General features: G+C 35.7%; 1 protein-coding gene across 10 annotated transcripts; it reads right to left on the bottom strand.

Annotated features, from left to right (window-relative positions):
* Positions 1 to 25510: 25510 nt before the first annotated feature.
* RBM26 (RNA binding motif protein 26) lies at positions 25511 to 110137 on the bottom strand. 10 transcript variants are annotated; one of them, XM_032402796.1, is made up of 22 exons: positions 109997 to 110137; positions 81675 to 81793; positions 80901 to 81037; positions 77946 to 78034; positions 77137 to 77354; positions 75159 to 75419; positions 73709 to 73948; positions 73118 to 73288; positions 72612 to 72767; positions 66402 to 66513; positions 65136 to 65295; positions 63406 to 63570; positions 62625 to 62756; positions 61334 to 61405; positions 54430 to 54555; positions 54018 to 54092; positions 52210 to 52377; positions 50492 to 50596; positions 46999 to 47199; positions 44250 to 44336; positions 35933 to 36046; positions 25511 to 28681 (listed from the first exon to the last, which is right to left on the bottom strand). In XM_032402796.1, the coding sequence occupies exons 1-22, from the start codon at positions 110065 to 110067 to the stop codon at positions 28658 to 28660; spliced, it is 3003 nt and encodes a 1000-aa protein (XP_032258687.1). In that variant the 5' UTR covers positions 110068 to 110137; the 3' UTR covers positions 25511 to 28657. The 10 variants fall into 10 exon arrangements, with proteins under 10 accessions (XP_032258687.1, XP_032258688.1, XP_032258683.1 ...); XM_032402797.1 differs by having other exon boundaries at positions 25511 to 28678; XM_032402792.1 differs by lacking the exon at positions 25511 to 28681 and adding an exon at positions 33514 to 34269.
* Positions 110138 to 144179: the final 34042 nt, after the last annotated feature.

Genomic DNA, 144179 nt, shown 5'->3' with positions numbered 1-144179 from the left:
TTAGTGATGGGTCCTGAGGCAACATATTGTATTATCTTCTTAGGCCATGACACTGTCTTGCTTGCAATGAATAGAACAAAAGGCATTAAAGGCACTAATCCCTCTTGCCCTCAGGATAAGGTCCAAACTCTTTAACCTTTCATGGATCTGGTTCCCCTTAATCCTCCAGCCTCCAGATGAGTGATATAAAATAGTGGGATCTCCGTTAGTCTAGTTTCCTGAGTGACTGTATGGAACAGAAACACCTCCAGCTCCACCTCTGTCGCTACCAGTCATGTTAGATATATAATGTAAGCTATAAATAAATGAACCATTTTTCTTAAACTCTTGGATTTAGGAGTTGTTTGTTACCATAGCGTGGCCTAGTCCCAGCCCTCAGCCTTTTGGTAGCTATGGTACAGTGTGGCCTAGAACACTGCTTTCCACACTTAAGCACTTGATTGCCCTGTTCACAACTTTGCATACCCGAATACTATTTTTATTTAAATCAATTCAGGGGTGCCTGGGTGGCTCAGTCGGTTAAGCATCTGCCTTTGGCTCAGGTCATGTTCCTGGGGTTCTGGGATCGAGCCCCGCAGGAGGCTCCCTGCTCAGCAGGGAGCCTGCTTCTCCCTCTCCCTTTGCTGCTCCCCCTGCTTGTACTCTCTCTCTCTGTCAAATAAACAAATAAAATCTTAAAAAAAAATAAAATAGGGGCGCCTGGGTGGCTCAGTCGTTAAGCGTCTGCCTTCGGCTCGGGTCATGATCCCAGAGTCCTGGGATCGAGCCCCACATCGGGCTCCCTGCTCGGCGGAAAGCCTGCTTCTCCCTCTCCCACTCCCCCTGCTTGTGTTCCCTCTCTCGCTGTGTCTCTCTCTGTCAAATAAATAAAATATTAAAATAAATAAATAAATAAATAAATAAAATAAAATAAATAAAATAAATTTAATTTTTCCACCTAGAAATATGTATTTTAAAATAAAACTACATATTACTATTATAAGTGGAAAATCAGTATCACTTCCAGTAAGTAGAAACTATACAAACCATAACTCTTAAAATAAGATATTTATATACCGCATTAAAATTGGTAATGTGCCACTAATATAGACCTAACACATTTTTAGAAATACTAGTGAAAAAAAGAAAGGCATAGGCCTTGATGTCTAACAAAATTGGGCATCATCCACCATCTACAGTGTGATCTCAGGTAATTTAACTGACCTCTCTGAAGTTCAGGTATTTTATGTATTTTATAACGTGGAAAACAATTACATAAGATTAATTTGAACATTAAATGGGAAATGTATGTGAAATGCCAAGAACATATTTTTTAAATGCACAATTTGCTGGGTTTTAGTTTACTGGCTCATTTTTAATTGTCAAAAATATTAGATGTTATTGCTATTATTATTGGTGTCACATAATCACTAGATCGTGAGCTCCTTAAGGTATTATGCTTATTCATCTCTGAGTCCTCATACCTAGTATTTGTCCTTTCTGGGGGGACAATACACCTAGTATTTGTTTTTTGTTTTCCATTCCTGTATGTATAAAATCAACCATTAAATGACTTCTCATAGTTCAACAGTAAACCACTCTGACTTAGCAGTGCCTGATTCCCACCTATAGGCTAATAAAGGGTTCTCATCTTCACAAACTGCTGCTATTCTTCAAAATAATCTGGATCTTGTCTTTCAGTTCAATGATTTACTAATTAGCATAATTAGTAGCAGAAAGGATCTCAAGGTTGAAAGTTTGATGCACATAATTACAATACAAGAAAAAGCCAGGTTTTACACTGAGGAACTACAGGATCCACAACACTCAGACATTCAGAGCATAAAGTACAGCTTACCCTTCCTGAAGACGGCCAGAGGCCATTTTGCAGCAGCTAAGCACAAAGAATCTAAAATCAGAGAGACTTGTGTTTCACCCTTGAACCCACCTTGGGCAAGTTAAGAATCCTCTCTATCCTTAGTTTCCTCATCTATACATGACTAACAGAAGTCTCCTCTTAGGATTGTCAAAAGGGCTACACAGAGATGCACAGAGCCTACAAGGGTTTAGAATAGGCCGTGGCACACAGCGAAAGCTTATTTTTTTTTTAAGATTTTACTTATTTGAGAGAGAGAGAAAGCAAGAGACAGAGCACACATGAACAGTGGGTGGGGCTGGCGGGGAGGGGCAGAGGGAGAAGCAGCCTCCCCACTGAGCAGGGAGCCCAACAGACAGACAGTGGAGCTCAATCCCATCAGGACCCTGGGATCATGACCTGAGCCAAAGGAAGACGCTTAACCTAATGAGCCACCCAGGCGCCCCAGCACAACTTATTAAATGTCCGTTCTTATTACCATCCTTTGTACACATGATTATTGTGATTATAAAACTATACATCTGACAAAGTGTAAGGATTCATACACTGAACTATTATAAAAATTCCAGGTAACTGGAGACCTTTTAGGCATCCTACAACTCCTTTTTTGTTAATATTTTTTTTTCAATTCAGTCATTTTATTAACAATGATAAACTAGATTATGCTGTGGTTTAAAAAAAAAAAGTCCAACAAAAGTTTCTCTCTTACTCTCCCAGACAACAGACGATAGACAACACTGCAGGGTAGCTCATCTCCACGTGCTGCCTTCATTCTCACCTGCTTTAGCCGCTAGGCATCTCCATACCAACCTACATGTCCATGGCTGACGGCAGTGGGAGGGATGAGCAGGCTGGGTAGCTGAGCCACAACTGACCCACTGCTTCCACTCACACTCCTTGGCCAAAGCAAACCACATGGCATGCCCATCCTCAGGGCAGCAGGTGGAGAAAAGCCACCCACCCATCTGCAGGAAGGTAGAGGAGAACCAGACAGTGAAGAGGAATGCTAATGCCCACCACAGCTGTGAATGAGTATAATAATCACTTGTGCAGTGACTGGGTCTTGGCAATTATAATTCTCAAAACTCTTAATGAAAAGCTCTCATTACATTAAAAAATCCAATAAAACACTTAACAAAATTCCAAATTTCCAAAGCAGCTGTTGGAGGTCACAAAAGAAAAATCCTGCTAAAACATTTTTAATTCACACACAATTTCATGGATTTATGGTAGCTTCTTTTCCCACTCAAAACTCTGATCTTACCTCATGCAAGAAAAAAGGGGGTTCCCTCTCTTTTTTGTCCACAAAGCAGCAAAAAAGGAACCTAGTTCTCAGATCCAAGGAAATGTGGGATTTGGACTTCAGTCAATATGATCATGTGATTTGTACTGGGCAGGGGACACCCAACAACAATTACCTTCCCATAGGAAAGAGGTGCCCCTATTTTACTGGCCCCTTCCAGTTTCCCTCCCTTTTCTTGAAAAATAATAACTTTCTTCTAATTCTCCTGCTTGCTCAAGCTCTCTCCCTAGTTTGCCTTTTTCTTTCACTGTCAAACTACTAAAACAAGTTATATCCCCTGACACTTGTTCATTATTTTCTATTTCCTCCTTCCATGTAACTTTTGAATTTGGTCCAAATCCACACCTCCAATCTCAATGAGATCATCCAGCCAGCTACATGAATATCTTGAATATCTTGAATATCTTACTTCACAAATTTAGAATCGCATGTAGCATTTCTGCCAAAGCTAGCTCTCTTGGTTTCATTATTTTAGTTAATTTTCTGACCAAGTTTGAATTGTCAATGAACTTTGATTTCTTCATCTCTCCTGGCTCTAAATTTTATCTGGTCCCAGGCCTATTTAATTCTTTTTATGAAATCTTTGTTTTGTATGCTCCTCCCTTTCTATTCTTTACCACCATGATACCCAGTACCTCACAGTCGGACCACTGAAACCATCTTCTAACTGGTCTCCTTTTCTCTAGGCTTTTCTATCTCTGGATTTCAGCATGCCACCTGCACAACCATCCCAAAACATTACTTTTGTTAGGTTAATCTCCAGGAGAGGGAAGAAGACCCTTCTATAACTTACCACAGCACACAGTGTAAACACCACATCCTTTTCATCAGTGGAGCTTTTGTCATGGGCATGATTCCCTCCCAAATAAAATCAAAGCACTCGCTGATTTTAGGAAAGATCATGTACTTTCTCTTTCTCTGCCTCTCCCTATACATTGTCCCTGCCTAGCTAGATATAACCTCCCATCTTCAAATCCCACTTGTCATTTAAAACCTAGAACCAATGCCTCCATAAAGTCTTCCTGAATCATGGTTGGCTCTGTAAATATAACATAATTTGTGCATAAGGAGTCACAAAGCAGCATCCCACAGAATGACACTCAAAATGTATTTTGTTTAGTCAACATTGTGTTGTTGCCATCATTTAAGTCAAATTTTAATACTCTTAGGGACTACATATACTCTTCAGTTTCCTTACCACTTGAGTTTGAGAACCCTGGTCTACGCCATGTCATGCTGGTGGCATTATTTCATAATCTTTGTCTGTGATTTGTAAAAATATGTTTTGTTTATTTTTCCAACTTGTAAATTTCCTAAGGTCAGAGAAGTGTTTTTATACAATTAAAATTTTAAATAGGGCAAGATGAGAAAGCACTTTGTAAACATAATTAGCCAAAGAGTCATTGGCCGCTATGTCTCTTTTACCCCAAGTTCTGCCAGCACCAACACCAGGAGGATATCTTTGAGCCATTCAGGAACAAAAATGGTTTTATTACTGGGGAAGAAAAATGGTTCTATAAACGTCTTCTCTCTTTTCCCCTTTCCCCACCCAACTGATAACTTTTATTTTCATATTAATTCACAGATTTCCTCAGCATTTTATCCCAATTGAAGTTTAATATTAAATAAAAACTTCTGTATGCAAAAGCATCCATTTGGGAGCTCTTCAAATCCCAAATAAGAGTAGTTGTTGAAGCAACTAGATCCAATATAAAGAAATGAGCAAAAATGATTTCAAAGGAAAAAAAATATGGAAATTCGGCAAAGAGAGAAAAAGAATCTCAGTGTTTGCAATGGTTTGGAAATAAAAGATGGAAACTATTTGCAGGAAATATTTTGAAAAAAGAGCAAAAGTAGGAATAGAGTAGTGATTGAAAGAGTAAATTAACTAGTAATTATTGAGTAAAGCCAGCCAAGATTTCACATGCCTTATGTATGTCACAGTGACCATTCGAGTTTGGTGTTGTTGTTCTTAACCTCAATGAGGAATTGAAGTTCAGAGAATTTACCTGAGGCTATACAACTTGGTAAATAATAGCATCATGATTCAAACCGGATCTGTCTGATTCGAAGCCTGCATTCTTGGAACTAGGCTGCACAGCCTCCTAATAAAATAAAATAGAAATTGTAGGCTTAGTAGATGACAATTGGTCCAGAAGTTTATTTTAATTAATAAAAACTTCTAACTTTATTCAAAAAGAAGTAGAAGCCACAGAAGAAAAACTCTAACAGTGTCATAAGAAAAACAATGATTAAGAAGAATTATTCTAATGTGAAATGAAGAAGAAGTGGGTGTCAGGCATTGAACTGCAAAGGAAGACAGCAGCAGTTTGGGGAGTCCTCTACCATAGACAGAACTTGGAAATGATGAGCACACAAAGGCAGGAAATGCTAGCAAGACCAACACAAGTGAGGGCAGAGATTGAAGTTAACATTGTAAAGTGGTTCAGACTGTTTGGATGAGGATTTTGCAATATAATTTAATATCCATTAAAATTTTCATGCCTTATGAAACAGAAATTTCAACCTCTGGAAACTTAACTCAGAGGAATGTGGGGTGCTGGGGGGAGAGGATCCTGAATGAACAGAGATACACATAGCTGTATTAATATATTTTTTTAAAAACTAGTAATAATATGAATATCCAATAGTTGGGGAAATATTGGGTAAACTATGATATATTATATAAGCCATTAAAATGTTAAATATGATTGCTTAGAAACCTTAGGAAAGTATTTAAAATAGGTCAAAGGCAAAAAGAAAAGCATTAATCTTGTATGCACTATAATAATAGCTACTATTCTTGAGCGCTTACAGTGTGCCAAATTCTGATCTAAAAGCATCACATGCATGAACTCATTTAAATCTAATAACTTCTCTATGAGGAAGGTGTTATGATCATCTCCGTCATGTAGAAGAGAAGTCTGGAGGTAACGACCAGTTATGCCCCAGGTCACACAGTACTGAGAGTATGAGACAGGTTTCCAACTGATGTAGTCTGGCTCTAAGGCCCAAACAATTAACAACCACAGTGTTAATGCTGCCTCCATAATTATAAGGTCTGTAATTAAATGAATGCAAAAATGAAATATATGTGGGTAAAGATTAAGAACTATTACTGAAGAGGAATCAGCACAACTTGGAAGTAGAATGAAAGCAGGCAATGGAGTAGATCTCTCTGATAATGGCTTCATTCAATCCTTTCCAGAGGGTTAAATTAATTCTGTGGTCCTTTCCAGATTTTTGGTTTAGAGACATTGAAATCTCATAATTAATATTGTTCATATGTAACTAGCCACATCTAGTTTAAATCTATATATACAGTCTCACAGATATTTTCACCCACAAAAGAAATTATAATGACATAAAAATAGTGAAGTATAAACAAAATGTAATAGGAATAAAATTATTCCTCCAGCTCTGTCAAAAAAAAAAAGTTAAACTCTTAAATTTATCATGTATTTTTTTATTATTATGTTATGTTAATCACCATACATTAGTTTTTGATGTAGTGTTCCATGATTCATTGTTTGCGTATAACACCCAGTGCTCCATGCAGAACGTGCCCTCTTTAATACCCATCTTGTATGTTTTAAAGTAGTGAGCATTTCATACCATAATCTAATTTCTTTGAACTAAAATGTGATTAAACATTGTGATTAGTATACATTCAAATTTTCAAGTTAGATTTAATCCCTCAGCATCTTAAGGGGGTTATGGCAAGGAGAACGACACTGTTTTCTTCAGGATAGGACTGTACAGAATTACATATATTCAAATACTTCTTCAATTAATCCATGTCTTATGACCTACTAAAAATAAATCTCAAAGGAATACTGTCATACATGATGTTACATCCAACTTTTGCAAACTACAAACTGTCACTGTAATGTCACATTTCACTTCAACCCAATATCAAGACTATAACCCTCGAATTCTCAAAGGTAATTTAAGCTGTATTCAACTTTAAAAGGTTTCAACTTTAGTTAATGCCATCTTCGTTGTTGCTTGAAGATCACATACCTAAAATGTTAGGGACAAGTTAACACAGTCAAGCAATCAGAGGTTTGTTCTAAACAAAAGAGACATTTTCTTGTGTGACTCCTGGAAAACAAGTTTTTTCACTTTGTAGACACACCATATGTATTATTTTCATGGGCACAAAGAAATCATCAACTTAACACCTGTAAAAAGAGAATAAAGCCTCTGCATAATGAACACTGAACCAGACTATACATAACACACATACATATTTTCAAAACACCCATATCACATACCATTTAAACAGAGCTCCTGTGATTGAGTGTTGTAAGCAAAGGAATTTTATCCATTGTTTCTAATACTATTTCAAATGGAATCATTTGAAACCTTGATTAAAAATGTATACTGGCATGTCAGGTAAAGTATTAGGGAATAGAAACGTGCTTTTTAAGACCCATTATACAATTTTTGTTATTTGAGAAACAGAAAGTAAGAAACAAATAACACACAGGTTTCAAAATAACAAAGCTTGCTACAGCACCCATCCTCAATTTTCTCCTACCAGAGGTTATATAAAGAAATAAAATTATCAAATAGAAAAGCATACAGAGGCATACACCAGCATTGTAAAAATCAATTTAAGAAGTGCAACTGCAGTTGTCTTTCCTGGGTTTTTAATTATGTGTTTGTTTGCCATGGCGGCCTAATTTAGTCAAGAAGATGAGCCAACATTAAAAGCTGGTAGGAGAGGTAAGTAATCCCCAGGGTGGGCTGCTTGTGCTCAAGAGTTTAAACGCTACATATACAGAGGCAGAAGCCAAGGCACATTTGAGAAGGGGGTCCACATGACAAACAGTGAAAGGGGAGCAAATCAAATTTTTCACAATTAGTTGAACAACAACTGTGACAGGTTTAGCGCTTAGCATTTTCATTTGTGTGCTCAAATTTGGTTATCTGTCCTCTTTTATGCAAATGCGATGTGACAGGAGAAGCTGGGAGCACTGGAGCAGGCCAATCACTCACAACAGGGGCTAGGGCTGCTCAGCTGAGAGGCTGGGATTAAGTGGACTGAATGCTGATGGATAAATGACAGGAGCTGAGCTGAAAACCTCATGAACTGATTTAAAACTTCTAAGGGAGGATGCCAAGAATATAATTATGCTTTATGCTCCAGCCTAAACTGTCAAAAATAAAAAGATAAAAGAAGAATATAAATTGTACCAAATGAATATTATCAGCATTCATAATTTAACTAAACCCAACATGTTTATCCTACACTGGAAAATAGATAAGATTGGAAAGCTGTGTTCTTATACCACAGCCTTTAAGACTGAAGCTAAGTTTAAAAATTTAAAAGCAGAGCATAATGGAAGGAAATCCAAGACATCGCAGATTTCTTCCTAAAGGGCATCCGTCTCCAGCAAGGCAGGGGCCCTCTCTGCAAAGGTGGCCCAGGCAGTTCACCTTCGACTGTCTCTCTGCAGAGAGCTGGAGGTGCAGGGTGGTGTCTCCTTCACGCCTAGAGCTGTGGAGCACGATCACCAGTACCTGGGAGAATCTGAGTGACATTTCCATGAAGCTGCAGGCTGTCTGCATTCTGCCCAACCAGTACTAACAGTCAATGATTCTATCAAGCCGAAAGGGTTGAAAAACATTAGAGCTTGTTATCTCCTTTGCTTCACGTAGGTCTTGTAATTTTATTGTCTCTACAAGTTCTTAAAAGAATATTTTACAACACTAAATTTCTCAGAAGGTAGAGTCTCCTATCTGAAAACTGGGATGTGAACTATTATCCTCAGTTCCTTTCAACCTCTGACTACAATTTCTCTATTATTGCAACACACACACACACACACACACAGCTTTCTGGGAAGACATCAATGATATAAGACAAGAAGACAGAAAAAGCCCATACATATGTACTTTATGGATAAATACATACAGAAAGGGAAAATATAATCTGAAATTCTCTTCATAAAAAGGGAGGATACCGAGCAATGCCATTCAGTAGGAAGAAACACAGAAAGTAAAGATGGTAACAAAGGCAAATCATGTTTAAATAAACTACGTAATACTCATACTGAAGAAAATACATAAATTGAAAACATAATTTGTCCCAATCAATGCTATTAGCTAAGAGAAAATTTTCCACTCTGTAAGAAACTTTGACATAATTTGTTACCTTAGTCCACCTCTTAAAATTCAGCATTGTTTGCCACAAGATTAACTACTGTAGAGAATATAATAAAATTCAGAAAATATTAATTGCTACGCATATGTATTTAACAAAAACAACAGAATAAAAATACCAATTCTTGTACAAAAGACTTGACCTTAATATGCTAAGAAGTAAGAAATAATTAAACCTATCTTTGCAGGACTAGAATAATATAAATAAAACATTTATTACTAAACAAACCTCTTAAAATTTTTTATGGATGTCAAAATATATATGCAGAAAAGGGCACAAATCATAAGTGTATATATCGACATTTTACGAAGTAAATACACCTGTGTAGCCACCATCAGGATCAAGAAATAGAACGGCAGAAGCCCTTGATAGGTCCCTTCTCAGTCATTAACCCTTCAAATGTAAACACTTTTGAATTCTGGCAGCACAAATTTCTTTTGCCTGTTTTTGAAAATTCGTACAAATCAAATCATACAAAATCTACTCTTCTAGTCTGACTTCATTTTTGGGAGGGTGGGAATGTCTGACTTTACTCAATATTACGTTTGGGGCATTTATCTGTGTTGTTGTGTAAGTGTAGATTATACTTTTTCATTGCATAATATCCCACTGTATGTACAGAATATTCTACTATTGATAAATGCATGGTTTGTTGCTATGAACATTCCTGTACATTTACTTTGGTGCATATATATTTTCATTTCCATGGAGTATATACTTAGGAGTAGGATTGCTGGGTCATTGCCTCTGCATGTATATTTTAATATGAATATATAGCTTTAGTAGATCCTGCCTAATAGCTTTCTAAAGAAGAACAAAGCACTTTTTACATAGTAAGGAAATCTCACTATGCCCCACGAAATTTTCTTTCAGGTTACAAAAAAATTAGCAAGAAAAAAAATTAACTAAAATTAAATACACATGCCACAGACACAATTCTCAGCCAGAAAATAATGTGCCTAAATTGAAACCTGAATTGATTTCCCTTAGCTCTGCCAGCCAATTGTTTACTATGCCTCAATGTGAGAAGAAAGGAGTGGCTAGCCATGGCTGCCAACTCTGACGCAGGCTGCTTAACGAGTTCACTGAATGTACTAGAAAATCATCAGTTCATTGAGTGGCTTCCCCACAATTGTGCCATGTGACTAAAGTTACATATATATACTCCCACAAATCCCAGTTGTATGTGACAGACACAGGACCCGCTCTAAGTCATTCACAACATGAGCCACATTTTTATTCATCTAATACACTAGTTTTATCCTTTGAGAACAACAAAAGGCCTGCTGTTTGATCTATAAAAGTGCTTTTTCAGTGGGTAAATGGAGGCTGCTCTGCCTCATAGCCAGTCTCATAAAGGTGAGGGCTTGGACATCACTGTAAGTCAATCATGATACTAGTGAGGCTCACCCACTACCAAAATGGGAACACACAGCTTAAGAAGCAAATCCAACTCCTAACTCTATCTACCAGGCCTGCCAACACATAGTCACAACTCAGAACATCAGCAACCTCCAAACAACATTCAAGTTTATGTTAGGGAAACTTATAGTCTAGTCCACACTCACTTCTCCCCAAGTTTTCAGTAGCTCATAAGGAGAAGGAGTTGAGATCTGAATCTCTTCCCTCCAAGAAGCTCCCTCATCTGAGACTTTCCCCCACTTTTCCTCAGAAACAATTATGGTCTATGGAATATTTTTTTCTATTTCAGGGGGGGTGTAGTTTACACATATTAAAAATGAAATCTTCACCCACTAGTACACAATCAGCTTATCTTTCCCTGGACTCCACATAACCTTTCTTTTGGCAACTCTTGTTCACCTGACCCTTGACAATGTTTCTCATAACTTCCTACTTTACCTCGCTGCCATTCTCCAGCACGAGGTAGCCTTTCCATCCCTATTTTCCTAGGAAGCTAGGTCCTTTCCCGGGAGGCCCTTGATTTCAGGCCACCCCTTTCCAAACCTTTACACAAATTCCCTCATGAACCCCTCCCATCCCCAGCCTCCTTCCCAGCCAGTGTGCCTTCTCCCATTCTCTCTGAATCTCCAGTTTTGATCAGCACAGTTCTGTCCTCTCTGCTTCTGAGCCGTTTATTGGTGTTATCACCCAGAGATCTTTAAACTTCCATCTGAACTGCCTCATTCCTCCCCTCTCAGGCAGTTCAAATGACATTTCCAGGCCCGCATCATTGGACTAAAGTTTCTTAAACAAACATCAGAATCCATATTAACAATTATATTTCAATTTTCTAGACTCCACTTTAATCAAAACAACCTGAAAATATAAATAATTTGTAGGGAGAAACTCTTTCTCAAAAGTGCCAACATACCTAAACTATCCTTCTCCACCAGACGAGTTTTTATTCATCCATTAACACTCAGCTTAGATGTCATCTCTATAGATCCTGCAGCAACTCCTTGAGACAAAGTTAGTCATTTCATTTTTTGAGCTTCATAAGACCATTACAGCATTTAACATGTTGTATTGGAATTACCTGCTAGGATGTATGCCTTCTCCACCGGGCCATGAACTCCACAAGAGCAAGGGCTGTGTCTATTCATCTTTCTATCCCCCATTTCAATTCAATTCAGCAAATATTCAACATGCAGCACTGTGTCAATTTCAAAGTTGGTACTCAATAAATATTTCATGAGAGAATGGAAGAGTGAAGGGAGATAAATTTACATTATTTTAAAACTCTTTCAAAAAGTTCTGGCAGAAACTTCCTTTTTCATTCCTACTTCCAAAAGGAAAAAATGTATTTTTCCAAAATCCATATTTAGATCAGGGAACCTCGAGGTTTGTTTTTCCAGTTTGTTTTATGTTTATAAACCTAAATTTACGTGATGAATAACTTGAATTATATGGCATAGTACAAGTGGCCTTGGAGGTAATCTAGTCTAGGGTGACAGCTAATATATGGCACTCTCAGTGCCGCTCTCCACCTCCTGCACCCATAGCAGACAGCACTAATCGATCATGGCACTCCTTCTCATTAAGCCCAGACTCAGCTTTAGAATTCTCAACTCAGCACTTAACAAACAGACTGCTCTCTGGAGTTAGTGGTCAAGATGAATCCTGCTTGTCACTCTTGGTCTATTCTCTCTTATTACAGATAAGCAAAGTGAGTCCCAGAGAGGTTAAATGACTTTGCCTAGGTCACAGAGCTAATTAGTAGTAGAGGCTGAACCAAACCTTATCACCTAAGACTCTTTCCACTAGAATACACTTCATTGATCAATAGGAATGAATACTTCATAGAAAATGTTGGTTTTGTTTATTATATGTGCATGCGTGTTATATATTAGATTATACATTATATATAATGGTTTAGAACCTTCACTTAGTATTTCTCAACCAATGGTGTCACCAGGCATAAAGACCTCAATTGGTATTTCGTACCAATCCAGTCTTCCCTTAAAGCCATGGAGGCATAGTTTTTCAAAACTAGTAACAGCTTAGTTCAGCTCACTGGAATAAACACACTAAATTATTTTGTAATCAGAAGTGAAGTACCTCTAAAAGTGTGCCATAAAAATAAATACAAAATACAAAAAAAAAAATACAAAAAATACAATGAAAAAGCAGCACTGGTCAGTTTAACCGGTATCTTTCTTATAGCATCTTGGGGTATCAAAGACATATTTGAAAAGATAGCTATGGAAATTGGAATATAAGCAAGACTTATCATCTATATTAGTTTTTCAATTGGTTGTCCAATTAGTAATTTTTAAACTTTCTCTGTATATTCACATTATCCTCTTCTACACGGGTGTCACTGCCACCCATACAAGTGGGTGTCAGATAGGACCCCAGAACTTCATAATAGTGTTTTTTTAAACAGCTCAAATGCTGTAGTTGTCTATCTTTATCATACATAAATGCTTATTATGTGTAAAAGAGTGTATGTAAAAGAAAATAAGAACTATATTAAGAAGTAAGTACAAGCCATTGTTTTCTTTTCCAGAGCATAAGCTTCAAATTCTCCAAAGGGGTGGACTTGTTTCTTCCCAGTGGGCCAGCAGGGGTATAAGAAAGAAACCAAGAAAGTTGAAATAAATTAAAATCTCAGATTCCTTAGCCTCTTTTTCTTTGAGTAGCAAACTGAAAAATACTCTCAAAGAATCAACACCCAGGATACCTCATTACCAGAAGTAGAGAGGCAAATAAGAAAGAGAGCAAAGAAAAAGCAACCCTGCAGCCTGAGAATAGATAAAAGAAGACAAGCTAAGTTCTTAGACATGGAGTCACACAAAGGTTAGCCATTTGAGGAGAAATGAAATAAACTATTAGCAAATAACAACAATAATTTAAGGGGGTAGGAAATGTCTGATTTTTGTGGATCAACAAAAAGTGGTTGTAACTGACCTCTGGTTGATATTTGGGCAACATGTTTCCATTTATTTCAATGCATGACTTACAAGAGTAGCAGACTTTTGACAGTGGCCCTGTAGACACACCTCTTCAGAGATCTGAGGTATCAAAGCAAAGCATTAGTAATCTTATTTTTGCAACAGTCCCTAGGAGAAATAGTGATGGCAGCTATTGCAGGTACTTACCTAGTGCTTCTCAGACCCAGTCCAACCCTTCTACCTCTCTGGCTCTGATTGTGTATCTGCAAACTACATTTCCTAGACTAACTGCCAATGGGAGGAGCTGTTGGGAGACTACCAGGGGAAGAAAGGGAGAAGAGATGCTCCCACTTCAGGTCTTGTATGCATCCTTCCAGCATCTTTTATCACTTTCAGAATCAGCTGTGTGATCCCCTTAGAAGTCCAAGCACCAGTTGTGAGTCAGTCTCTCTTCCCTGACAGCTATCTGTTCCCTTCTATTCTTTGCCCCTGAAAGAACAATGACCGCCTCCATCACTTTTAAGCTGGTGTAACTAACACTCCATTACCCATTTTTATAAACTGTTACATGAATTTATCCCTGGGAGACAAGAAGGCAACACAATGACATGCTTTGTTATACATGTGTGAACTGAATAAAAGATGCACAGTGACCAATCACAGACAGATTTTGAAAGAAGCAATGTGATTGTTCACTGATCATGATGCACATCTCTTATTTACACAGTGATTTGTGGACCTAAGACCTAGCGCTGAAGTTTATACTTTAAGCACTCACAGTTAATATACTGTGGTAACTGACTTTGAATCATAGTGTTGTGGGACTGGTGTTATTTAAGTAAACTGTGGCAAGTGAAATTCATGTACATTGGAGTAGTCTAGAGCAAAGACTGCCTGTAGTTATTTGTATTAAGACTCAACTATTTGAAGGTTCATAACTTCATTTCTTTTGAATCATAACTCATTCATTTCAACAAATATACCTCCAGACTTGACTAACCTTTACTTTTGAAACAAATTCACGGTAAAATGTTATGAATGAGGGCTATCTAGTCCCCTCTATTTTCTATTCTCTCATGCTATTGACACCTTTCCTAGTGTTCACACACTAGATAGGAGTCATGTGGGTTGCACGCATTGACCTGTTTTCACTGTAGGCTGCTCTACTCGGCAGACTTTTGTTAAGTACAGCCAAAGATTAGATGAGAGTGGGCACCTGATGCACACATAAATTATAGTTGTCCGGGACAAAGTTCGAATCATTGTTTACAATTCTTCATAACTTCCTGTTTTAGAATTCTACACCCATGCTCTTTCCCATGTGACATTGCTTTATTAGACTAAGAAGAGTATATTTACTACCATATTGGTGGCTTTGGCTATGTGCCTTGCTTAAGCTGATGAAATATGGGTAGATGTGAAAATGTGCCAGACTGAGGTCTCAAGAGGCATGACTTGTTCAATTATCCTCCATAGAAGACAATGCTCAGGAAGCTGATGCTCCTTCAGCCTGGGCCCCAGAATGAATGTACATGAAACAGAGCTAATGCCAAACCATAGCCTCAAGCAAGCTTCCCAGTTGACCCCAGTTCTAGATAGGCGGAATCACCATCAACCTGTGGACAAGCAGAAGAATAAAAGCTTATTGTAAGCCACTGGGATTTTTTTTTTTATATTTCCTTACACATCTGTGGGTTTTTGTTGTTGTTTTTGCTGCTGCTGTTGTATTTGCAATAGCTGATTAATATAGAACAGCAGAGTGCATTTATTTAGCTAATTAGAAAATCTTCCCAAAAGTGTATACTGGAAAGTACAGAAAAGAGTTTCTATCTAGTAGAGAGAGCAGAATGGAGTAGAGACACAGAGAAGGCTGAGATACTATGGAAAAAGAGGCATGGAGTGATTGTTCTCAACCTTGAATAATTTTGGAATTCCAGGCCATATATACCCCTGAAGCCAGTTTCCCCCAAGACATTGAGCTCATAAGAGGTACTTGAAGCAGCATGAGTTCTCAGCAACACAAAGAGCTCAATTTTCACTATTCCACAGTTGCCATACCTCCTTAGATTAGGGTTTCAAAGTATATTAGAAGCAGGTGGAGTAGAGAAGGGGAAATGGTGAGCCTTCCCCAGGATTCTTTATATCTAAAGCAGACCAGGTCTGAGGGTAAATTCAATTCCTGTTTCTGAATGAGGCACTGGGAGTGGGTGGTGGACCTACACTGCATCCATTTTCCTTAACACGATCTAGGCCTTTCCTTTTCCCTAAGATATGGAACCCACAGGAAATATTTTCCATTTCCTGAGCCTTTCAAGTAATTATGAATCCATTGAGCCATTACCATACCCTAAGAAAATCCTTAATTCACATAATTTCATCGGATTTTCTCAATAGTGAGAAGGGTACCAATAGTGAGAAGGTACTATTTTTACCTCCATTTTACAAATGAGAAGACTGAGATTGACACTGTAAATTGTTTGCTTGAGGTCACACAGTTTCTTTAAAACCAGGTGCTCCATCTCCCTACTCCAGCCATTTCATGCTGGTTGTCTTTAGGAAGTAGTGGCAGGAACCAAAGTACCAACTCTGATTTTCATTACCCTGGCATCAAGATACAGTCACTGAAAGAAAGTAAGTTCAGAGGGAAAAAACATTTTTCTTTTACTTGCAGCAAGCATAAACAAACATTTTTCCTTACACTGGGTGTTTTTATTCTGGTTCTAGGCTTTGTTATTACACCTTTCTTCCCTGGGATTCTCCCTCTCCTCAATACCCCTTCCTACACTCTTTTTTATTTTATAATTTTCCTTCTCCCTTCCCCCAGAAAAATCCAGGGTAACCTAATCCATTTATTTTACAAACATTTGGGTGCTTATTATGAGCAAGTTACTTATGTTTTGTAAATAGAAATTACTATATTTCAGTTGTGTTAAGATTTCTAGGGATTGGGTAAAAACAGCCATCTACATACCCCAGCATGTCACAGCTGCCTTGAGTTCTGAGCAAAAGAACTTTCTATTAAAACTGACTTAAAATTCCATTAGTTCCATGCATTTCTGTTGGCCACATCACACTTGGGCAGTCCTCAAATGATCAGGCCGTGGTGACCATGTTCTAGCATACTCTATCACTGTTTTCACAACTCATTCTGTCAGCCCTTTCCATGGTGCACCCTGAAATATCTATCAGTTATAAACAACTTCTCTTACATTCTTAATCTCCTCCTTCCCATTGATTCTTTTCCTTCAGTCTAAAAAATACAAACCTTTCCTTTCCTTTACCCAGCAAAGTCTTCGAGCTACCATACTAAATTTTGCCTTCTGCTTTGAATTTTCTACATTCAGTCTCCACCAAACATCAGTCTGATTTCTCCTTCCATGAAACTTCCTATGTACTTTTTAAAAAATTTTATTTTATTATGTTAGTCACCATACTTTACATCATTAGTTTTTGATGTAGTGTTCCATGATTCATTGTTTGCATATAACACCCAGTGCTCCATGCAATAAGCCTATGCACTTTTGAATTGGCAAATCCACAGGTCCTTTCCATCTTGGTATTACTGACTTCTTACTTTATCAAGCCCCCATTTGTGATGTTCTCTCCTTCACTGGCTTTTGTAACATCCTTTCAGTTAGATCTTTTTTTTCTAGCAACTCTTTTGTATCTGCTTCAAGGGTACCCCCTCTTCTATCCCTTGCAAATATTGGGGTTTACCATCCTTATTTTTACCACTTTGCATGCTACATGTCCTCACTGGGGAATCTCACTCATGTAGTGTATATGGTTCTTAGACTTGTATCTGCATCCCAGACTCCTCTCCTACACTTCAGATAGCAGACATCTGCCTAGAGGATATTTCCATTTTGATATCCCACAAGGCCCTAAAACTCAACATGTCACACATGAATTCGACTTCCTTTCTTGTCCTACAAACTTGCTCCTAATCCCACTGGCCCAACTCAGCGTATGACATGACCATCAACTTTGTTGCCCAGCTTAGAAATCTGGAGTCTCTGCCCTTGTTATGCCCAGTGTCCTCCCTGCCTACAGTACATCCTCCTCATCACTGCAAAAATAATCACTTCACATTTCCCTGCCCTCATCTCTGTCTTCCTTCTACTCCATCCCCTTCTTTCTTCTAAACTTTCAAACCGTTCAGTGCCCCCAACTCCAACACCTCAGGATGAAGTTCAAAGTTCTTACCATGCTCTGAACCTTCTTTCCAGACTCCTTCTATCCTAGTTTCTATTTCTTTTAAAACCCTTTATATTCCAATTGCTTCATGCTCCTGGCCATCCTCTCAGTACCTATTTTCATAAATTGATGTTTATGGGAATTTCTTCCCCCTCAATATCAGGAGAGTAGATAGAGCAGAAAAGGATTATAAAAGAGATGGCAAGATATTTGTTTACTCACTGGCTTGAGAGGGCAAGAAATAAAAGGAGCTGTGTTAAAAGATGCTATGCACTGAGTCCCAGGAACAAAGATTGATAGAGTTGAAGAGGATCATGGACTTCCTCAGACTGCAGTGCAGCTTTGCTGCCCTGAAGGTGTGGTGTGGGTAGGGGAGAGGGACTGTGAGGTTTGGGTGTATCCAGTAAAGCAGTGTTTTAACAGAGGCCACTGTGATCAGCAGTAGAGGCAGTGGTGAAGGGTCCAGTTGAGTCTGGTGTGGAAGAATGAGAGGGGACTAGTTAAGGCTAGATATTTAGGGCATGTTCAGGTATAACTGGGAAAGGTGACAAAGGTGGGGAGGGAATGCTATTTATAGGGTGGAGGTTATGCAGCAAATGATATTCCTAAGTAGCTGCAAAGAAAATTGAAGTAATCTAATGGGAACTCTTTGAATTCTACCACCAAACTTTCTAAAAACATGAAATTTTCCTCCTCTTCTTACTTGTCTCTATTATCTTCTAAAGGAAGTTCTAAATGTGCTTTGGATTTTTCCCTATTCCATGTTTTTAGGCACCTTAAACTATCGTTATTGTTCATTCTACCTTACTAGGACTTTTCTGTAAAGATTTAAACATGATTTTCTGGCCTCCCTTTATCCCACTTGCCTTTCAAAGTACTAATCTATCTCTTCCACCCTTAAAAATCTCAAAAAACCTGCATATACTGTTTCTATATCCTTATCTTCCTTTTACTCTTTAGCCTATCCATTTTGGCTCCCAAATCCAGCATTAAAAAATAAGCAAAACAAAACAAACAAAAAACCCAGACAAAAGCATATTCCAGAGTCAATGACTTCCTTATCCTAAAATCCAATGGACATCTTTCACATTCCCTCTTACTTTGCCTTTTAACGTTTGACACTTTATCACCACCTCCTTCCTAAATCTTTTTTTTTGGGGGGGGGGCGGTATTTGTAACTACCATTCCTGGTTTTGTTCCTACCGCTTTGGCTGTCCTTTCTAATTCTCCTTTGCAGAATCTGCCTACATTATCTGGATTAAATGTAGACCTCCTCACTCTATATGTGATGTCTAGGAATCTCATTCTCACCCATAGATTAAGATTTCTGTACTAAATAATTCTCAAATTGTTTATCACCACAGCACTGCAGTCGCACTGGGCTTCTTTCTGTCCTCAGATATGCCATACTTGGTCTTGCATGGTATTTTTGCACAAAACTGTTCATTCCTCAAGAATATGCTCTCCCTCTAGTAAGCTCCTGCTCAGCTTTCAGATCTCAACTAAAAGATCACTTTTTGTGGGAAGACTTTCCTGACATCATAGGAAGGGTTCATTTGCTTTATACTTCTATAAAACTGTTTCTTTCCTTCAGAGCATTTAATTTATAATTTTGCTTTTGTTCTATGTTCTCTTTCTCTTTTGGGTGATTTCAACCCCCGCCCCCCCGCCCCGAACTATGGTAAAGGGCAGGGAAAACAAGGTAAGCATCAGTTGTTTTAATCTTCACCCACCTTTTCATAGGTGAGCTCTGTCATTTCTCAATATGAAGTCTCTTTCAGGCAGCAGTGCTGATGGGAAGAATAAGAGTCACCATGTATGCAGAACTGCCTCATTTACTGGCACTGAGTATGTAACCAGTAGGAGAAGTAAGTCTGCAGTACTTCCAGAAATACCCAAGCGTGCAAACTCAATTGATTCCAAGGACTCATTCTTTATGAGAAGCACACATCTTTCCAAGACATTTCCCCAGATTGTGCCCTAAGATGGAACTAGATGTTACTCTCCCTTTACTTTTTTCTCAAATTAAGCTTTTTGAGATAACTTAAGTTCACATGCAGTTGTAAGAAGTAAAGATCTTGTGTATCTTTTACCAAGTTTCCTCCAATGGTAGTATCTTGCAAACACTATAGTACAATTTAACAACCACCTAGTCAAGACACAGAATATTTCCATTACCTTAAGATCTCTCATATTGTCCTTTTACATTCACACCCACCACCTCCATAACACCTCGCAACTAGTAATCTGTTCCCCATCTTTATAATTTTGTCATTTCAAGAATGTTATATAAATGGAATCACACAGTAAGTAGCCTTTTGGGATTGGCGGGTTTTTTTTTTTCCCCACTCAGCATAGTCTCTGGAAATTCATCCAAGGTGTGGCACATATCAATGTGGTTTTTGTTCTTTTGTCTTTAATGCTGAGTAATATTTCATGGAATGAATGCATCAGATTAATCATTCACCCATTGGAAGACATGTAGATTACTTCCAGTCGTTTGTTATTGTGAACATTTATATACAGGTATTTGTGTGAAAATAAGTTAAATGCCCAGAAGTATAATTACTGGTTGATATGATAGTTGGTTTAGCTATTTAAGAAACTGCCAGTTTCCCAGACTGACTATACAATTTAATATTCCCACCAGCTATCTATGAGTGATCCTGTTTCTTTTTTTAATTTTTTTAGAGAGGGAAGGGGGGCAAAAGCAGAGGGAGACAATCTTAAGGAGGCTGCACGCCCAGCGCTGAGCCCTGTGCAGGACTTGATCTCAGGACCCTGAGATCACGACTTGAGCCAAAAACAAGAGTGGACACTTAAAGTTACTGAGCCACCCAGGTGCCTCAACGAGTGATCCAGTTTCTGTGCATCCTTGCCAGTATTTGGTTTTGTCACTTTTTCTTCGGCCATTCTGGTAGTATGTAAGGACATCTTATAGCAGTTTTAATTTCCACTTCCCTAATGGCAGAGGATGTTGAGTATCTTTTCATGTGGTTATCTGCCACCTGAATGTTATCTTTGGTGAAATGTCTTTTGTCCATGTACTAGTTGGATTGTTTGCTTTTTATTAAGCTTTTAAGAATTATATATTCTAGATACCAGTGCTGACACATACTAGATGTGGTTTGCAAATTTCTCCCACTTTGTAGTTATTATCCTTGTAACAGATTCTTTCACAGAGCAAGTTTTAAATTTTGATGAAGTCCAACTTATCATGCTGTATGGATCATACTTTTGGTGCCAAGTCTAAGAACTTTTGCCTAGCCCTAGATTCCAGATTTTTCTTTTTCTTACAAGTTTTGTAGTTTTACGTTTAAATCCTTGATCCATTTTGAGTTAATTGTTGAATGAGGTGTCTTAGGTCAGGGAGAGGGGTGTTTGTTTTTGCCAACGGATGTCAATTGTTCCAGGATCATTTGAAAATTTTATTTCCTACATTCAATTGGTTTTGTACCCTATCAAAAATCAGTTGGGCTTATTTGTGTGCATCTTTATGAGATCTCTATTCTGTTCCATTGATCCATGTGTTTATCCTTCCCATGAAGATCCCTCCATTTTAAACAGTCTTAATTACTATAGCTTTAAGTCTTGAAACTGGATAGACTGATTCCTTTCACTGTTTTTTAAAACTGTTGTGTTCTGATTCTTTTGCCTTTCCATATAAATTTTAGGATAATCTTATCTATAAAAAAAAACTTACTGGGATTTTGGTATTATATTAAACCTGTGTATGAATTTGGAGAATGAACACCTTTATGATGGTGGGTTTTCCAATCCATGAACTCCCGCTCTCATTTAGGTCTTCCTTGATTATTGGCATTTTGTAATTTTTAGTATTCAAGTCCTGTACATGGTTAGATTTACATTTAGGCATATCATTTTTTTTTTTTTCATGGTTGTAACTAGCATTGCATTTTAGATTTCAGTCTCCCAAATATTTGATGTTAGTATATGGAAAAAAAAAATCATTCCTCTGTTTATGATTTGCAGTAAACCATAGCTAGAATTGCACAGAGGAAGGCCCTAAGTGTTCACCTTTTGGAAAATTCCCAGGTCCATCTGGGCAAGAGCAGTCACAGGTAGGTTACAGAAGTATATAGCACAGTGAAAATCTTAGGAAATTAAACTTGGTTGGGCATTAGGTCTGAATGGTGTGGCTTATACTTTATGTGGTAATGTAAGTTGTGCTGAGGTGCTCTTGTGGCAGATAAAAAGGGTGGGTCTTTTTTTGGGGGGAATACCTTGGAACTCATTCAGGTTTCTGTCATCACTCCTATAGAGTGCTTCCCCATGAGGAACATAAGAGGGACCCTGTATAAATGTATTCTTGGATGCATGTTTTTAACATTTTTTTTTAAGTAAGCTCTATACCCAGCATCGAGCCCAACACAGGGCTTGAACTCACAACCCTGAGAGCAAGACCTGAGCTGAGATCAAGAGTCAGACCCTAACTGACTGAGCCACTCAGGTACCCTGGATGTGTATTTTTAATACATTTTATATATATATGATGCTCAATAAAGCTTATCAGTTGGGGGAAAAAACCAAAAATGCAAATGCATTACTTGCTCGTAGGCTGCTCTCTTTTAATTAGAACTTTAACAAATGCAAGACTAAATCTAGTCTCCCCATCTTCAGCACCTTAGAAGGCCCTATTCTTTTGTGAGTACTCCCAATTTGAGGATTCTCCCCTCTTTTTCACTGGATATCTTGATAAAACAAAATTTAAAAACCTATTCTAGGTTAACCAATCATTGGTTAGGATGCTATTTCGTTTTCAGTATATGTAGTTTTCATCCATTTAGTATTACAAATATGACATATGTGAGGGCTATCATGGCTAACAATCAGATCAGTACTCAAAGAATATTTTAAGAGTTACCTGTTTGATGTTTAAATTCTTACCTCATTCAGACATGACAATTGCTAAGTGCCAGAGATCTTCTTTTCTATCATTCTTTAATTTCTGTTAACTCTGAATATTAACTTGATAAAAAAAAATAAAATGTGAAATTGGCATATTACCTACTAGATTTATCACACAAAAACTAGATACTGCATTAAACTTAGTACAAATTTGACTGCTATCTATTTCTAACTCCAAAATTGCAGACATCTCTAAGTATTTTTTCCTAACATCAACTTCTAATAAAAAGTGATGACCATGAAGTCTTAAGTCATAGAGATTTAAAAAAAAAAAAAAAGAGGATGGTAACGTCCCTGAAATTTTTGATTTAAATGAGATCTTTGGAATAAGTTAACATTTTAACATTAAAAATGTTTCAAAAATGTGGGAGATTTTAAAAGCTTTGTGTGAAACTTGTACTCTATCCTCCCTGAAGTCAGAAGTCTTTTCATTAACTCCATTTCCTAAATTCAAAATCCTCAAAACAAATACACTTACAAAGTACATTTTAGATAATCAGAATCATGATTCTCAGCACTGAACACAAAGTGCATTCTTGCATACTTCAGTAACACATTTCTAGGTTTAAAAAAGGTCAATCAAAGCCTGGCAAGAAAACTCCGCCACAACACTGCACACCCTCCAATATTGTAATTAATGTCATACAATATAGTGTATTAGATAAATATTAGATAAAACATCACCATTACATAATAGCTCAGGAAAATGTTCATGGTTTGCAAGGGATTTTATTCTTCCCAGAAGAAAATGGATTTTTTTTTTTTTTTTTTTTTTTTTGCTTAGGACATAGAAGGAAAATATATGGAACCCATCATCTTCCCATTTCTACATAATTTCTTTCAGTCTATTTCATGCTTTATGTTTCAGAAACAAATGTTCATGCATTTCATGGGGAAAACAAATCATGTTTTCCTGAAGAAAAGCAGTTTGGACAGTTGACATAAAAAAATACAGGGAGTTTGTCTATAAATTATGTGGTCTCTGTGTATTCTTCTAGTGCTTGTGATATTGAGAAATGGAAATTCCAGTCCTGATTCTGCCATTTATTTAATAAAGGTAAAGATTATCTGTCCTTTCAATACAGACTAGTTATGAGACTACAAAAATCTGGTATGGTATACAAAATCCGGGCAACAACATATTGTGGAAAATACTAATAGCGTCACTATTGCATCAGAGCTGAACTACTCTATCAAGCATAATTTGGTTGGTTCCTGTTAAAATATGAAATTCAGTTTTAACAAGTGCAAAAAACTGAATTTATGCTGTTCTCCAAACCCAAATTATGAAAGTACCTACATGTTTATATATCTCTGCTTTGTAAAAGATCAAACTGAAAACGTTACCATGAGTTTTAAAAACAAGTATACTTTAACCCAGGAGTTTTGAGAATATATCTTGAAGGACTAATCAAAGATATTCAAGGGTACAGCATCATTTATATTAAAATAAAGAATGGAAAGGAAGGCCCTATGCACCCAAAATGAGGATTCAATACATCACGATTCATCTACAACTGGAGGGGCTTTAAAAAAATGGTATGAACCTATTATCATAAATGAAAAAAGACTACAAAACAGTATACATTATACAACCCCATTTTTAAATGTTCCGTGATCATTTATAAATAATTGGCTATCATCCTTTTTAATTTTTAGCTTTTCTACAATACGCTATTACATGTGATTTTCTTTTTAAATTTTTTTTAAAGACCAAATTCATTCATACTTCATGCAGAAATATTTTTGCAGGTTAAGTGAAGGTTGACAATATGCTCAATAATCTGCAAATATTCCACAGGGGCTGGATATGTAAAGTATATACTATATGAAGTACATTTTAAAAATAATTTTACCCAGTACATTATTAACCAAAGTCCTCTACTATTTCATAACCAGATTTCTTTAACTAGACTTTATCGAGACTTATGCACTTTGAGGTGATAATGTGTTTCTTGTAGAAGCAGTGTCACAAGTGGAAGACAGGTTACTACCAAGCTTATTTAACCCACGTTACAGATGATAGAAGGTATATCTGCAAGGAAAACAAAAAAACAAATACAGCAATATTTATCAATCATTGAAATTAAATATGAAATGAGCATGCTGAATGCTGAAAAAGCAGGTCAAATCAGGAGAACAAACACTGAGGTGAAAACTGAAAATTATAGAGGGAAGTTCTGGAAACTTTCAATGGCTTTGGAGGTTGACAGCATAAGCACTTTACACCGAATTTCACTTCAGAATATACGGCAGTCTTTCTTTGACATCACAATAGTATTTTATCCTTATTACTCATGGTAAGGAGAAACTTTCTGGCCCCCAAATAGAATGACGAGATAAATCCTAGCAGTAAAGAGGCAGGAATTACGGAGAAGAAGGGTATGGAGGACTTGTATATATGTTAGAAAAGGAGTCATTAGGCCAATAACACATTGGTACCAAAGGTGAATTAGAACAATTTAAAGTGGGAATAGAGGGCAGAGAGGCAACCTGGAGGCACTTGTGTGTATATATATTTATATTTTCAGAATTCTCAACTGTGCAACGCCTGAGGGCTGCAAATTTTTCTTTCTATTCCGTATTAATATAACTGATGCAAGATGCAGGACAATTTTAAAAAGTTAACAACTGTTTTTAGTAAGACTATTTTATTTAAAAATTTTTCAAAATATAAAAATAATAAACATTATGGATATTTAACAAACAAAACATAATTCAACTATAAATAATAAAAATGTTGACAACCCCAATAAACATATAATACTATAAACATTCTAAGCATACAAGAGTAGTTTTCTAGTTCAAGTTTTACCTTTTTCAGTTCAAGTTTTATCACTTGGAAAAATAAACAAACAAAAAAAAAGCTGCTACAGCTTAACCAATTACTTTCGCTCCACTCAAAGAGCAGGGAATTTTTCCCCCATGCCAAAACACATTCGTGAAATGGGATACTTATGGGCACAGGTATTAAAAACTGGAACAATCCAGTCTCCAGACAAGAAAAGACTCCTTTGGTGTTTTTAGGTTCAACAATCCACAGAAACTGAGTAAAACTAAACCACTTATTAAAGGAAATCTTGTGCCAGATAACATGTTCTGAAGAATTATCACACCTAAAACAGGTTCAGGATTCTGAGAATCAAAAGTAAACATCTATGAATGCTTTGCTGATACTTAAAAATTGTATCTTAAGAACATTCACTAAGGTGCTGGAATGAAGTCTTCTAGATGTACACATCAATCTACACATCAACGCAAAACTTGTACAACGTAAATAATACATCCCTTTACAACTCATCAAATGTTCTATTAATATGTAAGAATTACCCTGCCTCCTGTTCAGTTAAAGACAGATGGGAATTTGAAGCAGAGCAGGATTACACCATATTTTAGGACTAGAAAAGTTTTCCACCTGAAATTTAGGAAAACTGAGCCATGCTGAATGTATCATTTTTTTTTATTCTAGCCAGATTAAAGTTCCTCTTATCAAAAGAGCTAAGGACAAACTGAAGAAAACGATTTTCTTTTTTGGAAGCTGGGCACAAGTAAGTATACTGTAATTCTGTACCATATCTTTAAATTACGGGGTATTTCTAACAGGCTGGGCTCTTTACCTGACTTACCACAGACCACTTTTATAATTATGCTGCTAGATTAGAATAAGTAACAAGTGATCATACATTAAAGCCTAGCGAAGTCTAGATAACAGGTTCAAAAATGATATTGAAAGGTTTTTTTAGCACCAATAACTTTTTCCTAAGACACTTGGGCTGCATCACTTTAAAGTATTATTTATCTTGTAAACAAGACCAAAAATATTCAGTTGATCTGTATTTTGAGCATAAATATTTATAAACTCTATTTAAAAAAAACAAATATAGCATGACTAGAGCTGCTAATAGTGTAAAATCTAAGTATATTGAAAAATATAAAGATATATAAAAGGCTTCCATAATGCAATCATGCAGAGGTAAACCACTTCATTCAATTACACAAAAGTGATTCTGTACAGTTATCTACATATAGCTCCATGAGAATCCTACTCAGGAAAATGAAATGATGAAAATCCTTATCTTTAATTAATCAACATATAGGAATTTAAATATATAACTGACCTATTGGCTCTCACAGAAATTTTCAAAAAGCACAATGATCTTAATGAGAAATCAAATCATCTCGAATTCTGATTCCCAATGGCATGTTTAATTTTGTTTTGCTTTATTTTGTTTTTAATTTAAAAGCAAGGGAAAGAAAAAGAAAGATGACAAAGTAAAGTTGAGGGTGCTGGTATGTGGTCCACATCCAATCAAAACTGTTAACAAGTATGGTCTCTTCAGACTATGTTCTTTGGGTTTCTAACCTAGCAAGTAAATCACTATCACGGGGGAAGAGAATCTTCTTTCCTTGAAAAGAAAAAAATACTGAACTATTCTGGGAAGTATCTTTGAACTCCTTGTGGCTATATGCTAGTTTGCAAATATGAACTAAAACAAAAGTCTAATTTTAAAAATGCCCTGTAGGCTACTGGGTCATAATTATATTAGAAGACCTTCCGAAATATGTACTTTTCCTTTAAACACAAGCCTAATATTAACCAAGCTATTGTCAACTAATGTGGATCAAAATAATTTACATTATGATTGATGTGTTCATTCTTTTTATTTTTCATGAAGACAAATGCACTGCACACTCAAGAAAAAGAAGTGTTTGCAGAATAGTCAACTTTGCGCAAAAAAATGTGAAAATATGAGCATGGCTGACAGAAACTAAAAAAACAAGGGTGAATAAAATCAAGTATAATTTGGACTTTTCTATTAAAGTGTATCTTCCAAACTTCTCAAATGCCTCATGAGAATCTATGAAGGACTACTCAGAAATTAATTTTCTGAAAGCTTCTTTATATGATGCTCATTACAAAAAGGGTATTTGGGGTGAATATTTAGAATCAGATTTAATCGCTCTCTTTATAAATAATTCTAAGCCATACTGCTTAAAAATAAATATTATGAACATACACCTTCTGAGACAGGAAAACTATAGTCTTTAACAATGTTAGACACACAACACAATCTCCCCTTGCTTTTAAGATTGTCTTTGATGTCTTGATTGCAAGTGAGGAAAATATGGGAAAAATGCATAAATTAGACATTTAATAGATATTTCTCAATATTTATAATCCACAGATCATCCTGTATTACTTGAAAAGAAAGAAAATTATTCTCCTTGTTGGTTGTGAAGAGCTAAGAAATTTTTTTGAAAAATTATTTGGGTAAGTGGCCTTGGCAACAATTTCAGTTAAGTATACTGAGAAGAAATAGGCAAGTTATTACAGTGTATAAAAAAGTATTTTAGCATCTGTTCAAAATTTTTTAAGTGACTATCCTAACCCCAGAAATGTATCCTAAAACCCAGAAAAATTAAAAACAGACCCATGCTTAACTTTTTAATCATTTTCTTCATTCTAAATTGTTCATGCTAATGAACACAGTATCATGGCTTTATAGATTTTCTAGACACAATTTTCAACTTGGCTGCAACTGAACTTATCTCATTTTAGGAAGCCAAGAGGTCTTTTTCCTTCTTAGTGTTTAAAAAATAAATGGCTATAAAGTAAGGGGAGAACACGTTTAAGATAAGAACAAGGTCAGACAAAGCACACACTCAGACATACTTCTGGACTCAGATGTAGCAATTAGAGAACTGCGAAAAGACAAAAGGCGAATTATAGTACATGTAAACATCTATTCAAATTGATAAAGAGCAAACATAAAATGATAGGATGATATTCTAACAGTCGTCTCCAGACAGGAACAGGTCTTGCTGTTGTAGTCACAAAGCTAAATTCAGGCAATGATGATCTCTCTCTGCTGGAAAAAGAGAAGACTATTAAAAAAAACTTTGAAAATATTAAATAAATCTAAAAACTGAATCACACCATAAATTGATCTCCAACTTTTCTAAACATTTAAAAAAAAAATCTATTTGAGAAAGGAATCAAAATAAAGTTGCAGACAAATTTCACAAAGAATCAGCTTTGGGTTAAATGATCTTAACAAAACCTCTCTGCATCATGCTTCCTTAAAACATTAAGCCACAAAGATCACAGCACTACAACACAGCTGTGATCGACAATTTCTGCTCAGGAAATGCAGTAACTGACAAGATAGTCAATTGTTAAAGAAGTGTGGGTAGGCAAAGTAACTTTAAGAAATCATGAACAAATTCCAAGATAGTGTATATAAAAAAAAAAAGAACAATTTTCTTAAATTTCCCAATGATTTCAAAGTAATTGTGAGGTGTACCTAATTTCCTTAAACTCCATATGATAACCATTTCATTCTTTAATTACGCTATAGGACATAAAATTCTGTACTAAGCACAATGATTAAACAACCAAAAATAAAAAGGAACACATCAGAATGAGACAGTGCTTGGTATACAAAGGAAGACTAACTTTGGATGATGGGAAGTTAAGTGGATGGATGAAATAAAGCAATAGGGAGGGAGGAATTAGGAACAATAATAAATTGATACCAAAAAAAAGTAAAACAAAAAAGTGCTTTCAATTACACTATGTAATGAATACATATTACTGATAAACTGCAAGAAAGTTATTTACCAAACTCAGAATTTTCCTAGTAACCCAATATGATGTTTTCATTAGAAAATAGTGAGAATGGCAGTCATTTCACCAAGATTTCATTCTTTCTTAGAACTTTTAGGTAGCTAGTTTGGAAGATAATCTCCTGTCATGATCAGAGAGAGAGAGAAAAAAAAAAAGCTACTCTCCTCTAAAAGCCTGTATACATACCTTAGAGCAACTAGCCAGTTCAAGAAGTTAACAAGAACAAGGTAGTTCCTGAGATCTGGGAAAAGGAAATTTTCTCTCTGCCTTACAAACATCATTCACTGATGACTTAATCTTAAATTTGTGTTTTTACTTATAGGGCTTTAGAATAATAAAAGCCCTGAGAGAAAAGGCCAAAAAGTAAACTAATTTAATTAACTAGAATTTCATGCAGGACATTTTTGTTTTAAAAGACTAAAAGATTTTTGTGTAAGGGAAGAAAAAAAGCTTACAAATATTTCTACAAATTCTAGAAGGACTAAAACTAATTTTCTACAACTGGTTCACATTATGTGTAAGGGGAAGAAAAAAAGAAAATATAGATTGGTAAAGTTTGTATAACACTCTAAAATAACCATTGATATTTCAACATACCAAACAAGCAAATGTTTTGCTTTCTTATGTAACCCTTAGAGCCAATGATTAGTGTTCCAAGTAAGATTGGAAATACAGTCCCCATAAAACAGTTCTAGTCACAGGAAATTTCCTAGGATTAAGCTCAACCATACTTTCTACAGGTAATCAATCAGTCTAAAACACTGAAGTTTTGTCTTTATAGTAAACTACTGGTTGATACACTTGATCATATTACAATAAAACAAGAGCTATGGAATACTCTCCCATTCCTGCAACATGATTTCATTAAATGGTTGGGCATCAATTAAATACTAAAATTAATTTTTAAAATCTTACAATTATTCAATAACATTTAAACAACACTGCTTAAGTAGACATAAAATATCGAGTGAAATATGTAAAATGACAACTCAACCATCCCTTGAGGTAATCCTAATCAATCTTTTAACCAATAATATGTAATTTCTCTCATTTTTTTTCCTGTAAGTAGCAGCTACCTACATTGTTCTGAATCCTTTTTTCACTTCAAACTCAGCCCAGATCTGTACTAAAGCAAAGAACTTGTTGGGAGAATTGTAGAATTAAAAATGTGTTTCAAGTTTTAGGTAGCACATTGTAACAGGAAAGAATTTTTAGACTTTGAGTTTAGAAGCAAAAGGAAAAGTGAGTAGACAGTCTACTAAGTCTAGTGAACAGGGAAGTTTAGCTATACTTTAGAGGTTAAATGAATTTTGTGCCAGAAAAGCATCTGGGAACACTATATACAAAAGTGTACCAAGACACATTAATGCAGATTATCATAACCAAATCTAAGTTGTTTCCATTGATAACAGAAACAACAATGGCATCAACAGGTAGGGAGAACTGGTACAGATATATTAAACTGTTTTAGATCAAATATACTACCAAGAAAACTACAGGTGTGAAAGGGACCTTAAGATCATCTAGTCCAACCCCTTTCATTTTACAGACAAGGAAACACCCCTGGATAAGTTAAGAGACTTGTCTAAGGCCGGAGAGTTAGTTGCAGAGCTGGGACCAAAAGCTAAATCTCTTAACTCTTATCTGGTAGCTCTATGCTAGCTCATCTTTGGCTATAAAAAAATTAGTGGGATGGACTAGATTGGTGGCTCTTGGCATTTCTTTTCTTACACACCGACAGAAACCAAAGGCTAGTTTACTCCTGAAACTGACTGCAACATTTAATACTCCAAATTATTCATTTCTTACTTAATTGCTGTGGAAATTCCATTAAGACTACATGTATATTCCTCCATCAGTATTTGTAACCCCACTATTGCAATACCTAACTGTTCAACTGTTTAGCAAAATGGTCTCAACAACGGAGAAGACCTTCAGGAGAGATTTTTGAAAAATTGATAAGAATTAACAAGGGATGTAATTGTCACTCCATTATCGGAGATTTAAATATGCATTCATTCATTAATTCATCCAACAAACATCTGAGTGCCCACTATGAGCCAGGTTTTGTGATAATCACTAGAGATAAAAAGATGAATAAGACATGGTCCCCTTCCTAGAGGAGCTTGTAATTTAGTGGGGAAGACAGACATATAAACCAGATAAATTATATTACAACATAAGTACTGTAACAGAGATATGAACAAAGTGCTGTTTAGAAGGGAGGGTAAAGGTATGAACTGGCTAATGACCAAGAAGTCTACCAATTCTGTGCAAGAACTACCACATTTACTGCAAACACAATCTCATGCTCAATCAATAATTAGGAAGGAGTAGCAATGTAGAATTTAAAAAAAAAAAAAAAAAAGTTGGCACCGAAATCAGAATGCCTGCACTCAAATCTAGTCCTTTCACTCACTAGCTGTGACTTTGGGCAAGTCACTCCATCTCTATTAGCCTAAGTTTCCTTATCTGTAAAATGGGAATTAGCAACTACTTCAAAGGGATACCTTAAGTTTTAAATCAGAACACATGAAAGTACATGCAGAGTACTAGTATTTATAAGCATATTCATTAATTTCAAAAATCCAATAGCAACCAAGTACTAATATTTATAGTTAAAATCATCTTAATGATAATAAAAATGTAATTGTGAACCTAATGGAATGTGTGTAATATTTAATCCTCATTCTTTAGGACAAAATAGAAACACACTTGTTTTCTGATTCATTCAAAGCAACATGGTTTAAAACATTTTAATTTTAGGTTACTAGAGAATTTAAGACTAGGGAAACTGATAAGCTATTTATGGATTTAAATAAGTAGGAGGTAATTTCAGTTACATTATAAGGGAATTTTATAATAATTTTTAAAAATCAGGCTAAAATTTACTAGTAAAATTATAAAGCCAAAAATCAGCATGGAGATTTAACTGGCCTTTGAAAGATTTTCTTTCTTTATAATACCTGTTTGGTGTAAAGAGAAGAAACGTGAGCCTCTGCCAATTTGGCACCTTTCACGACTACTAAAAAGAAAAGAAAACAAACTTACCTAATGAATCAGAATAGCACATAGTCAACATACAAGAGACTACATAAAAATATATCACAGATCTAAGTAAAGAAGTTTTTGAGTAAAGTCACTTTTGACAAAAGAAATCAATTTTGAAATTTTAAATATTAATACATGTACCAATTGCAAGCCAAAACATTCCTATGAGATAGTATTACCATCAAGAACATATATACAATTTTAACCCTAAGTGTGGGAGGAAAAAATAAAAGAGGAACAGAATCCATTAGTTACCCCACTGACAGAGGATTATGGTGTTGGAATTACAGTTGGTGACTGTGAGGACCTCAGTATGGTAAGAAAGTGATTTTTTTAATGTGACATTGAATATAATCACTGTAATCTCAGGAGGGGCAGAAACACTTGCAACTGAAATGATGAATTTTGAAAGATAAATATGTAATCTCCCACCCCCTCATTCTACAAAGAATGCATTTATTTCCTGAAACTGCTGTATCAACTTTCAACGATCACGTTCATTTGCCAGAGAAATCCACTTAAAAATCACAATACTGTTGCAAATGTCAAAGATTTTTATACAAGTATAGGAAATGCACACTTAAAATATCAGACTGGAACACTTACCAAACAGTGTTTTCCTAAAGTAGTATCTATAGTACATTTCTTTATTCATACATCTTCAAATGGTCAAGTTTTCTTTCATATATCCAAAATGTAATGTGATGTTTTCTTATTCACCAAATGTTAGCTCTACTTGAAGTCTGGTTCCAAACTAATCAGCCTGCTTTTAAATCTTAAGACATCTGTTGAAAATTTATAGGATCAAACCAAACTGAAGTGGTATAAATTTTTAACATTGGATTGTACATTATTGTAAAGGTACCAGTAACCATTATTAATAAGTTAGTGATTATAGCTCCTTTTGTGATAATTGGGGGGAAGGGTAGATCACCATCTGGAATGGTCTATTTATTTTAATTTTTTTTTTCTTTTCTTTTTTCTTTTTTAAAATCAAGGAACATTGTCTTGGCCTTTGTGGGGTTTTGTTTTTTTTTTTTTGTCATTGCCTTTTTTTTTTCTTTTCTTTTCAAGAGACCATTCCACTTTATTTTTAACATCTGAATGCATAAGGACTCAAATGCAAAGCAGTCATACACCGTTATCATTAAAACCCATATGGTAAAATACATACACAAGTCCAACAAAAGGCTAATACATAGTAAAGCCTAAGCATACTACTATGTAATATTATGAATACATAACTTGGAGACTTTAGTTAGAGTACTATGTTATCTATTCATTTTTGAAAACATTCATTAAGATTTTAAATGCAAATTCATTCCTTATTTGGAGTAAAACAAAATCCTCTAAGTTGTAACAAGTATTGGTCGTAAGTTTTTAGACCTATTCTTTAAATTACAAAGAACCCAAAGAATTCCGTAATGTTCAGTAGAAGTATGTAATAAAAACATTGCATATGTTTCTAGTGTGATGTCTTTAGCAATTGTTTACTGAAATAAAATGCAAACATCAATCTTTCAAAATACAGGATCAGAAGGTAGTTTTCTTCTCTTTTGTCTATTTGTGAAATCCATCTTCATCACATTTTACCAAAAAATTGTTTTTACAAATATGTAAAAGTACATTAGATAATACTAATGAAACACAGGTAGAGTTCTAGCATATGCAGATCAATGATCAGTCAAATCATCTTCTCCAAGAACGAGATTCATTGTCCTCTTCTTCTTCATCATCATCTTGAAGTAATGAGTCATCCACCAAAGACTCTTCCTGAAACTTTAGGTTAAAATGCATTTAGGAATTTACCCAAAAAAAAAGAAAAGAAAAAAGGTGACACTTTTAAATACTGATTTCTCTCAACAGAGGCGAATACAAAAGGTATTTCTATAGCTACAATATTCAAGAACAAAGAAAAGCAAACTTTATCCACTCAATGGCTTCTCTACAGTATCTATTCTATTGCTTATATCAAACAGGCACTAAAACAATATCCAAGGAAGCCCTTGTACATGCCATTTCTCCTGCCTCACTTGATCAAATTATGCCATCTTCTACACCTGCAGAACAGTGCTCAATACCTTTAGTGCTTAAAAAAAGAAAACATCAATTTAAGTCTTCTCTGACTTACCCTCTCTAACCCTGGACACTAAATCAACCAATAACTTGTAGAAATGTCTATCAAGATTTATAGATTTATATTTCTTTCTGCTATATGTAACAAACATTTCTTTTATAGCATTCCTTGCTTTTCCCCATTCCCTTCATAAAAGCTTCTCAGACTGCTTTTCAAACTTTTCAAAATACCTAATACCAGGAGCTCTCCTGCTTTTCTCCCCATTCAATTCAAACTCATGGAAGGACAAAGGTATAATCTAAAACATAAAATGACAAATCATGTATATGAGTTTCAAAATACACATTTTATTCTTGCATTTGACTATGGATATGTATAACAGCCTCGAATGCTCTTCAAACAAAATGAAGTGCCATTACGAAAATCTAACAAAGGTAAAACATGGAATCATTGTTTCCCCACCTTACCTTTATTTATTAACCTCAACTTTTTCCTACAGCTTATTTCATGATCAAACAAAATAGAGTTATTTTTATGTTTATGATTTCAAAGGGCTCTCCCACTTCATTGTTCTTTATGTTCACACCTCTCAGCCATCACACTAATTGCTGTACCCAAGAAAAATGGACTGTTCCACACCTATTCCTCTTCCACACCTAAAATGCCTCTCTCAACTCTATTCCCATTCCCAGCTCTTGGTTATGGAAAGCTTTTTTTATCACTTAGGGTTCAGCTCCACTGTCACCACCTTCTTCAAGATTCTTCTGGACAGAAATAATTACTCCTTCCCCTGGGTTCCCACAGCGTATTGTTCAAATCTTTATTGAGCGTATCACTCTGCCTTTCATTATAATTAGTTTCTTATGTGTCGTCACCACCCCCCTTTCCAGATTATAAGCTCCTTGATGATAGGGACCGTGTCTTATTCATTTTTGTGCCTATCACAGTATCTACCATATAGCAGGCATTCATTCTAATGAACTAAAACAGTATGAATTAAAATAAAGGAAACCTGAAATGTTAATAAAGCAAATGAGTAGGATATATTCTCTAAAATTTAAAATATTACAAGATTTCCTGTGGATAAAAATCTAAAGAATAATTACTGTTTTCTAAAAGTAAATGAAAACTGAATATATATAAGATTTTCTTTCTTTTTTTCTTTCTTTCTTTTTTTGGATTAGCAATCCATAGTTCTCATTAATCCAGAAAATTTAAAGTTGTCTGCATTTATCTGACATCCCCTGCCTGGAATATGGCTCAGGAATAAAAGTTTTATGTTAAAATCACAGCCATAAAATCACATTTCATATAAAAATGTGAACATTTAAGGGCCAAAACGAATTAAAAAAAAAACAAACATACTTCCTCTTCATCAGGTTCAACTTCTTCTGTTTCAACAGCTGAAATATTAGTTATTGGTTTATTCCATGCCAGTTTTAGATCCTGCCCTTTGAAACGAGCTCCATGAACTGCAGCCTAAAACAATTAAGAACATTAGAATGTAGAACATTAATAATTTCTGAAGAAAAAAATGAAATGTTATAGTACCTAATATTTAAATTAGTAAAACGGAAGTAAAGACACCTATCCATTTATATTTTGTGGTTATTTATTTTGTCATTTACTATTTATTATAATTTATAATTTACTTTTAATGGTTATTTACTTCTAAAATCAGCTTTGTGGATGTAAATACTTTTAAAAAGAAAACAAGAACACTTTCTCATGCTTGAGCAGAGGTATTATATGAATGGCCAGCATCTGACTATAACTATGTCTACATGTTTACAATACAATGATAATGGCTATTCGAGGTAACAATCTCAAGGCAATTCAAGATCCTGGCTGTAGGTTCTGAATTGAAGTCCAAATTAGGATCAACAGGCTAAATGTATTTTATTGCATTTTAATTCTTGTTAATTTATGAATGACATATATAGTAACTACAAACTGGAAACCTTTAACAAATATAAAAATAATTTTGCATGTGTAAGGTATCACATTATTTTAAAATTACATCAGTAGTTTAAAGTATCACATTGTATTTAAATATACGATGTTTGACATATCAACTCTTATGAAATATTAAGTATTTCCATGAAGAAAAAACCCCTGAATGTCTCTATTGAAACTAACATACTTCCTACAAAGCTTTCAGAACTACATAAAAGTTAAACTTAGTATTTGCTAAATTAAATGGCTGGTTAGGAAATCGTGCATTCAAATTAAAGTAACATGAACTGATATAAATCAATGTTAGCAACATACCAGAATAACTCATAGTCACAAAAGATTTATAGCACAACCTCAAAGTATAGCATAATGTGAAATCTAGAAACAATTACATGTTCAATGACACCTGACCATGAGTTGTGTGATATTAAAGTCTCCAGGTATAAATTTTAAATCTGCACATATAAATCTATGATAAATTTAAGAGGTTTCATACCTATTAAAATGCAGTTCAGGAGTTTTTAGTCCATGGCCTCATTGCAGTGTCATGTAACTAAAAAATTTTTTTAAGTACTTATATATGATATTTAAGTTTAAAAACAACTTGCAGTTTTTTAAAGCTAAAACTATTACATAAAAATATATTACTATAAGGAATTCTAATAGTGTCATACCAAATGTCTACTCATAAAGCTCATCTTTTCATCCAGTTAAAAAAGGCCAAAAATTTTACTGACTTTTTCTATAATAAGTTCTTGACAAACATTTCTGATGACCAAATACTGTAAATCTCTATATTTAGCACATATATCTTCATTTTTATAAGGTGAGTCTACAACCCTCGAAAGTTTTTATTTTAACATTTTACAGGATGATTTTCAAAGCTAGATATATTTAACATTTTATCAAAGTTCTCCATTAGAAATTTTTGACTATTTGGCTGTATAAATTTGAGATAACTGAGTTCTTGCTTTTTAAATATACAAATTTATTTTAGGTAATTTGCAACATAAAATCTTTAAAGTTTAAAAAAATAATACAATCCATCCATTTTATTTTTTAAAAAATTCAAAAATTTCAGGTTACATAATGTAAAATATCATAATCCATGATTGTCCCATCCTGAAGAGATAACCACTATCCTATGAAGAATTTGGGAAAAAAATCTTGCAACACATTAAAAAAAGTCCTATGCACATAGTAAGAGGGTTTGTGTATATACATATGTAGGATATGTACATGGGAACATACTTTACTGGTCTGTACACCTTCTTTCTTATATTATTAATCCAATTATTTCACAGACCCTTTCCATAGCCATACCAATAGATTTTTCACTTTTCTTGAATGGCTATTTATATACACACACACACCCACACCAAATATATTTAAACTAATTTCTTGAGTGGAACTTTGTCCTATTTGTTTGGCAAACTATTCTTTTATCAACTAGATCTTGATTTTGTTTACAGTGCATGTTTTTATTGAAGGGAAAGGGGTTGCTGCTGTTCTTTTTGTCATTAAGTAAGTTTACATTTTCATGTACTGTAATTTATCAGTGTTTACCTTCATGGCTTCCAGATTGTGCCAGTCCTTTAAAAAGCCCCCTCCACACTAAGATTACTTTTAGGAATCCCCTAGCTTTTTACTAGTCATATGTATTAAAAAAAGAAAAAACTTTTATGCCCCTTTATTTTGATACCAAAAATAAAGGCATAATGTATAATTTTTTCCTAACAGTTGTCCTAACATTATTTACAGATTAGTCAATTTAAATTTCCTGATTTAAAGAAAATATCTCCTTGTAATCCTCTACAATTCTTTTATATATTTAGGTCTTTTTCTGAACTCTATTTTGTTTTATTATCTATCCATACCATTACTATATTAATTCTTTATTTCATAATGAATTTGGTATCACTATTCATTCTTTTCAGAATATTCTTGGTTATTCTGACATTATTTTGTCCTTATGACCTCTGGAATTTTTTGGCCAAGTCCAGTATCATACTGTCTTACTACTGCTTAATAGTATAATATCAACTAGATCAATGCTTTTCAATACTGTGGCAGTTGCTTTAAGAGTTCTGCAACCATTTTATTAAAATGTACATTAAAAAATGAACTTTGTAACTACTTATAAAATGTTAATAAAAAACATCATGTTTAAATGTATTCTACAGGATGCTTATTTGAGCAAGGTGGTAGTGGTTATAAAGGTGGAAGTGGGGCTAAATGTAAAAGTATACAAAATAAGAAAGGGAAGTGGGGGAAATAACTTCAAAAGAAGATAAAATTAAATTTGCTCATCTTCATGAAAACAGTTGATAATCTAAATGAAAAACTACCAAAGTACCAAAGTAAAGCCAGAAAGAAAAAAATATACAGGGACGCCTGGGTGGCTCGGTTGAGCATTTGCCTTCGGCTCAGGTCATGAACCCAGGGTCCTGGAATCGAGTCCCTCATCCATCGGGCTCCTTGTTCAGTGGGGAGCCTGCTTCTCCCTCTGCCTGCCGCTCCCCCTGCTTGTGTTCACTCTCTCTGACAATTAAATAAAATCTTTAAAAGAAAAAAATATAAACAAATCCTTTCTACAGAAAAGAAAAAGATTTTAAAAAGATACATGGTCAAAAATCAGTAGAACCTGATATTTTCACAGATAAATTCTATTAAACATTTAAGAAAATATATCTCCAATGCTACTTAAAATTAACTCAGAGCACAAAAGATGGAAAACTTTTCAATTACTTTTTATAAAGCCAGGTAATATTGATACCTGATGAAAATATTATCCCCCCACACAAAATCTACAAACCAATCTTACTTCTGAAGACTGAATTAAAGCTACAAACAAATACAAGAATAAAATCGGGGTGCCTGGGTGGCTCAGTCATTAAGCGTCTGCCTTCGGCTCAGGTCATGGTCCCAGGGTCCTGGGATTGAGCCCCACGTCGTCGGGCTCCCTGCTCAGCAGGAAGCCTGCTTCTCCCTCCCCCCCTGCCTGCTGCTCTGCCTACGTGTGCTCTCTGTCAAATAAATATATAGAATCTTTAAAAAAAAACCTTGTCATTTGCGACAACATGATGAATCTGGAGGGTTATTATGCTAAGTGAAATAAGTCAGAATAACAAATACCGTATGATTTCACTTATATGTAGAATCTAAAAGAACAAAACAAATAAACACTCTTAAATACAGAGAACAGACTGGCGGTTGCCAGAGAGGAGATGGATTGGGGAATGGGCAAAATACCTAAAGGGGATTAAGAGGTACAAACTTCAGTTAAAAAATAAGTCACATGGATGAAGAATATAAGAAATATAATCAATAATATTGTAATAATGTTGTATGGTGACAGATGGTGACTACACTTATCATGGTGAGAACTCAGTAATGTAGAGAACTGTCAAATCACTATGCTGTACACCTGAAACTAATATAACATTGTATGTCAACTATACTTCAATAAATTTTTTAAAGTAAAAATAAATAAAAATAAATGAAAAAAAAAAAGGAACAGACTTCAGACTTCAGGGATTTATCAAAGAAAAATACAATACAGTGGGGAATCTGTACCAGAAGCAAATAGTTAGTTCAATCTCAGGAAACAATATAAATAGATGAGGGAACAAAACCCCTCATATTTCTATAAATACACAAAAATTATGATGAAATCCATTTCTGATCAAACTCAAAAACTCTACAGCTTTCAAAAAACAGGAATCATTTGTATTCTACCTTAATCTAAAAAGCCAGCATCATATATAATACTAAAATTATTAGAAATTTTTTCATTCATTTATTATTTTCATTCATTTCACAACGAAGACAATGAATGACATTTCATGAGTAAAGACACAATTACTACTACTGTTATTTAACATTTTTCTAAAGGTACTACTAACAAGTAACAGAAAGTGAGAAGTTATAAACATTAAAGGTGGATATGATTACCTGAAAAACCCAGGACAACAAAATTAAAAATCTATCAAAAGATAATCTGGTAAGATGGCAGCTACATATTTAATAAAAACAGACAAATAGTTTTTCTACATACAATCTAGAGAAAATACAGTGGAAAAAAAGACCTCATTTAAAGTAATTAGAAGTTAAATGAACTGGGGGAAAACTAATATATTTATTTATATATTTATATATTTATTTATATAAAGAAATTATACATGTTATATATATTTTACATGTTATATACTATATTATTTTTACATTGTATATTATATATTATATAATCCGCAACATATGTACATGACCTATATCGATTCTATATATATGTATATATATATGTAAATTTATATATACATATATATATATATATATATATATGTATATAAAGAAAACCTCTAAATGCTCTTAGAGAATAAAGGGTTGAAATACAATGATGTTCTAGAGGAATATTTGTATCATAAGATGTTAATTCTCTCATAATGTATTCATTTTAGAACCTGGTATGTTTATTCTAAAGCTTACATAGAAAATAAACCTATAAAATCTACCAGGAAGATGCTAAAAATGAATAATAGCTGGGCATAATAAGAGGCAATCCAAACAACAGCCCTGACAAACTATTAAAATATAAAGTTTAGCTTAATTAAAGCCATGCGGAAGAGGCACATGGAAAGAAAACTGATCAATGGAAGAGAACAAATCCCGAACATGCCCCAATAAACATGGAAAATTTTTACATACTAAGGGTATTTCACCTAAGTCTGGGAAACTAGCTTTTACTCAATGAAATCAAGTAGGCTCCCTATTTCACACCTTACACCAAATAAAATTCATATGAATTTTCATTAAAATGTTTAGAACTTATGAGCTAATTTTCTAGAAAAAAATTCTGAAGAAAAAAAATCAGAAAGAAAAAAAAATCAGAACCTAGAACTCAGCAAGATAGTAGACAAATGACATTAACAGTTGACAGAAAGAGAAATAAAGAGCATTTAAACAAATATGAAAGTATTCAATTTTAATAAGAGTAAAGTGTATTAAAACTGAAATGAGTTGCTATTTTTACCAAAATAAAATTGATACCATACTGCGGCTTATGTACCCATGTATTTTATATAAGCAAACCACTATGCAGAGTACACACTATGGCAAGTGTGTGGGGAAAATGCACTCTCATACATCTTTGGTGGGTAAGCAAATGTGGTACAACCTATATGGGGAGAGGGGGAATGAAGGGAGCAATTTCAGAACTATCCATCAAAAATTTAAATGCACATATCCTTTCATCCAGCAATAATGTATCAAGAATATATCTTATAGTCATATTTACATATGTACACAGAGAAATATGCATCAAGAATATTCACTGCTGCACTGTAAAAGAATAAAAACAATTTAAAGGCCATCAACATGGTTGATTAAATTTGGTACATCCATATGGGGAAAACTTCTCACTTTTCAGTCATATATGAATGTCTCAAGTACCTTATCTTGTACTTTCACTTTGAAACTTACTGTGCCATCTACTGATTACAGAAAATACAGAGACATTCATTCGCTCATCTAGGGCAACGGTTCAGAAAATAAGAACAAAGAAGTATTTGGAAATAAACATTAGAAAAGGTTGATAATTTTCTTTTCTTGGGAAGGCCTATCATTTATCTTGAGTTTATAATCTCTTACATTTTCAGTGTTAAAATTTTCTTTATTTTATAAAACGATGGTGAGCGTACATGAAATCTGTTTTTAAGCATTCTTCCTTAACAAAATTAAAAACTGGCGCCTCTATGTCAAACACACTGATTTTTAAATTACCAAACTTCAATAGTCCCTGAAATCCAGAAGTTTGAAAACCACTGCTTTAGCCTATATCCTGCTTGGAGAAGATAAGCTTCAACTTAATTTTCTACTCTTTTCTACAATAGAAGGTTACAAAATTTTAAGAATTTTTTTGGCTTAAGGAAATGATTATGGATTAACAACTTCTATAATTTAATTCCAAATGTTTATCACAGCAATGGTAGTTCTTCCTTTCAGGCTATTAAGTAATTCCAACTAAATTTGTATTTACTCTGAAAAGATAGTTCTTATTAGATCTAACTTATTTTGTCACTTCTTCAACCTCCATATAATTCAGTGTTTTAAAGTCTTTGTCATACATTAACCCCACCCAGTCTTTTGAATTGATAGCTATTCATTTGGAAAACATATGCATTGTATAAATATATATATATATATGGACATATAAATATACACATCTGAGGTGGAAAAAGCAACACCCAAGAAAGAAGGTATATGTCAATAAATTTTCCAAAAGCCAAACTTGCAAAAATTATTTCAGAGGTAAAAGGTTTTTTTCTCTCAGCCACATAAGCAAGAAGAAGTTTTAACAAACTTTTAACCATTTGTACAATGACAACTACCAATGTTTTATGACTACTGCCTAGAAAATAGAACATAAAGAGACTTACTCAAGCTACCTAACATTACACTAAAAATTGTCACTGAAGCCATCAATTAAAGGAAGCTTATTCTTAACTTATACTCAATACCTTTGAGAAAAAACTTGATCAAAGATCTATTTTTTAATATAACATGTATACATACAAGTTTATAAGAGTTTTAAACTCCCATCAATAACATTTTTTACTCTCAAAAAAGATCTTTAAAGTGAAAGATTACCCAAAAGTAGATTTAAAAAAACAAAACTCTTAAGACCAGGAACTCCTATTCTATAAAACCATCCACCTCCTACACTGCTAATCTTGACACTAGTTATCACAAGGCCCCAGCTGAACACTTACTGAGACTTTTCAGACCCACAGTCTTTTACTGGTTACAATGCTCCAAGAGCAACTCCTACCAGGCTAGGTACCATTGTGTTATCAGGAAGTATTCACTACAAAGAGGATAAATCAATTTAGAAAGTTTTTTAAAACTTTAGACCACAATCCACTTAAAACTTCTGAAAAGCATACTACTCTCTTCCATTCACATTAGGTTAACTGTTTGGAACTCTTACTGCATTTTTCCAAGGACAAGATGGTACATCTATTTCTCTACAATCCTGAAGAAAGAACACACAGGGCTAAAAATGTTCCTATCAATCTCCCATACTTCATACCCATTTTCCTGTTTAATCTTTTAAACCCAGATGAAAGACAAGGTTGCATATACTCATTCTTTGTAAAGACAATTCAAGATACATGGTTTAAGACAACTATATTAAAAGGACCCTAAAAGCTAGAGCGGTGTTATCATGCCTTGGGCAAAAAGTTACAGAGGCTTAGTTGGGGATATGCTGAGCTAGGGACACATTAGAGTTCAGGCTACTGGGACTAGGAAGTAGCATATGAGGGATGCTTTAGAAGATCCGCCATCAGGATTATATCTCAGCTTCTACCTTATCTCTCATCACTCTTTCTGCCAAAGCAGACTTTGTTCTGGGCCAGCTGAGAAAAAGGATAATGGAAAGTCGGGTGGCCCTATCCCCTGTGAAAGAGAAAGGAAGGAGAACTGCTAGTGTCTCAAGACAATACAACTTAATATTCAACTTGGTGACTATTCTAATTACATCATGTTATAAGTAGAACTGCCTAACTGCTCATTCTTTATGGCCATGAATTACTTCACATAATCTATCTACTGTTGAAGTGTAGTTATTTAGTAAGTTAAAAAAATTTCTTTTATATTAAGACTTAAAAGCAATACTTATAAAACATTTAAATCTGAATTTTCAACAAATTAGATTTCTAATACTTACTGCTTCAGCTTCTGCTCTTGTCTTGAATGTAATTACTGCATGAAGTGAAGAGTCATCAATCTGACAATCTTCAATTTCACCATATTGCTTTAAATTAAAAAGAAGTATTTCCTCCAAATAAATATTTTGAAACATCCAAAATCCTAATGGCTTTTAAAATACCCATAAATGTAACCCAGAATATATAACAATTCATGGTGATTAACAGGAAAAAAATGATGAATAATTCATTTTAGTACTTGATATTATAAGATAAAGAATGGTCCTATTTACAATTCTATACTTTTTTGAATTAGGGAAACTTATACTTGAATGAACTATTCTTTAAAAAAATGAAACCATGGTCATAACTGGGCTTCCTTAATGCCCTTCCTTAATTATTCCAATCCTAGAATATGCTAAATTCTTTCTAAAACAGAGTATTTAATCCTCAGGATATTCTATGAGTTTTTTGTGTCATTCCCAATTCAAAGATGGTGGGAAAAAAAAGATTCAGAGGATTTAAATAATTTTCCCAAAGTAATTAAGTTAAGTATCAGGAGAGTCCAGGTCTTTTAACATTCGAACTGACTCTGCTTTCACTCCTATTACATACTCCTCTACACTCCACACTCTTTAAAAAAAACTAAATAAATTAAATTATGCTTGCTTTTAATTTGTTGGATTTTATTTTTTCTGTATCTACAGAAGGATTTCTCCTTTATCATATTTCCTTTAAACAGCAAACTTTAGCATATAAAATTCTAGTCCTTTATCATTACTAATACCTTCCATCTTTCTTAGCCAAAAACAAAATAACTATGATCTCATTAAATACACACACACACACACACACATTCCCCATATCGAAAATTTCTGTAAAGATAACGGACTCTAACATCAATCAGCTCCTTTCAGCTGTCAGTTACTAGCTGTGTGAACTTGAACAAGTTACTTAATCTCTTCATGCTTTATCTTCTTCATCTCTAAAGTGAGCATAATAAAGGTACGTACCTCAGAGTTGTTGAGATAACTCATAATATAATGAATTATATAAGGCACTCAGAATAATACCTGCCACAAAATAAATGCTCTATAACTTTTAGCTATAATTTTTATTATTAATACTACTGGTTCCAGTATAAATTAATGAAGGCATTTTGTTAATCACAATTTATAACAGTCAATGTTTTTTTTTTCCTCTGTTACTTGCCCCATGTTCAAATCCCAGGTTGAGACAGAGAACTAAACTTTAAACCTGCATTCTTAAATGATTATTTTTAAATGCGCATTACCGTTACTAACTTTGAAAGTTCAAATCTCTAAATGCATGCAAGAATCTCCATTTAAAGGCTCTGAATATTTATAAAACCAAAACCATCCTACTCTCACTAAAATACATTCATAACAAATGCACCTGGTTTATTTGGATTTAGCATATTCTTTGCTAGTTTCTTGATTAGCTATATAACTGTATGCAAAACACTTAATTATCTGGATCTCCTTTCCTTCGGAAAGGGGCGGGGGAAGCTGGGGTGGGTAACAGGCAAGAATTGAGCTAGATTATCTCTAACATCCTTTCTAGCTCTCTGATTCCTTTATTTCTCCCTTTGAAGCCATCAAGTATAGGACTTTCCAGACTCTTATTAATCATTTTAGTTACTTCTTAAATATATACAATTTCTTTCAATAATTCCCTATGTCCTGACAAAGTAGTTTCACCTTTGTAACTTCTGTTAACAGCCTAGAATATAATTGTCAAACATCTAAATCTGAATTTCCAAAAGATTCAATCATTTGTGTACCTATCTATAAGCTTACTGATCCCTTCAAGATCTAAGCTCCAATTTTCCTACCTCATGAAATTCTCCTGTATTACCCTTTTTCCATCATATGCCTGTGTGAAAGATACTTTTCTAAGTTACTGAAGTACTTACAGTTTTTAATAAATTTAGCTTGATGACGTGATAAATTATGTTTGCAGTTTACTTTAACTGCTTTGTGTTAAAACAATATATATAAAATCCTTGAAGGTAAAGAACTGGTTATTTCCTTCCTATCTCCAGAGCAGTTACTATAGTCCTAAAGGCAAGACTGATGCTTAGTAACTAACCTTTGGGATATCACTAAGAATCACAACATTTAAGTTGAAAAGGCCTTTAGGCAAGTATAATTTCCATTCTGCACACGAGCCCAGTGGATCCCAGGAAGTCCAAGTTAAATAATGGGTTAGCCAGAACTAGAATCTCATTCTCCTTTCTCATAGGTCTATATTAGACTGACTCCCTTTAATTATATCCTGCCAGTGAATAAAGGCAACTTCAAGATCAAATATCAAAATTTTGTCTTATTTCATTTCTAAGGTCAGCTAGATCAAGAATACAGTATTAACAAATAAAATTCCATCTTAATTTAAAAAAAAATCTGGGTGGCCTATGTGATGTGTTAAATTTTCTCTTCAAAGAATGTATCAAATGAAACTAAACTATAGGACATCCCCTTCTGAAATAGCAAAACTTAAATCATTCCTTTCACAGTATCTGAAGGCCTACTGTTAAAGAATAGCAACATTTCTTCCAGATAGCAATTAAACAAAAAAATCCCTCAGTTTGTTTTTTAAATAATTAGCAAAAGATTATTATGGATTAATCAAACCCTTTGGTCAGATTAATGGGTTTAAATTACTCATATTTTCATAATTTCCCCTTCAATATCCATTATCCCCAACAATGATTATCAGTATGTGTTTTGTTGGACAGTAAGAAAGTACCGCAAAATGAGGAAGAAGATCTTCTCGATCACTCTCTGTAAATGCAGAAATCTCCAATGCCCTGGGACGATGATCCACCACAGCATGACCAGGCACACCTCGACCTCGACCTCGACCCCTGCCTCGGCTATGAGCTGCACCTCGGCCTCTTGAGTGAATTCCTCTACCCCGACCAGATGAAAGAATCCCTCGTTTTGCAGCCTTGAAGAGATCAGACACACAAGTTAAACATCACAAGCCACATTATATATATTCTGTCAGAGTAGTCGATCTTTTATACAATTTGACATCATATTCAAATACTGGCCTATGAAAGGATCTCATATAAGTTAGTTTTAGCTTTTAAAGTGAAAGCAAATTTAGGTAGCTGATGAAATTAGAAAACAAAATAACATTAATTTAAACAATGTTTTGAAATTATTAAATGTGACTTTTTCTAAGTTCCTACTTTCCAAGATACCAGACAGTATCATAAAAAGACCAGCAATTCTTGATTTCCAAATAATACAGAATGTTAAAATGTTACTTCAGTTTAAAACATACATAACACACAATAAATTTATTTTTCCACTTATAACTTTTAAATAGTGTATTTGTTTGCCTGTTGACTTCAGTAGGTATAATTATCTCAAATTCATCATTTTAGTCACTTATACTAATATCATCTTACAACCAATGTAGCACAATACCTTATGTTCCATCACATTGTTCTATATGAATAGTATGCCATTCCTTCATTGCACAAATATTTAACAAACACTTCCTATGTGCAAGTCCTTACCTTCCTGAAACTCAAATCCTAGAGGGGTAAGAGACATTTAGCAACCAAGTTACTTAATAATATTAATGAGAAGTAACTCAAAGAATAAGGAAATGCTTTAAACACTTGAAAAGAACATTAAAGATTGGCAATGAATAAGATACCAGAATGAAAGCTCCACGAGGATATTTTTTACTTGTTTTATTCTCTACTTGATCCCCAGCACTTAGAACAGCAGCTGACAGACTAGATATTTAGTATGTGTTCAATGAATCAAAGAAGAAATAAAGAACAAAAAAGGTAAGGGTGAGGGGTGGGGGCTACAGCATGAACAAAGGAATCAAGGTTGAAAGAAACATGGTACTTCTAAGAATACAGGAAATCCAGTGCAGCAGAACCACATGGGATGAAAAAATGAAGCTAGAGAGATAGGCAGAACCAGATGATGAAAAATTTTAAGGACCACAATTAAGGATTTTTATTTTTTGATTTTTTTTTTTTGATTTTTTTTTTTTTTATTTATTTATTCATGAGAGTCAGAGAGAGAGAGAGAGGCAGAGGCAGAGGGAGAAGCAGGCTCCCCGCCTAGCAGGGAGCCCGATGCGGGACTCGATCCTAGGACCCTAGGATCATGACCTGAGCCGAAGGCAGATGCTTAACCATCTGAGCCACCCAGGCGCCCCCACAATTAAGGATTTTTAATGTTATCCCAAGACCCATGAAAATCAGTTAAAACATTTTAAACATAAAAGCATAGTGATGCAATCAAATCGGTATTTAACACGTTATTCTGACTAGTTTTAAGAACACAGTAGAAGAAAGATAAGAACAAGCTGGGAAACAAGTTGGTAGGCTCCTAAAGTAGCTCCAACAACTGAAGATGGAAGCTTCGTCTATAGTGGTGGCAACACAGAGAAGTAAACATATTTAAGATATATTTGGAGGTAATATATATAGAACTTGGTAATTAATTGATATGGATAATGAAGGAAAGAGAGGAATTAATGAAGATTCCCAGATTTCTGGTTTGGGTAACTGTGTAGATGGAATTTAGGAGCAAGACAAATTCAATTTTGAACAGGTTAAGTCTAAGGATGTGAGATATCCAAGTAGAAATGTCAAGCAGGCACCACTGACAAATCTCTTCACAAGTATAAATATTTGTTTCTTCATCTCAAGGCAGTTCATCTTAACACTTGCTAAAATAATCTAAAATCCAAATAATAAACTTCACAGGTCAAGGATTAATGTTCATAATGGAGCAGCATATACAGACTTATGCTCTGAGGAACACGGTCTCAAAATGTTCCCTGAAAAAGGGGGTCCATGGACAAATAAATTTGAGCAGTACTGAATACTGAATATGTATATTTAGGGATTCAAGAACCAAAAACCTCTAAAGAAACCCTATGGCAACAAGCATGTTTAATACAACGTTTTCCAAATTTATTTGGCCTCAAAAGCTTTTTGCACTAATAACCTGTTAACAAAAAACGGAATTGGTGTTGTCAATGACACACTCTGGGAAACACTGCATTACTGCATATTCCAATGGTAACTACAAATTAAAGTTTAGCCATCATAAAAGGAAACCAGAAAATGCCATTCGGCATTTAGTTATATCACGATAGAGAAACCAACCATGGACCAATAAAGAATATTGGTAGAACCATTATTTATTAAAATTTCTGAGCCAAAATTTTAAAAAGTACTTGTTTTTTTAAAATGCCACCAATATAGGCAAGTAATCTCCATAATAAAGAAAATACAATTTCTATATTAACATGAAAGAAATCTATCTTTTTCAAAACCTGTTATCTTGGCCAGGACACAAAGGCAACCCTATCAGGTTTCCAGAGAATGCAAAATGTAGGCAGGTTTAGAGACCATCCTATGATTTTCTATGACAGACAAGATAGAGACAAGCACAGTGGCTGCTAAATGTTAAGTCTTTAATACCTGGATGCCAGTACTAAATTCAGAATATGTCCTATTAGAAAAAAATCACCAAGGTGCTAACAAATTTGGGAAAAAAAGCGTAATTCTCAGATGAAGGCAAAATAATCTAAAGAATAAAAAATTTTAATTGTGACATCAATCATAAATGTAGACAAGTACCAACTGCATTAATGACATTAATGTCTCTGTACTTCAAAATGTAATTCTGATTTTTAAACATCTTTTTGCTAAATATTACAAATGCTCACTGTAACAACCAATTTCACTAGGTTTTTCTTACGTAATCATACAGCTAAATTAGAAGGAAATAGTTTATTTTCTTTTATAAACATCCACAGCACCATCTATAGGCAAAACTTAAGTAAGCATGTTTTTAATACAGCTCTCCACTAAAATCTGATCCTTATAGTAACTCAATATAATATGCCTATATATGCACAGAATATCTCTGTAAGAATACCTGAAAAGACTTTAATAGATTTTGGTCCCACGGAGAAGGAGAGATTAAAGTTAGAAAAGGAACCAAACTCACCAGAAGTGGAAGGACCTGGGTGTACAGGCAGAACTGCTACCACCCCTCATTAAATAGAAGATTTTCTCTCCAGTTCTGAAAAATTTGCTAACTTCTTCTCTCTTTCCTATATCAACTCCCAGTATGTATGTCAGAGACTACCAACAATTATTGACTAGAATGAGGGAGATCTGTTTTCAAATTGACCACCATGACTACATCTGCTCCTCTTTAGCACACGGTGTAGTTGTGGTGAAACATACTTCCAGCTGTAACTCTGTATACTTTCTCCGAAGTTCAGTGACTTCTTCTCCAGCTTGCATCTTCTTATATAAATCCAGTTCTGTGTCAAGCAATTCTTTCTGCATCTAGAAAATGGTAATTAATAATTTAAGTGACAATTAATATCCTGCACTTATAAAAAACTTCTTTATACAAAGAACTTTTACACATTCCTGTTTAGTCCACACATTGCTTCTGTATCTCCAGTCCTCCCGCCCTAGTCCAAGCCATCAATCACTTCTGGTCTACACTACTACAACAGCTTCCTAACTTGTTCTACTTCCACTCATTTCCCTATAATTCGTTTTCCATACAGAAACCAGACTGAGATTTCTATGGACTGATATGAAGTAATTTTCAGGAAATAACTGTGAAAACAAACAAACAAACAAGGTGTTAACGAGCATTATACAGTATGCTTTTACACTGGAAAGAATACATACACACATACCAAGAGGGAGGGAAGAATGGGGATAGGGATAGAGTGGCAGGGATCAAAGGGAAAAGGTCTTCTATATATACCTTTTTTAATGTAATTTAACTTTCAAATCATGTTAATGTTTTATTTATTCAAAAAATAAAAGTCAGCAAGAATGAAAGGGAAGGGGATCCAAAACTTATCAAACTGATGACATAACCACACAAAAGAGGAAAAAAATAATCCTAGGCCACAGTTCTGACTCTATGCCCTTAGTTGAACATATTGTGAGCTTGTAAAGAATACAAATAAATTTTGAATCTTTTACTTGTCAGAAGTGGTATTGTTGTAGTAATTCGGGAACTATGTGGAATGTATTAAATGACTGTGCAAATGAGTACTGTACTGATGTTAGTGGGAAGCAAGTTGTCATTATGCGAACAGGATATAAAATATGGAATAAGAGGAAGAAAAGAAGAACCCTGTGGTACTGGATAGAATCAGAAATATCAATATGAACTCATGATTTTATACATATACATACATACACACAAGACCAAGTATAAATATTGTATAACTGGAGGTTTTTAAAAATCACTTAGTACCACATGAAATTCTCTTCCTCACTTATTCACATCCAATGGATTGATCTACCTGAATTTCCCCCTTTTAATCAATTCTACATAACGTTGTCAAAATGTTACTTTTAAGATTTTATTTATTCATTTGAGAGAGAGAGAATGAACAAGCGGAGGGAGAGAGGGAGAGGGAGAAGCTGACTCCCCACTGAACATGGAGCCCAATGCGGAACTCGGTTCCAGGAAATGGAGATCGTGACCTGAGCCAAAGACATATGCTTAATGGACTGAGCCACTCAGGTGCCTCCAGAATATTACTTCTGTTTATTAACCTTTTATACTATGAACTCCTTATAAAATAAAGCTCAAACTCTTAAGTATTTATCAAGCATTCAAGTACCTGTATCACTTTGTCCTCAAGCTATCTTTTCAAGATTATCTATAACTATCCTCCTAATTACTGACTTTCCAACTGTAATATAAAAGATTTAAAAATTAACAGAGAAAGGATTTAAAAGATTAATAGAGTTTGCTTGTCTGTATATATTTACTATTAATTAATGAAGGAGGGGAAAAATGTTAGCATATAATAGTCAGATTTTAAGCAAAGGATATACCTAAAAGGAAAACAATCTTAAAACAGTGTAGCATTTTAATGTTTCTTGGTAAGCAGTAAAATGAAGACCACCACAAAATAAAATACCTGAGTCTTGGTTTTTATACTTTTTGGAAGACAGCGTCCAGGAGAAGCAGCTTTGACCTCATCTTTCAACTTGGTAATATTTTTTGTCAAAACCTCTAAAGTTTTCATTATTTCTGCTTTATCTTCAGACTTCATTGATTTGTTTTTCTCCAGTTTTGAAATTAACATCTGCCAAATTTTTAAAAAAGAGAAAAATTAAGATACTTATTCCTCATATTATTAACAAAGCAAATACAGCAAAGTAAATATAAAAATAAATAACTACTGGTTTTAGTTTATATATTCATGGCAAAGCTTACAACTAACTACTAAGCAGAATAACAGATTTGGTGGTACTATCTCAATTCAAGTCTTAATCTTGGCACACTTTGTAAAGAATTACACATTACCACTGGTCTTTCAGAACATAAGTTCAAAGCACACAACCCTAAGAAATTCAAACTGACCACCGAAAAGTCAATTTGAAGTAGTATCAGTAATTTTACTTTCCAATCCATTTGTGGATATTACTGCCTCTAAGTATTCCCACTCCAAATGTAGTCTGCAACCCAGAAAGAACCAGAGGAAGTTTCATGGTTTCCTTCACATAATGAAATCTTAAAAAATTAATTACTTTGTTACAGGGAATAGTAACTGGCTGGCCTAAGAACGATATCCCCAAAATGGACAGGAATCAAAAGATAAACAAGGCAATACAGGGCAGAAGATACCACATATTATAGGTTTTCTGAGTCAAGGTGGTTTCAGTTTGTGGTGTAAAGTACTACAATTTCTCTTTATAAGGTGTATCTAAATTTAAATTAGAAATTATAAGCAAAACGTAAGAAGTTTCTGTATTTTCAATATTTTGAAATGTCATAACCTTTATTACTAGACATAATCAAAAACTAACACTAAACAGGGGCACCTGGGCAGCTCAGTTGTTAAGCGTCTGCCTTCGGCTCAGGTCATGATCCCAGGGTCCTGGGATCGAGCCCCGCATCGGGCTCCCTGCTCGGCGGGAAGCCTCCTTCTCCCTCTCCCATTCCCCCTGCTTGTGTTCCTGCTCTTGCTGTCTCTCTCTCTCTCTCTGTCAAATAAATAAATAAAATCTTTAAAAAAAAAAAAAAAAACTGACACTAATTAAATGTCATAGAGCAACTGTGTACAAAAGAAATACTGCAAACCATGCAAATAATCTTACATTTTTCTAGCAGCCACATTAAAAAGATTTTAAAAACCCAAACCAGTAAAGTTAACTAATACTGTATTTAACTCAATATATCCAAAATGCTGTACTTCAACAAAAATTATTGAGATGTTTTACTTTTTTCCTTTGTATTACATCTTTGCAATCTGGTATGCATTTTATATCCATAGAGCACATATCAATCTGGACTAGACACATTTCAAGTACTCAAAAGTTGGATGAAGCTATTAGCTACCATACTGGACAACACAAAACTAGAGGATCCCAAGCCAATTAAAGAAAGGTACGTATTTCAATACTGAGAAAAAGGTTCCAATTCACTATCTGTTGACAAACTACTGTGCAGCAACATATCTGGATAAATACTCCTTATTTTCACTTCAAGTTGACCACCCAGTTCCTTTAAACCACTCCAATCCCCAGTTCACCATTTAATGCTCTTCATCCCCAATACATTAATCAACTGATATATACTTTATCACTGATAAATATTTCAGTTTTAACCTCTTCAATTACATAAAATATATTTCATAAGATCAGCTATATAGTGTGAAATTAAATTTACTTAAAATTATAACACCATAAATATATTTTGCCAAATCTAACTTTAATATTTTACCTTCTGTGTTTCAATGTGCTTTTCTAAAATTTCTTGTTTCCGTTTCCTTACATCTTGCTGAAGTTTCAGTGCCTCCTAGAGAAAGAGACCAAAAATATCATTAGAATATTTACTGATAAAACAGATATTCCAGAGGAAAGAAATGGTTGTAGATACAGCAGCTTGGCAACAATTAAATGTAAAGTTTTGCTTTGTACAAGTTAAATATGTATTTAAGTTTCAAAGATCAATCAAGAGAAGCTTTCATTCCCCCCAAAATTAGTATTTACTGCTAAACTATGAAAAATAAAAATTCAGTGGACCCAACATACACTTTTCTTTTAGTTCTATTCTATGATAAGCCTTGAAAAAACACATACATGCAGAAAAGCTTTCCTACATGCACATTTTGTACACTATTATCTGTACTTACCTGTTTTTTTTTCTGTGCTTCATTATTGTCAAGTGCAGAGGTGGAAACAAGTAAGGTTTTCTGTGCAGCCTTCAAAGCAGCTGGATTATACACTGTTTTAGTTAGGCCAGTAGATGTAGACAACACCTACCAATACAAATTCAATTTCTTAAAAAATGTACCAAGCATTCGTGATTACCTGTCTTTTCTACAACTCAATTTTAAAACACTTTTGTCAAAAATCAGTACATTAAAATAAATGAATTATATACATGTAATAACTAAATCACATTTAGTGATTTGAAAGGAAGGGTATGACTAAGGCATAAACTATAAAATAAAAAAACTAAATTAACAGCATATACCTATAGAAAAAAAAGAACATACAAAAACTTGAAATAAAGAAAAAACATTGACATTACTACATCACTGAGAAAATATTAGTTGCTAAAAACATTTACTTAATATTCCTAGTGAATAAAGCAAAAACTGTACACAAGAGCATGACACAGGAGGAAACTGGATACTGTCCCTCAATTTAACACGATCATTTGCAATTTATAGTTCTGAAATTAACCTTTCTTAAGAACTTAAGAAACTGCTTTCTTCCTCCATTCCTCTGCTTGCATTGATCCCTCTGTTTTAAGTGACCTTATTCCCTTAAACCCAGCTCAGGTTCAGCAACAAACAGTCAAGACCTCCACAAAGCCCTAATCATTTATTTCTTCTACCCAGATCCTTCCATGAAATTTTATTCCTACGGCTATTCAAACATTTAATTAAAATGACCTAATGATATATTAATTTACATGTCTCTCTCCTTGTCTACACAGTAAAGCCAACAAAACCATGTATTTCTCCTCTTTATGCTTCTTCTACTACCTAAACCTTGTTACCAACTAATTATGAGACCCTGGGTAACTTCAAGCACCTTTTCTGGGCCTCAGTTTGTTCATCTGAGAATGTTTAAGTTGATGGCATCTAATGTCCTTACAAACTCAAAAATTCATTCCATGAGGGTAGGGTTTTTTTTTTTTTTTGGCTTCACTCACCACTCTATCTTCAGTGCCTAGAAAGTGCCAAGGCATGTAGTAAATACTCAACGAATAGTTTTGCACTAAATTAAACTGAAATGATGATAGATTGAAGTGTACAATCTACACAGGGTCAATTCAAAAAAATAAAAGTGTATAGGCTACCTTTTTTAGTCTTCAAATGCCAAAAGTTGTAGGTTCTATGGTGTGGTTAGTTAACAGTTCTTTATTGAGTCTAGAGATCCCTTAAGGGAAATCTATGAATGTTATAAAAACTAAACATGGAACCATATGTATGAACAATGTAACTTTCCTGAGGAAAAAACATAGTTTTCCAAAGTGTTAAGGGAGTTCCCTACCAAAAAAGGGGGTTAAAAGAACTACACAAACAGAAGATCATCAATGAGAAAAAGAGCCCTACTTTTAGCTACTAAAATATAAACATACGGGTCTATCAGAGAAGTATCAATCAGACACCATTTTCTAATGTTCTATCATGAAGTTAAGTTAGGGAACATCACAAAGATTAGACAACTCATCACTATTCGAAGTATTCAAGAATATTTTAGCCTCCAAGTAAAATAAAAACCTAGAATACCATTAATTATACTGGTTCCATACAATGCAACTGATGTGTAAAAATAAAGGTTCTTTACAATACTTGATGTGTATCAAATCTGACTGATAATTTTCTTCAATAACAAAAAATAATACTCAGCTATCACTAACAAATAATGAAATGGTTGCATTCAGTAAAATATGGAGTAAACACAGATTTACTTTGCAGTCTAACTTCAGTCACCATTCTCTGTAATACCAGAAAACAACTTCTTCTATGCTACCTTACCATACCACACAATGCTAAACTGCATGATCATACAAGTATAACAGAGTAACTTTATAAAGAAACACAAGATAATGTGCTAAAAACAGTGTGAGTGTCTCATAAACAGTTTTCTTCATGAGAGCTCTATAAAAAGTTGAAAAGTTGTGACCAAAAAGATTTCTATACTCAAGTAAGTTGGAAATAACATAAACCTACTTTCTAGTTTCAAAATGCATTTTACCATAAGAGCTGTGAGAAGGCCTGAAGTAAAGAAACCCATATAATTTGTTTAATTTGGCATTTCTCCAATTTCAATGAGAAGGGAACACTCCTTTTCAAAGTATACTTATTAACATCTGATATCAAACTAAGGAGTGCTGATTCAAAGTGAATAAAACTGTATGACAAGAATGAGGAGACTCCTTTACTCCTAAAAGCATCCCACTTCCTTGTTTTATCCAAGAACTGCCTTCTATACAAACAGAACATTAGCTAACATATTTCACTGAGCTCAAAACATCACTATGAAACACATTATCACAATGTACCCCTACTAAAGACAAAAAGGTTGCCAATTATAACCACAAACACCAATAAGATGTAGCCTAATTTCAGAGGTGTTGAAAGGTGAAAATAAAATGTCTTAGAAACAATGAACTATTAATCACAAATGCTGCTCACTATTTGAATCTATCTGGTTCTAGAGTTTAGATAGTAAGAGTATGAATAGCAAGGGATATCTGTATTTTCAAAAGACAAGGATGGAGTTGTGATAAAAGAGAAGAAAATCTGTTAAGAATGAAACCAGTGGAAGGAAATGACAAATCCAACAGAAAAGAAGGTGCTACAACTCCTAAGAACAAAGTCAAAGCATAGGTGGTGGTCTTTCAAACAACCACACCTTATTTTCCAAACAGGTTTCGGCATGTGCTGTATTTTTACATACTGATCTTATTGCATTCACCTATTAACTCCAAAGGCTGGTGAATTCTTTTGGATTTTTCACATATACTATCATGTCATCTGTGAGTAAATATAGTTTTGTTTCTTCTTTTGCCACCTTTTCACCGTTTATTTTCTTGCCTTACTATACTGGTTAGGCCCTACACTAAAAAAAGTGATGAGAGTGGACATCCTTTCTTGTTCCTGATCTCAAGAGGGAAATCATTCACTATTCACTATTCAGTATGTTAGCTATAGAGGTTTTATGAAGATAAACTTTATCAAATTAAGGAAGTTTCTTTCTATTCTTATTTTGTGCATTGTTTATTGTGACTAAGTAATAAATTTTATCATATGCTTTTTCTACTGAAATAATCATAGGAGGTTCTTCCCACCCTTCTCCCCCTTAGTCTGTTAATGTGGTGAATTAAGCTGATTTTCAAATGTTAACTCAATCTTGCATTTCTGGAATAAATTCTACCTGGCCAGGTCGTATTATCTTTTTTCATATCACTGAGAATTTGTTAATTATTTAGCTTAGGATTTTTGTGTGTACATTCATGAGCTATTGCTTATAATTTTCCTTTATTGTAATATATTTGTCAGGTTTGGTGTCAAAGGTCCGTTGAATTCAAAAGGTGAGCTGAAAAGTATCATATATGCTTTGTTATTAAAATGTACATCACATTACTACTACCTCTCACTTTCCAAGACAAAGTCAATTTCTTAACAAGATAGAAGTTATAATCCATTAACACCTCTTTATCTTATTTCCTATGTAAAATATTACCAGCCATAACTACCACTAGTTCTTGTAAAGAAAGAGAAAAACAGATTTTTCTCATGGATAAGAATGGAAGGGGGGAAAAAGTATCTTGTAAAAATTATTAAAAAAAGAACTTGGTTCCCAGAAAATTCAGCATACAAGTAATTTTATAGAAATCATCTCTCTCCGTAAGAAAAACAATCCTGGTAATAATTCCGACTAAATAATCCAGGTAATAATCCTGAGAGAGATCAATGTATTAAAAAAAAAAAAATCAAAAGTAGTCAGTAACAGTTATAAAAAGAAACTCATAAATTCCTTTACTGTTATATTTAAAGTAGCAAAATTATACAACAAACGCAAATTTAAAAATCAAAGGGTTACTTAGATGACTGCATTTTATAGTTAAGGAAACTGAGAGAGTAAGATTTGTTCAGGATCATACCTAATGTCAGCTGCTGTATCAACAGCTGAAGTCTCACAAATGACTTGCAATGTTCCTTCAGTATACCACACACTTTCCCTTTTAAAAGTTGCACGGTACATATGTTAACGTATCATATTGCAAAGAGACCAAGATATATATTTTTAGATTTAAAAAAGGGGGGCGGGGAGAGAAACTACTGCTAAGCTGCTAAGAAACAATAACATCCTGTATCACAAGTCTAATACACCTGAAACTAATAATGATATACAAACATTAAATAGTCAAGTGATTAATCATTTTACCTTCTTAGTCTTTAAGAAGGGTCTTAGGGAGATAATTTGGGCAGTCTAAGTCTTTCTGTAGACTAATCAAGATGGTACAGATGCCACCTTTATTCTTGATAAATTGCTCTGTCGTGAGAGGTACTCAAACATCATTTCACTGATCACTCTTTCCAAATAGTACCTATTTAATAGCTACTACAATGCCTTAAGATTTAGCAGTATCGATTAGGTTTTAAGTTTCCTCTCTCAACCCTCTCACAAAAACAACTTTTAGAATAAAGAAGAATCACTGAGGGGTTTACTCAGTGTTGTTGATTGGAAGGGGAAAATTTTTACATTTTTATACTTACCTGCTTTAATAACGACAGAAGATACTGTATAGATACTAGTTTTGAGAATTTCCCAGCCTTCAATTTGATGATGGGAAACATTCTTCTATCCTTCCTAAGACTTCTCTGAATCACTAACCTCTAAGGATTCTTCAGCAAAAACCCCTATAGACTTGGCGAACGGGAACAACCAAGAATAAGCAAAAACAAAATGCTATTCTATAAACAGGTTCACTGAAGATGACTGGAAGTTACACACCTGCAAGTAACTGCTTTCCTTAAAAGATTCTTTACAGTATTTACAGTATTTTTTCATGAAAATACTACCATTAGTGATTTTTCAGTGAGTGGTAACTATATGAGTAAATGTATACTATCAATTCCAAATTTGTATCCCCTTTAACCTAAAGCTATATAAAACACATTAAAAAAACAAAAACAGAAGCAAACATACCAGAAAGGTTCTGTAAAAGCTATAATTAGTAATGTCAATTTCTAAATCTTGACATAAACAGATGCTAAGCATAAAGTTTTTAGGCCTCTCCAGAATTGGTCATTACTACACAAAGTGTAACAGACTTTTTTATTTTCTTTACTCCTTAGTTACTTATTATCAAGGAGGATAAACCTAATCAAAGTAAGTATTTAGATACTGCTAAATTCAGTAGCATAGACTAAGATATAGACAAATTCAGGGGAAAAAAGGGAGGCATTATATGGAAAAAATTTGAAGATTTTATAGAATAGTGTAAAGAGATTTTCAATCTTTAAAAGAATGACTAGAATTCACTTAGAGGAAAATGCACTCCAGGAAAATCACCACCAAAAAAAAGAAAAAGAAAAAGGCAGGAAAGAGTGAGGAACAATGAGTAGAAAAGGGCCTGCTAAGGCAGAACGAAGGACTAACACGGAGATGTGTGGCCCAAATAACCGAGGTATGATGAGCTATGAATCAAGCAGTTATTTAGCTGGGGAAATGAAAGTTTCTGTAAGAAGTTAACATTAAAATAAGGCTGGGATTTTTTACAATGGTGATATATAAACTACAGGAGGGGCATACAGCTAGGACACCACATCTAGAGGCCTGGAAACTGAAAGTGGTGGAAGAAAGAGAAGTGGATGACAAACACAAGTGAATGACTGAACAACTTGGAAAATGGTGGTATAACTTCCAGAGGTTGGGTGAGGAGGAGAGGTTAATTTACATGGGAAATCCTCATTTTTTAAGCACATTATGCCTGAAGTAATGTTGAGGTGCCCAAGATAAAAATCTGAAATACAGAGTAAGATTCGGATTCAAATTTTTAGAATTGCCGTAGTTTAACACGGTAAATAAGGAAAAGAATATACAGAAGAACCAGTGGAGAGAGGTTAGCCATCTCATGGAATGCTCTATGTAACATATGGAGTCAACTTCCTACATAATCTTAATAATGGAAAGAGCCATGGATGTAAAATAGAGGAGACCCACATTCCAGTCCTGACTCAGTATTTCCTAGTACATCCACTTGGGCCTTACCTTCTTTTTAAAGTGAGGACAGAGAAATGAGAAAAATTATCTAATCCTATTCTGTGATTCCATATATCCCAAATAAGACTAAAGACCAGAGCATTCACTCATACCTAAATAGAAAAAAATAAATAACACATCTACACAGAACTGTAAGACAGGTCCATGAATGGTCTTAATCAGTATTTACCCCATCATTTAAAAAAAGAAATGACAAATGACAATTGTCAGGCTATGTACAATAGCTGTTAGTAATAAATAAAAAATTTACATTTACATCATCCTTTCCAATTAGAAAATACTTTTAAATGAATCATTTTATTTAATCCTCACAAAACCCTGTGAGCAACACAAATTTACAATCATCATTTCACCAATGAAGAAAAAGAATCAGAAAGGTTAAGAGCACTGCCCAATATCATGCCGGTTAGTAAGTGAAGAGCCAGAACTCAAACTCCGGTAAAATTCCTAATTTGTGGCCTTTTCCATTAGGCTGCCAGAGTTTTCAAATTAAAATGCACAGTATCTCTAAAGAAAATATAGTAAATAAAGAGAGAAAATGAAAAGAAGGAAGCACATGGACATACAGTGAGAGGCAAATATTAAAATGCTGATGCAAAAAGTAAAAAAAGTATAGGCAAATATTTTTCTTTTTCAGCAAATGGAAAGCAAAAAGGTAGGAATAAGAGATACAGATACTATTAAGAAGCAAGAGTTTAGAACTATGAAAAAAATTAAAAAATTAAGATGCCACCTGAAAACATGTATGAAGCCAAGACAAACACATCATGCTATTATTCTTCTTACCTTTTCAGTTGCTGAAACAGATGGCTTTGATACAAAACCCAACCTGTCCTTCACAGATAACTTAGTTACATTCTAAAAAAATTAAAATGGACATATTCAGTGTTTCCCCAAACATATAGGTCTGTTGGGATTTTGAACATTCGGATTCTACTAATATATACTGACTCATTAAGTATACAGATGTTAATCACACAAACTTGGGCCTTTTTCAAAGACAGAGACAGAAAGAAAATGTGTGTGGAAAAACAAACAGTATGCAGTATTACTCAATCATAAACAATTATGATGTAAAGTAAGGTTTGAACCAGGTATTTACTAAAGTCCCCTCCACTGATACAGAATCATAAATTCTTAGAATCCTATGTTGACAAGTAGAAAGTGTGAACATTGTAAGTATCAGATTTGAGTAATTAAAATATGTGCCTGCTTCTTAAGCTTAAAAAATAAAAGTCATTCTTTCCTAAAGTATGTTTTTATAGCCAAATACACTGTTTCTGGTGATGATTTGAGATAACAGGATGGGGAATTATTATCGTAATTGGGGTTTTTTTTAGTAACTAAGAATTTATCAATTTCCATTCTGCATGTTTTCATAGACTCTCATTATCTTACTCTTCAGGAATTATCTAGGAAGACTATTTTAATAAAACAGCATCCTAACTACATCCTAACACTACTTTAAACAGCAAATGCTGAAACATCTAGAGACAAAAGAAAGCTAAGTTTCAGAGACTGAGAGTGCAGAAACAAGAAACTGCCACTCAAGTGTGGAAGGCAGTGGGAAGGGAATGACATGTGGAGAAGAGAATCTGAAAGTCAGGAATAAGTGATGCAAAGTTCTGAGAGCTGCATAAGTAACCTGAAACAGTATTATCAAGCATGCTAAAACCTGATGGCTTAAAAGCCTTCCCTTCCTAAAAGCTTTTGGTGCAGTCTACTGTATCATTCTCTCTGGAACAGAAATCTAGTTAAGTAAAAGATGATGGGAAAAATAAGATTTAGTGTACTGAACTTCATTTATCAGGCAGTTTTGCTTGAAAATAACTCCTCCACAAAATGAAAGGGAACTCAAGTATTAACTAGAGAGAGAATTTAAAATTCAAATACTATAGGAAAAGTAGAATGTGAAAATCTTATGCTAACGGTAAAAAGAAAATTTACAGGTGGAGTTCATAGACTATGATATTTCCGTATAAAATATATACAATTAACTATAATTCAAATCACAAGGGAAACTAATTTGCTGAGAACCTGTTATGGGACAGACACAAGGAGAAGACTTTTCATTTACCTGAGGAAGGTCTGAACTGGCACTCTGGGCTTCTGCTGGTTCAACAGTATTTGAAGGTACTGGACCCAACCGCTCTTTGACCGACTGCTTCACAACAGGTAAAATGGGCTGCTGGACTAAGGGCTGCATTACCTCAGAACAAGAAAAAATGTTAAACAAGAGGATTAGTTCATGAACATGTCAAGTAACCTCTGTTATCTGTTATTAAATTGCCCATGTAGACAGTTTTAAAAGCGCAGCTTATAATCAAAACCTGTCTTCCAAATTCCTTCACACACATATACAGATGTTTTTCTTTGCATAAATTAACTTATTTATAAAGTAAATAATGAACAGGAGAAAATTCAATTGAGAAACAAACTGCTATAAACCCTCCTACAAGCAACTAATCTAACATTACTTAGTGACTGGTTCACTGAAAAAGAGCAAGAGGAAGGAGGGAGGGAGAGAGGAAGGGAAGGATTTCCAAGATGAACACACAGTCTGAGTTTCTGGAATATGTATAGCTACCACATACTGAGTATCTCCTATCTACCAGGGACTTTTCTATATGCTTTACATCTTAACATCCTACAACTGTCTAAACTAGGGAATTAACTTCACAATAAAATGAGAGAACAGGTTAGGGACATTAAGTAAGTTCCTTCAGTCTTTACAGTTAACAGAGTTAGAGCCAGAATCTGAACTCAAGTCTACCTGACTGCAGCACTCCTGCTGCTCTTAAACACTATGCTGAGCTTTCTAAGAAAAGCAGTGAATTTCACACAAATCTCTCTCTTACCTTTGGAGAAGTAGTTTGTAATTGCTGGGTACTTCCTTCTCTGTGCCAATAAACCTTAATAAAGCGATTGTTTAGTACTGCTTCTGTACTTGATATAGCTTTCTTTGCTTCTTCATATGTTGCAAACTGGATAAGAGCACCTTCAGGATCACCATTATAAGCAACCTAAGATTTAAAATATTAAGAACAGTGAATTCCAAAAGAATCCACTGCTTCATCCAGTAAAATTCCTCAAGAGATGAAATTCTGGTCCCTCCAGGTAATATTCTATCTTTACCCTTTCTTATATCTAGATTATTTACCATAGTTTACTTTCACTCCCAAAGATACGTTAACTAAGGACTGTACAAAATGCAACCTGAAACAACAGTGAGATACCATGTTTTGCTCCTCAGTTTTGAAAATTTTCCTAAATTAATTTTACCAGGGCAGTTAAATTGTATGACGAAAAGAATATTCCAAAAACTTTTTTGTGTCTCCATCTAAATGTGGTAGATAAAACTAAATTGCTATAAAAAGATATTCAGATATTTAAGACTAGGTAACTATGGGGTAATATGTATACCACAGGCCCAAAATATATATATTTTGTGTGTGCTAACTGGTAAGTAGATAGACACAGAAATAAAAAAAAACTAGAATAATACATGATATATTTTTAACAATAATAGGATTATGGGGATATATGGAAAGGAATGAGAAGAACACAAAGAGCTGAAGGGGAAACATTTCCTTTAAATTCTATACAAACTTCTATTGCCCCACACCAAGGAAGCATGCATTTTTTCATGTTCTTTTTATATTATTTTTTAAATGTCAAGAAAGCAAAATTTTCCAAATAATTGACTTCAGTTGTACTCTCTAAAACTTATTTTTATCAGGTTATGGGAAATAATTATTTTAGTTTAAAAGAACATCGTACAAACTGGAAAAAAAGCCCAACATTATTTCAACATTTAGACATATCATATAATGTAAACTCAACACTAAATAACCTCACAAATTACGTATACCCAAGCCAAGGTCTAATGATAGGTGAAGTCATATACAAAATGTACTGATATTTAATCCTTAAGGATGTTCAAAAGTGATAGAGGAAAAAGTTAAATATTTAAACTAACTAAGGATCACGTGGTGTTTGGGCCCCAAAAGTATCTGTTAAGTGCTTCCCACTATACAGGCAGCAAAAACAACCTGACAAGCATTCTGCTGTAATGCTTCAGAGAAACTAAGGAAATGGACACTATTAAACATTAGATTTTCCGGGGCACCTGGGTGGCTCAGTCAGTTAAGCGTCTGCCTTTGGCTCAGGTCATGATCCCAGGGTCCTGGGATTGAGCTCACGTCAGGCTCTCTGCTCAGCTGGAGCCTGCTTCTCCCTCTCCCTGCCACTCTCCCTGTTTGTACTCTCTCTCTAATAAATAAATATTTAAAAATAATAAAAAATAAAAAAGATCAGATTTTCCTACTCTGATTAAAGTTTGCTATAATTTTATAATAACTTCTATTAGGCAGGAAGCATATAATAATCAAAACTGCCTTCTGAAAGCAAAAAACTCACTCAAAATCACATATTGTTTCAAAAATACAGTTTCATCTCATTCCAATTTTCCAAATTTAGAATGTCACCAAATTTTCCATCTTCCTTTATAAAAGTATTTTTCTTACTACATTAAACTCCCTCCCTAAATAATTAAGCAAAGACAAGAGAATTACTTCATAGCTCTTACCTGTAAGTTAACCAAGGTTCCAAATCGACTAAAGTGTTCATTAAGTTTGCTGATATTATTTAATTCTGGGGGAACTTTTCTAAGTTCAAGTTTGGTATTTTCATTTCCAAACTGAACCTTCTTCTGGAAGCCTGGGCTGTTTGTTCTATTAAAATTTGGCCTGTAACAAAAATCAAGTTGATTAATACATTTATCCATTTTCAAATAGATAAACCCCTATCAAGCACAAATTAATAAAGTTTTACAATTTAAGTTCAATTGTTTTTTCAAAACTGAAATTACTGGTTGATAAAGAAAATTTAAATTTTCTTCCAAAAACTGAAATTTCCAAATTAGTACTGTACATATCTTTCATAGAAGCTGAGAAGGGTTCTTCTATGCCATTTATTATGTTCCACTTCAAATCCATGCCTACTTAAGCAGGAAAGGTCCAGTGCTCTTTTAGTAAATTTGCATATACAGTTTTTGTTGCACTTCTGCAAAAGCTAGCTTACTGAAATGTATCCTATTCTAAAACACTGATTAAAAACAAGGTACAACCGTCTCAACCACTTTCCAACTTAAAAAAAAAAAAATGTCAAAACTGTAAACCATACATCTGGCACTTGAAAAAAGGACAAAACTGTGGCCCAGAGAGGTTACACTGCTTGCCTTACATCACAGAATTACAGGCAGAGCCAGCACTGGATATTATCCATTATCAAATGATGTTAAAGTTCTGAAAGTGTGATCCAGGTCCTTCCCTCCTTTAACTTGCAAATTTATAAGAGAATCATCACATGCATCCCAACATTCTTGTTCCTTCCCTCTTTCTCTGAAGCCCTTCCCTGACAACTTTAATGTCTATCCAGCCTCCCCTGCTCCCCAAAAGATCACTTTCCAGCTCTTAATAGGACTTGGCCACATGCTAAAGCCTCCTCCCAAACCTGACCCAACCCTAATAGTGGGCTCATGACTATCCTTTATATAGGTAGTTTTCAGTGACATCTCTAAGTTAAGCAGTGTTTTTTTTCTGGAGGTGGGGAAAGGTAGAAAGAGGAAAAATTGTGTTCTTGACTACCACACCATTTCTATATGAAAATGCCTTCCAAGTACCAATTAACTTACAAATATTTAGAAATCAATGTACACTATAGTGTGAGACTGCTTACAGAACAGAATTATATAAAGCTCATTTTGAAAGAGAATACTATACTGCCAAATAATATTCCAGTATCCTAAAAATCACTGTACAATAAAATTCCTCAATTTTCCCTGCCAGCTTACTTATCAAACCAGGTCTTCTTTGTAGGAGCTCCAGGCTCCCCGGAACCAATGGTTCTTTTCCTTGATTCTGAATCCACTACTATCCTCATACTGCTTTTATTAGGAGGCTTTTCTATTTGAAAAGAAAAGAGAGCACAGATTAATACTCTTTATCACAGCTACTTCCTTAAATGCAGACTGAAAACAAAGTTCTGGCTTTTTGTCCAAATACACATTTTTAGAAGAAATAGAAATAAATGTAGATTCAAATATAATAATCTAAGGGATTTTAACTTATTCTGAATTCATTTCATACCTAACTAAAGAAGACTCAGTAATTCTTACATGTCAAATTACAATATGACTTCTGCAGGCCATTTCTTTTTGAGGCGGGGGGCGGGGGGCGTGTAAAATCCACATGACTGTTTCCATTTGCCATCACCCTCCCCATAAATAAATGTACAAATAAACCATCTTGAGGCTTTGAGTTCATAGTTTTGAAATCAAATGCACAATCTAAATTTAACATTTATTCAAATTTAAATGTATTCAAAATTTAACATTAACCCAATGACCTTTAAGAATTTGTAACTTAAAAAAAAAGAATTGATAGAGTTGTGATTGAAGTAAGTTGCCTATTTAAATATCAACACAGTAACACAAAGTATATTTGATTTTTTTTTTTTTAAGATTTTATTTATTTCTTTGACAGAGAGAGACAGTGAGAGAGGGAACACAAGCAAGGGGAGTGGGAGAGGGAGAAGCAGGCTTCTGCTGAGCAGGGAGCCTGACACGGGGCTCGATCCCAGGACCCTGGGATCATGACCTGAGCCGAAGGCAGACGCTGAACGACTGAGCCACCCAGGTGCCCCAGCATACTTGATTTAAAAAGGTATTCAAGATTGAAATGCAGTACAAAAGATATATGTGTGTGTGTGTGTGTGTATATATATGTTACTTTCAACACTTTTCATTTACTTAGTTGGAATGTGACAAACATAGGTATATTTAACCTGTTATTCCTAAACAACACTAAAGCTTAAAACATGCAAACCTTAATCCACATAGAAAAATATAATTTTAAAATCCTTTTAAAAGATGGATAAATTGATTGCATATATCCTATTCTTAATATTTCTAAACATACAACTAACCAAAATAACTTAAAGTGTTTCAGCACAACCTCTCTCATGGATGGCTACAACTCTGATCTCCATCAATCTCTCTACCGCACATGAACTCTAAGAGTCAGCCCTCAATTTCTAACTTGTTGGTTTTCTCTGGCCATCTAGTTCTGAAAATCCTACAGGTTTCTCAAAACTCAGAGTACATACAAAGTACAAATTATCTTCATATCAAATGTACTTTTCAAATCTTTCTTAAGCATTTCTATTAATGAAACTACTATTTGATTTCTGAGTGCCATGGCCACATCCCTTCAATTCATCTTACACAGATTTCCTCTCATTTCTGAGACAAGCTTGGTACAAACTTGCATTACTTTTCACCTAGTCTACTGTACTTTCTGGATTCTCCTTCCAGCAACTCGTCCTATATAAAGAACTAGTAAAATCAGTGCCCCCGAGCTCTGCTGCTTTCCTTCATCTTCAACCTCTTCCTCTAAACTGGCACTTCCCATCAACATTTAAGCAAGCTCAAATTACCCCGTTTTTAAATGAAACCTCATAAAACTACTTCCCCTCCAGCTACGGCCTTCCCCCTCTCCCCATCCTCACAGCTATTTCCTAAAGAGATGTTACACTTGCTAACTTGCTTCCCTACCACCCATTCACTAATCCTCCAAAAACTGGCAGCTGCTCTCATTACTGCACATAACGTGCTCATCCTAAATTTGCTGATGTCCTAAAACTTGTTGCTTAAGCTTATAAATACATCCCAGTCCTTTTCTTACTTGACCTCTTGATCATTAAATGCTGTTGATCACCGTCCTCTCCTATCTTCTCTTATTTTTCAGGACTTCTCACTCCCTGCTTTTGTCTGTGCCTTTTTGACTTCATTTTCTCAGTGCCCTATGTAAGCTCCCTCTTCTCTGCCCACTGTTTCAAATACTGGCATTCTCCAAGCTACTTACTTAGACTTTCCAATCTCACTCTACACAATCACCTTAAGACAGCTATTACCATGGCTTCATCCATCATTTTTAGTGATTCTCAAAGGGAAGGAGAGTATATCAGAAACACGAGAAGGGCTTTCAGAACCTGTGTCAGTCAGGCTTGCAGATTTGGGTATGCCTCATTCCATCTCCCTGTACCTCCCACAATTACTAATGGCACAGAAGAAAAGATTAAGAACCACTGTTCTACATGCTCATGATTAAAAATCTGTATGTTCTAAACCATCTGTCTCTTACAGACCTGATGTCCAGATCCTATCTCCGACTGGATATTTCTCTTCAAATGCCCCAGGACACAACAAATTAAACACTTCCAAAACTAAATTTATTTTCCTACCAAATCTGTTCTTCCTCTCAATGAATGATATTATCAGCTACCCAATTATCCAGAGCAGAAACCTGGTGTCTTTAATTTCATCCTCTCCATTTCACCCATTCTAAGTCCCTCAATCCAATAATGTCATCAATTCTTTCTACTAAATTTAAATCTTTCATTTCCCACTGTTAGTACCCTACTCCAGCTACTATACTATCATCTCTTTTTCTAGAATTCTTCAAATGCCCTTAACTGGTCTCTTACCTCCCTCCATATATCTCACTCCCTCTGTTCCAGTCATAAAGTTTTCAGTTTCTCAAAAGTATTATGGAGTGTAAGTGCTTTATCTACCCCCTTTCTTTAGCTAACTCATCCTATGTTTCCACAGCAGATCAGGTAGAAACATCCAGTATCTAACACTGGTGATGTTCACAGTGCAAGTTGGCAGTTTCTTTGCCCAGTGGTATCTTCACAAGACCAGTTCTGCAACAGGATTTGTGGCCTTACTCCTGCATCCCAAGCCTGGTTCACTGGCTTTCTTGAATTTTTGAGCTATCAAATATCCTTTTTTACTTTAATATGTTCTTTATTTGAAGGTTCACTAAGAAAAGCAGTGATATATTTTTCCCCCAGTCATTGCGATGTGTTTGTTCCAACTCATCTATATTCTCTCACTCAGATTCTCTTTCATTGTTATTTATTTAAGAAGTGTTAAAAACAGAAGTTCCTCTTCGTATACAATTAGTAAATGTGTCTATTAGTTATATATACTGAGTTTACCCCACAATATCCTTTTAATAAATTGCTTTTATGCTTAAAATTTTTTAGCACTGGTTTTGTTGACAGCAAATGGAAAACCACCTAGCCCTTATTCCTACCTATATCCAGTCAAGGAACATCTATCAAATTCTTTACCTCCTTAGAAATCTGGAAAGAACAATTCTGAGTCTCTCAGTCACTTGCATTAGTAATTCTAAGATATCAATGGGCCTAAATTTTTTCATATGTTTAATGATGATGATTCCCCATCAAGTTTAAAGTACGAAACGTAACAATATAATTATCACATAACAGTCTATGACAAATTTAAATTAAGGCCATCATCTACAGACTATAAGAAATGTACACTAATTATATAATAAATAATATTAAAAGCTTTTAATTATGTATCTGTCACCAACCAGGACAATAAATTTCAAACCAAATAGGCAAAAGATGAAAACATTTTGGCAGGAGGAAGAATGAAAAAAGATGAGGAAACAGAAATATAGGTACTACTCAATTTAAATGGGGTGCTAAATCAGTTCTGTGGTACATAAAAACAATGTTATTAGTGGAAAATATATTCCTAAACCAATTCACAAAAAATACTATGTGATGTATATGAAGCACAGTACTAAAATAATCACTATATACAATGATTCTACAGGAAAAGGCATTCAAATTTCTAACCATACATACTAGACATTTTTCTCTCAATAGGGCCACTTCCCGTAACTTGTAACTACACACGGGTGGAGCTGAAATTGCCACAACTGCAATTTCTACATGGTAAGATTTATATGCAAGGAGTGTGATCCCTCTTCCTTTTCTTAATCACCATCAAAAAAATTTGCCTGGCATTGGAATGAGTCTAATAAATATTGATCTGCAGTAGCATATATTTTTGCCACACCTAAGCAGCAAGGTAAGAAAGAGATGACTTCATGTAGGAGGTTCCAGTAAAAGCAAAGAGTATGGGTATGATGAAAAGAAAGGTACTAAGTAGTGACTCAAAGAAGAAAGGGATTTTCTCTGAACTAGTCAGGAGAGACTTGGGAGATGAAGAGCCACAATCTTAAGTGGCTTATAATTTTCATTTATAAACAATCTTACATCCCTTATAAAAAACTCTTAAAAAATATTTTTCTTCTGTTGTTGTTAATGATAGCTATTAGGATTCCTCAGTGAGAATTTAAAAGATGTGAGGGAAAGGTGGCAGCCACATGAAACACTTTCCTGTATAATCAAAGATGATATAAATTAAATAGGGTATAAATTATAATGTTCCCCACACCTCTATAAAAAAAAGTCCTCTGAACAATCAAGTTAACAGATGCAGAATTTGATAGTTTCAAAGAACAAATAAAAAAATGCAAAGTGTAAGTAATCACAAGTTTACTAAACCACATTAGGTACCAGTATTTAACAAGCTGGACTTTTATTCATGATTGATGAGGCATGATTTTTTTTTTTTCCACTAGAAAAAAAAGATAACAAGGCAAGACCACAAAGAAAATGGGATTTAAAAGTTAGCTGAAGTAGTTAGGGGAAAAAATATATTTTATTGGCCTACATATATTTTCCATTATGGATGACAACCCCTCACTTCCTGGTATTTGCAGCCAATGCTCCCTCTTTCAAATTAATGTGAGCTCTCTCCCTTCCTCTAAACCTTCATATCACGTTGCACCTCCAGGAGAGCAGTTTTGCTGCCCCAGCTTGTGACTTTATCATCGAAACTCTTATCTTCTCTCATTTAGAAATTTTAGCAAAAGGTCTGTCTCCTCTAAGAAAATTTTAAAAGCAAATGAATCACTTCCTAAAACATAATTCCTTTTGATTAAAATATTATAAGCAAACCAATATCAAATTCTTATATGTAAAATACATATCAAGTATAAAAGTTTGTATAAACTTATTTCATTATCCAACCTACAAAAAACGATCTTCAGGAATTAAAGCATTACTCAATCCGAGGACCCCAAGATCACCACCCTAACCAAAGGCAGACACTTAACTGACTTGAGCCACCCAGGCACCCCTAAAGCATTACTTTTCAAGAGTTTAGGGGCCCCTGGGTGGCTCAGTTGTTAAGCGTCTGCCTTCGGCTCAGGTCATGATCCCAAGGTCCTGGGATCGAGCCCCGCATCGGGCTCCCTGCTCAGGGAGAAGCCTGCTTCTCCCTCTCCCACTCCCCCTGCTTGTGTTCCCTCTCTCGCTGTGTCTCTCTCTGTCAAATAAATAAATTAAAAAAAAAAAATCTTAAAAAAGAAAATGTTTAAATGAACCAATTAAGACTGCAAATGACAGGGGCGCCTGAGTGGCAGTTAAGCATCTGACTTCATTTCTCTTGATTTAGGCTCAGGTCATGATCTCAGGGTCGTGGGATAAAGCCCCACATCAGGCTCAGCGCTGGGCATGGAGCCTACTTAATATTCGCTCTCTCCCTCTCTGCCCCTCCCCTCTAAAATAAATAAATAAATCTTTAAAAAAAAAAAAAAAGACGGCAAAAGATACAAAATACCCCGAAAAAAGCTATCTTAGAAAATATGTACTTTTGGGGCACCTGGGTGGCTCAGTCGGTTAACCATCTGCCTTCAGCTCAGGTTACCCCAGGGTCCTGGGATCAAGCTCCGAGTGGGGCTCCCTGCTCAGTGGGGAATCTGCTTCTCCCTCTCCCTCTGCCTTTCCCTCTGGCTTGTGTGCGCGTGCTCTCTCGCTCGCTCACTCAAATAAATAAAGTCTTAAAAAAATAAATAAAAGATTTATTCTCCTTTAAAAAAAAAGAAAATATGTACTTTCAGGAAATTCCTTTCCCCTTGAGTGACAGAACAATGTGTCACCAGTAACACAAATAGAGAACCGCACATTACCTTTTCTTTTAAGAGAGACCAAAGGATTGGAGGAATAAACTTAATCACCATCCCTTACTCAACCCCAATAAATGTAGGACCATATTCTTTATAAATGTTTGCCACTCTTGATATGAAAATAAGAAGAAAAGATTAATGAATAGTACCTCTGGGTGGCAAATCCATATCCCCTGATGTTAGTCCTATCAAGTTAGGCCTTTGTGCGTGTACTCTGTGTCTATACATAGGTCTGGAAGTGTTTGTTATGCTTGGGGCTTCAGGATTGTAGCCATCTGTGTCATATGTATCTGGTAATACAAAAACTGTAATTAAAAAACAATTATAAAACGCCACTTGGTAATTTTTTATATTGATAACAGAAAAAGTAAATTATATAACATTGTTAATACAGAGCTAACACGCTATATATATAAAAAAGAAAATTTAGTTTTATAAAAATAAGTTAAATAAAAAATATAACTTAGTCTTTTAAAAACCCTGAGGACTTGCATTTAATATACATTCACCATTTCTACATTTTATTCTATATGATTTTAGTGAGAAAAATAAACCTAATAGAGCTAGTCACTCTCTAGACATTTTTAAATTCCTTATCTAAACTCTGCTCTAAAACCTCACTACATTATGAATATAAAGAGGGGCAAAACTGCACCTGCAGTAAAAAGAGAGGGTGGAGCAGGTGGAGGCTGGTGATGAATGCCAGTTGTTACTACAGTAGGAACAGAACTGGTTGCAGAGTTTGGGGGAGCATCCATGCCAGATGGCTGCAAAGGAGGAAGTGGAGGTGGTGGTCCTGTCAAAACCAAAGAATAAGAAATATCATCTGAAAGCAAACAAATAAAATAAGTTATTGTATATCCAAACATGATATTCTCATTTATCAGCAAAATTATAATATCTATAAACTCAAGTTCTTACAACTGTATTAGATTTTTAGGGTAAAATATCCTTTTACTGTATTCCAAAACAGCTTTGTCTTAAGCTATAAAGAACTACTGAGAGCTGGGATTCATCAGGGATGTGCTATGTCAGGGCCACTCCACACCACAGTAAACCATAGGTTTGGCAAAGCCTGCAAAGTGGGGATATATTCTAAATAAGAGAATCTTGCCCTTGGTTTCTAGCAGGCATCCTTAGGATTATTTTAGGTATTTTTAACAAAAGCAAGCATCAAACTATTAACTTTTAAAAAGGCTATGAATGGATAGATAATAGGTACTGGCAAACAAACAGATTTACTTACCTGTGACAGGTGGTAGGCTAGGTGGTAATGGGCCTGGTGGTGGCACTGGGGGTCTCAGATTCACAGGTGGAGGTGTAAGAATTGGCGGAGGTGGGGGAAGTCCAGGAGGAGGTGGTCCTTCAACAACTGGTGGCTGTGCTGGGAAAGGCAGCATGCCAGGAAGATTCACATCTTCTACAACTACAGGGTCACTTCCATGGTCAAAAGGGCACATGTCTCCTCTCATACAGAAACCCTTTTCTGTAAGGAAGAATAATTAGATATATGGAAAGTGTCAGATATATAAATTTTCTGTAAGTTAACAAAGGTAAGATATTTAAAAATAAGAATATTGGGGGGCCTGGGTGGCTCAGTCGTTAAGCGTCTGCTTTCGGCTCAGGTCACGATCCCAGGATTCTGGGATCGAGCCCCGCATCGGGCAGCCCCTGCTCGGCGGGAAGCCTGCTTCTCCCTCTCCCACTCCCCCTGCTTGTGTTCCCTCTCTTGCTGTCTCTCTCTCTCTGTCAAATAAATAAATAAAATCTTAAAAAAAAAAAAAAAAGAATAATTTTAATATTGGGCCAGTATAACTAACAATAACACAAGAGCTAATTTCCAGTAACATAAAATACTTACAAAGTAAATATAGCTAACATACACATTAAAAAAGTATATCCACAAATTAAAATGAGTATACCTAGCTAGCAAGAGGATATAAAACTTTTACGTATTTTCTGTCATTAGAAGCATTTCCCTTATTTATTTTTCATTTCCTTTATTTAAATCTCACTTAAAAGAGGCGCCTGGGTGGCTCAGTCGTTAAGCGTCTGCCTTCGGCTCAGGTCATGGTCTCAGGGTCCTGGGATAGAGCTCCACATCGGGCTCCCTGCTCAGCAGGAAGCCTGCTTCTCCCTCCCCCACTCCCCCTGCTTGTGTTCCCTCTCTCGCTGTGTCTCTCTCTGTCAAATAAATAAATAAAACCTTTAAAAATAAATAAATAAATCTCACTTAAAACTCTGAGAATATTGCAACTATAACTTTAGTACAATTTATAAAACTTTTACAGTAAAACTTTGACAGTCTTCATCTATAAAATTCTTACAGGTGATATTCACATTTCTAGGTTCTAATTACATGCCAATAACCACTGATTTCTAAAGAAGTGAGTTTTGTCACGAATGTTTCGGTAGCAGATTCCCAGATACACAACTCAGTACATACTGCTCCTGTTTGGTAAACTCCAAAAATATATTAAGACTTATGTGTAAATAAGCACTATCTTTAGATGGATATACAATAGTCAGTAGTGACTAATGAAGGTTTAAATAATACTGAGGAATTCAAGAAGTGCCTAAGACTAACTTACCACCATTAACTGGGCTTTCTATGAATAACTGTGCAACCTAAACTTGCGGAATTTAGTCAACTGGAAATACTAATTCAGTACTTCAGGAAACAGTAAAAGACTTACCATCATAGTCTCTACACCGTTTCTTTGGCATTGGTGGTCTTACATATGAGTTATGGTCCACTTGGTCTTCATGAAATTCAGACCAACTTTCAGTAGTGTTATTACCATGATGAGTAGGAGCAATTACTGTAATAGTGCTGCTCAAAGTAGGTACAGGGTAGTGACCAGATGAAATATTAGGTACCGAAGAGACTGGAGTATAATTGTTTTCTAGTGGATCTGTCCTATCCAGGTCGTATTTAGGTTTTACTAGATCCCTTTCTGCAACAAAATATAAATAACTTATAAAACTATACGCTATAAAAAAAAGTCCCAGATCTACAAAACAGTGGTATTTTTGCTAAACACAGAGAAAATGTTCAAACTGTACACAAGCCTCCTTTTCTTTTAAAAACTACTAAATGAATACACAATGTTCCAAGATAAGCTATTTCTTTTCAATATGACCTGAACTATAAAAATCACACAAAATTTGCTGCACTTAATGAGCTTTTTTTTCTTGGAGTGCTGTTTACAGAAAAGAGATCTTTTATTTTCTTCAGTGGAATCTTAGTATGCATAACATCAGCCCACGAAACAAAATATACAATAAAAGTATGGTTATTTTTTCTCTGATGAACATTTAGTTGTAATCCACCCAAAGATCCTAGCATGGCTTTTTAAATAAATAGTATACACTATTAATAGTATTAAATAGTGAAAACTATTTATTGAAGACGGAAACGGATGAGCTAAGAGGAAAGAAAAAGAGTTCATATTAAACATGAACAAAACCATTAACTGAGCTGTGTTTGGTCCCAAGGAGAGAGAAAAGGTATAAAGGAGATTACTTAAGTGAAGCAATGTGCAGAAGGCCTAGATCACAGAGAGGGAAAACTCTAAGAGTAAGAGAGAAGTATAAAGCTTATACAAAACCCGTAAATATTATTTCCCAAAGACTAAAGGTGACTGTACAATAAAAGCTAAAAGAGTAGCAAAAAATCTAATTTGAGTAAAGGTGTTTTACTTGAAGTATTTTAGTTGTTTTATTGCCTCCAGTATCTTCCTTTAAATAACACACATTGGAAGAAAAATTATACATGTTGGAAATGACATGCTCTTGCAAATATATTCATCTGAAATGAGAATTTTAACTGTTTTCCTAATTTTAAAATATAACTCTTATATAATAAACTGAACATATTTATACAATTTAATGAATTTTATCTATGTATATACGTGTGAAACCAATCATAACCAAAATAATATAGATACATATTCATCACCCCCAAAAATATCCTTGCACTCCTTGATAATTCTCTGCCCTTTATTCCATCCAAGGCAACCACTGATTTTTTTTTGTCACCAGAGATTAGTTTGCATTTTCTAAAATTTTATATACATGTATATTCTTTTTTATCTGGCTTCTTTCACTCGGCATTATAATTTTGAGATTCATCCTTTTGTGACATATATCAAAAGTTTCATCCTCTTCTTCCACTGTATGGATGCATCAGGTTATCCATTCGCATGACATTTGGGTTGTTTCTAGTTTTTGTCTATTTCAAAGAAAGGTACCATGATCATTTGCGTACAGTTCTTGTGTGGAAATACACTTTTGTTTCTCTTACATAAATACTTTGGAGTTGGGATGGCTGGGTCATTTGGTAGGTGTAGATTTAAATTTAAGATACTGTGAAAGTTTTTTCCAGAGAGTTCCAGTTTATCTCTATCCTTACCAATATTAGATAAAGTCAGCCTTTTTACTTTTAGTCATTGCAATGGGCATGCAGTGGTGACTGTGGTTTTAATTTACATGAAATAAAATTTTTAAAAGAAATTTTTAAAAAAGCATTCACTTTGACCACAAAATAAATCAAAATAGAAAAAATGAAGACAACACTGACAAAAATTAAAAACCATTTTTAAAACCCTCAAATGCAGCGTATTCACAATAGAAGAATGCTAATCAGAACATACAGATATATGGATTATTTACCCCGGCTTCGTGTTCTGCTTCTGCTTCTAGTCCTGCTTCTATCCCTATCCCGGTCACGAAGCCTCTCTTTACTCCAACTTCGACTCCGACTCCTGCTGTAACTTCGACTTCGGCCTCGTCTTCTATTGTACCGGTCTCTATATGAATCTCTCCGAGGAGGGTTTCGATCATAATCTCTTTTGCGAGAACGATCATCTTTTTTCCTCTCATCACGACTTCTAAAGAAATAAAATGATCACTTTTAGGAAAGTAAGTAGATACAGAAAATACTCATTAAATGCAAAAGTCACATTTTATTCCTGTAAACATCATGATTCTTTATTCCACCGCATATATAGGAAACTCAAATTGAAAAACTGAACATGATCTGCTCAAGAACTCTAAAACCCCTTTAAAGGGAAGTCTCAATCCCTAACCTTATACACAAAGACACCTATACATCTGGCATCGGTACATCCCATCTCCTAGCACGCTGTCCTGTACACACATAACCTCATACTTACAGGCATGTAGCGCATCTACTGCCTACACTAAATGCTTTGAAGCCTTAGTGGTAAAAATAATTTATTCACACTAAAGGGAAACTCCATGCAAAAAAAGTTCTCACTTCATGCAAGCACTATTCTAAATCTCAATTCCAGGACCTACAAACGTGACACAGATATTCTTGGTAAGAAAGGAACTGAGCTACACTTTCCTAGACCAAAAGAAGAGTAGACATTACTTGCCCCTAGGCGAGATAATCAAGTCTAAGCATTCATATAAAAGATATCCAATGTCTAAGCACTGAACATGGTTCAATCAATCACCTATTTTCTCTGTATCGGGAACTTGACTGGGGAGGACTATGATTTAGTCTTCTGGAAAACTTCTTCTCTCGCTCTTCCTCCTTTGTGATCTGATATACAAAGAAAAATTTGCATTAAGTTTAGCAAGTTATTCCTTGCCATGTTACTATTTGAATGATTTAATTGATATTAAAATACAGACGTGAAATTGTTCTCTTCTAAAAGCATTAAAAAAATTTCTCTTCTAAGTACAATCATTTAATTTAACCATAGAAGAAAGGTTTGCTGAAAGTTACAGTGAATGCTAAAGAAACTCAGAAATGTTTATCTTAGATAACAGTGGTGAGAAAACACTTAGGCAAATGTCCTCATTTTAACATTATTAGTAGAAAGTCAATTTTAGTTCTTCTTTCAAAAGTCCAACATACACTCATGTTTTGGTTTCACGGATTTGGCCAGGCACCACACACATTAGGAAATAGAGCAGAATGCATTAGAACTAACCAAGTCAGAAAAAGAGATATAAGAGAAAATGATATGTAAGGTCAAACAGTTCTCCAGTTCTCAGCAGTATGGCAGCTATATATTCCTCTTCCCTACAAGGGGCCTCCATTCGTATTATATTATTAATAGAAAGCAGCCCTGGAAAACATTCCCTTGATCAGTGCGCTACTTTTCTGAGGCCAGAATTTTCCATGCTATACTGTCTAGAACACTGTTACATAGGACATTAATAGGTGTTACTAGAAAAAAAAGATTTAGAGGATAAACAAATACAGGAAATACTGAACATGTGGTTTCTGTAAATATGATAGGACTCAAGATTTTGCATTGTTAATAAGAACTCTAAGACAATCTGATGCAGTCTATAGGATAATAGAACAGTGTCCCAGTTTATGCCAGTTGTTCCAATACCCCTCTGGGTAAGAGCCTCTTACTGTCAGAAGTGTCCAATGTTGGGTCATAAATTAAATGGAAATCCTATTAATAGGCCAAACTCTGAGAAACACAGCTTAAAAGCCTTTTTTTAAGTCTTTTTTTTCTTATACTTTCATTCTCCTCTTCCCACCCATTTCGACCCTTCCCCACCCAAAAAAAAAACAGGGTATGGTACAATGCACCTTTTCCCTTCTACGTGCTTCAACACACACTCGCGAGTAATTTATGTTGACAGATCATCATATTCCACAGTACATGCTCAACTGGGAACTTTTACTATACCCACGGTATTTTAAATCCAGGTTGTCATCTGACATTTTGACAGTTCTGAAAGATCAGGGATAAATATCCTTCACAATTGGTCAAGAAAACTGTGGAGAAATATTATGTCAATAGACGTAAGACTAAGGTTTTGCCACTAATTCGTTTTGGGGGAAGACTTCTTACTGCTTCTCAAATCCAGAGAAGACTACTTAAGATTTTCTAAGAATTAAAATATGATTTGCAATAGCAAAAATCTAGAACTAACCCATCAAACTTGCATCAGTGGGCAAAACTTAAATAAATTATTGTGCATCTCTACGTGGCATAAGCAGTTGCCAGCACAATAGCAACTAACCCTTTCTTCCTTATTAATAGAACCCCTACTGTAAGGTATGAAATATGCACAAAATTATTTCTGGTCTTCCCTTTCACTGAGAAGTGATAGGGGTGTTTTATGTGCACATCTGTGTAACTATATACATGTACATGTGTGTAAATGTGTTCAGATGCAGAATAAAAATATATTTGAGACTTACTATGTAATGTTATACATATGTTTATATCATTACATAATAAACAAATATTACTTACATAATCTGTAAAGAAAAAAAAGAGTATGAGGGGAAAAAACCCAATCACATCTTCTACCACACAACAATCTCTCAACAGTAATAGGAACTGCCATTTATTGAGAACATACTATGTGCTACACACTACGCCAAGTGCTCTACAGACAACATTTTATTATTCCTCACAACAACCCTATAGTGTTTCCATTTCACAGCTGAGTAAACTAAGGCTTGGCAAAGTAACGTTTTCAAGGTCATAAAGCACTGACTGATAAAGCCAAAATTTTAACCAAGATTTATTTGACCTAAAGCTAGGCCAACTGCAGAAATATAACAGCTTAACTGTCAATTAGTTTTGCTCGAATTATAATCTTTAAACATCAAATTAAGAAGATCTGAATTTTTATGATTATTAAGAATGGCAATCTTGTATAAAAGGTAAATTCTTCTAAAACTCTTAAAGGATGAAATCATGCCCGCTGCCTGTGAAGGTCCTTTTACGAGACTACCTTAAAAACAGCCCCCTACAAAATTCAGGCAGGATAGAAGCAAATAGATCTAATGTCAATCTAATTATTTTCACAGAACACAGATAATGCGAGCCCACAGCTGTAAGATACTATACAGAAAAGAGTTAAAAAGTAAGCCTGAGACTGTCATCCTTAGAAAGGCCTGCTTATTATAAGGTAGGCCCTTGGCTGGTGTCTGTGAACTCTGATTTCTGGAGGGTTCCCATCATTCCCTGATAGTAACAGCTCACTATATGCCTGAATTGTTTGTGTCAACGATACGGTTTTATGCTGAACACATGCTTTCCTCTGGGAGTTTGGAATTTTGGTACCTAGTAGACAGAAGGTGCATCTGTGACCAGCCCTCAATAAAAACCCTGGACACTGAGTCTCTAATGAGCTTCCCTAGTTCAAATGTGTTGAAAACTACTTGTTACGTGCATCCTTTGTGACTCTCCTAGGAGAAGCCTCTGGAAGCTTATGTCTGTTTTCCCCCAGACTTCGCAACACCTACTTTTTCCTTTTGTTGATTTTGCTGTAAAGTCATAGCCATGAGTATGACTAAGTGTTAAGTCCTATGACTGCTCCTAGGGATGGTCCTGAGGATTCTTGACACAAACACAGAAAGTAAACCTCAGTTTAATTATTCCTTGTATGTTTTTAAAGAACATCTAAAGTTTAACACAAATCCTTACCTCTTCTTTTTTTATATCTTTTTCTTGGTGCTGAAAAAATTCTACCTTTAAGCTTCCTGATGATGGCTGCTCTGGAGGAGGTAGATAACTCTTTGTATTCACAGCATCAAAAAGCTTTTCCACAAATATCTGCGTCTCTAACAACAACAACAAAAAACCCAAAAAACCACAGATTAAAGACATTTGCTAAGATATGATTTCTCCCCTTCTATACATCAGAGTTCAATATGATGAAATATACAATGACTTTTATAACTCTAGAAATTAAACTAAGACCAATAGCTTCCCAACCAGTGTGTCATGACACAAATCCTATGGTAATACTAAATCCATTCTATTTCAGGGTAGTGGAACTAGGATGGCCAGAGCTTCTGGGCCAGTGGCTTCCAGCCATGACTAGTCTCCATGTACCCTGCGCCCAGAGTGCCAAACATAAATATTATTATTATCTAGATGGTAGCAAAGTGAAAAAAGTTAGAAAAACTATCTAAACAACATCCCAAGTAGCTTCTTAAGCAGTACGATCTTTAAATAAACAAGCATTCATTTACTTAATCTTTTAAGGAGAAATATCAGCTTCCTTTAAGAAAGAGAATAAAGATACTAATGAAAAAGGTTTTCATTACAAATAAGCTATAATCAGTAATAATACTGTTTATTCAACTTTGTTATAATTAGAGTGTGTTCTCTTATGGAGTTCCTTTAATATTATGGAAAATCTTGCTTTAAAGGATTTATTAAAATAAACTACTATTTTTAAACCAAAGATTTTACCTTTTTGAAGAAATACATCCAGTTGATCAATACATAATGCCTTTAACTCTTTCTCACTTTTGTCTTTCTTTACCAAAGCGAGAACGTATTTTGCTAGGGCTGATGGATCTGCATCACAACTGAAGAAAAAAAGCAATGTTGAAGGAAATTTAGCCATAAACAATTGCACATTCTAAAAATTCCAGTTACAAACAGACTTAGTTGGTATGATAGTTAAGTGAACTATTATATGTAAAAAGCACCTACCCCATGGAAGGCAATGAAGAAATATAAGTTCTCCCTTATAGTAATGTATTTTACACGATATACATAGCCAATATTCCGTATCCTTCCACATTTGTACTAATGTATGTATTAAACTCGGTAGGCTTTATTATTATTAAAAAGAGAAGTTATAACAAAGTAAAAACAGTACCAGAGCATCAAAAACTATTAGCGTGGAACCAATAAAAATACAAAAAGTGCCCTCCCCTTTCCCCTACCCCAAGAACTAAATAGCTAGAAAACCCAGAGAGGGCACTAAAAGAAAACGTGAAAACATACTACAAGTTTAGAAACAGACCCAAATAAATAAATACATGAATTTTGATTTTATAAAGATGGCATCCAAGTCAATGTGCAAGAGATGAACTATACAATAAATGATATTGAGACAAGTGGCAGTTATTAAAAACTAAGTTGGTTCTATAACTGATTCCATACACAATAAATCTAAAACTGAAAAATATGAAACCACTAAAGTATTAGGAAAAAAAACAAGGAAGTTATTTTATAACTCTGGAGTAATGAAGACTTTCTGAATAATGACAGAAATCTGTATTACAAGAGTAATTTGATTATACAAAAAAAAGGCAAAAACTTCGGAATGAAGAGTCAAAAGACAAATAAAAAAAGCTCAAATAATTTAACCCATTCCAAAAAGTGAATTCTCCTAATATGTAGTTTCTATCAATCAGTAAGACCAAAATCATAAGAGAAAGAAGATAAAGAATACAAATAGATACTAAACAGAAAAAGTAAATATAAATATGAGTAAAAATACACCCTCATCCATAAGAGAAATTCACACTTAAGCTATATTGAAATACCATTTTTCAGCTATAAAGCTGGCAAAATCTAAAGATACGAATATATATTCTGCAGATAAGACTATGGGGATACACACAGTTTTTAAACACTGTGACTGCTGTGAGGAGACTGGTAGCATACAATCACAAGTGCAAATGACCGAGCAATTCTATTTCTCTGAAGTTACTTTACAGACATACATACATATTATTCAAAGTGACACATACACAGATCATTCACTGTCACACTGATTGCAAAATAAAAAATGTGCAAAATGTCCATTTACAGAGGACTGGAAAAAGAAATTATACTAATCTACACAAGGGAATGGAATACAGCAAAAAGACACAAAAAAGAATGAGGAAGTGTTCCTATCATAGAGAAATTTTCCTTATCAATTTGTTATGTTCAAAAAGCAAGGTAGAGTTTATAGCAGCAATGTCCACAATAGCCAAACTATGGAAAGAGCCAAGATGTCCATCAACAGATGAACGGATAAGGAAGATGTGGTATATATATGCAATGGAGTATTATGCAGCCATCAAAAAAAATGAAATCTTGCCATTTCCAACGATGTGGATAGAACTAGAGGGTATTATGCTAAGCAAAATAAGTCAATCAGACAAAGACAAGCATCATATGATCTCACTGATAATGAAGAATTTGAAAAACAAGACAGAGGATCATAGGGGAAGGGAGGGAAAAATGAAACAAGACGAAACCAGAGAGGGAGATAAACCATAGGAGACTCTTAATCTCAGGAAACCAACTGAGGGTTGCTGGAGTGGTGGGGGTTGGGAGGGATGGGGTGGCTGGGTGATGGACACTGGGGAGGGTATGTGCTATGGTGAGCGCTGTGAATTGTGTAAGACTGATGAATCACAGACCTGTACCCCTGAAACAAATATTATATGTTAATAAATTTAAAAAAAAAAAAAAAAAAAGCAAGGTAGAGAAAACCGGCTATCATGTTACCATTTGTGTGGGGGAAAGAGAAGAAATTATGTATTTGGATTGGCTTATATTTGAATAATAAATATGTGGAAGTACAAACAAATAATTTTGGTTATTGATTTTTTTTGGATGGGGGAGATAGTGGGGGCTAAGTGAAGGAGGAACAGAGTGAGCAAAGAAAGTTTTTGATGCCTGAGCCATGCCCAATCCTAACAAAAAGCCAGGTAATTGTTTTTCAACTAAGCTAAGATTGTTACCCATGTAATTAATGGTCATTTTACAATTTAGGCTAAATAAGAATAAAATAGTAGCAACAGCCAAGCACTAACATCTACCGAACACCTAGTTTGTGCCATGAACTGTACATACTGTATTTATTAGCTCTATTCTGTAACAGTTCTACAAAAGTACAGCAGTAACCTACATCACTGAATCAAAAAGTACATCTTTAAAAAGACAATGAAGAGGGCGCCTGGGTGGCTCAGTCGTTAAGTGTCTGCCTTCAGCTCAGGTCATGATCCGAGGGTCCTGGGATCAAGCCCCACATCAGGCTCCCTGCTCAGTGGGAGGCCTGCTTCTCCCTCTCCCACTCCCCCTGCTTGTGTTCCCTCTCTCGCTGTCTCTCTGTCAATAAAAAAAGACAATAAAGAGCTTTGGTTGCACAGTAGAAAACACCTATAGAAAAACCTGACTGCAAGTGAATCAACAGGCGTAATTCAACCATTTGTGTTTTGCTTTGTTGTTTTATAAAGGCTACAAAGATAAATCTAATACAGCGTCAGAACTGACAAATACTCTATTAAGGAACCAGTATAGCATTTATCACATGTTCTAAGACTTCCTAGTCTACATTACTGTGGTCATTAAGTACGTCTTCCAATTCTTCATTCCTCCCTTTAGAAGGCAGAGCCTGATTCCCCACTCTTTGAGAGTAGGCTCAATTTAGGGACTTGCTTCTAAACAAACAGAAGAGCAGAAGTGACGGTGTCTACCTTCCGAGACTAGGACATACAAAGTATTGTGGCATCATCCTTGCTCTCTCTCTGGAATCACTTCTAGAGAAAACAGCTGCTATGTTCCAAGGACACTCAAGCAGCCTTATGGAGAGCACCATGTGGCAGTGAAATGAGGGTTCTAGTCAACAGTCAGAGGACTGAGGTCTCTTGCCAATAGCCATATGTGAGTGAGCTTGGAAGCTGATTCTACAGTCACCGTAGAACCTTGAGAAGACTGCAGAACTGATCTACAGCTTAACTGCAATCTCATGATTCAGAGCCAGAAATACTCCACTAACCTGCTTCCAAATTCCTGACACAGGAATGATAAATGTCATGAGGTGATAAATGTCTGCTGTGTTACTAAGTTAAGTTGCAGGGTAATTTGTCAGTAATCATACTTTTCTCATAGATCTATTTCCATTTATTTACAAAGACTTGAGATGGGCTATTAAACAAGAAACAAGAAAAAATTCCACTTTAATGGTACATGAAAGATTTTTTTAAAGACTTTTTCTTTGAAATTTACTTCAATATACTTAAACTAACCTTTTAAAAAAATACAGACAAAATGATTTATGATTTTTTCATGTTTTATCATAATGAGCACAGAAATACTTACATCTGTGATGAAATAAGCCCAAAGAAATGGGACAAATATAACCTCATGATGATCTACAGATACACTTACATCCAGCAATTTGGTAATACTGCATGACAAATCATGAAACAATGCCTATTCATGTTAGGTAATCTGAATAAGCACAGTCAACTAAACACTTAACTAGACATCAAGCTAAACATACTTCAGTTTACTGAAAAATCACTGTGAAACAGAACACTAGCACTGTTTTATACTGTTTCATTGCAACTGCTGTTAATAAACAAATCTAGAGGGGTGCCTGGGTGGCTCAGTCGTTAAGCGTCTGCCTTCGGCTCAGGTCATGATCCCAGAGTCCTGGGATCAAGCACCGCACCCGGCTCCCTGCTCCGCGGAGAGCCTGCTTCTCCCTCTCCCGCTCCCCCTGCTTGTGTTCCTGTTCTCGCTGTCTCTCTCTCTGTCAAATAAATAAATAAAATCTTTAAAAATAAATAAACAAATTTAGAGTCTCCACATTGAGTCCAAATCCTATAATTTAACTCAACATTGGTCTTATTGTGAATTTTCAACTTAATAACGGCCTTGCTAATGACTTAACTGTGACTTTACATTTCTCTTAACTAAACACCAAATCTATTCCACTGCCACTCCATTACTTTTCTAAATATGATACTTTAAGTCAATTAAAATTTTAGCGGTTAAAAATATAGGGGTGCCGGGTGGCTCAGTCGGTTAAGTGTCCACCTTCAGCTCAGGTCATGACCTCAGGGTCCTGGGATAGAGCCCCACGTTGGGCTCCCTGTTCAGCAGGGAGTCTGCTTCTCCCTCTCCCTCTTCCACTCCCCACTATTCGAGTTCTCTCTCTAATAAATAAAATCTTTACTAAAAATTGCAGAAAAAGGCCTTTGTGATTTCTGTAATTATTATGGTTTATAGACCACAGTTTTATAAAACAACAAGACAGAATCATTCCTGAACAATCACTGCTCAACATCTTCTATAGGAAGCTATTGAACTGAATTAAAAAAACAATACAATCACAACAACCACAGCAAATCAACTACCATACACAAAAATTCTAAATCCTTGACACAGTCTGAAAGGGCAAATTACTTTTTAAAATTTGTTAAACTGCAAATTATATAGTAGAAACAAGGTTTATAATTTCACATTTAATGGCAAAATGGGTGAATTTACATTTGAGAGGCAATTTTTCTTAAATCCTATAAAAAGTCATTTCATATTTAATATTTTTAAAAACAAAAAAAGATATGTACTTGTAAATTACAGCTAAGTAAAAGAATATCTGAACTACAGAAGTTTAATAATATGCCACACGTTATAAATCAAGAAGAAAGGGCAAAATATGTGTTCTCTTTTCTATGTTTTAATTAAAAGTGCCAATGCTACTTCATCTGAACACCCAGCAACAACCTGCTATGCAAAATTAATGCAGTAAAAATATTTAAATTACCTAATCAAAAGAAAATTATATTAAGATAGTAAGGGGTTATTTAAAAAAAAAAAAGTCTCCATGGCAAGCAAGACTATTCATACAGTACTTTACGGCACCACTTGCCACTGTTGATGATAGGTTTGCAGTTTGAATGAATAGATCTTGTCAGAGCTAGACTTTACCCTATGCTATGTTACTAGCATTCTAGAAACAGTTAAAGAAAAGTGGGACTGAAATCTTTCAGATCAGAGAAAGGGGACAGATTTTGAAAATGTTTAAGTACAAAGAACACTGAGTGACAGACTTCATCCCTATCTTAGCAAACAGGCTGAATTCCCACTGATTCTATGTTCCATAAAGACTTCTCAATCCAGTAAGTACATAATCTGCCAATAAAGCATCAAACTAACCACAGAGTGCTCCAACTCCAATTACCTGAGTGTGTGTGTGTGTGTGTGTGTGTGTGTGTGTGTGTTGGGGGATTGAGAGGGCTGGGTGGGCAAAACACAAACAAAACAAACTACAGAATAAGGCCGGCATGAGACACGACTTGCCAACAGCATTTGTGAAAGGCGGGGTGGAGGAGGAGCAACTAAGTATTTTAGTATGTCAAATGAGATAAAGTGTGAAATGGTTGGGGGAAAACTTAAATCATAAAGATGCAATAATATAAGAAAACAGTACTAGAGAGGAAACAGCGCAGTTCCCAAGCTGTAGGGAGAGCCATTGCTTTCACTTCAAGGTGTCACCTTTTACAAATACATAAGCAAACTCAAACGGATTCCTGGAAAATGACCAGAATGGTAAATGGATATCATTATCAGAGAGCTTACTAGAGATTCTCAGCCTGGAAAATTGAAATGTCAGAGAGAACTTGGTAGGTTTTCAAATAATTGAAGGGCTATCACAAGAAAGATTACACTTACTCAAGACATCCTCCACGGGATATAATTAGAACCAATAAGTGGAAGGAACAGATTTTGGCTTAAAATAGAGATGAACTTTTTAATAATCAGAGGCCTCCCAAAGGCAGAATAAACTGCCTGAAAGAAAAGTGCATTTTCCATCATTAGAATGGTTTCAAGCATAGGCTGAACAGCCCCTGGCAGATAAGCACTGGATTGGATAGTAAATCCCTCACAAACCTGAAAGAGTATAATCCTTAGGTTTAATTTTGTTTGTGGAATACTGTGCCAAATATATGAAATATAAGATAATATAGTATTCTTTTCAATTAATTTGTAAATATTAGCAATAAAAAAATTTAAGTGACCTGGCACTACAGATAAAATATGTACTATATAAGAGAGTTTTATCAAAACATACCAAAACCCAAAAACAGAACTTCTTACACACATGTGTAGCCGCTGGGCCTAACACAGTACCTGAGAGAGAATACAGAGAAAGAGAGAGAGAATATATACAAATCTATCTCACTACATCAACAGCTCACTTTTATCAAGGACCCCTTCTTTTTCATTCATGAAGTACTTAGAATAAAAAAAGTTGATTATCTTCCAAATATCACATTCATCTTTCAAAAATATTTAACAAGCACCTACTATGTAAGGCACTGTTCTAGATCCTGATGATTCAACTTCGAAAAAAATTTCAGTCCTTGTCCTCACAGAATTTACACTGGGGCTGTTGAAGCTCCAGTGGAGGAGACACAATACGTACATAGATACACACAACATATTGTCATGTAGACAAGTGCTCTGAGGAAATATAATGTAAAGCATGAAGATAAACTATAGAGTAAAAGGAACAAGAAAGAGGAGAAAGAATGAATGAATATATATTAGATAAAATCATCAGGGAAGAACCCTGATGAAGTAACCATTTAAACAGGGATCAGAATTTAAACAGGGATCAAAACGGAGCACAAGCAAGCTTTGGGCTATCTGGAAAAAGGACAGCCCAGGCTGAGGGAGCCCAACAGAAAAGGTCCGAAGTGGACGCCTACTTATACATGAGGCACAGGAGTCCAGTGGAATGGAGAAAAGAGAGCATTCATGAACAGCTGGATATCTAATCTCTCACCTCTTTAAAGATTTAAAATCAAATGCTCAATGAGCTTTAACAAATTAAATGTCCAGATCACCATGAAGTCATTCAAACCAATGATTTTAAAGGCATAAAAGTAAAATTTTAACAATCTCTGAATTTGTGTTAAGGATATAGTAATAATAATGAAAAACATTAGTAGGGGTAACCATCTAAGAAGGTCATTCTTTTCCAAAAGTATCTGAGGAGGGAAGTACATACGCTAAAAAAGTTGGAGAAGCCAAAGCAATGCAGAAAATCAAATGTTAATAATAAAAATAAAACCTCCCAAAAGAACTGGCATGAATCAAATCACTCCTAGATATAAAGACTGTAAATTAATCTTCCTAACACACTCTTAATATTAGTTTTTACTTTTTAATTTAGGACTTTCAAAATAGTAATGACAAGGAAAACAAGAAAAGCTAGCCTTCCAGTACATTCTTTCAAAAAGAAGTTTGTTTTGCTTTGCTCAAGTTTCTTGGAGGCTTTAGAAATTCAGTGGAAGATAACTGAAGGAATTTAACCCAAGCTTCCATTTTTGGTAATCCTGAGAAGGTGTAGCTGGAGGTGGCAGTGGAAATTAAAAATTAAATTTAAATATGTTAACTCAGTAACTTTAGAACACGGATATACACCCACATCTGTTCCTACCAAATTTTCACTTTATATTCAAGAAAAATATCTAATTTGCATCAAAGTCATAGTTCTATTATTCTGTACTTAGGATTATTCTTTTAAAACTCCAAATCCCATTACAACAAATAGAATACATACACTGAAAAATTCAGTTGCCATTGTTTACTATACAGTTTCATTCAATTCAAATTAGGAGGCAAAAATGCATTATTTGTATGTAGTAATTAGCTACAGCAAAGGTTATTCATTAAGAATTATCATACCCAGGGGCGCCTGGGTGGCTCAGTCGTTAAGCGTCTGCCTTCGGCTCAGGTCATGATCCTGGGGTCCTGGGATCGAGCCCCGCATCAGGCTCCCTGCTCAGCGGGAAGCCTGCTTCTCCCTCCCCCACTCCCCCTGCTTGTGTTGCCTCCCTGGCTGTGTCTCTCTGTGTCAAATAAATAAAATCTTTAAAAAAAAAAAAATTATCATACCCACTTCATGCTACAAAATAAAATCACAACCAGAAAATAAGCATATCTAAACATGATCCATCCATGAGCGTCATACAAATCACTTCTTACCACTGCAAACACTTAACCACTACATGTAATTACAACACTGAAAACTATTCAGTCAGTTCTCTCATTCCCTATATTACCCAAGAAATAGCAGCAATGCCTTCTTTCCTTGAGAACAGTAGTCCTCAAACATTTTGGTCTCAAGATCGATTTACATGTTAAAAACTATAGAGAACTCCAAAGAGCTTTTATTTAAAAGGGCTACATCTATCAATATTTACCATATTAGGAAAACTGAAAAATTTTAAATTATTTAGTTTAAAATAACAAATCAAATAAATAACAAACCTACAATTTAACATAAGAAGCCCTTGGGGGGGGGGGGGATGGCCTTCAAAAGGAGGAATTTAATAAATGGAGACTCTAAGGGTAAGGCTAACTTTAGGCATAGCTGGATCCAGGAGTTCAAATGATATCACCAGGACCCTCTTTCCATTCTGCTTTCCCTTGAATTCATTTCATTTTAAGCAGGCCCTCTCCACATGGCAACCAAAACAGCCCTGAGCAGCTCGAGGTTTACATCATTCTGATAGCTAGTGAATCCAGGGAAAGGGGATTGCTTTCCTCTCCTCCTGCATCATATTGGTCCTTGAAAATTACTCAAGAATCTTCCCCAGTTTGGGTCATTTCCCTACACAGGGCAGGGATGGGCAGAGTTTCATGAGTAAAAGCCTCCCCTGAAACTAAATACGTTATTTTTTAATGAAAAAATAATTATATTTCTACAACAGAATAAAAATTTGGTGAGAAAACTGACAATGTTTCACAATTTTGCAAATACCATTAAATGTCTAGCTTAAAAGAAGACAGAACAATTCTAGTATCTACTTTTATATTCAATCTGTTGGGATATACTATTTTGGTTGAAATACATAAAGAAATCTGACCTCATACAGATCTACGGTTAGAAAAGTGAGGACTTCACAGACCCTAAGGAAGGTCTCAGGAAAGCTCAGGAGTCCTCCCATCACACTTGAGAACCATGGTTTTAAAATTCATTTTAAAAGTATCTGTAAAGTATCTGATTCAAAGACAAAGTCAATCTTCATCTTCTCAAAAGATAAGACCCATCAACTCAGATTGGGAAACTCTATGCTGTTCACTGCAAGTAACAGTAGCCCAAATGGCAAACTGAGCACAGACAGGTATGGTTATAGTATCATGGTCACAGAACTCTCTCTTAAAAGAAAAGTGGGGCTGGAGGTGAAATGCTGATATGGCAGCCCACAGCAAAACTCCACATTTAGTACATGTTTTATATTCCAATTCAGAGAAGATTTGAGTTTTCTGGGAAAGGACTCTGGCCTCCAAAGGCTACCTCTTCAGTTACTCATATTCACATTTTACCTACTTATAAACCAAGGCTGAGGTATTTCATCCTTTCAGTTACTAAGAGAGAGAGAGGAAGCCAGGAACCATTTTCTTTCATGACCAAGAAGAGACAGAATTATCCAAAAGAGATAGCACTAAGACATGAAGTCTGAAAAAAAACCTAGCTAACTGAACTTTAAAATAATTCAGTATGTAACCTGAAAATAAAAAAAATTTCCCCCTACCTGTTTTTCAAGAGCCACAGAATCCCCCTTTCTGAATACTTATGAGTAAATTTTAACCCTTTGGAAGAAATAAATAATAACAAAATTCAACTAAGTAGAAACATTTTGTAAATTTTTCCTGAAATGCCAGACCTTAGGATCTGTACATATGTCTGTCCTGTTAGATTGTTGCTATGGGTATGCATGCTTGTCTGTTTCCCCTACAGGGATTCTAGGTAACTATGTCTACCTTTTCCCCAGACCCAACTATAATGTGTTGAAAAGTATCAACTAATTATCACACTATGTAAGAGCACATTAAATCAAGAGTATTATCAACAAAACTCACAAAAAACAGCTCTCAGTTTAGGTCAAAACCAATTATGACAAGTTCAAAGACCTGTCACAGATACAAAAAAAGTCAATAAAACGTCTCTAGCGTATTGACAAGTCTTTCCTCCTTGCCTTTCCTCCTCATATATATTCACTACACAAGTCCCAAGAATATTGCCATTTCTTCTCAACCTCCTGCCTAAGTCCTAATTCAGGCATTTCACAACTCACTCTTAAAGCTACAAGAAAAAACTGCTAACTAATCTTCTTTGCCTCCAAAAATGCTATAATCTAATCAAACCTCTACACACCCCAGTATCATTCTTTAAAAAAAAAAAAAATCTGATCAAGTTACTACCCAGATTTAATTTATCTTTCCCGGTATACCACAACCTAGTCCCCAAAATGTCCAAACACTTCAGCATGGGAACAAAATCTAATCTTACTCTGAAACCAACAAAGGCTGCTGGATTCAAAAGCCTCTTCCTAACCAAAATGAATAGTCCTAATTCCTCACAGAACTGTTCTTCCAATTTTGCCTATTTAATGTCATCAGAAGCTTCAAACTTTAACAGAATCCAATTTGAGAGAGTGCATGAAAAACTTCAGAGACTGGTCACTGCAAGTATATGAACAGTTTTCAAAATGGAATCTACCTTGTTCACTATTAGAAAGAACTGAACTTTATAAAAGTTAAAGTAAAGGGGCGCCTGAGTGGCTCAGTCGTTAAGCGTCTGCCTTCGGCTCAGGTCATGATCCCAAGGTCCTGGAATCGAGCCCCGCATCGGGCTCCCTGCTCCGTGGGAAGCCTGCTTCTCCCTCTCCCACTCCCTCTGCTTGTGTTCCTTCTTCGCTGTCTCTGTCAAATAAATAAATAAAATCTTTAAAAAAAAAAAAAAAGCTAAAGTACTGGAGATATCATTAAAGAAAATAATATAAACCTATAACTACAGTCACATTGACAATTTCTTATAAAATGCCCCCCGAAAGGTCTTGAAGTACTTATTACATTTAAAACTATATTACAGACATCAGCATCATTGCAGCATGAATCCTTCCCTTTTTCTCTCCTCTTTCATTTACAACTAATTAGATATCCATAACTGAAGGGGGAAAAAAGCACCTCTGCACAGGATACCAGAACACCTGAGAGATCTATCCATCTGTGCACCTGAAAGTGAGTGGACTGGACCACAGAGGCTATACCAACAGCAGAGAAGGTGGTGGCTGGTCCAGCAGGAAGCCAGCACAACCTTTCCAGCAGAGGAGGTGGTGAAAGGAAGGAGAATAGGGGTCTGTCTGACCATGCATGCTAAAGCTAGAAAAACCAGTTGCTCTCTCTGCAGAGAGACCACAGTGACTGGGAAGAGGGGAAGGAAAGGGAAGTAGGCAAAGAGAACTGAAGGAAAGGGTCTCCTGCTATCTGCCCTGGGGGGTAAGAGGACCACCCATGGACCTCTGGTACCCCCACAACCACCAACTTGAGGATCCCCTGCAGAACACTAGCATACCGAAAGCCTGAAGTGCTAAATGTACACCTCTCCCCAAGCTCTGCAGCGATCCTTTGGTCCTTTTTTTTTTTTCTTTTAAATGTACCTGCTCAACAACCTTAACGTGAGTCAGCTCTGGTAAGAGAAACCAAAGTCTTGTACTATAGTGCCACCTTCTGGGAAAAAAAATGAAGCCTCCTACTTACAAAACTGTTGAATTGTTAAGAATCAAAGTAAACAAAACCTTGCCTAAAATAAGAAAGATGTTTACTACTTCAAATGGAGAAGTCGAAGCACTTCCTACCAAACACCATGAAAAGTCACAGTAATATAGTGTCGCAATAAAAAATGACAATTTTCCAGCAACTGAACCCAAAGACATGAAATACTGTGATCTAACTGATAAAGGATATAAAACAGCTATTATGAAAAAATTCAATGAGTTACTAGAAAACTCAGAAAAGCAATTCAATTATCTCAGGGATAAAATTAACAAAGAGAAGGAGTATTTTACTGGAGAGATTAAAATTGTAAAAAAAAAAACAAAAACAAAAACAAAAAACAAATCCCACAATTCTGGGGTGAAGAACTCAATATATGAAGAATGAATTAGAATGCACTGGAAATGAAGAAGATCCTATGGAAGAGAGAATTAGCACACTCAAGGATAGAAATACAGAAATGATTCAGATGGAAGAGGAGAAAGAACTAAGATTTTTAGAAAAGTAAAAAAACCCAGGGCACCTGGCTGGCTCAGTCAGTAAAGCATAACATTCTTGATCTCAGGGTCATGAATTCAAGCCCCACAATAAAAGTATCTCAAAAAAGAAGAGCGGGAGAAGGGAGCACAGAACATATTTAAATGATAGTTGAGAACTTCCTAAACCCAAGGAAAGAATTGGATATACAAATCCACAAAGCTAACAGAACACCTTATTATACCAACACAAAAAGACCTTCTCCAAGAACATTATATGAAAACTGTCAAAAGTCAACAAGAATTTTAAAGAAGCCCAGGAAAAAAGAGAGTAACCTACAAAGGTACTCCCATAAGGCTATCAGCTGACTTCTCAGCAGAAACTCTATAGGCCAAGAGAGAATGGAATAACCTATTCAAAACACTGAAAGATAAAAACAACCAGCCAAGAATATTCCACTAGTAAAGTTATTTTTGAGACACAAAGGAGAAAAGAGGTTTTCCCAGACAAACAGAAGTTGAGAGAGTTCAGTATCACTAGACATGCTCATAAGAAATGTTAAGGGGCGCCTGAGTGGCACAGTTGGCTAACTGTCCAACTCTTGGTTTCCACTCAGGTGGTAATCTCAGGGTCGTTAAAATGAGCCCTACATCAGGCTCCATGCTCGGCATGGAGTCTGCTTAAGACTTTCTCTCCCTCTTCCCCTCCCTCCCATGCTTGCTTGCTCCCTTTCTCTCTCTCTAAAATAAATAAATCTTAAAAAAAAAAAAAAAGTTAAAAAGAGCTCTTCAAGCTGAAATGAAAAGACCAAAGTACAGAAAACTCTGATTAAGGTAATAAATAGAATACCCAGAATTAGAATACTGTAACTCTTTTTTAGAATAGTATATTAAACTCTTAACTATGGCACAAAGGTTAAAAAAGCGTATTAAAGAGGCACCAGCTGGCTCAGATGGTGGAGCATATGACTCTAGATCTCAGGGTTGTGAGTTCGAGCCTCACATTGGGCATGGAGCCTACATAACATAAAAAAATTAAAAAATTTTAAAAAGTGCATTATTAAAAATACAGCTACAACTTGATAATGAAATCACAATATAAAAAGATATAACTTATGACATCAAAAACATAAAAGGGGAAGTTTAAAATGATGGAATCTTTATAGGCAAATGAAGATAAATTTTTATTAGCAGAAAAAGGACTGCTTGTCTAAGAGATTTTTTATGTAACCTCATGGTAACCACAAAGCAAAAATCTACAGCAGAGACATGAAACTAAAAAAAATGGGAGACTGAGCAAATCACCATGGAAAACCAACTTACAGACAGAAACAAAAGGAAAAACAATGGGAAAAAAAAAATAATAACCAGAAGAAAAAAGATGAAATGGCAGCAGTAAATCCTTACATATCAATAATCATCCTAAACATTAATGAACTAATTCACCAACCAAAGCACAGAGTGGCTGGCTGGATTAAAAAAACAAAGCCCAACTACATGCTGCCTACAAGAGACTCATTTCCACTCTAATGACACACATAGGCTCAAAAGTGAAATGATAGAAGAGGATATTCATTCGAAGCAAACAAAAACAAAAAGAAGGTGGGCAGAGCCATAATTACATTAGACAAATAGACTTCAAGCCAAAAAAGGTAACAAGAGTCAAAGAATGTCATTATATAATGATAAAAGAGTCACTACATTAAGAAGATACAGCAATGTTAAATATACACACTCCCAAATCCTGAGCACTGAAATATATTAAGCAACTAAAAAAGATCTTAAAGGAAAAACAAACATCAATACAATAAGTAAATGTAGGGGATTTCAATACCCCACTATCTGTTACGGACAGATTATCAAGGCAGAAAATCAACAAGGGAACATTGGAATTGAACCAGATTTCAGAACAAATGGTCTTAACAGACCTATATAGAACATTCCACCCAACAGCAGCAAAATAAACATTCTTCTCAAGTGCACATGGAACAGTCTCCAAGATAGAGCACAAGATAGGCCACAAAACAAATCTTGGCAAATTTAAGAAGACAGAAATCATACCAACTATCTTCCCTAACCACACTGGTAGAAACTAGAAATCAACAAGAGGAGAGTAAGAAAATCTACAAATATGTGGAAACTACGCAATGCACTTCCAAACCACTGGGTCAAAGAAGAAACCAAATGGGGAATGAAAAATTATCTTGAAACAAACACAACATATCAAATATTGTGGGATGCAGCAAAAGCAGTTCTGAAAGGAAAATTTATAGCAGTAAGTGCATATATTAAAAAATTAGAAATATCTCATATAAACAACTTAACTTTACAACTCAAGGAACTAAGAAAAGAATAAATTAAGCCCAAAGTTAGAAGAAGAAAATAATAATGATAAGAGTAGAAATACATGAAATAAATACCAGATAAACATCAGAAAGGATTAACAAAACTAAGAGCTGGTTCTTTGAAAAGATAAACAAAACTGATAAACCTTTAGCTAGACTAAGAGGAAAAGAAGTGAACGCTCCAAAAAAATAAAAAATAAAATCAGAAATGAAAAAGAAGGGTGCCTGGGTGGCTCAGTTGGTTAAGCGTCCGCCTTCGGCTCAGGTCCTGATCCAGGGTCCTGGGATCAAGTTCTGCATCGGGCTCCCTGCTGCTTCTCCCTCTGCCTTTGCCCACCCCCATCTCTCATGAATAAATAAAATCTTAAAAAAAAAAAAAAAGAAATGAAAAAGAAGGCATTACAATACAATAGCTATTAGAGAAATACATAAAAGCTTAAGGTACTATGAATAATTATATGCCAACAAATTATATAAACTAGATGAAATGTATACATCCCTAGAAACACACAGCCTACCAAAACTGAATCAAGAATAGAAAATGTGAACAGACCAATAATTAGTAAAGAGATTGAATCAGTAATCAAAAATTCCCAACACAAGAAAATGCCAGTACTTGATGGCTTCAGTGAAGAAGTCTATGATGCATCTAAAGAAGAATTAACCCCAATCAATCATCCTCATAGTCTTCCAAAATAACGAGGAGGGAACACTTCCTGACTTCTTTTATGAGGCTAGCATTACCCTGACACCAAAACCAGGTAAGAATGCCACAAAAAAACTACAGACCAATATCCCTAATGAATACATATGCAAAAAATCCCAACAAAATATTAGCAAACCAAATTCAGGAACACATTAAAGGGATTATACATCACAACCAAATGGGATTTATCCCTGGGATGGAAGAATGGTTCAAAATATGCAAATCAACAAATGTAAGACATCATATCAATAAAATGAAAGATGAAAATCATACGATCATCTCAACAGATGTAGAAAAAACATTTGACAATATACAACATCCCTTCATAATAAAAAACCTTAACCGACAGAGTAGAGCCATACCTCAACACAATAAAGGCTATCATATAGGACAAACTCACAGCTCACATTATACACAATGGAGAAAAACTGAAAGCTTTTCTTCTAAGATCAGGAATAAGACAATGATGCCCACTCTCATCTCTCCTATTCAATATAGAACTGGAAGTCCTTGCTAGAGCAATTAGGCTAGTCAAAAGAATAAGAGGCATCCAAATTGGAAAGTAAAAAGTAAAAGTCACTATTTCCCAATGACATGATTTTATTTAAAAAAAAAAAAAAACCACAACCCAAAGGTTCAACCAAAAAGCTTTTGGAACTAATCAATGACTGCAGTAAAGCTGCAGAATACAAAATCAACATACAGAAGTCAGTTGCATTTCTTTATACTAATGATGAAACACTGAAAAATAAAGAAAACTATCCCTTTCACAATAGCACCAAAAATAATAAAATACCTAGGAATAAATTTAAGCAAATGAAAGATCTGTACAACAAAAACTACAAGACTGTGAAAAAAATCAAAGAAACAAACAAACGGAAAACATCCCATGTTTATGGAGCGGAGGAATTAATATTGTGAAATTGTCCATCATTGCTCAAAGCAATCTAAAGATTCAGTGCAATCCTGATCAAAATTTCAATAGTATTTTTCAGATAAACAGAACAAGCAATTCTAAAAGTTGTATGGAACCACAAAGGACCCTGAATAGTCAAAGCAATCTTATAAAAGAACAAAGCCAGAGGCACTATACTCCCTGATTTCAAACTATATTACAAAGTAATTAAAAGTGTGGTATTGGCATAAAAACAGACATAGATCAATAAAACAGAACAGAGCCCAAAAATAAACCCATGTAAACATGGTCAATTTATAACAAAGAATTTACAATGGGGAAAGCATAGTCTATAGTCTCTTCAATAAATGTTGTGAAATTTGGAAAGTCATATGCAAAAAACTAAAACTGGACCAAAATCTTATACCATATACAAAAACTAACTCAAAATAGATTAAAGACTTAAACTTAAGAGACCTGAAACAAAGGTCTTAAAGAAAACTGGTAGTAAACTCCTTGACATAGGTATGGCAGTGAGTTTTTGAAGCGGACACCAAAAGCAAAAGCAATAAAAGCAAAAACAAGTGGGGCTACATCAAACTAAAGGCTTCTGTAGAGCAAACAAATCCGTCAACAAAATGAAAGACAACCCGCAGAAAGGGAGATTTTTGTAAACCATAAATTGGAAGGGGTTAATATCCAAAGGATATAAAAACTCCATCAACTCAAAAACAAACAAAAGCAAACATTCCAATTAAAAAAATGAGAACTAAATAGCCACTTCCCCAGAGGACATCAAAATGGTCAAGAGACACATGAAAAGATGTTAAATATCATGAATCATCAGGGAAATGCAAATCAAAACAAGGAGCTACTGCCTCACACCTGTTAGAATAGCTACCATCAAGACAAGAAACAAAAGATGCTGGTGAGGATGTAGTGAAGAGAGAACCCTCATATATTGTTGGTGGAAACAAAAAGTGGCCCAGCCACTAAAAAAAAAACAACATGGAGGTTCCTCAAAAATTTTTAAAAGATCTATCATTCAGTGAACAATTCCACTTCTGGGTATGTACCCAAAGGAAATGAAAACAAGATTTTAATGAGATATATGAATTTCCATGTTTATCACAGCATTATTCACAACAGCAAGATCTAAAAACAACCCAAATGCCCATCAACACATAAATGGATAAAAAAGATGTGGTACATAAATACAATGGAATATTATTCAGCCACAAGAAAGGAAGATACCTCTCCTTTTGTGAAAAAAAAAGATGGACCTTCGGCACATTATGCTAAGCAAGATAAATCAGACAGAGAAGGATAAGTACTGTATGAATCACTTACATGTGAAATCTAAAAAAACTTAAATCTGTGAAAAACAGAGTAAAATGGTGGCTACCAGGGATGGGGCGGGGGGGGGGGGAGAGAGGCGTCATGGTGTTTAAGGGTACAACTTGTAATGAGTAGTAAATAGGCCATGGAGACCTAATTCACAGTATTACAGACACTGACAATAATATTGTACTATAATTATGTGATAAATATCACTATATTGACAATCATATTAAGATACATAAATGAATTAAAGTGACACACTTTACACGTTAAACTTACACAATGTTACTCGCAAATTTATTCAACTAAAAAAACTATATTACAAAGAGCAACAAATGATCTGCTGAACAGCGTATTTTAATGCTTATATGTAGAATCTGTAATCATTCAAGTATTTTTCACTTTTGGTAACTTTAAGATTTGTATAAATCTTAAACTTGTAGATGCTTTTTCTTAACTTTTAAATTGCCAGTAAGCAATGGAAAATTAATAATTGGAGAATGTGGGCAAAGCATCAGGGAGTGTCAGAATAGCAGGATGCAGAAAGCTATAAAGTCAAAAACAGACCAGAATTTATACTGACATACTATCTCTCCTTCTGTCACTTTTTAAATGGCTCTCTGAGACAAGAACACTAGAGAAATTACTTGCCACAACGCCCCCAAACATGACTTCAAAAAACAAGTTTATCTGAACTACTGGATTTGTTAATCACCACCAAAAGCACACCTGGCTGAGCTTTCAAACACACATCTTTTAATGTTAAAAAGGCCTCCAACAGCAGTATTAGCTGACATCTGGAAAGTAATTCCTCTCTAATGAGAACTGGGAGGGGGTGGGAAGAGAAGGAGAAGCAAAAAAGAGAAGGAAAGGGGAGGAAGAGAAATGGAGAGAGAATGAGAGGGAGGGAAAGGAAGGAAAGAAGGAAAAGTTAGAGAAAAACTACATATGGCAAGATGTTCACTGCAGTTATTTATAAAGTAAAAAAAAAAAAAACCCTAGGAAACGAACTAAATTACAAGTAAAAATATGATTTAGTAAACTGGTAGAGCTACTCAAAACTGGAATCAGCCATTTTAAAGGTATAAAGACTACATATTAATATTAAAAGTGCTAGGGTGAGAAGTGTGAAGGACTTTAACTTTTCATTTCAAAGCCTTCTGGCAAGTTTTCTTTCTTGTAACTATGTGCAGGTATTTAATACTTTAAGAAAATAACCTAATTTTTTTTTCTACAAAGTAATGCCCATGTCTTAAGCACTATTAAAATAAATTATATAGTATATTCACATAATGTAATACTATGGAGCCACTGGGAAGAACAGGAAACGAATAGTATGGGAGGATATGTAGAGTGTCTGTTACCCATGTCAGTAACATATGAACAACATGATCCTGTCTATGTTAAAAAATTACAGTTGACCCTGGAACAGTGCAAGGGTTAAGGGTGACAACTCCCACATAATCAAAAATCTGTGTATAACTTCTGACTCCCCCAAATCTTAAACCCTACTAGCCTGTTGACCAGAAACCTTACCAACAATATAAACAGTCAATTAACACACATTTTGTATATTATATATAATTATATATTGTATTTTTACAATAAAGTAAGCTAAATAAAAGAAAATATTAATAGTTATTAGGAAAATACATTCACAGTATGGTAAAACATTCATGTATAAGTGGACCCATGCAATTTAAACCAGTGATATTTAAGGATCAACTGCATATACCTACATAAACATAGAACATGTATGTTTATTTTTATAAATATACAATTCTGTATTTACATATGGGGATCAAGAAGGGGGTTAGGAAAACTCACTTTTGGCTTATATTTCTATACTATTTGAGTTTTTATTAAAACAAGTATTATTATTTTCAATTAAAAAGAAAAAGAAAAATTGTGTTAAATTAACTAGTCGATACTAAAAAAAAAAAATAGCACCGGCATTATTAAAACTATATAGCATGCATTTGACAATGGAATACTACTCAGCAGTAAAAAGGACCAAACTACAGATATATGCAACAATATGGATAAATCTCAAGAACATTTTCAGAGGGGCTCCTGGGTGGCTCAGTCGGTTAAGCGTCTGCCTTCGGCTCAGGTCATGATCCCAGGGTCCTGGGATCGAGTCCCACATCGGGCTCCCTGCTCCGCGGGAAGCCTGCTTCTCCCTCTCCCACTCCCCCCTGCTTGTGCTCTCTCTCTCGCTGTGTCTCTCTCTGTCAAATAAATAAATAAAATCTCAAAAAAAAAAAAAGAACATTTTTCAGAAGTAAAAAGAAGTCCTACTCAAAAGAGCACCTATTCTAAAATTTCATTTATATGAAGTTCCATAACAGGCAAAGCTAATATACACTGGGAAAAATCAGAACAGTGCTTATTTCTATGGGTAAATGGTAGCACAGGAAGGGGAATGAGGAAGCTTTCCAGAATGGTGGGAATGTTCTTTATTTTGACAGGGAATTGAGTTACAAAGATGTACACATTTGTCAAAACTCATCAAAGCATACACTTTAAGATCTGTGTATACTATTGTATACAGATTATATCAAACTTTTTTTAAAAACTATAAATACTGAACTCTAATGATAGGCATAAATCCTTAGGGGTAAGTTCACTAACATCTGCAATTTACTTTAAAATACATCAAAGAAGGGTAGGGGCAAGTACACTAAAATATTAACAGCAGAATCAAAGTGATGGGTATACACGGGTGTGTCATGTGATAAATATATACACTGTAGTACTTTCTGTCCCATTCATCAATACAGATGGTTAAATTATGGTATATCCATTACATTAAAATACTATGTAACCTTAATAAAAAAGACAACACTTTTATGTATTATGTGGACATCCAAGTAGGATATCAATTATGTAAAGAGGAGAAAGAATACATAAACATATTTGCTTGTGTGTTGGTAAAATATCTCAGGAAGAATCACTGAGTAACAGATCTCAAGCGAATTCCATTATTTCATACAAACACACAATACTAAATATGACCCCAAGTTAAAAATAAACTTTCACCTGTTTGAGAAGTTACTATTTGTAGATTGAAAAGGATTTTTCCACAGAAATGAGGTAGTGGGAGTAAGTAAGTGACTAAGTTTGGTAGGAAGGGCTTATACCATCCACTCATTTCTCTCATTCTCTATCCTCTGGGACTAAGGAAGCAGGAGGAAGAAAAAAATATTCCTAGAAGCTTTTTAGCTCAAGCTTGAATTAGTCACTCTTGATGTGTAGACACCAAACACTGGAATACCTTACTTTCTGTTTTGCTCATAATAGTATCTCTGTCTTTTGATTTATATGCATACAAAATAATTTGGGAACTATTGTAAGCCAAAGACAAGGATATGCTAAAACATATAGAAAATGCTAAATCCATTTTAACTACTCAGCACGCAGATGAAAAAGACAAATAAGGTTGCAGCAGTAAAATGTGGTAATGAGAGTCAACTCAACAAAAGTTAAAGGGATGAAGAAGGTAATGAAAAATATTTTAACCAATAATTAATTATAGAAAAACTCTTCTACCAGCTGTAAAATTCATCAGACTAGAATTATCATTTGGCATTCTTTTCTGAGCAGCTCCATGGAGGCCAGCAGCTTGCACATAACAGAATTCAAAAATACTCTGAGTAAATGTTATTAATATTTTTCAGTGTCCTTTCCCCCTAAAAAAAAATCACTTAAGTTTTACATAATCTGAAGGTGCTATGAAGTAAAAATAAAGAGAAAGAGACCCAGAGATTAGTGACTTTTCAAATTGCTCATATATCTGTTGCTCTGAAATAAAATTCTCATTACAGTATGGTAGATTTTAGAGTTTACACTTCTCTCTGCTTAGTTTATGGTTACATAAACTAGAAATTTCAACCAGTGCATTTAATATACCACACACAAGGCATGTGCTGGGTGCTGTATACAACAGGAAGATAGTTAAATCTATGATTTGGAGTCTACTTTCAAGGACCTGAGATTCTAATAATGAAGATAAAATAAATGAGAATTAATTACTAAACAAGTATGCAAGTGATGAATGTCGTAACTGATGCAAACTAGTGCTAGGAGAGAAGAGTCATGTCACTCCTTCCAGATGGATGGATCATAAATAACATTCTGGAAGAACTGGAATCATCCTTGACCTTTGATTTCAACATATATAAAGGAAATGGAGAAAGGCAGTATATTATAGCACACAACAAAGCTCTGAAATCAAAATGTCTTGTTTTGAATCCTTTCTCCATTATTTATTAGCTATGAATGAACCACATTAATCTGCCTATGACTCAATTTCCTCATATTTAAAATTGAAGTAACAGAATCTAGACCACATTCAATGAATACACAATGATTATGATATGATAAGCACTCAATGAATGTTACCCTCTGAAAGTTGGGAAAAGAGGACAGAATAAACAATGTGATACAGAAAAAAGTTCAGCTTTGCTGAAATTAAGACTCAAAAAAAAAAAAAAGGGAAGATGAAACTAGAAAGATAAGCAGATTATACATTTTGAAAGCTAAGTCAAAATGTATGCAATTTATTTAGGAGTGCTAAAGATTTTGATCAAATCGAAGGATATAAACAAGGTTGGGCATCCAGGATGGAACTAGAAGGGAGAAAAAAAACTGCAAGGGTTTAAATAAGGAATGTGAGGCCCCCTACTGAGCAATGTCATTAGTAAGAATTATTAAAAGAAAGAGATAGAACCCAATGATTAACTGAAGGGGGAGGATGAAGGGAGGAAAAGTTAAAAAATAAAATTTCAAGCCTGGAAAACTTGAGGAAATGAAATGCAAATTAGTAAATTCAGAGAACATTTATTTTCAGAAATGTAGTTTGAAGTTCATATGGGAGAACCAGGTAGATATACAGCTAGCAACTGGAATAAGAGCTTAAGGCTTTGAAGAGAGGTTAAGTCTAAACATACATATGTGAAAAATAATGTAGAGACTAGAGGTTCTCTTGGAAAAACTCTGAAATTCAATGCAAATTTATATATATGCAATATCCTAAGGAAGGAAGTCTTTAATCAAACTTTCAAAGACTCCAAAACACACACACACACACACACACACACACACACACACACGAGTTTTTAAGAACCACTGGAACAGATTATAATGGAAACTATCCATGGGAATGAATGGGAATGAGATGACAGGAGTAGAAATAGTTGAGGGAAAAAAAGGCATGGAAACAGAATTTGAAAAAACATAATTAAAAGGCAAGAAAATGAACTAAAAAGGACAGAGCTGATTTGAGAAGAAAGAGAAGCAAAGTATTAGGGATTCAAGACATAAGAAGTTTTAAAAAAAGGCAGCATCAACACTGCTTTATGTTATACATATAGGACATATAAAATTTATATAAAATCTCTACATTTAATAAATTCATTGGTAACACTGAGGTAAGCAATTTTGTGTATAAGAAAGAAGAAACTATATGACAAAGGATTAAGAACTAAATGGTTGGGGACAAAGGAGTGAAAAATTAAAGACTGACTACTATTTCTAGATTTACTAGTGAAAAGAAAAGCTAGCATGAAAATGACTGGAAGGAAAGTATGATTTTATTTTTTGTTTTGTTTTTGCTGCTATTGTTGCTGAGTTTTTCTTCCTTAAGGACTAGGAAATTTACTTTTTATGCCAAAAGGAGTCTGTAAAAAGAGAAAGATCAAAGAAGGGAAACAGGAATAAAGTTCAGCAGTGAAAAGATCACCTTTCAATTCTTCCTGTAAAACGGGAACAAAAATAATTTTAATGTGGTGAGAAAGGTATAGTTAACAAGTGTGGGTGAAGGGAGAAAGAGACTACAAAAACTCTCAAAAAGTTTCTTTCTTAAACTGTAAAGCACTGATAACCATGATGCTTTCGAACTTTCTTCCTTTATAACTGCAGCTAGTATTATGAAAATGTAATAGTAAAAAAGTGCATATGGTAATAGGGCAGAATACACTATCTTGTGTGGTAGTAAATTAAGAACATGGCTCTAGAGGCAAAAAAGCAGCAGTTTAAATTACTGTTTAGTCACATGCTATGGCTAGCTGTGTGACTCTGAACAAGTACCTTAAATTTGTGCCTCAGTGTCATCACTTGCAAAACGGAGGTAACAATCCAACTCTCAGAACTTGGAAGTTATACAAAACTTCCAACAATGCGTACAAATGCAGGTGGTAGTGGCAGCAGCAGTGGTAGTGATAAGAGTTAACAGGAGCAAGTAATGTAACCTATTTATGTTTAATCAAGCAGTATTTAAGGAGGGAGGGAAGGGCTAGGCTCCTAAAAATGTGACTCAGGGGCCCCTGGGTGGCTCAGTCGGTGAAGCATCCTCCAACTCTTGGTGGCTCAGGTCATGATCCCAGGGTGTGAGATGAGCCTGCAGGGTTCCAAGCTCAGCAGGGAGTCAGCTTAAGATTCTCTTTCTCCCTCTCCCTCCCCCCAAGAGAGAGCCGCGCGCTCTCTCTTGGGGCGTGGCTCTCTAAATGAATTAATTTAAAAATCTTTTAAAAAAATGTGTCTCAAACCTTTCAACTACAAAAGTAATTAAGCATAATTCCCCCTATTATACCAATAAGGAAAGGGGAGGTTCATTTGCCTAGATTACTCAGTTAATAAGTGGCAGGAATTAGATGTGAACATTAGTTTATATGGTTACAAAACTTGGCTTCTTTCCACTACACATTACCGCCACACCACTACATAGCAGCAGAAGCACAAAACTATGCATTCTGTTCTTTACTACTAACCTCACAAAATCTGGGCACATCATTAAGTCTATCTGCCTCTCCATTTTCTGAAAAATTAAGGAGTTTTTTCAAATTTGATTTTGAAGTTTCCCTCCAGCTAAAATAGTCCATGATTTTATTAAGTTACCACATTTAGTGATGTGTAAACTCATAAAAAGTTTCGAAATACAACAGAAAACCCTTTCTGTTTAGAAAACAAAAACAGAAAAATTGAACAACAACAAAAAAAGCTTAAAATTGTTTTTACAGGACTTCACATTAGCAAAAAGAATGTTAAAGAAAAGACCAACATCTAATTTCATTTTATTATAGCAAGTATGACTAAGCAAACGTTTGAGAGAACAAAATATCAATCTTAAGTATTTCAAGATGCCAATTTTAACAACTACATTTTCAATAATTTATGGGGAAAAAGCCCCACAAAACTCAGAGCCCTGACACATCGACAGACCTTATAATCAAGTAACAAGCAGATTTACCGACTTTCATTTCATGCCAAAACACTGCAACCAGGCTGGGTTTTTGTTTTTTTTATGTCAATCTGAAAACTCTCCTGCCCTAAAACCCTTCACTGGCTTCCCACTACCCTTCAATTAATATCCCAAATCCTTAACATGACTCAACAAAGTCTTGAATGATCCAGCTCCTCTCTCTGGAGGTATCCAATGCTATTCCTCCCTTTGCTCTTTTTTCAAAAATTTCATTTCCCCAAGACACTTTTTTTTCTTTCATTTTAGGGCTTTCATACAATCTGTTCTTCAAAACCTAGAATGCTTTCACAGCTCTCCCACCCTTTTGTCCTAGCAAACTGCTACTCATTCTTTTAAGCTAAGATCAAATGTTATACCAGCAAAAGCCTTTCCTGACCTTCCAAACACATTTTGACAGCATTCTGGACTTCATAATAATCAAAGGTCTTATAATTACTTGTTCAACATCTGTCTTCCCTGCTAAATGGTAAACAATATGAAGATAGTTATTGCAGCTTGTTTCCCAATATTCCCAATATCTAACACACTGCTCAGTACAGATTAAGTACTCAATGTTTGCTGAATTAACATATTCAAAATGCAGGGGAAGTCCAAAACCATGAGATACTTTACTAGCACAAGTAGCTAGAAAGTTCATACAAGTTTTGAGTTATATCCTACCCTTGGTCCTTCCAATGTTTCTCCTTCAAATAGGTGCTATTTGGCAATTATACTTTTAAAGTAACGCAAAAAATCCCTTTAGATAACAAACACATCTTAAAGCTTCACAAACCCAAGGTTAGAAACCACAAGTCTTAAACAATTGGAATCAGCTTTAAGTCATTGAGAACACACCTGAAATGCAGGGACAGGAACTTGGATAAAGGCTCAATTTTACCACAGCAATATACATTATGAAAGGACCAATCCCAATTCCTACCACTGTCTAGGCTGTACTAGCAGCCTTATTTATCCTAACAGTAATGACTGCAGTGCTACAGTCATCTAAGTAGGCTATGATATCTGAAACATGCTTTATTAAAACTGAATAAAAGTCATAAGCATACACACAAATAAATATAAATAATCTTCTTTTAGGTTATAGCATAACATAGAGATGTTAAACCACTCAGTTGTATAACTGTAGCTAATGTAACATTGTGTCAACTCAGAAAAATTTTTTTAAAAAGGAGTGCTATTTAAACTCAAATCTTTTTTTTACGTTTTGTGTTCACCTAATACTTACTGAGCGCTAATTACAAACCAGGCAGTGTCTAAAGAGTCTTAATATATATTATTTCCCCATACAGATGAGGAAACGGGAGGCACTGAGTTAAGTCATCTACCCAATATTATACAGCTGGTAAGTGGCAGAGGCAATATTCAAAGCCAGTCACTGTGACTCCGGAGTTCGTCCTCTAAATCACTACAACCACTGTTGCACGCTCTCTCTCCATCCACTGAAATAAGGCTTCTATCTGGACCACCTCACTTCAATAAAACTATTTTGCTAAGGTCACCAATGACTTCTACCTTTCCAAATTTAAGGACCATTTATCTGCCTCCACCTTTTTCATCCACTCTGCAGCATCCCATCAAGTTGACAATTCGCCTCTCTTGCCATATATTTTTCGTTAGTAACATAAATCTCAGTCTTCTACCTCAGATGTGGGCCCTCCTTTCTTACCTATCAACATATTCTTACTAGGAAATCTCCCACAATTCCATGGTTTCAAATACTCTCTGCATGACTCTAACTTTCTCTAGTCCTGCCCAAGTTCTAGACTCAACCCAACCACCTCTTAAATATCTAACTTGGATGTGTAACAAACACCAATTACTTTTCCACCTCCCGTCAACCTGTTCTCTCCCAGCCTTCTCTATTATCATCCATCCAGCTGTTTAGGCTAACTTCTTAGTCATTATCCTTGATGTCCCTTTCCCTCACCTCCCACATCCAATCCATTAGCAAGTTCTATCAGATCTATTTATAAGATATATTTCGTTCTGTCTCCACTATCACTATAATATAAACGACCTACATTTCTGCCTACAATGCCCTTCAGAATAGTCTACTTTCATTCTTGCCCCCTTAATCTCCACAAAGCGAGCAGAATTAAAACAAAATCAAATCAGTCCCTGCCTGCTTTAAATTATCTAAGGTCTCACTGTATTTTAAATAAGATCCTAGCTCTTGACCATGGCCTCAAAGAACCAAAATAATGCGGCCCCTGCCTAATTCTCCAACCTCATGTTATTCCATTCTCTCCCCCATCACAATGTTCCTTGCAGCCACAGTTACCTTCCTTCTCTTCCTGGAACACACTGTAATCATCTGCCACAGGGCCTTTGCACTTGCTGTTCCTTCTGCAAGGAACAGTCTTTCTCGACTTTGACACAGATGGTTCCTTCTCCTCCTTAAGTGTTGCTCAGATGCTACCTCCTGTGACAGGCCTTCTAATCAGTCTTTTATATGACCCTCTATTATTACAACCACCACCGCTATATTAATCTGAAGTTATCTTATTTCTTTAATACTCATTTATCACTGTGTTCTCAACTTTGGAATTTAAAAGCTCTGTCACCAAAGCCTCCCACAATATACAGCAGGCGCTTAATAAACTGATTAGATGAGTGGATTTTCCCTTTTTCATTTTGTTTATTGTAAATCAACTAACTTTGATAAAGCACCTGGCCCAAAATATATTTTGTATGTATTAAAAGATATATCCTTAAAACACTATTTTTTCCAGTATAAAACATTCCAGCACTCTGAACACCCCCTCCCCACAGTCCATCTACAGCATCCCACTTAAAAGTGCCAAATATCCCGTATGGATAAATAACATTTTCTTCCTCCTCTCCAAGCTAACAAACATGTAAGTAGGAAACGGGAATCTTACTGGGCACCTTAGCACCTGTTACATCTTCAATCAGTTAAGAGAGGTGCGGGTGAGCCAGATAGCACATGGGAAACGTGGCCTTTCTTTCCGGACTGTATTTAGGTAAAACGTGAGTGGCTTACATTAGAACTGCCCTAATCCCTAATAAGGGCCATTCACTTCATTTAAAGAAACAAGGTAAAATAGTCTGGGCAAGAGGTAAGGCTCGGATTCACTAAAAGAAAAGAAACCGATTTGGTGGCCCTCATCAAATGTGTGTGTAGGCTGGAGTCGGTCTACATATAACGGGAAAACAAGAAAAGAAGGTATCAGTTCAAGGACCAACTCAGCGGTAAGATAAAGATCAGCTCAGGCTCTCTGGAGTATCCTGAACCTGGAAGCGAGGGTGGAAAAGAAAAAAAACACAAAACCCTGGGATCTCTGTTCACCGCTTCGGCCTCCATCACAGGCACTTCGGGAACTGTGCCCGCCTATCTCCCACTTCCATCCCTGCAAGGAGATAGCCCCCGGATACTCACATGGGCTCGAGAGTCTTGCTGAGCCAGGACTTGAGTGCCTCGAAGTTTTCAATGATCATTTTAGAAACCATCCACAGCGGCCCCGAGGCCCGTCACACTCCTCCGCCCGCCCAGGTCGCGGCCGCTACAGCCGCCGCTGCCCCCGCCCCCTCCTCCGCGCGCCGCCCGCGTGGGCCGCGGTGGGAGGCGCCGGTGGCAGGTTCCCGCGAGCCCCGATCGGCGAACAGCTCTGCGGGTACCGTCGCAGGCCGCGAATCCACGGGGTGCCAGGAGCTCCCCGTCCCCGGACCCCGGCTGAGGCAGCAACGGTTTGCCCGGGCCCTCCCCCTTCCCTCCACCCGAGCAAATCTTCTTGGACCGGGAGGGCGACACACGCCTAGATCCGGGCTCTCACTCAGCCTTGGGATAAGGTGGTGTCGGCAACGCAGAACAGGCAAAAGTGAAGAAAGCGAAGACGAAGGGCAGCTCAATGGGAACGATTCGGGGGGTCTTCCCGGCTCCTAGCACCCCCAAGAAGATGGCTGCCGATAAATCTCGCGAGAATTGATGAAGTCTCGCGGTGACTCCCGGAGCCTGCTGGGAAGAGACGTAAGACCAGCCGAGAGCGCGCTGGTTGAGTGCGGTACTTCGATTTTTTGCTTATTTGCGTGGTTCGCGGCCTTTGTGCTTTTTTACGCCTTGGTCCGCGTACGGAATAAAGATTTCCTTTTTTACAAGAAGGGAAAGGCCGCTGACTCCAGAAACAGTGGGAGTCCACTTCGTCCTATGTAATAGACGGCTATGGCGCATCAGTAGGAACGAACCTCCGGACTGGAGCGCTCCTTGAGAGCGTCTACACGTTGTGCGAGGACGCACGGCGGCCAGTGGGTTCCAGGTGTGCTGTACCGCCTCCTCCGTTTATCTCAGTGTCCTGCAATACCATATTTTGTACTCTGTGGTGTGGACAAGATTGGGAAGCACAGGCTGGTGTAATCTAACCCTTTGAGACTTCAGAGGATTAGTGTCTTGTCCAAAATTAGTCGACTTGATCGCAGAGAGGTAATGATCTAGGGATGCCCCCAAAGAAAGGTGAGATAACCTTGACGGTTCTGAAATAGTTTTCAACCAGCTGAAACTTCGGACTTTTCCCCAGCTAAAGATAAGAACAGTGTGTTTTTAATTCTCTTCACTTAGAGCCGATTCAGCCACAGATAGGAAATTAAATAATATCAAAAGAGCCTTCATATCAGCGTCCTAAATAAACTTCCCTTCTCCTGGGGAAGTTTGAATCATGTCTGTGTTGTTTTATTTGCTATTATTTACTATGGTTAAGGTACTAGGTGGGATTTTGCAAAAGGTCTAGTGCCTGTAAACTATAATGAAATGAAAATAATTAGCAACATAAAGACATTTAGAGCAAGTAGACCAATAAAAAGCTCTCGTGGTAGGCAGTGGTAGACGAAATTGTCCTTAAGAACTCTGAGTTTATAATTTGCTAGATTGAAGTGTCCTTAAGCAATAAGTGAGAAAGATTATCAAGTAAGAAAAGCTAGACATTTGTTTTAAAATACAGCATGTAGAGTAGAATGAAATTAGAATTCAGTGTGTTGATTAACCAGGGTGTTGATTAAAGTGATTTAGCTAAGTGAAATAAGTTAGCAGCAAGAGGACAAATACCATACAATTCCACTTCCGAGGTACCTAGAGTAGCCAAACTCTTAGAGGCAGAAAGTAGAATGCTTGGGTGCCAGTGGTGGGAGAGCAGGGGAGGATGGGGAAAGAGTTTTATTTGGGATGTTGAAAAGTTTCTGGAGATGAGCAGTGTTGATGGTTGCATGGTTAATGCAATTGAATTGTACACTTAAAATGGTTAAAATAGTAAATTTTCTGTATATTTTACAACAATAAAAGTGATATTTTAATGTTGCTATGGGAAAAGTAAAATCCTAATTGTTTAGCCTGTTTATTTAATAGACTTGTCTCAGGCTGAGTTTTCAACTTCATCACCAACTGTTCCTTAACTGGCCCTCTGCTCCAGCCTTCCAAAGCTAACCATCGTTTTTCTACCAAATACTATATACTCCAGGTAAACTGATTTGCTCACCCTCCACTTCTCCAAACATTTATCTACATCATTTCCATAAGGAACGCCTCCACTTCTTTCTCTGGCTGCTCAAACCTTACCCATTCTCTCCTAATACCACTGCTACTGTATATTTGAAGTCTTCTTTGATTTTTCCTAAACAATAGCAACAGCCTTTTAATCTCTCTGCGTCTTAGGCTGCCCCCATTATCTGTTCATCTTCAGTTGCCTTTATCATCATTGACTTTAATAGCAGTCATTGTAAAACTTGCATGTAATCATGTCACTTCCCTGCTTACAATCTTCATCAACTCCCACATCGTCTTCAGGATAAAAGTCAAATTCTTCCAACATTCTATAAAAGGCCTTTCGTAATCAAACCCCTACCTATTTGCCTTAGAAAGTTCTTCCACTGCCTTTCAGCCTTTGCTTCAGCCATCTCAAGCTATTCCATGTTCCTTGGAAGAGGTGTGTTCTCACACTAAATGGGGCTATTGCAGAAAGTTTTTTCTTCCGTTTCACTTGATGAAATCCTGTTCATCCATCATAATTCAGTGCATGCAGCCTCACCTTTGGAAAGCCATCCCTGACCTCCCTGCTCTAAACCAAGAGTCACTCTGAGGTTTTCTCCCATCAGCCTATGCTTGCCTCTGTTATAGCACTCTTGCTTTATTTTTGCAAGTATCTGATTATCTGTCCCTTAGTAACTATAGTTTTGAAGCTCCTGCTCCAGCACAGCCCCTGATATATTCAGTCAGCTCTCAATTTTTTTAATGATTCAGTGAAACTCTGCCACTTCCATGAAATCTTCCCTGACAATGAAATTGACAGCGACCTCTTCCTCCTCTAAATCTATTGTAAGTGCTTGTTATTACTCCACATTTAGTCATCAGTGCTTTGTAGCATGCTTCTGTTTCTTAACCATTAACATTTATCGCTTATCACTTCAGTACTTCATCTTTGGCTTTGCCTTCAAAAGTGATAATTAGCTAGTGTGATCATCAATGCTGCTAAGAAAAGACTAAAACAACCTCCGTAGAATACTTTCTGCATTCAGTAACAAACGTTTCAGAATGTTCAGTATTAGGTTACCTACTTAACATTTTCCAATACACCATGCTCTTCCAAAGCCCTGTGACTTTGTTAGTGATGTTCCTTTTGCCTGGAATGACTTTCCTCACTTCTCAAAAACCAGCTTCTCACTGATGCCTAGGCGAAGATAGTTGCCTCTTGGTTCCTACCTGTAGGATATGAGTTAAAACATCTTATTTAGTTTTCTCCTGTGTCTCCTTAACTAGATTACGAACTCTTTAAGGACTAGGACTCAAGCTTATTCATCCTTGTACTTCCTACGCTTAGCAGTGTCTGGAACTAAAAAATGTTTACTTGCTTAATTTTAAATAGGAAGGAAGTGGAGGCAGGGGAAATATTTTGGACAGGCGAGTCATAATGATACCTCCTAATAGATTTATATCTCCTCGTGGCTTACTTAGCTGCCCTGATCCTAGGAAGATTCTCTATAGTGTATTTAACTCCTTCTTAGGTTCTTCCAGTTCTCTCTCCTAGCTAGTGGATACAGTCTTACTACTCTCAGTGGTGCCTTTGGGCTCTTGTTTAAAAACTTAGCCTGGGGCGCCTGGGTGGCTCAGTTGGTTGGGCGACTGCCTTCGGCTTAGGTCATGATCCTGGAGTCCCTGGATCGAGTCCCACATCGGCCTCCCTGCTCGGCAGGGAGTCTGCTTCTCCCTCTGACCCTCCCCCTTCTCATGTACTCGCTCTCTCTCATTCTCTCTCTCTCAAATAAATAAATAAAATCTTTAAAAAAAATAAAATAAAAATAAAAAAATAAATAAAAACTTAGCCTGCATTTTGACATCACAAAGATATTCTATGGTTCTATTTTCTTAATAGTTCATTACTCTCCAGAGAATCACATTTAGATCTTTATTCTCTCTGGAATGCATTCCTTTATTTGGTGTAAGGTGGGGAACTAGCCTATTTTTTCTCCAGATGGCAAGCCAATTTTTCTCTGAAATTCTACACAGCGGTCTACCCTTTCTCATTGGTTTTTGATGCCACTTTTATTATATATCGTATTTCCATTTATATATGGCTCTGGTTCTGAACTCTTCAGTTGGTCTCTTTGTCTATGACTACACCTGTCATAAAGAATAAAACCTGTTGTTTTTATTTACCAAAACAAAAAAACCTGTTGTTTTTATTTACCAACATCTTATAGACTATCTTAGTACCTAATAGGGCAAATCCCTCCTTTATGCTCTTTTTTTTTTTTTTCAAATTTTACTTAACGTAAACGTTTGTTTTTCCAAATACTTCTTAGAACAGGATTGTTGAGCTTGTAAAATAAAAATCCTTTATTGAATTTATAGATTAATTTGGGTTGAATTGGCATCCTATAATGTGCAGTAGTCACAGTTGCGCTTCTCAGATCTGCCTTCAAGAAATGACTCACTGCCCAACTGAAGGCATGTAGTTAGCTGACAGCCTCCAGCTGTTAACTCCTTCTAGGTTCACCTGAGCTTTCAAGCTGAAGGTACACTATTGTCAGGGCAGCCCCTTTCCCCCATGCCCGTCCTCAGCCAAAGACAGAGTCAGGCATAGTATAAGGACATACTCAACATTGGTGATAGAGGCTCTGTCAGATCTTGCATGGCAGTCTGATGGCTCCCCTTGCCCAGTCCTGCTTCCTCTCTTTCCCTTTCACAAGTGCTACTCTGCAGTAAACCTTTTGCACTTATAACTCTAACTCAACATCTCCCCAGAGAATCCAGCTTACGACACAAATTCAGTCATCTGATTCATTCTATTTTTATAAATTAAAGTCAGAGTTAATAAAATCTAACCATACCTTCTGGCCCAATTACTTCTTTGAAACCATCCCTACCCAACTCAATTTAATAAGATCTCTCCCAAGACATACATTCTATGACTTTCTCTGGCCATCATTGATTTAGTACCTATTGTTTTATTTTTTGGTGTACGTATACTTTATCCTCCAACTAATGCTCTGAATTTAATTCCCTGTGGCCTCCTTGAGTACTTTGTTTCATCAGTTACTTCCTAATCTGTTTTCAACGCTTGCACTCTATTGGGCCTTTCCAATGCATTGTTGAAGCAATGTTTCCTGAAGGTCTCCTCTGTTTTAAACATACCACTACTTGCTGAAAATACAGTGGTGGACAAAAAAAGACATTATATCTGCCCTAAGAGGCTTATAGGCTCATAAAGAAGGCAGACTTCTAACAAATAATCATATAGGAGAAAACTTACGAAATATATTATGTATTATAAAGAGGGAAATATGAACCATTTTAACAGTTTAGACTAGAAATGCTCAAGCATGGTTTCTCTAAGGATATGACATTTAAATGGTTAAGAAAAGGGAATAATGAGTACAAGTTAGCCATGTGAAGTAAAACGGAGACAAGAACATTTCTGGCCTACATAATAGCTTGTGGGATGTTCCTGAGGTAAGGAAGGGCCAGGATCTTAAAGGTCAGAGAGGTGAGAGTATGTCAAGTCAGGAGGAAACATAGCTATAGGCCAAATTAGGTAAACAAGGGACATGTTAAGATTTTTGAACAAGATTTTATTTAAAATATGTGCAGGGGCACCTGGGTGGCTCAGTTGGTTAAGTATCTGCCTTGGGCTCAGGTCATGATCCTGGGGTTCCTTCTGGGATTGAGCCCATGTTGGGCTCCCTGCTCAGCAGGGAGCCTGCTTCTCCTTCTCCCTCTGCTACTCCCCCTGCTTGTGTGCTCATGCGCTCGCTTTCTCTGTCAAATAAATAAATAAAATCTTTAAAAAAATAATAAAAATATAATGTGCAGCCATTGATAGGTTTCCAGTGTGGCGAGTTGAATTAAAAACATGAACATACACACTTCTTAGAAAGCTTAATTAAATTTGGGAGTTTTTAAGTAAAAACAAAAAGGAGGCAAATCATCTTTAACATAAAAATGCTAGGATTTTTGTCTCCCTAGCAGTAGAATTAAGATCATGTTAATAAAAGGAATATAGTTTTTTCATCTGAGACTAGAAACCAATAACTTGGGAAGAGAAATAATGCTTTGCTGTGGTGAGGTATGTCCTTAGGTAATTCAAGAGGAAACCCATCAGCAATTGCTAATAGTGTGAACTAGGATCAGAAGACATACTATGATTTCCCCCTTAATAAGATCAGAGTACTTCTGGTTGCAATAAAAGAATTTGAAGGACAATCACCAATTCTTTAGTGGGCACTCCATTTATACCCTTAATTGGTTATAATGACTCCTATAGCAGTACTTTAATGGAAGGGATCTAAAACCTAGCAGAACAGTATAGAGTAAGAGGACTAGGAGTTGTGCTATTAATACACTGAGCTTTTTATTTTATTCCACATAAGGAGAGGAAAAGTTCTTCCATTTTGGGAAAGCACTGTCCAATAAAAATATAATAGGAGCCACGTATGTAATTTTACATTTTCTAGTGGCCATATTTTTTAAAAGTTGAAAGAAAGGTGAAATTACTTTGGATAATATTTTGTTTTGCTCATAGTAACTAAAATACTGTCATTTCAGTGTGTAATTAATATAAAATTTATTGAGATATTTCACTTTTTTCTGGTTACTAAGTCTTTGATAGCCAGTGTGTATTTTACCCTTGTAGCCATCTCAATTTAAGCACGCCACATCACAAGTGCTCAATAGCTACACATTGCTAATGGCTATGGTATCGGACAGCGCAGCTTTAAACCTTTAGAGAGTGTCTCATGTGGGTATTTAACTGTGGCTGATGTTTGTTGTTTCAGTGTCATTGGTCATTTTCCTCTGCTCAGGTACTGGCCTTCAATAAAATTGCGCTTGAATTTCAAAAGCCCTAATTAAGGTTCTACATCATTACTTTTGTAATAGATATTTTTGTCCTAAGGCTATTAAGGAAACAAGAACTAAATGTAAAGGTGAACTTTCTTCAAAAGATGGTTCATTCCTCCCCTCACTTCTTACTAGCCAGAGAATGAGAGGGGAAGGGACGAAAGGGTATACCCAGTTTTCTTCTGATTCTTGGCTTGAAGGACAGAGATAGCTCCACAATAACTATTTGTTGGGAAAAAAGCAATGAAAGGAAATGATATGGCAGAGTCCCCACAGAGGCTCTCTGGGGATCATATGCATATAAGCTTGTAAATACCTACTTCTCATGGAATTCCAAAGTGAAGTTTGTCAATCTGCTTTGCTTTCTCTTTGGGTGTGTTTTTGTTTTTGTTTTGAGGCATTAATAGCTAATGGAATGTTATTTGTATCATGAAAGATGAAGGGAACCCCAGGAGTCTTGACTCTGAGCCTAAGCTGTGAGACTCTTACCCAGGTTATAAGTCTTGTTTGCCAGTGTTCATTCATTCAACAAATAATATTATATTATTATATAAGAGCCTACTGTATGCTATGAACTTCTCTAGGTTCTGAAAATACAGATGTAAACAAGACAGGCAAGGTCCCTGCCTTAATAGATTTTTTAAAAGTTTTTTTTATTTTGGAAAAATTTAAACATATACAAACACAGAAAAGAGTATAATCTTCCCTATCATCCAGTTTCAACAGTTATCGACTCATGATCAATCTTATTTCATTGATATTTCATACTCTCCTCTTACTCCATTTCAAATTATTTTGACAACATAAACATCACGTCATTTCCCTGACAGAGGGTTTTAATAATATCACAGATTTTTTTCCTCTGGATACTGAGATTTATACCTGTCATCATCTATGGCAGTTTGTACAAGGGACTTTGTAAATGTGTACGTATGTGAATATGAACATGTAATGTGTGTGTGTGTATATATATATACATATATATGCATATATCTCTTCAACCACCATCCAATTAATCATTAATATTTATTGAGTCTTCCTCATAAGTACACCTAGAATCAACTCATTGTCATTCAGCCCAGGCTATACACTGCAGCCAAAGAAATCCATAAAATCCCATGCTAATCATGTCACAATTTAAAATCCTTTATTGGAGTGCCTGGGTGGCTTAGTCGTTAAGCGTCTGCTTTCGGCTCAGGTCATGATCCCAGAGTCCTGGGATCAAGCCCCGCATCAGGCTCCCTGCTCCGCGGGAAGCCTGCTTCTCCCTCTCCCACTGCCCCTGCTTGTGTTCCCTCTCTCGCTGTGTCTCTCTCTGTCAAATAAATAAAATCTTTAAAAAATAATAATAAAATAATAAAAATCCTTTATTGACTCCCCATTTACCAGGCTGAAGTACAAATTTATTCATGATAATATCTAATTGAAATTTAGTGTGTTTTATGGTATTAAGCACCGTGCTAAGTGCTTTATATATATATTATCTTAATCCTCACAATTTAGCATTCCCATTTTATAGCTGAGGAAATTAAAGCCTTGAGTTGTCTAAGTACATTCAGGGAGTACTCAAGCATGGTAGAGCTTGAACTCAGATCACTCAACAACAACGACCACATCTTTAACCACATTTTACTAAATCTTTTATTAATTGGTGTCTGTCTAGCTCTCCAACTTCATCTCACTTCTTCACCTTTCACACTCTATGGTGCTGCCATACCGAAGTATTGGTATAGTTCCCCAAATAAACAATACTCTATTGAGCAGTAAGCTAACTGGTATATGCTGAAGAAAACATAAAAATAGGGGATGCCTGGGTGGCTCAGTTGGTTAAGTGTCTGCCTTCAGCTCAGGTAATCCTGTGTTGGGTTCCTTGCTCAGCAGAGAGCCTGCTTCTCCCTCTGCCTGCCACTCCCCCTGCTTGTGCTTGCTCTCTCTCTCTCTCTCTGACAAATAAATAAAATCTTAAAAAAAAAAAAATCAAAACAGGAACATGGATATATTTTTTAGAGAATTTGGGAATTTCTTTTAAAGTATCCAACTGAACATGATAAAAACCAGGCAGAAGGAATTTCCTACATGTATTTTGTCATTAGCATTATTTTGAATTTGACTTTCAAATGGAACAGCATTATAATATTTTTGATGCCTTAGGCCTGTAAAATCCTCAATCTATTCCTAGCTGTCCTTTATTCTATTCCAAAACACACTGTCCTTTATTCTCTTCTTTGCACAAGCAGCCCCTACTGTTTAGAACATTGACCATGCCCAACCCTATTCTGTACTTAACTCTTAATCACACTTCAGGATTTATCTTAAAAATCACTTCCTCAAGGAAGTCTTTTCTGACTGGACTGAGTGTTCACAGCGTGCATCCCTATTATAATTATATCAGCCAGTATTGTTAATAGTCGTCTATCTACCACATTAAAAGATCATGTTCCTTGAAAGCAAAAGCTTTCTTCCATTCACTTGTTTTATTCCCAGTACCTAACATATAATAGATAGTCTTTTCTTTTTTCAAATTTAGGTTTATTAGCTGGCTGCTACAAGGGAGAATGTACAACATGGAGAGTTCAATATTTCAACAGGTGGCCAATTACAAAAGAATACCTATATAGACTTTGTAGAATCGGAATTAGTCATAGGATGGCCTTGGCAGAGATTGCTCCGAATTTATAAACTAGGAAGTTGCTGGAACGATCAGTGGTTTTATCTTTAGGACACATGACTTTTTGTGGAGTTATTGTTAGGTTGGTCTGTCTGTGTGGTCTTATTCAGAATACCATAGGTCTGATGAATTGATGTTCAGAGCCTGAAAATAATTTGTCTTGTGTGTCATGGTTTTTTGTACAGTTTTTCTATTTTGTGAGTGACAATATGGTTTTGCAAGTTGTGGTTTTTGTTTCAACTTTCAGTTCCCTTTTCACATCCTAGTTGCCAGCTGAACCAGTTTTCCCTTTATCCAAAGAATAATGACAAAGCTCCTGTCCTCTCAAGGAGTTCCCAGTCTAGGCTATTATAATATAATTTGATATAATAAGATATAAATAAAGCGTTATGAGTTCAGAAGAAACAACCAACTTTTTTTTAACTACCATTTTGTTGAAATCCTGCCATATGCAAGGCTCTACATATGATAATGTACTAGGCAAATTACATACATTATTTTATTTAATCCTCAAAAATCCTATGAAATTGATATTATTTTTCTTATCCTCATTTTAAAGTCAAGAAATTGAGATGCAAAATGGTTAAATAACCCACTCAGGGTCACCTAGCTAAGAAATGATAGATCTAGGACTTTATTAGGCAAATATTTGCTGGGTACTATTCTAGGTGCTTTATCTAATCTCCAAAACAGACCTTTGACGTAGCTACCACTCTTTATCTTATTTCACTATTGAGGAAACTGATTATGGGGAAGTAAAGTAACTCATCTAAGATCACAGAGCTTGTGACCACATTGTAGAGGCAGGATTCAGACCTATGCCACTTGGCCCCATGGTCCACCACCTTGTCTGCTGCTTTCCTTGAACCCTATTCTTGCGCTCTCACATCTTTTTACTTAACCGCTGTGCTGATGTGCCCCATTGGCAGAGAAGAAGCTTTACAAAGGGGTTGAATGTGAGCTGGGGCATGGCAGTTAAGTAGGATATTTCTGGATGGATCAGAGAGAGAAGGCTGTGCCATTCTATTCAGGGGGAGTAGTCCATCCAGAGTCCTGGGAGCAGGGAAAGGCTCTGCTTGTTCAGGAAATGGTGAGGTTTGAGGAATTCTGAGTGCCTTGGACAGGGAGTTGTGGCAGGTGATAGAGCTGGACATGTATATTGGGACCAGATTAGAACTTCACAATTGCCCCTCACATTTAACCAAAAGGATGCCCCTCTTAATACTGCACTTGTCTCTGATTGGCCATTCTGGTCTAATGCATCCCCAAAGGAAAGAGATTTGTCACCACGAAAGATACTCATGCTGGAGGCAACTTCAAAAGAAAAGTTCCAGGAATGTGTTAAGCAAAGAGACCTTTAGGGAAAAAGTGCTGCTTAGAGATACTCTTAAGGCAATTGCTTTGTAGAGCATAAGGTGCATTTGATTGTCTATGTCCTTGTAAATTAAACAAGAAATATGTCATCATTTTCCACCAGTCCAGGGTCCTGAATAGCGTATTTTGTTTATGGAGTTCTGGGAGCTGACATGCATTTACTCATCACATGAATCCCATAATGTACATACTATTCATGTCCGCAGTGTAGAGATGAGGAGACTGAGGCTGAGAGGAAGGACTCAAGGGATTTGGGCACATCGCACAGTGGGAGGTGGGAGAGCCGACATTTTAAGCCGATTTGCCTGATTTCAGAGCCTGTTCTGCCAATGGCCTCAAGGAGTCTGAGACCTTTTAGCTTGTGGAAGTGCAGAACATCCCAAACAGAGCAGGTAGTCAAATGTCTGGAGAACAAGTAGTCAGGAGATAAAGGGAAGTGCTGGGGCCAAGAGGAGGGAACGTGGAGCTTCATCTACCTCCACCCCTTTCCGTATCAGACCCCCTCCCCCCCTGTTTGCATGCATCACTGGGAAATCTAATACCATCACTTCTATCACATCCTATTTAGAGTTACCATACAGCTCACATTTGGGGTGAGGGGGGAAGAATTAGTCCTCATCTTTAGAAAGGAGGTGCATCAAAGAATTTGTGGACATATTTTAAAACCACAGCACTACCATGGAGGCTGCGTGAGTAGTACAACAGTGATTCCTCCAGGAGCATCAGGAGAGAATTGACTGCTTGCCTGTCAATACTAACTTTGAGTATAGAGACTGGTGGTGTGCAGGTTAATGTTTAGTAACTGGCTTTCTAGAAAATAAAATGTATGGATACATATGTATGTATGTACGTTTTACTGATACAAAGGATATGTAGCACACAAATAATAAAATATACAATACTCTTTATTATAAATTCCCTACAACAAATTGGTTCTGACAAAATGTTTTAGCTGATTTTTACCAAATGCTTGTATCTGTAACATTTTCTGCATCACTTTCTTATATCTAGATAATCAACAAAATAATAAATCAACTCCAGCTCTGTAGCAATTGCCAATTTCCATGGTATAAATACTCCCAAACTAACCAATTTCAGGTTATCAACATATCATCGAATGCAGAGTTGGAAAGAGATTCACAGTAACACATCCTTGTACACTATTTCCCCCATACAGATACAATAGATATAAATAACCTGAGGGGCACAAATAATAATAAAATAGAGTAGAATAATTAGGAAGTGATAAGTTTTTAGTATTTATTGCCTTTTAAAATATAATTGATGTAATTTTAAGTTTAGATAGTTTTTAATAAAAGTTGTTCAAACAACTAGCTTGCAAAATTCTTGTAAATAAGCTCTTACAGGCTGCTAACAGGGGGCTCCAGCACACCATTGACTGGAAATACCTTTACCTTCCACCACATGGGGAATTCCCCATATTTCAGCAACCAGAATTGAACACGTGAAACAAGAAGCACCAGTAGTTTGAGAGAGTAATAGAACAAACAAGAAGAAAATGGAACTGATAAAAAAAAGAGGGATAAAAACCTGAATTGTTTTTTTAAAAGGCATCCTTAAAGAGATTTAAGTTCAACACAAAAAAAATAAAGAATTTAGTGGATAAAGAGAAGGATCAGATGGTCACCAATGAGACGCTAATCAATGATCTGGAAGATAAAAATAGAAATCATAAAAAGAAGAGTTACTTGTAATTTTGCAAAGCACATCACAGATTGTGCTGTCATGACAAAAAACTACAGATACTCAGAATTGTGTAAATTATTGCTTAACTATGCAAATATTTTACATTCCTCTTTGCTTCAAAATATGCGTATGATATTTTTAATCAATTAAATATGAATATACTAACACAACAGTAACATGATTATTGAAATCTGAAAGCCATAATAAATTAAAAAGCTAAAATACCCCTGTACATATTGTGCATGTAGAAATTTTTTTTTTTTTTTTCTATACAACCCACTTTTGTGGTACCATATTTAGGGATGTATTAAATGGAACAGGCACATACTGAATAAACTTTAACATTTATATAGAAATGTTCATCTTACTTGCTAATATTAGTGGCATATTAGCAGAACTTAACATATGTAAGATTATGGAAAGCACACAGTTTAAAACTACTCTCTTTAATATTGGCAAATGAATTAATAGCATTAACCATGTGCCAGTTTGTTTCTAAATAAAACCAAAGTACACTCTGATATGCCACTACAGAGCCGGCAGAGGGAGCTCAAACATTTTTTGCTTTGTTTTTTAACTTACTACCGAAAATTATTTTTTCTTTTAAGAGGTGCTGGATTCTGAAAAATACGTAGTTATTATTTAAATAATAAACTGTATTAGTAAAAAATCCTTCAGTTAAAAATATATTTACAAAGAAGTTATCAATATCACTTATTTTATTTAGAAATGGCAGGCAATTGAAATTTCATTCTTTCCATTTATTGTTTCCAGTAGCCTGTGCTTCCAAATTTTTTTTTTTTTTTTTACCAAGAGTTCTAGTTCTGGTAAGGTGGACCAAACTATAATGAAAACTTTTCGGTTGTCAACATTAAATATGATAGGTAAAATATGACACATTTTAAGTTTAATTCTTGCATATGTAATAAAACATAAACATATTCCCATTCACTCAGTTCTCAGCCCCTCCACATACATAAACACCATTCATTATTATTTTCTTAAGTATCCTTCCAGAGTTTATTTATGAATACACAGGTGTATATGAATATAAAGTCTCATTCTAATCCACTTTTTCCTATGCAATAAGCATATCATACAGCCTACTGTGTATCTTAGTTTTATCACTAATATATCTTGGAAATCTTTCTATAAGTCTATTATAGAGAACTTACTCGTTTTTTTTTTAAACATTTGTATAGTGAGTGGATAGCAAGTGCATTTTAAGAATATATCATAATTTATTTACATGTTCCCATTTGATGAACTTTTGAGTTGTTTCTGATCTTTTTCTCTTGCAAATAATTCTTTAATAATAACCTTATATACATGTGCCATGTTGTATATGTAATGAGTATATCTAAAGGATAAAGTCCCAAAAGTGGGAATGCTAAGTAAAAAGACATATGAGTTTATAAAATTAATGGATATTGCCAAATTACCATATATGAAAGTTTTACCAATTTATATTCCCTCAGGAACAGTGTCACAATATTGCCAACTGAATGTTACCAAACTCCTGAATTTTATCAGTCTGATAGGTGACATGTATCTACGTATAATGTACATTTCTCTTACTATGAGTGAGTTAATTGAACATCAGTGACAGAGCCATTTGTATTTCTTTTTCATGAACTTACTATTCATAATCATTTGCTCATTTTTCTGTTGGGTTGTTGGTCCTTATTAAATTGCAGTCTCTCCTTATTAAGGTGATTAGCCCTTTGTGCTATGTGTTGCCACTTTGTTGTCTTTTGACTTATGGTATGTATTTAGCATGCAGAAATTTTCATATCTACATAGTCAAATTTATCAGTCTTGTTTACAGCCTTTTAGATTTTGAGTCACATTTAGAAAATTCCCAGGTTATAAAGAATTCTCCCATGTTTTCATCTAGTACTTTTATGGTTTCTTTCATTGATTTTTAGATTTGAACTTTATTCTGAAGTACAGTGTGAATTATGAACCCAACTTCATTTTTCCAAATGGGTACCAAAATATCCCAAGACCACCAATATAGTATAATATTCTAATGACTTCACCGAAAAACTATGGCAACTAATAAATGAACTCAGTAAAGTTGCAGGATACAAAATCGACATACAAAAACTCATTGCATTTCTATACACTAACAACAAACTATCTGAAAAAGAAATAAAACAGTCCCATTTACAATAGCACCAAAAATAATAAAATACTTAGGAATAAATTTAACCAAGGAAGGTAAAGATCCATACACTGAAAACTATAAGACATTGACGAAAAAAATTGAAGAAGACACAAATAAATGGAATGATATCCCAGTTTTATGAACTGAAAAAGTTAATATTGTTAAAATGTCCATACTACCCTAAGCCATCTATAGATTCACTGCAAGACTTATCAAAATTCCAATAGCATTTTTCACAGAAATAGAAAAAACAAGCCTAAAATTTGTATGGAATCACAACAGACCCTGAATAGCCAAAACAATCTTGAGAAAGAACAAAGCTGGAGGCATCACACTTCCTGATTTCAGACTATCTTACAAAGTTATAGTAATCAAAAAAGTATGGTACTAATGTAAAATCAGACATATAGACCAATGGAACAGAATTAAGAACCCAGAAATAAACTCATACATATATGGTCAACTAATATTTGACAAGGGAGCCAAGAATCAATGAGAAAAGGATAATCTGTTCAATAAATGGTGTTGGGAAAACTGAATATTCACATGCAAAACAATGAATGGAATTAGACTCCTATGTTTTGTTTTGTTTTGTTTTTGAGGTGTAAGGGAATTTTTTTGGACCCCTATCTTAAACCGTTCACAAAAACTAACCTGAAGTAGATTAAGGACTTCAATATAAAACCCAAAACTGTAAAACCCCTAAAAGAAAACATAGGGAAAAAGCTCCTTGACATTCGTCTTAGGAAAAATTTTTTGGATACCACACCAAAAGCAAAATCAACAAGTGAGACTACATCAACTAAGAAGCTCTTGTTAGCAAAAGAAATGATCAGTAAAATGAAAAGGCAACCTTTAGAATGGAGAAAATATTTGCAAATCATTATCTGATAAGGGGTTAAATATGTAAGAAACTCAGATAGTTCAATAGCAAAAAATATCAAAAATCTCATTAAAAAATGGGCAGAGGATCTGAATAGACATTTTTCCAAAGAAGACATATAGATAGCTAACAGGCACATGAAAAGATGTTTAACATCACAAATTAGGGAAATGTAAATCAAAATCACAATGAGATATTACTTCACACCTGTTAGAATGTCTATTATCAAAAAGGTAAGAAGTAACAAGTGTTGGTGAGGATGTGGTTAAAAGGGAACCTTTGTGCACACTTGGTGGGAATGTAAATTGGTGCAGCCACTATGGAAAACAGAATGGAGGTTTCTCAAAAGAGTAAAATTAGAACTGCCCTTTGATGCTGCAATTCTACTTCTACATATTTATTCAAAGAAAACGAAAACACTAATTTGAATAGATATGCATCCCCATGTTTATGGCAGCGTTATATGCAATAGCCAAGACATGGAAACAGCCCAAGTGTCCACTGACGGATGAATAGATTTTAAAAATGTACACACACATACACACAATGGAATATTATTCAGCCATAAAAAACAATGAAATCTTGCCATTTGCAATAACATGGATGGACCCTGAGGACATTACACTAAGTGAAATTGGTCAGAGAAAGATAAATACCATATACTCTCACTTATATATGGAATCTTAAAAAAAAAAAAAAGCTCATAGATACAGAGAACATATTGGTGGTTGCCAGAGAACATGGCAGGGGGCACCATGGGTGAACTGGGTCAAAAGTACAAACTTCTACCTATAAAGTAAATTAGTCATGAGGACATAATGTACAGAATGATGAATATAGTTACTATCGTATTGAATTTTTGAGAGTTGCTAAGAAAGTGGATCTTTAAATTCTCATCAAAAGAAAAACAAGTTTTATAACTATGTATGATGACAGATTTGGGTAGACTTACTGCAGTGATCATTTCACATTATATACAAATATTGAATCATTGTGTTGTACACCTAAAACTATTATATGTCAGTCATAATTCAATTTTAAAAAAAGAAAAATCAGTTGACTATATTCATAGTCTATTTCTGGGCTTTCTGTTCTGTTCTATTTGTCTATTTGTCTACTCTTTGACCAGTACCACACTGTCTTAATTACAGTAGCTTTATAGTAAATCTTGAAGTCAGATAGCATCAGCTCTTCAACTTTGTTCTTTTCCTTCAATGCTGAGTTGGTTATTCTGGGGCTCTTTCTCATATAAACTTTAGAGTCCATAAAATAACTTGCAGGAATTTTGTTTGGGATTATACTGTATCTATAGATCAAATTGGGAAGAACTGACATCTTGATGACATTGAGTCTTCCTATCTATGAACATTGAATATCTCTCCATTGATTTCATCTTTATATCTTTCCTCACAGTTTGGAGTTTTCTTCATATAGCTCTTGTACATATTTCATTAGACTTGTAGTATTTCACTGGAGGGGCTGCTAACTTAATGTGGAAAATGTGTTTTTAATTTCAAATTTCACTTGTTCATTGCTGGTATGTAGGAAAGCAATTGATTTTTATATCAAGTTTGTAGCCTGCAACCTTTCTATAATTGCTTATTAGTTCCAGGAGGGTTTTTTTTTGTCAATTTTGGGGGATTTTCTACATAAATCATGTCATCAATGAACAAAGACAGTTTTATTTCTTCCTTCCCAATCTGTATAAGTTTTATTTCCTTTTCTTGTCTTATTGCATCGGTTAGGACTTAATGGTATGATATTGAAAAGCAGTGGTGCAGGAGACATCCTTGCCCAGTACCTGATCTTAGCAGGAAAACTTCAACTTTCTTGCTATTAAGTATGACATTAGCTGTAGGGCTTTTGTAGAGTTCTTTATCACATTGAAGAGGTTCTCTTACTATTCCTAGTTGGCTAAGAGTGGTATTTTGTTTTGTTCTTGTTGTTGTTGTTGTTGTTTAAAGGCAGTTAACATCACTGGACTTACACTGTCTTACCTATGGAAGGCAGCAGCTGAAATCTCTGTTCAGATCTTTTGGCTTCTCTGGGTTACTTTAAATCTGCCCTGAGCAAGTTAGAGTTCAGGCTTTAACTAAAATTTGAGGAGAGTATTTGGAACTCTCCTCTCTGGACCTCTCTTATATATTTTCCCTTTTTCTTCCTGGCTATAGTGGTCACCCCAAACTCTGCTTTGTTTCTTATTTCTTGAAGCCAGAATGGCTGTGGGTTTCTCTCCAAGTTTTAGCTCCTTCTCTGGAGCCTGCCCTCAGGATAGAAATGACATATAAATATCTTCACCTGTTGCCGCTTCCTTCAAGTGTTGATGTCCCTCCAGCTTCTGCCTAATTTTGGTCACTCCAGTTCATTTAGTTGTTTTCTAAGGAATTTTTAAAATCATGATATATATTTGAATGATTACTCTAATGCCAGTGCAGAGAATTGGGTTTAGTAACAAAGGTTGTATGCAAGAAACCCAAGTAACAAACTGACCATGACTTCAAATGGAATAATGAGCCTAAGAATAGAGAAGGCAAAAAATTAGGAATGTCTACAAGCTCCCGTGACTCTGAACTTCCACATTTGACCCATCTAGAATTTTCTTTATTGTGTAGAGATGATCAGAAAAGGGATTGAGGTAGTAGCAACCAGAATTATTGCTTGTCACCTAAAATTCATAAATGAGGTAAATTAATGATAGCTTGAAGCAAAAATATTCGTTCTGTATCTCCTCAGTTTCCATTCACAGAAAATAAATCCAAGAATTTCATGAAGTACCACTGGTATTTGACTGCAGATGTATCATATTACATGGGAATTTTGTCAGCTACTAGCAATAGAAACCTGACTGCTATGGCTTAAACACCTAAGAGTTTATTGTTTTACATAAAAGAAGTTCAAATGTGGGCTCTCCACACTGGCATGGAGTTCCACAAAGACAACAGGAATCCAGGCCTTGCTATATTTTGACAGTGCTTTTCCTGACACATAGCTTCCATCCTCAAGGTCACAAGATGGCAACAGGAATTGCAACCATCGTATGTACATTTTAGGCAGGAATAAGTAGAAGGGCAAGGAGCAAGAGGACTCCTCCAAGCTTTCTGTTAATAAGAGCCTTCTAATAAGTCCCAATCTATAACTTTCACCTATATATGTTTGACTAGTATTTAGTTAACATAATCATACTTGTCTACAAAGGAGGTTGGAAAGTACTTTTTTTTAAAGCTGGGACATTTGACACCTTAAATAAAATTGAGATTATGTTACTAAGGGTAGAGGAGAAAATGGATGTTGAATAAGCAACCAGCTGTCTCTGCCACATGTACCAAATGATTTTGTTGGAGCCCTCCCAACCAACTTAAGCCAAACAACAACAGCGACAACAAAAACTGGGGAATATATTGACCCCCATTAGCGAACTTCAGGTTATCTCTATGCAGGCATACCCAATCTAGGCACTCAAATAAGCATTAAGAAATTATTTCCTTTATCTCTCACCTGTGCTTTTTATCTGGACTGGAAACAGGCTTAGACATATTTTCCCCTCCTGGTGGCAAGATAGCTACTGGAAATAATGCGCTTACATTCTCCCAGTTTGGCAATCTCGGTGGAAAGAGATCACCAGTTTCTTCATTTTAGAAAGAGTCGTAAGAGGGACTCATGGTCCTTGGTATTGTGTGCCTATTCCTACAATCGTTGTAGGCAGGATATGTGCTGCTCTGATCAGTCATATCTGTGCTATGGACCTCATCCTCCTGGGTCAGTCCCAGCTAAACCATATGAACAGAGTTGTGGGAGGTTTGTCTCCAAATTAAACTTGATGCTAGAAAAAGGGTGAATGGACACCAGGCAGGCAAAAGAACAGGCCTGGTACAGAGGGTAAAAACTTTGAAGAAAAAAAAATTGGGTACTTTCAGTCTAGAAATGAAAAGACAAAAAAGGCAAAATACTGGTGATCTATGAATCCCTTACATGATTCCTATTCTCATCAATATTATTCAATAATACAATGTCCACAGGGAGAAAGTCTACTCCCAGCCAGGGCTGGTAATACTTTGAGCATTATGAAAAACTTAAATAGTTCTAAAACAACTACCAAAATACCAAGAAGATTTTCATAAGTTTGCTATTTATAGGGATATTTATTTGTAGTAACTCTTTTAAGAGCTAAACCAAGGAGATTCAACGTGATGCACAATCATAAGTTAATCATTTCAGCGCTCTGTATTGAAAAAGATTTTGAGGAGAATAGGGTTCAAAGCAGTGATGTGTTTTTTCCCAAGGTCATGAATTGAATTGGTAGCTAACCAAAGTTGCAGACTCCCAAAATATATGACTCATTCTGCTCCACATTTCTATAGCTTATTTTAGTTTATCATAATGGTTGGTTCTTTTTGGCATTTTTTTTTTTTTTTGTAGGTGAATGGCAGAAAATGAAAATGGCCATATGTTTGAAACAGCAACATTTGCCCTAAGGAAATAATAAACAAAAGAGGAGAGCACAAATATTCAAACGAAAGAAGCAATGGGGCACAGCCAAAAAATCTATGGAGAAAATTTACCGGCAGCTAAATACAACCAATAGCGGTGTAAATCGAGGTATCAGAACTTTCAGCATTTGGTATGACAGTGAGTACGCTTAGGGTTGTCTTTTATTTTGTTTTCTTTTAACATAATGTCATCCCTACAGAAAAGTTTCAAAAATAGTACAAGGAATTCCAGAATAAACTCTACCCAGATTCCACAAATGTTAAATTTTATTGTCTCATACATAATCTTCTCCTTCATTCTCTCTCTCTCTCCACATGAGTGTGCATACACACACGTGTGCACACACACAAACTCTGAATCATTTAAGAGTAAGTTCAGATACGATACTTCTTTCCTGCTATACGCTTCAGTGTGCATTTTCTTTCTTTTTTTTTTACCGTCCAGGAGTCTTCCTCGTTCCCTTTCCTACTTTCTTTTTTTAAAATTTTATCTTATTATGTTAGTCACCATACATTACATCAACAGTTTTTGATGTAGTGTTCCATTATTCATTGTTCGCGTATTGCCCCATGCAATTCGTGTCCTCCTTAATACCCATCACCGGGCTAACCCATCCCCCCATCTCCCTCAGTTTGTTTCTCAGAGTCCATAGTTTCTTATGGTTCATCTCCCCCTCCGATTCCCCCCCTTTATTTTTCCCTTCCTACTATCTTCTTTATTTTTTAGCATATAATGTATTATTTGTTTCAGAGGTACAGGTCTGTGATTCATCAGTCTTAGACAATTCACAGCGCTCACCATAGCACATACCCTCCCCAATGTCCATCACCCAGCCACCCCATCCCTCCAGCCCCCCACCACTCCAGCAGCCCTCAGTTTGTTTCCTGAGTGTGCATTTTCTAAAACCAGGAACATTTTCTTATGTAACGACAGCACAATTTTCAAAATTGGGAAATTACTGCTGATACAACACTATTATATAGCCTTTACTCAGATTTTACTAATAGACCAGTAAAGGCAAATACAGAAAAAGAAATTTAGGATCATGCATTACATTCAGTTTTCATATCTCTTTACTTTCCATCAATATGGAAGTCCTGAGACTTTCTTTGTATTTCATGAAGCTGGCATCTTTGAAGAGTGCAGGACAATTGTTTTGTAGAGGGTTCTTCAAGTTAGGTTTTGTCTGATGTTTTCTCATTATTAGATTCAAGTTATACAGGAATATCACAGAAAGGATGCTGTGTTCTCAGTGCACCACATTAGGAGGCACATGCTGTTGACTTGTTTCACTATTTGTGCTTAACTTTGATCATTTGGCTAAGGTGGTGCCTGTCATGTTTCTCCACTGTAACGCTATTATGTTACCTCTTATAATTAATAGATGACTTTTGGAAAGATACTTTGAGATTGTGTAACTATCCTGTTACTCCTCAGACTTTTACACGCTAGTTTGAGCATCCATTGATGACTACTACCTGAATCAATTAGAAGAGTATTTTTAAAATAAACTTGTTTCTAAAATGTATACCACTCATGCCGTGCTAAGTGTTAGCATAATCATAGAACTTTTATTATAGATAAATTCCTATAATCTAAAAAACATGATAATCAATGATAGGGGGGTAAGATACAATTTTAATATACCTAATGTTGAACTAAGGACTGTAATTTTATTGAGGGGATGCAAGTGTTCTAAAACTGACTTATGGTGATGGTTGCACCACTCAATAATGTTACTAATTCAGGGGCACCTTGATGGTGCAATCAGTTAAGTATCCAACTTTTGGTTTCGACTCAGGTCATGATCTCAGGGTCATGAGATCAAACCCCATGTGGGTCTCTGACCTCAGAGTGGCGTCTGCTTGAGATTCTCTCTCCTTCTCCCTCTGCCCCTCCCGTTTGTGCTCTCTCTCTCAGTCTCTCTCTCTCTCTTTCTTTAAAATAAATAAATCTTAAAAAAAAAATAAGGTTCCTAATTGAATCACTGAATTGTACACCTGAAATGGTTGGATTTTATAATATGTAAAGTACATCTCATTAACAGTATAAAAATAGGAAATAATATGAGTTAAGGAAATAATTAACTAATTTGAGTCAGAACACAGAGACAAAGGCCAGTGAAAGTGACTATTTAATATCATGATTTACATAAATAATAAATACCTCCCAACTCCAGGGTTCTTTTTTTTTTTAAGTTTTTTTTTTTAATTTATCAGAAAGGGAAAGAGAGCACAAGCAGGGGGAGCGGCAGGCAGAGGCAGAGGGAGAAGCAGGCTCCCCACTGAGCAGGGAGCCTGATGTGGGACTCGATCCCAGGACCCCGGGATCATGACCTGAGCCAAAGGCAGACGCTTAACCAACTGAGCCACCCGGACATCCCCCAGCTCCAGGGTTCTTAACTTTCTTTCATATCATGGGCGCTTTTGGCAGTCTGATAAAGTCTATGGATTCCTACTAAGAATAATGTTTTGAATACATAAAATATATAGGATTACCAAAAATAAGTAATTCGACTGAAAACATTATAAAATATTATTTTTGTAATGTAACAACATATGAGCTTTTTAAATACAACAAATAGGGCGCCTGGGTGGCTCAGTTGGTTAAGCGACTGCCTTCGGCTCAGGTCATGATCCTGGAGTCCCTGGATCGAGTCCCACATCGGGCTCTCTGCTCGGCAGGGAGTCTGCTTCTCCCTCTGACCCTCCCCCCTCTCATGTGCTCTCTCTCATTCTCTCTCTCTCAAATAAATAAATAAAAATCTTTAAAAAAAAATAAATAAAATAAATAAATAAATAAATACAACAAATAACAACAGATTTCAAATATAGGCAAGTCAAAGTTAAATTTTATTTTTAGAACACTTATCCATGTGAAGGCCATTGTTACTGAATAGGAATCAGAACGGTCAACTTTGACAGGGCAATGTGTATGTCATATAAGGTATCCCACTGATGTCCAGTTTGGGTTTTGTTGTTGTTGTTGTTGTTGTTATAAGTATTAACAATCCAGATTACCAAAAATATATCATAAATTTAATTAAAGTTTCCATAGCTTGCTTCACAAGAAATGTATAGGTTCCCTCGAGGAATACCAAAATTCTTGGAAGCTTTTTGAGTTAAATTTCTATTATGAGGTTATATAGCTTCACCAGTTGAAGGGCCAGAGTTACACTGCATTTGGCCAGCTCCAGACAGGGAGGCTGAGAGAACACACTGCAGTACTTTTGAGGAGTGATTAGCATAAATGATATTTTAAGATATCTATAACAACTTCACTGTGATTTAAAAGTACCTGTGAATTCTAGCGGTGACAAGGTCACAGGGACCAAGATTTTTGCCAACATTCATATTTGAAGGACTTTCTAAATTTCAGTTAAACGTTACTGAAAATAAAGATTTTACCCATCAAGTTCAAGCACCCTCTGAATCCTATCCATGGACCTTTTGGGCACACAAGGACTTAGGTTAAGAACTCCCAATCTAAACAGATAGATAAGTTAAACAGAATTCATAACCCTCCCATTTTGGTTATTTGATTTAGTTTTAGGATTCCTAAAGACAATGTAAATACAACTTTAAGCAAGGATGTTTTAAGAGAAAAGTCAAATTCCTTAGTTTTGTCTATGTCAAGTCTAAAGACTTGAAAATAGAGTCCTAACTCTCAGTTTCTCTCAAGTTGTTTCTCATAACACGTGGTCAAAATACTTAGGGCTGTTAATAAAAAAATCCAATGATGAGACATCTCTTTCTGCTCTTTTATTACTAGGCGTTATTGCAGCTTGGGATTTTTCTGCCTCATCACTTGTGAGAGGAAGAAATTGATCTCTTATTTCTTATTCTTATCTCCAGTTTGGGGCTACCTTTTTATTTTTTTTTTCATTCTCATCTAAATTTAGATGTTGAATTTTTCTTAACTTCATTGCAAGCAGGAGAAGTCCAGTTACTTGTTCTTGAGCAATTAATTCTTTCCTATTACAAAACTCACTTAGTCTCAAAAATATCTTATCAGGTCCTTTAGTTCTCTGAAAGAAAAATATTAGAGATAAGGTTTCTGCAACCTATATATGAATCAAAAGAAAAATTTCTGGAATTAGGAATTAGGATATAATAAAATTATCCTGCTGGAAGTTATGTATATGCTGTAATCCACATTGTGCCAAATTAGGTGCTCTTAAGACTATGTCTCTGAGCCTCAGTGCTGCTTATGTAGAAAATGAGTGGTTTTTTGTTTTGTTTTGTTTTGGGGAGAAAGAGTGTGAGCAGTAAGGAGGGGCAAAGGGAGAGGGAGAGAAAGAATCTTAAACAGGTTCCACGCCCATCCCAAAGCCCAATGCAGGGCTCGATCTCATGACCCTGAGATCATGACCTGAGCCAAAAATCAAGAGTCGGATGTTTAACGGACTTAGCCACCCAGGTGCCCCTCTACCTAATCTCTAAAGTACATTCTGCTTCTAAAAATTTAATAAACCATGACCATTTCTAACGCAGTCATCTGAACTGGGTTGGTGGCCACCTTCCCTTGATCTGGCTGATTTGTCTATCCCCAGGCCCCTAGCTGTTTTGAGTTTCTGTTGTTAGCAATTCACAGCTGTCCCCATCTCAGGAGAATTGCTCTCTTCCTCTCAGCAGAACGGGAGACTGGAGCAGCCACGCCATGTGATAACTGACTAACATGGGGCACAAAAGTTGGCCCCGTTCACTTGAGATGGGATGAGAATTTCTTGGGGAAGTAGACTGAAGCTAATGTCTTGATGAGATTATATCCTTGCTAACCTTTTCCACTGTTCCATCTTGCCTCTCTCACCCACCTTCTCTTGAGATCATTTCCTCAACTAATCATTTCAACAAGAATCTTCATATCAGGCTCTGCTTCTAGGACTTGATATAAGATAACATCTTACAGTCAGCATTCGGCAAATCTTTGTGGACTAAGTGAATGAATGAATGAATGAATGGAGTTAATTTGTTCAGTGTTCATCATAAAAGTTATAGACAAAGCCTAAGAATGTGTTTCATATAGTTTTCAGCAACTACCATGTGTTGTAAATATTTCCTAGTAAGTACTATGAACACGTCTGTAAACTTGCTTCTTTCTGTCTTTTCCGATAAAATTAATTAGTTCATTTGCGGAAGAAGCTTCCTGAAGATACTTATTCAATGTTCAGTAGAGGATGGGCTAACCTTAACCACTGGTCCAGGTGATCCAAGTAATAAACACAATATTTAGGGAGGAAAGGAAAGCTGATAGCTCATATTCCCAGAGTTCAGCACCTTTAATTATTTCTGATATAAGGGGGTACATTATCAACTTATCCGCAATACAGTATTAAGAATGTATGAGAAGACAATGCAGTAAATGCCCGAATGTGAAGCTAACTTTCAATTATTCAGTGGTAGAGATGAGTAATGTAGATGAGTAGGTTGGAACAGATTATACATACAGCTCTTCCCAGCCACAGAGAACAGACAAAACTCATTTAGCAACATATCTTCTTCTAACTAATAACCGAGGGGTTTTTTTTTAAGTGGAAAAAACAGTTGTATAAATTTTTTTAACTTTTTACTAGAGAGAAATTCTCTGTAATTACTCCTCAGAACGATCACAAATACAAGAGTTGCTCCTGTTTTGTAAGAATTGCAAAGTCCTGGATACCAGGATTTGAATTCTAGGTCTCCCGATGCATGAACCCTGTTCTCTACTCAGCTCTAGGCATCAGTCTCCTGGCCTCAAATTAGGATCTTTCAGTCGGTGTTTAGTCGTTAATGAGCACCTGTTTGAGATCATGAGGACATTCTCCATTAAATGTAGCATAAGTTTTACCATTTTTGCTTCTTGTAATGGTGTGGTTAAGCTGAAAGAAATGTTTTTCATTAATAATTTTTTCATGATTAAGCTACATTTTATATATTATTGTGGGGATTTATGTATTACAGTCCAAAAAACACTGTAAGATTAGTGATCATGAACAGAAAACTCAATTTTCTCTTCTTTTTATTTAAGAGTGTAAGAGAATATATACATATATTATTCTGCTTATTAGAGAATCTAGAATCTACCACAGTGGTCCTCAGCCCAGTTAAATCTGAATGTTTTAAATTTCTTGAGTGAAACAACTGTTTCTTAGAATGTTTGTATTCCCCACAGTGCCTAGCACACAGCTCAAACTGGAAAACATATTTTAAAACTCCTTGTATTTGCTTGTTAGAGCTATCATAACCAAATAACACAAACTGGATAGCCTACACAAGAGAAATTTATTTCTCATAGCTCTGACCAAGGAGTCAGCAAGTTTGGTTTCTTCTGAGGCCTATTTGGCTTGCAGATGTTCATCTTCTTGCTGTGTCCTCACATGGTCTTTCCCCTTGTGCATGTCTATGTCCTGATCTCCTTGTAAGGACTCCTTATTAGGGCCCACCTATATAGTATCTTAATTACCACTTTAAATGCCCTATCTTCCAATATAGTCACATTCTAAAGTACTAAAGGTTAATATAGGGGCACCTGGATGGCTCAGTTGGGTAAGCATCTGACTCTTCATTTTGGCTTAGGCCATGATCCCAGGGTCATGAGATTGGACCCCTCAACCGGCTCTGCACTGGGCGTGGAGCCTGCTTGGGATCCTCTCTGCCTTTCCCACTGCCCCTCCCCCGCCCTCTCCTTGGCTTTAAAAAAAAACCCTTCAACATATGAATTTTGGGGAACACAGTTCAGCCCATAACACTCCTTTATATTAGTCTTAAACATTTTAACTCTTACCAAGTTTGTATACTAAAAGAAAACAAAAATAAGTACTTGAATTCTTTTTAGATAAGAGTTATGGATTATAGAACCACCCTTTTTCTAGCCATTTGTGTGGAAAATTATGTATACTAATTACAGTTTAGTAGTTGTTATAAGCTGATATAAACCTTCCATCTGTGCAGAAGCAAATATTAATGAGTCTAATGAGAAAAAAGTTGAACTTCCATTTCCCAAACTCTGCATATAAATAAAATACAGAATTCTCTGATTAAGACAAATCTGGGCCTTTTCATTGATAACCCTTTTATGAAGGACACTCTTAATGATGTTAGAAGCAGGAATTTGTTTTTGGTTTCTTTGTTTGTTTTTTTAAGATGTTATTTATTTATTTGAAAGAGAAAGAGAGAGAGAGCACAAGCAGGGAGAGGGGCAGAGGGAGAGGGAGAAGCAGGCTCGATCCCAGGACCCTGAGATCATGACCTGAGCCAAAGGCAGATGCTCAACCGACTGAGCCACCCAGGCGCCGAGAAGCCGGAATTTGTAATTACAGTAAATCATGTGTTGTGTTTCATAAACAAGTAATTATATTACCTCTCCAGCATCCAACCTAAATTATAAAATTACTTCAAGCTTAACATAAGGAAGGAAAAGCCTGGGGGTATTCTCAACAGAACTACTTTTTTTGTTGTTGTAACTATAATGAAAGCCATTTCATTTATATGAGAAACTTTTGTCTTGAAAAGGGTGAAAAAAAGGACAAACTACACTTTGGAATGCTGGGGGTTTTTTTTGTAATTAATTAATTAATTTTCTATTTAAGGCTAGTCAAGTGAAGCAGTGGGAGTGGAGAAGGAACAGAGAACTCTGTAACTGGCTGTGATCAATGAATTGTAAATGCCACTGCACTCGAACCAGCCTCTGCTTTTTTTGTGTATTTTTAAACCAAAAAAGATTTGGATCTTCTGAAGATAATGATATAATATCCCAGGAAAATGGAAAGAAGGGGAAGATGGTTTTCTTTATGTGTTATGTATGCAAACAAGTGACCCAAGTCACCCATTACAGAAGGCCTTCCTATCAACTTCATAAAGTGTGGATATCTTGCCTATGGCAAATCTATATGTATATCAAATATATATATCTGATATTGGATTGAGGCTGTTCAACTTAGAGGTTAGCTATAGGTTTTTAGTAGGTGCCACTTTTCAGGTTGAGAAAGTTCCTGTCTATTCTAGTTTTCTGGGGAGTTTTTATCATAAATAGGTATAGAGTTTTGTCAGATGCCTTTTTCTGCATTAATTGGTAGTGATCATGTGGTGTTTTTTTTTTAAAGATTTTATTTATTTGACAGAGAGAGACACAGCGAGAGAGGGAGCACAAGCAGGGGGAGTGGGAGAGGGAGAAGCAGGCTTCCCGCCGAGCAGGGAGCCCAATGTGGGGCTCGATCCCAGGACCCTGGGATCATGACCTGAGCCGAAGGCAGACGCTTAACGACTGAGCCACCCAGGCGCCCCGATCATGTGGTGTTTTTCTTTACATTGTTAGTATGGGAATTACAATGATTCAATTCTCACGGTGAACCAACTAGCCCTGTATTCCTGGGATAAACCCACTTGGTTGTGATGCATTGTTTTTTTTATATATTGTTGGATCTTATTTGCTAATATTTTCTGAGGATTTTAGTGTCTCTGTTCTTGAGGGTATGAGTCTGAGTTTTCTTTTCTTCTAATGTCTTTGTCTGGATTTGGTACAAGAGTAATTCTGGCCTCATTAAACGAGTTGGGAAGTGTCCTCTATTCTATTTTTCTATTTACCTCCCTTTATTCTATTTTTGCTTCTATTTTCTGGAAGAGAATGTATAGAATTATTTTTATTTCTTTAAATGTTTACTAGAATTCTCTAGTGAACCAATCTGGGCTGGATATTTCTTTTTCAGAAGATTTTAAACTATGAATTCAATTTCTTGAATAGTAATAGGATTATTCAGGTTGGGTAAGTTTTGGTAGTTTGTAGTTTTCAAGGATTGGTCTTTTTCATCTTATTATTATTCATATTATTATTCTTTTATTGTCTGTGGGATCTGTAGTGATATCCTCTCTTGCATTCCTGATATTACTATTTTTTTATTGTTATGTTAATCCCCATACATTACATCATTAGTTTTAGATGTAGTGTTCCATGATTCATTGTTTGTGCATAATACCCAGTGCTCCATGCAGAACGTGCCCTCCTCAATACCCATCACCAGGCTAACCCATCCTCCCACCCCCCTCCCCTCTAGAACCCTCAGTTTGTTTTTCAGAGTCCATCGTCTCTCATGGTTCGTCTACCCCTCCGATTTTCCCCCCTTCATTCTTCCCCTCCTGCTATCTTCTTCTTTTTTTTTTTTCCTTAACATATATTGCATTATTTGTTTCAGAGGTACAGATCTGAGATTCAACAGTCTTGCACAATTCACAGCGCTTACCAGAGCACATACCCTCCCCACTGTCTATCACCCAGTCACCCCATCCCTCCCACCCCACCCCCCACTCCAGCAACCCTCAGTTTGTTTCCTGAGATTAAGAATTCCTCATATCAGTGAGGTCATATGATACACGTCTTTCTCTGTTTGACTTATTTCGCTCAGCATAATACCCTCCAGTTCCATCCACGTCGTTGCAAATGGCAAGATCTCATTCCTTTTGATGGCTGCATAATATTCCATTGTATATATATATACCACATCTTCTTTATCCATTCATCTGTCGATGGACATCTTGGCTCTTTCCATAGTTTGGCTATTGTGGACATTGCTGCTATAAACATCGGGGTGCTATTACTATTTTTGTGCTGCTTGCTCAGTTTCGCTATAGGTTTATCAATTTATTTATTCTTTTCAAAGAACCTGCTTTTTGTTTCATTTTCTTTCTCTATTTTTCTATTTTCAATTTGGTTGATTTCCACTCTAGTCTGTATTATTTCCTTAATTCTTCCTGCTTTGGGTTTATTTTTCTTTTCTTTTGCTAATTCCTGAATTAGAAACTTACATTATTGATTTGAGACTTTTCTTCCTTTCTAATATAAATATTTAATGCCATAAATATCCTAGTAAGCACTGCTTTAGCTATGGTCATTCACTTTTAAGATTCATTGTATATTAAGATTATTAGCCCTTTGCTCATTTTATATGTCATTGATATTTCTCACAGTTTGTCAGTTCATGACAAACTTTGTTTATGGTTTTGTCATGAAAAATTTTTAAATTTCTATGTAATCAGATATATTATTTTCTTATTGTCTGTGGATCTTGAATCATGATTAAAAAGTCTTTCATTATACCAAGGTTAAAGAGGAATTCACCCATGTTTTCTTGTAGTATTTATATGATTTTTTAATTTACATTTAGATTTCTAATCTATTTGGAGTTTAGATATGGATCTAATTTTATCTTTTTCCAAATGGTTACCTAGTCATCTAAGTACTTTCATGTTTTGAAATTAATGGAAAATTCAGCAACCAAAAATGAATGAATGAATGAATGAATGAATGACAAAATTATTGAGAATACAGACTCCTCAGGAATTAAGTTTGGGATCATTCCACCAGGTAAAAAGCCCAAGTAGGTGATATCTTTCCTGAGAGCAAGCAAAATATGGAAAGGATAGTACGAGAAAGAAGTCCAGTATCAACTACAGCCTCGTGGCCAGTTACAAAAGCAAGGATTGTAGCAGCTTTGCGTATTTTCTCTTTGCATAAATGCATATATTAGTTATTTTCTTCTCTCTCTTTCATTTATGATTTTATATACATGTTTTTGAAGGTTACATTTACACTTTAGCCTTTAGATAACAGAATATTCAGTTGGACTGTGATTGAATTACAATACAGTAATTACAATAACCCTTGGAACGGTGCCTCTTTCCATTTTGGGAAAAGGGTGAGAGCTTTCTCATGTGTACGAAGGACAGCTGCATCTTATTGGGTAGAAAACTTGAGTTGTTTTGTTGTTGAGTAGAGATCTAAACGTGTGGAGAAAAGCGCATATGGAACCTGAATAGCCAGAGGATGGGCTGTGCAGTTATCAATTTATTGTCTCTCAGCTACAAATCCACCTTTATTTGCCCTGCTTTGTGATATTACATCTGGACTCTCAGCACTGGTGTGACCCTCCAGGCGAGCAACAGGAACACACTTCCCTTCCAGATTCCTATCTTCAGATATTATCGAGAGCAGATTAGCTGCTGGCTGTTCCAAGGAGCTCCAGCCGTACCCTAAGGCCATGATCTCCCTACCGGAAGCCTGAGCAGCTCTGGCCTGCTTACACTTTCTGGCAGTGGTGTATCACTTCTAGAAACCAGCTCCAGCCCACTCACAACTTGCAGCTCTGGTGCCCCCTTTTCTACAGACCAGTGCCTATACTCGAGTGGCAACTTCTCCAGTGACCAGCAGGCTGTGTATCACTATGGTAGCCACCTCCTGTCTGAAGATGTCAGACTCTCAGCCTGGGATCGGGGACAGCCTGCTCCTGTACTATCTCTGTTTCCCACAGCCTCCAGATAGCTGCTTTTTTACACCTGACATTCCTGGACTCCTTTTATTCATTTTGGTAGACGACCAAGTCCGCTTGTCGTCTAGCAATAGTATTGTCTAACAAAAGAATTGTCTAACAAAAGAATTCTAACGGTCTTTATACTGAACTTTTCCTGTTCAAATAACTGGTGGTTTTGGTTTTGTTTTGTTTTGTTTTTCTAAGTCAAGTAAATTGCCTTTTGCTCATTGGTTTACTAGGTTAGGAATAAATGTCTTACATCGGATTGCATTTGGTTTTATAGTGTACTTTCTGTTCTCTAAGCTCCTGTCCCCAAAAAGAAGAGGATGTGCTGCAGAACCTGATTTTATCTATTGTGAAATACACAATAAGAACCTTTGTACTTAAATAAGTGTAAACGTTTTGTGAAGCATTGTCGTAAATAATTGCCTAAAGTCATGATATAACAGCTAGAGTGAAAATTGATGATGGTTCATAAATTTAATCGGTTGGTGCAAATGAATCAGCAGCAAGTTCACTGTTTTCTCTTTTGAAGTCTTTTATTTTCAGAATTATAAAATGTTCATTGTAACTCTGAGTGGTTAGAAAAAAATCACATTCTTTTCTGTAGCAGATCTTTTCTTTTTTTTTAAAGAGTTTATTTATTTATTTGACAGAGAGAGACACAGCGAGAGAGGGAACAAAAGCACGGAGAGTGGGAGAGGGAGAAGCAGGCTCTCCGCGGAGCGGGGAGCCCGATGCAGGGCCCGTCCGAGGACCCTGGGATCATGACCTGAGCCGAAGGCAGACGCCTAACCAACTGAGCCACCCGGGCGCCCCTGTAGCAGATCTTTTTAACAAAAGGATATGTGACTGATTCCTGAAATCTAAACACAATGCAAAAATTTTGGGTGGCTTTTTTTTTTTTTAGATAAGAACCTTTAACATATGACAGTCAAGACAGAAACTGGCCCACTCCCAGTAAAACAAGCTGCAAACGCTAACTGATGTTCTAAGGAAGTGGTTCTCAAACTTGAGCATGTGCTGGAATCCCCTGCTGGGCTTGTTAAAACCCGGGTTGTTGGATCCCACCTAAGAGTTTCTGATCAGTAGGCGTGGGGCAGGGCCTGAGAATCTGCATTCTTAACGAATTCTCATGAGAAACTCATCTGGGGTCCACACTTTAAGAACCAATGTTTTGGGGCAACCACTCAGGACCTACTTCCTCTATTATCTTCCATCTCTCCTTTCCTTCTATTGAATCCCAAACTGGTTGCACTTGCTATTATTACCTGGGGGTCCATATTCTTGGCACCATATTCTGTCTTCAATTCCTGAACTCTTTTTCTAACATTTTTGAAAGTTGGCATGTTCTTTTTCTCTGTCTCTTCTCAATCACCAGGCCTTGACGCCTCCCACTGCCATAGCCTTTTCATTGCCTGCTTTACTGCTCAGGGTTACACTAACTTCCATTGCAGCCCCGCAGCCAATGTCCCTCTTCTTTTCTCCTCTCCCCCTCCTTGAAGCTCACAAACACACTCTTCTACTGTTAGTAATGAACGGTAGGTTCATTTGGAATTTGGAGAGATGAGGTTAGGGTGTATTGATCTTCTCAAGTTAATCCATGCTGGGAACTAGGGGAACATGAAGCATTCCTTAATAATCCAATTTGGGGGGCACCTGGGTGGCTCAGTCGTTAGGCGTCTGCCTTCGGCTCGGGTCATGATCCCAGGGTGCTGGGATCAAGCCCCACGTCGGGCTCCCCACTCAGCAGGAAGCCTGCTTCTCCCTCTCCCACTCCCCCTGCTTGTGTTCCCTCTCTCGCCGTCTCTCTCTCTGTCAAATATATAAATAAAAAATCTTTAAAAAAAAAAAAAGAATCCTCCTTGGGATTTACCATTTTAGAAATTTGTGGAATGAACTTCTTATCTCTTCTAAATGTTGTGTAATCTTTATTTTACTCCTGCTCAGCATCTGTCTTCATGTGCCATGTGGGTAGTACTGTTACGAACAGCACTGTAACATTTCCTCTGTTTAGTGTCGATATCTCTTTCCTGACTACCATGGTTCCTGATGCTTTTCCTCACTTCCTGTTTATGATCTGATCTTTGCCTCTTGGTCCTAATGATTGATATTACTCTTCTGCTACTTACCAGAAGATCATATCTGCTTATATGTATCCTCTCTGAGGAAGCCCTATTTCTGGAACCATAGTGTAGAACAATGACTTAGTTTTATAGAAATCGGCTTTAAAGAATAGCAAAAGTAAGCACTCTGACATATGTATCTATATATATATATCTATATATATATATATCTTATACATTTTATTGTGTAACTTACAGTGATACATTTGCAGCAAAGAATAACAGAAGATATGAAGCTAGGGAAGTCTTTCTCAACTAATTCCAGGTGAGAATCAGGCCATATTGCCATAAGGCATCCATTGCATGCCATAGATTAACTTCTCTCCTATGCATCTAGAGTGGTACTAGTTTTGTAACCAACTTGGGAGAACTGAGAACATTGTCCCTCGAATCATTTTTTCATGTTCTTTAGCTGAGATGGGTAGAGACTATGACTTCCTGTGTCCTGCAGAGGACATGTGTTTAAGTGGTGACAATGGCTTTGTGATTGTCCAGGGTAAGGGCCTGCCACATTAAAGAAAGTTCCCAATGGAGCAAAGGCAGATTTAAG

The sequence above is a fragment of the Phoca vitulina genome, unplaced genomic scaffold, assembly GCF_004348235.1.
Source record: "Phoca vitulina isolate PV1807 unplaced genomic scaffold, GSC_HSeal_1.0 scaffold5, whole genome shotgun sequence".
Lineage (NCBI taxonomy): Eukaryota > Metazoa > Chordata > Mammalia > Carnivora > Phocidae > Phoca > Phoca vitulina.
Note: the sequence above shows the minus strand (reverse complement) of the source record. Positions and strands in the feature narration are given on the sequence as shown.

What these genes read in the sequence shown, in the direction of transcription:
- RBM26 (XM_032402792.1), bottom strand. Translation starts at nt 110,067, where the DNA reads ATGGTTTCTAAAATGATCATTGAAAACTTCGAGGCACTCAAGTCCTGG. An exon ending in GAACCTTGGTTAACTTACAG is followed by an intron (nt 63,571 to 65,135) that starts GTAAGAGCTATG and finishes TTTAAATCTTAG; the next exon opens with GTTGCTTATAATGGTGATCC. An exon ending in TACAAACTACTTCTCCAAAG is followed by an intron (nt 62,757 to 63,405) that starts GTAAGAGAGAGA and finishes TCTTGTTCTGAG; the next exon opens with GTAATGCAGCCCTTAGTCCA.